Here is a 128574-nt window from a genome sequence, read left to right as displayed (position 1 = left end):
ATGGCACATGGCAGGATGGGCAGCACTCATCTCCCTCCTCTATTTATGAAATTAAGCCTTGAATTAAACCCCAGTACCTCCTGTGCTTTTAATATTTTGATTTTTAAAAAGGAAAAAACAACACACATGACTATTTCACCCATTTGTTATTTAGCTGCTACAGTAGCAGGTGAGCAGTAGTACAGGTGAGTCTCAAAAAGCAAAACAAAACAAAACTCCACCACACCAGAAAAACCCAAACCAAAAAAGCTCAGTGCTTGCTTTGGCAGGTGTCAGTGTGTGGGTCAATAATCCCTGCTGCTGTCCAGGTGTTCCTGCTCCAGGGCAGGTCTGTAACTCTGATATCAGCATCCCTTCAGCACTTTGCCCGTGGCACCTGGCTCCTGCTGCTCCCCAGCACAGCTGCTCTGTGTCAGCAGCACTCAGCAGCAGGGCACTGGTGCCTGCAGGGCTGTCCAGGGCCATCCTCTTTCTGAGCTTACTGTGGATGCTGGCTATCAATTCTAACCTGCTTCTCTGCAAGGGGAATTTCTTCTCTGCCCTGCAGTGAAGTTGATGGCAAATCTCTGTTCTCTGGCATCCTCCTGGTTTGTCTCATCAAAAAATCACAGTGGAGAGGGACCCCATGGGCAGTCCTGGGCAAACGAGTGCTGTAGGAGGCTGATCTCTGCCTGTAGCTCACAAAGGCTCAGGCAAGGGACCGTGGTTTCAGCAGTTACTGTGGTTGACATTAATACTCTTCCTGTGGACAGCAGAATGAGCTCAGGACATCCATGAGAGCAGATACATGCTTTGCTCAGCACTGGGGATGAAATGTGAACAGAAAGTAATCTTGCCTGAGGCTGTCCTTGAAGCCATGAGGTGTCTGTTCCACAGGGAAGAACAGTCAGGATGCCAAAAAGTGGTGAGGGTGCCCAGAGGGAAGGTCAGTAGGAGCAGAACAGAAGCAGACCGGGGAGCTCCTGGCCTGCAGAGCAAACAGAACAGTGTGGGAGGGAGAGGAGCAGGAGGGATGAATTGTGGCCGTGCTGCTGGGGCTGCAGCCAGCAGGTGAAGCACATCTGGTGTTTGGTGAATTGGAAGGTAACCCAAAGTGCAGCTGCAGCTGGCACTGCACACATGGTGTGCCTGCACTGTCCCTGTGCTGGCAGCAAAGCTGGTGCCCAGCTGCTGTGCCAGGCTCAGGGCTTGCCTCGGGGGCAGCCCAGAGCTCCCAGCTGGGGGACGCTGCTGCCACGAGTCTGGCTGTTAGAAACCAGCATAAAAATTAGTCAGAATCTCTGCTCCCTCTTTAAACATGAATATTCGTGCTTTGGGAGTAGATTAATATGCTCAAAGACTTTTGTTCCATAGTTTGCTAAAAGTTGTTTATAACACTGGCTTTATCTGAGGATGGCACACAGGAAAGAAGGGAAAAGGCATGTCTTGACTTCTGATAATCCAAATTCCTTAATTATTAATGCTCTGCTGTAGCAGTGGGCTTTTCCTTGAGCCAGATAATTTCAGATCAATGTATGGAAGGGGGGAGGTGTTCTTAAAAGGCTTTATTTAATATGAAGAAAACTTAATATAGAAAAGTTGATTGAATGAGTTACTGTCTCTGGAGTAAGTCTGGATGATTTACTGCACTGAAAGCTTGGTGTCACCCTGAATTGTTTATACTTGAATCTCTAAATATGGGTCAAAAATGCTGAAAATTTTAATCTGTAGCTAATAATAAAAAGGGAACAGCATTGAGAATGTTCCTAAGCAGTTCCTTCAGTGCTGATTTAAGGCATAAATTGGAAATTGAACAGGACCACTAAATTGTATGGTATTTGCACCTGTACTATTTCCCTTAGGAGTGCAACAGTTGAAAAAGGATTTTATGCAGTGTTTTTAAAAATCTGAAGTTTATGTCTAACAAAATGTTGACCACAGGAAGGAGACACGCTGGATTATATGGGTACAGACTGTTGTATCATATCAAGTTTTCTGCTGCATGATGGCATGGACCCAGCATGGACCTGGCAGATGGGCACAGAGCGAATTCCTGAAACAGCCTTGGGGCCCCGGGCACAGCTGGGGGATCCTTCTTCCAGGCTGTTTAAGTGTGTCAGTGCATTGCCTGGCTCTGGGAAAAAAATCCCAAACCAAACATGCGAGAAAAACCAACAAACCCCCCAAACCAAACCAAACCAAACCAAACCAAACCAAACCAAACCAAACCAAACCAAACCAAACCAACCCACCACCCAATGGGGCACTGAGGTGTTAATAAACCCCACTGCCCTGCTGCCCTGGGAGCCTTTCCCCTGCCTCCCTCCCCGGGTGTGCAGCGGGGTCCCGTCTGTCGCCCCCGAGGTGACGGGCTGTCCGAGGGGCGCTGCGGGATGGGGACACCGAACACCGCCTGGGGCTGCACCTGAGGGTGCGAGCAGGGATGATGTCCTCACTCCTCTGCGGCCGAGGAGGGTGACAACAGCGCTCTGGGGGCAGCGTGCGCCCGAGCGGGGCTGGGGCAGCGCACGGATCCCGGCCACGTCTGGGCTGCGCGGAGCGGGGCCGGGGGCGGGCTGGGGCAGCGCTGAGGGTGCGGGTCCCGTCTGGGCTGCGCGGAGCGGGGCCGGGGCCGGGGGCGGAGGAGCCGCCGCTCGGGGGAGGGGGCAGCCCGGCCCCTATATCCGCCCCGCCCGGCGGCCGCCCCAGAACCCGCGGGGCCCGGCCCGAGCGCGACCCCCGCTCCCGGAGGGACCCCCAGGCCGGCCGGACCTCGGCGGGACCCGCAGCCGGCGGGACCCCGAGCCCTGCGCGACCCCCGCGGCTCCGGCCATGGGCCGCGGGCGGGCGCTGTGCGCGCTGCTCGCCGCCGCCCTGCTGGCCGCGCAGGCCTTCCCCCAGACCAACATCAAGATCAGCCAAGGTGAGTGCTCGGCGCCGGCCGCCGGGACTTCATCGGGCATGGTGGGGCAGGCAAGGAGCGTGTGCCTCCCGCAGGGCCGGCAGCTGCTCCAGAAATCCCTGACTTTCCTTGAAATCAACTTTCTTCTTCACCGGGGGGACGTGCCAAGGGCAGCCCCGGTCCTTGCTTCGGGATGCCAAGAGGTCTCTGAGCTGGCTTTGTCTCTATGTGCCAGGTCAGCTCTTCGGCCTTTGCCAACAGGCGCTGCCGCGGCTCGTGGCCGTGCCCTGCTGTGGTACCGGGGTGAGGAATGAGGCAGGAATGAGCACACTCAGGGAGGCTGCAGGGCTGTGACAGCAATCCTTACACACTCAGGGAGGCTGCAGGGCTGTGGCAGCAATCCTTGCACACTCAGGGAGGCTGCAGGGCTGTGGCAGCAATCCTTGCACACTCAGGGAAGCTGCAGGGCTGTGGCAGCAATCACTGCATGAGGCACACATATGGAGGGTGCAGGGCTGTGGCCATGCAGCCCAGCAGGACAGGCTCCTCCTTTATTCACACTTACTGCGTGTGAAACAAACACGGGATTCTCCCTTATTCCCCTTCTTTGCTCCGAGCTGCTGCTGACTGCTGAATGGCACTTGGGTTTCTTCCAAACTTTTCCACGGTGTCAGTGCAAGTGAGAGTTGCTGCAGCAAGTTTGCTTGAGCCCTGTTGGGTTTACTGGGACTGTGAGTGGAAAGGGATTCCAAAAGTGCTGTTTGGTGAGATCGTGAGAAAAGGGATCGATACAAGCCTGGCTTTCCTGCCAGATGCCTAATCCGTGGGAGCTTTGCCAAAACTAATTAAGGAGGAAAAAACTCTGCAAGATAACTTCAATCTGTCAGTGCCAGCTGCAAGAGCGTTGCTGCTGGTATTGGCTGTAGCCTCACAGCTCCAAACATGCAGAGGATTTGAAGCTGTAAAACCAGCTTGGTTTTGTTAAAGAATTTTACAAAGCAATGCCCTTGGTGTGAGAAGATGTCCCTCCCAATGTGCTTCATCTGATGTTTAATATTTTACTTGAAAACTTGTCACATGTGCCTTAAAAACACTTCAGGGTGTGTAAAATATTGCCCAGTTCTGAGATTCATGTCCATCAGTGAACATAACTTCCTTCCCCTGCAGCTCCACACAACCCCAGATACACTGAGACCAAGGTCCCTCCCCTGATCACATCCTTCAAAGGTGGATGCTCAGTGTGAGACTCTTTCATCTGTTAATGAAAAACAAATATTGCAAGTAACATGAAGGTGGCATTGTTTGCCCATGGTGAATGGAATGTCAGGGCTTCAGGAGTTGCTTCTAAAGCCATGGGTGAGTGGAGGCATCCCAACATCACACAACAGCACTGTCTTAGTCCCTGCCACATGCTCCTGCCCTCCAAGCTCCTGTTTAAATGCCTATTCTGTGGCTTTGCTCAATAAGGAGGATGTGGTGGGATGGACCTCTGGCTCAGCTGGCACCCCCAGCTTAGCCACAGGCAGTTTCTCCTGGAGTCATCCTGGGGATGGGTTCTGGGGGTCCCCTGTCCCAGCCCTGCTGTCTCACCCAGCCCTTCCAGCTCCCCACAGCTCCAGCAGTGCTGAGCCTGGGTGAAGCCCTGCTGCTGGAGGGGTGACTTGGTGAGCTCCAGGGTGCTGGGACCACTGCCCATCCCGCACTGTCACCACCACAGCCCTGGTTCCTGGTGGAGGGGCTCTGCCCTGGGCAGGCCCCAGACTTCCCCATGACAGGATGTCCTCAGCTCCTCTCTGTTGGCATGAATTTCAGATGAGCCTTTGGGGTGTTGATGGGCTCTCTCCAAACCCAGCTGCTGGCCAAGAGCTGAAGAGGTTCACTTGCCTTCTCAGGTCAGATGGCAGCATTAGCTTATGGATGTGCCAAGGGGGTGTCTCCTAGCACCTCTGAGATCTGAGGAAAGCTGTCAGCTGTTGATTACATGGAGTTCTTTGATTCTCTGCAGCAAGAAGAGCATCTGCTGCCAGCACTGACTGAGCTGGTCTGCTGTCCAAAACCCTCTGATGGAGCTGCAGCCCCTCAGGAGCCCTCCTTGCCTGGGCATCTCTTGCCAACCTTTTCCTCGCCTCAGATTTCACATCTCAGACCTGCAGATCCCTGCAAGTGAGGCAGCATTGCTCCTTGGGATGAAGTGTTCAGGAGCAAACCTGCTCTTCACCAGCTGAGTGCAGGGGAGCCATGCAGCTGGTGGTAGGTTTTTTTCCCAGTAGCATCCTGAAATGAAGAGAAACCCTTGTGAAACTGGCTAGGATTTTCTCAGTTAATTATTTCTAGTTGGAAATAAGCCAGCTGGGGAAGTGAAACTTTTTTGGCAGAGCAGTGCCAGCTTCTGTAAGATTTTGAAAAGTGATTTTCCTGGTAGTTCTACAGTGGGGCTCAGCAAGTAAATAAATAGAAAGGCTCCAATTTGGCACTGACGCAAATGCAGAGAGCACAAAACTTTATTTCTGACCCCAAATATTTGTTTTCCAGCTTTTCTGAGTTAGTAACAGCTGCTTGATCTGAATCTTATCTTCAGCCAAGTCTGGACGTTTATTTTGCTGGAGCTGCTTTAAAACATGGTCCTGCCCTCGAAACTGCTGCATTGTAAATAAAAAGAGGGAGAAAGGATTCTTGCAGTCATTTTTCACCAGGAATTTGGGGACAAATGGATGGAGTGACTTGGGGTTGGCAGGAACCCCCATGCTGCAGGCACTGGCTGTGCTGATCCTGCCCTGAGTGAAGGAGCTGATGTTTTGCTGGTCATTTAGACCCAATTCTCACTTTCCTTAAAAGTGAGGATTTGATCTAAAAAGCCCCCAAATGCTTCCCCTGTCACCTTCTAGATCAAAATACCACACACAGCTGCTGGCTTGGGTTGTGAGGCTTTCCTGTAGAGCCATGAGTAGGCCCCATACTCACAACCCTACATCAGATTTCTTATGGTTTTTCTGCTACAAATATTTCAAATAAAGCAGCTCCCCTAATTGTTCCTGCCTGGTAAACTGGGACCAGTGGTTCTCCTCCAAAGAGACAGACAAAGCCTCTGATCCTGACCTAACAGACAAGATGCTAATTAAAAGCTGACCTCCCATATTTTCCTTTTTGGTATATTTAACCTTAAATTCCTTCAGGCACCTCTGGTTCACTGAAGCTCATCAAATCAATGCTACCTAATGGGAACCAGTATGGAATAACAAAGCAGGGCTCTCTCAATTTCTGACTTGCTCTCAGCTGCTCTGAGCAAACATGAGGGTGGTTTTTCCTGGAACTGGGGTGCCTGCCTTTGAGGCAGGACAGTGGGACACCCACTGCAATTAGCACTGGGGAGTGAAGTCTCCGTTTGCTGGGGATGCTGCTGGGTGAAGCCCTGTGAATTTTGCCACCATGCTGCCAGAGGTGAGGATTTTGTCAAGGCTCTACAATAAAACCCCAGTTGCTGAAACAGCTGGTGGTGCCTTGTCTGGCACAGACCTCTGGGCTGTCCTTGGCAGGAAGGAACAGCAGCCTCGAGTCTCTGCAAGCCAGGACCAGATCCCAGGCTGTCCTTACTGGGGTACAAGCCTCACCTGTGACCTGGTGGTAAAGCTGAAGCCTCATGCTGAAGGTTTGACCCTTGTTCTGCTTTGGTTTTGGAGACAGGGAACCCTGGCCAGCATCATGAGGGGAGGAGGGCTTGGCTCCAGGAGTCACATCAGCTTTTGGAGTTCCTGGTCCTGTTCTCTTGCTACGCTGAAGTAATTTGTGTCTCCTTGGGCTGTTCTAAGGTTTTTCCCAGTGCAGTTATGGCTGGGTGTGAATCAGAGAACTGAGCTCTGCCTTGCTGCTGAGCTGTCTTTATCTTACCCACTCTCCCCAAAAGCTATTTTGCTCTTCCAGCCCAGCAGGCCTTATCTTTAATCCTCCACAGCCCATAATTGGTGCTGCTGAGGATGGCAGAGCCCCTCGAGCCCCTCAAGGGTTTGTTGCTGTTGGGTGCAGAGCTGCCCCCAGTCTCAGCTCCTCTGGAGGGGTACCTGGGGGTCTCAAGGCAGGTTGATGGGGTGACAGCCCCACAGGGCTTGGCAGTTGATTTGGCCTTGCTCAGGAGAAAAAAAAAATTTCTCTCTTTGTAGGAGAAAAATTGCTCTTTGCATTTGTGGTTTGTCACCGGGAGGGGATGTGACAGCAGGGACCCTGTGGGCTGGCTGGTGGCTGTTTGTAGAACACTCAGAGATCCCCATGTGGAAAGAGCTGATGAAAGATGAAATTATCACCCAGAGCTGCCAGCACTGGCACAGGGAATGATTTGGCTCTATGAATGCTCACACAGCTGCTTTGGATTCACCTTGCCTCTCTTTTTCTCCATGCTGTTGCTTCCTGTGCCACATCCCTTGCTGCTGCTGGCAGTTTTGCTCTTCCCTCAGGGAAAGCCATTCCCCTGGCCCCTCAGTGCTGGAGGCACCACCCTGACCTCTCTGGGCTCGAGGCTGTTACCTGCTTGGATGGTCTGATGGCATCTGACATCTGCCCTCACCCCCTGCACACCCACCCTGCCCACTGCCCCACTCGCCTCCACAGCAGTACTGACCCCAACCACAGCTCCCTGGGGATGTGGGGACTGCCTCAGGGGGGGCTGGCAATTCCCCCACATTCACAAACCAGCAGCTAAGAGAATTAATTCTGTGAGGGTCCTGAGTTCTGCATCCTCCCCACACGAGGGGGAGCAGAACATGGAGGAGGTTGGAGCAACATGCTAATGCCACTGCCGTGTTTAGACAGAGGCAACTCCAAAGGCTCCAAAAGGACATCCTGCCCCCACAGGGGCCTCTTCTGGGACAACTTCCCCACTGTGCTGAAAAGCAGCAGGGGAAGAGGAGCAGCACCATGGCAGGGCTGTTATCAGTGGTGGGATATCTGTTGGATAGGCTGTTATCTGTGGTGGGATATCTGTTGGATAGGCTGTTATCTGTGGTGGGATGTCTGTTGGATAGGCTGTTATCTGTGGTGGGATGTCTGTTGGATAGGCTGTTATCAGTGGTGGGATATCTGCTGGATAGGCTGTTATCTGTGGTGGGATATCTGTTGGATAGGCTGTTATCAGTGGTGGGATATCTGTTGGATAGGCTGTTATCTGTGGTGGGATGTCTATTGGATAGGCTGTTATCTGTGGTGGGATATCTGTTGGATAGGCTGTTATCTGTGGTGGGATGTCTGTTGGATAGGCTGTTATCAGTGGTGGGATATCTGCTGGATAGGCTGTTATCTGTGGTGGGATATCTGTTGGATAGGCTGTTATCAGTGGTGGGATATCTGTTGGATAGGCTGTTATCAGTGGTGGGATATCTGTTGGATAGGCTGGCACCGCGCTGGCTGATCCTGTGCCTACATGCATGGCTGTGTCCAGGGGCAGGGACAGGGCATGGAGGGGGGTTCCTTGGCGGGAGGAGGTGCAGGCTGTCCTTGCAGGAGGGCAGAACACAGCCTTAACCCCACAGCCCTGGCTGTCAGCTCCCCTCCCAGCACAGTGGCTCCAGTGGTGCTGATAGAGACAAGAGGAGCCCTTATCTCAGTTTTCCCAATAGCAAATGTCAGTGCCTTTATTTTAAGCATCCTCTGCCTAAAATGATGTCATGCTAGCTCGGAATGTCCCTCCTGATTTAGGCAGATGCTGAAACCAAGGAACCCACAACTTGTTTAAAATGTGCTTTGACTTCTGAAAACTTTTGCATTGCTCCTGCAGCAGCTGGGTTTTCCCTGGATGTGTTTGTGGTTATTTGCCTGGGTGAGGTGGCAGAGCAGGGCTGGGCACTGCTGCTTCCATCACCTGCTCAGCTTCCTGGCCAAGCTGTCTCATCACCAGCTGCTGGATGTCCTGTGCTCTGCCCCCAGCCATGCCTGAGCCTGTCCATGCCTACTCCTGCCCACTCTTCTGGACAGAGTACGAAGGGCACTGCTACCGCTACTTCCCCATCAACAAAACCTGGGCTGAAGCTGACCTCTACTGCGCCGAGTTCTCCATCGGCATCAGGTCAGCCAAGCTGGCCTCCATCCACAGGTGAGCTGTGCAGAAACATCATCCCACGCTGACACAGCCTGGGGAGGAAGGAAACTGGGGGCAAAGTCCCATTCCCACGTCACAGCCTCTGTGTCAGCTGCAGGCTCGTGTTCCAGCCCACACATCCCTCTGCAGCAGCGCCCCAGTCAAAGCAGATGCACAGGTCACACAAAGGCAATATAGAAAAGAAATGCCTTTTCCTGGACTGGCAGCAAAACTGGCATAGTATTCCCTAAATTTCCCAAAACTGTGGTTTTTTAGTGTTGAAAAAGGGATAGAAGTACAACATGATTACACAGGCTTTTTTCCCTACTCCCTCTCCCCCAGCTCTCACCAACACTACGCTCCTCTTGCACAGATCTGGGAAAGTAACCACCAGCAGTAAGAAGCTGGGAACCCATTTGCCCACGGGTCCTGGGGTAGGATGAGTGCTTAGAGACATGCCTGACCATTTGCTGACATATCCTATTGATTGCTCTGTACTGCTCTGTTTTGCCAGCTGGCAAGAAAACGTCTTTGTGTACGACCTGGTGAACAGCCGCGTGCCCGGCATCCCCACCGACATCTGGACAGGACTCAATGACCTACGGCAGGTGGGAGCTCCCTGGAATCCTGTGGGAAAAGGCTTTGCAAACTTCACCTCTCTGTGTTTTCCTCCTGGAAAGCCACTTGGTTTTCTTCTTTGCTCCTTATACCCCTTTATTCAGGAGGTGGCATAGAGTCTGTGGTGCAGCACGTGGAGAAACTTGTTCTTTCACCCATTCCAGTCTGCTTTTAAAAGAGAAGTGTTACTAGAATTAATAGATTAACCAATAATTACTCATATCACATTTTATTACTGGATTCATAGAAAGAGTATTGTACTGGTGGTCCAAGAAGAGCAAATAAACTGAAAAGGTCTTCAGTGTCAAAAACCACTGAGTTCCATTGCTCTCTTGTGCTACTCTGTGACTTTTGGAAGCTGACATGTTGGAAATATATAGTCCAATATATTAGAAAGAAAAATGGACACCATCAGGAGAACAGTCTCATGTCAGCAAATTTTTTGTAGATATTGGAAAAGGAATGGAAATGAAAAGGAAAAGGAACAGAGAACTGGGTGGGGGTGTTAAAAAATATATAGATTTGATTTCTGGGCTTCCCCTGGTGAGAACACTGTGAAACCTGGGGCTATTCTTGGCAAGTTTCCAGTTGTAAAACCAAAACATGCTGTTTGGACTTTGCTGAGTGCTGTCTGTCCATGTCCCTGGGCTGTGTGGCACTGGGGGTGGGGACTACATGGGGGTGGCCCTCCCACCCTCTGCAGGCACAGCTCTGTGGTGACAGCCTCTCTCTGCTGGCCTCATGTCAGGAGGGTCACTTTGAGTGGACAGATGGCTCCTCCTACGACTACCAGTACTGGGATGGCAGCCAGCCTGACGATGGGATCCACTCCATCCCCGAGGAGGAGGACTGCGTGCAGATCTGGTACAGACACAGCAGTGGTGAGCACCCAGGGCACCCTCAGTGTTATTTGTGTGGCAATAAATTCAATCCACCGTGGCTCCTGCTTTTCTGAAGAGGTTGCTGGCAGGCAGAGGATTTGCATTTTAAGTTTTTAGTATTATGTTATTTTTTTTCTTTACATGCATACATAGTCATTTTTCCTCTGCTCCCATCTCCCTCTCCCATAGTAGCAGCAGGGCAGGAGCATCAGCTGCCTTGAAGAATTACCCCATTTCCCCTCCCCCACGGGAAACCTGTGGGAACACTCATTGTTTTGCCAGCTTATCTCTCCCATGCTTGGGCCAGGACATCTTGCTGAATTGGGACAAGACCCTGCCTGTGCAAAAATCCCACCTCACACCCTCCCTGCTGGTGAGACCAGCCAGGTGTGTCCAGGCCCCCAGGATGTACCTAAATGTCTGTGCATGGGCAGCCCATGGATAATTTGGGGGGAACAGGGCTGTGTTTGCAGCTGCCCCTCCACTGCCAAGTCCAAGCTGGAGCCTGGCCTCCCCTCTCACATCCCCCAGGTGAGGATGCTGGGAGGAAGCATGACAGTGAATGGCACAAATGGGAGCACATCCAGGGAAAGCCTCCCTCAGCGGCAGGAGGCCCTGGTGCCACGGGCAGTGCATGGTTCCCTCTGTTTGCCTTTTTTCAGCTAATGCTTTGTGTTTTTCTGGAGGGTAGCACTGCGCTCCTGGAATGACAACGCCTGTGGCAGAGCCTTCCCCTTTGTGTGCAAGATCCCCTCCCTGGCCCTGGACTGAGGCTGCTGGTGCTGCCCACACCCCCTTCATTCTGGGTCACCTCTCCAGCTGTGCTGGGCTAGGGCAGTCAGGACATGGATGGGCTGGCAGAGCCGTGGAGCTGCTTGGATCCCCAGCCAGTCCCTGGCTGCAAAATCCCTGCTGGAGGATGGTGGGGATGAGCCTGGCACTCAGCACTGACAGGAGCTGCATTCAACAGCAGAGGAGCCCCCAAGCCCGAGTCTGGCTTTGGATTTCAGATCAACCATCACTGTGTTAGAGGAAACCCGTGATTTTACCAGTACACCAAACTGTTAGCACCCAAAAATAGCCGTGTGTAGGAAATGCTTCTGCCTGATGATCTGTGAAGAGTGGAGGAAAAGCGTTCTTTTCTGTTAAGTTATGCAAAATGCCTCTTGTCCACGTTCTTTTTCTCTCTGCTAAAATAAACTGCAAACAGCAGGTGGAGGCTCCGCTGTCTTTCTTGCCCTGGAGTAGGAGTGATTCCCTGCGGGTTTGGGGTTTCACGTTGAAGTTGTTTTTTCCCCAACCTGCTCTGTGAGTTGGGGGGAAGCAGCTGCCTAGGAAAGTTTATTTTATAGACCCTGAGTGTTTTTTGGGGTGCGTGGGGCAGCCTGTGTGCTCACCCTGCCCTTTGCCTGGCCCCCAGCAAGCACAGAGGCACCATGGAGGGTGTGGGGGGCCAGGCAGTGCCCAGAGCCCAGAGCCCAGCACTCCCTGAGCAGGGATTTGGCCCTGGCTGCTTGGAGAGCACTGGGGTAGCTGGAGGGCAGATGAGGGCTGACACACATCAGCTGGGGGCCAGCCCATCCTCACAACCCAGTCCTGGCTGGGGAGAGCTTGCAGAGTTTGCTGCAGCCCCGTGTCCTAGTGGGGTGATGTTTTCTCCCTAAGTCCTTGCTGATGTCCTCTGCTGCATTGGCACCACAGAAGTATTTCTGTCTCCCAGGTAAATATTTTTGGGGAGGTGTGTGTGGTTGTGGCAGCTCCTGTGCCTTGTTTGAACTGCTCTGTGTGGAGATGGGACACTGGTGCTTGGACAAGGATGGATTTGCAGGGTTTGGGTGTAAGTGGGGCTGTGCTGGTGCCATGGCCCAAGGGAAAGGCACCACTATTGAGGGGAAACCAGGCTCCTCCTTAGGGAACACAGCTCCAAGGGCACTCTGCAGCCAGTCAGACACAATAAATCCAGTGCTCCCCAGGCTGTGAACTCGGTTCCCTCACAGCCCTGTAGCACCCAGGTGGCTTTGCAGGTAGCCCTGTGCAGAGGGGCCCCCAGAGGGGCTCCTTGCCCCCTCTTGGGAGCCATGAGTCCCTTTTGCCCCTGCTCTGGCAAAGCCTTGGGGTCTGACCCATCTCAGCTGCTGCCTGCAAAGATGAGTAAAGCATTGCCACAAAATTGTCTGGTCCCCCTTGGTGCCACCATCTTAGAAATGCAGCATACCAAAACAAGCCTTTCCAGAGTTACCACACTGGCTGCAATTGAGGGCGGTAGCTGAGGCTCCTCTGGGAGCTTGGAGCTGCTTCCTCAGATGGCAGTGGAGCTTTCAGCTGAGGTGTTTCCACTTGGAGAGGAACTGGAAAATTTGGTAGGGGTAATAATGGTGTTGTAAGTGGAATGTGTGTGCTGGAAAAAGTTTCTAAAATAAGAAAATGCTGTCATCCCTGATGTTGTTTTATATATATATATATATATATATATATATATATATAAAATACATATAAATCAAATGATATTATTTTTATTGTATTTTCAAAATTAACATGCACACTATTAATATATTTATATGGAAAGTTAGCCATTTGTGTAGTCTTCAGTTCTGGACTTCAGCATTGGATGTGTTTCTAGAGGCTTTTGCTTCACCTGAAAATGATAAATTATGTATGGATGATAACAGTGTGTGAAGAAACCAGCTGTTTAAAAAGAAAGCTCTTGGCTGCAGCAAGGTGGATAAAGCTGATGTGGTCTGTGGCAGAAAAGGGTTTGGAGAGCCAAGTGTGGAGCAGGAGATGTGTGATAGGCTCCTGGCTCCGTGCTGGAGCTGTCACAGCCCAGTGTCCCCTGGGGCTGGCTGTGCCCCAGCCTGTGCCAGGGCCCGGGCTGGGGCTGCATGGACAGACACCCACGGGGAGATGCTGCTGCACGGTGCTGGCTCCAGGCTGCCCCTCCCCAGTTTGCTTTCCCTGTTCCTGCTGTGCCTCCTGTCCAGAGGAGCTGGGAGTTCATCACGGCTGGGGATTGGTATGCCTCGAGCCAAACAACTGTCTTTTTTCCCTGCAAGTGGTATGAGATGTTTCAAAAGAAAGGTTAAAACCTTCCCTTGGGAAAGTGTTTGAAGATCTGGGCCCTACTGTGGTTAAAAATATTGCTAATGGGGAGCCCAATGAAAGCTGTCACCTCCAATTAACATCTTCATTTCCAGGTAAAAAGAACTCAACATGCATGACCTGAAAGTCAGGACCGAAGTTAATAGGGGCTTTGTTTCCCAACCTCCTGTCTTTCTCCTTTGGCTCCAGGGTCTTTACTTAAAAATCAACTCTCTGTCCTTGCCAGTGTCTTCTGTTTCACAGTAATCAAATAAAATTCAGAAAACAACAGGAGTTTTCACCTCCTTAATGAACTTCTAGTGGATCTGGCTTGATGAAATATGGGCCACGCCCTTTCTCTCGGCATGGACAGTTCCAGACTCTGCATGGCCTGGAGCAGCTCCAGATTCCAGGCTGAACTTCTTTATTTTTCTGTTCTCCGTGTCCCATAACCCCTCACTCCCTTGTTATCTTGAATTTCTCCCTCCTGACTCGCTCTGTGGTGCAGGCAATGGGAAACCTGGCAGCAGCAGGACTCTCTGACACCTTTCCTGCACATCACTTGCAAGTGACTGATTCCCGAGGGTATTTTTATGACACTGATTTTCTTAGGGGTTGAACACATTCTGTTGTAATGCATGAAGGCTGGCGTAAGTGTGACCAGTGTGTGATGTAGCCTGGGAGTGAACCAAAATAGTCCTTACCCTCCTTGTACCCCATTTCTGAGCTGTAGAGGCAATATTGCCCCCAGCCCTGGCATGGCATGGGGAGGGATGAGCCTGCCTACACCTCTGACCCTTTGATTCCTTTTGTTCCTACTCTGATCGTTTCCTGAGACATGCTGCTGTGACACAGGACATGGATGTCACAGCTTGTGGGCATGCTTCTGCTGCCCTGGCACAGCCGGGTGGGGATTTTCCTCCCTGGTGATTATCTTGACTGCTCCCATGCCTGGCTGGGCTGGGCTGGGCTGTCCTTTCCTTTATTAATTCACTTAAGATTTTTTTTCTCCCATAAATGACTGGAGAATAAGGGCTGCACGGCTGAATCATGAGCTTTTCCTTGTGCATTTCCCTTGGATTTAATTGCCTGAGCAGTGGCTCAGCTCCTGCCCTGAGGCCAGGATGCCACAGAGTGGTTCCCTTTGACAGAGAACAAAAATATCTCGGGACCAAAACGGTGCTTTGAGCAGCTCAGAGAGAACATTACAGACTGGCTGCAACAGTGAGGCCCATCACCAAAAACCCCAGGCCACGAAGCCCTGTGAAAAATGACATTACCCATCTGTGCAATGGGGTTAATGTTAAATCCTACAGCTTTAGCACATCCCGAGTGTCTGCAGCAGGGAGACATGGAGCAGTGGGGCACGGGGAAGGTGAGCAGGGTTTGTGCTGTGTGGGTCCCAGTGGATGTTGGCTTAGCTGAGGTGCTCCTGCTGTTCTGCAGGAGGGTTTTCCCATCCCACCTGATGCCATCTGCTCCCCGCTGCTGCCAGGCTATGAGCAGGACAGTGGGAGCCAGTGGGGACAATCCTGCTGGGACTTGGATCTCCTTCTGGGCAGCAGGAGGGCTTGGCTGCAGCAGCCATGTCTCCTGAGAGAGGCATGAATCAGGCTGCATGTATCCAGCCTGCAAGCTGCTGGTGTGTAATGGCACCTGAACTAATTGCAGAAGCCCAGTGAAACTCCCAGCAGCACTCAGAGAGACTCATGGCTGCCAGGGGCTCCTCCAGGCTGGGCCCCTGGGATGGGGCTGGCTCAGCACAGGAACCAGGCCATGCCAGGGCCCATTGTCCATTTGATTGTCCCATTTTGGTGCCCCAAAAGTCTCTTCCTCTTTTGTGGCCAAGGATTTCCAGGTGTCCAGAGAGAACTGCCTTGGTGGGGAGAGCTAGCTGAGGGCCAGTGCCCCTGTCCCTGTTTGGCACAGCTCTGCAGCACAGTCACCTAAAAAGGGTGGTTATGTTTTTCATTAACCACTTTTGCTTTGCTGGGCCTCAGTAACTTGGCTGGAAACTTTCCCTCCTGGGTGCAAATTGCCAGAGCTGCCACTGATGAGAGGGAAAGCACAGATCTGACAGGAGCACAATTCCCACTGTGGTCCCTGCACAGAGAGCCCGTCAGCCTGCACAGAGCCAGAGCACAGGTGATGTGAGAGAAAAGATCCACAGCTGGCACCGTGCATGTGAGTGCCTGGAGCTGCTCAGAGAGGACAGGGCTGCTCTGAAAGAGCTGATGCTGCTCAGCAGCCCTGGCTGCTGTCCCCAAGCAGGGTCCTGGGCACCACGCTCCTGCTGTGCTGGCAAAATGTTGCTGTATTTGGGAATCTACCAAAAAAGTCTAGTCCAGCTCTCAGGGTTACCATGGCAACTAGATATTTGCTCATTTGTATTTCTTGAAAATTATACTGGGCTGCTGATTGCCTCGTTTGTGAAGCTCTTTGTCAGGACGCCAGCAAATCCCTGTTTGTCAAGGGCTGTGAGGGAGCGAGCGGTGCTGTTGTTGAGCAGATTTCTGAATGGGAACTCTGCTGGAGTGTGGGTGTGTTATGACAGCATCCTCCCACAGACACCCAGGAACATACCCCTGGCCTAGGAAGAGGGTGCTTGCTCTGCTCATCCCCTCTATCATTTGTACTTGTGCTATTGGTCGGGTTAACATAAAATCTGAGTGACTTGTGATGGGAGACTTGACAGGAAGCTCTCTTCTTGCATGGAAAGAACTCAAATATCCTCCTCTGGCTGTTCTTGAGACTCAGACACAGGGTAGGAAGGCAAGAGATTTAACTGTGTCCCCAAGTGTCCAGGGGAGGAGGTGAGAGCCACACGAGTGGAGGGGCCCCAGGAGCAGGACCCACACGCTGGGATGGGCTGGCTGTGATGCTGCTCACAGGGGAATAACCACCCTCCTCTGCCTCCAGAGTGCACAGAGACTTGCAAAAATATCAGATTAAATGCTTGCTGGGTTTTGGTATTGCAAAGCTGGCACAAACTGTGGAGCACTGGGAAAGGACAATGCTGCAGGGCTGGCTGGAACTTCCAGAAGAGGCTGGAGAAGAGGATAGGACAGGCTTCTCTTTTTTCCTTAAGGAGAAATTAATTTGATTTGGATGCTGTTTAGGCTCTATGACCCTCAGTTCCTGAAAGTGACATGACCCACAACCCAGCAGCTGTTTAAGAGCTCAGCATTCCTTGTCAAGTATTTGCTTAGCAGTAAAAAGCCACTTGCCATGAGCTCCTCTTTCGACTTGTTGAGATAATTAAATTAGAGGCTTGTCCACATGAGGATGTGAGACCTTCATGGGGTCCCTCTCTGCTCAGAGTGCTGGCACAGGTGCCCTGTGGAGCACAGGGGCTGCTGCACCTCATCCCCATCGTGGCCAGCTGCCTCTGTCCTCATACCACAGCACAGGCTGCACCCAGCAGCCACTGAATGTGAAGATCCAGGCAGAGGGAGAGGAAGGAAACAGCAGCAGTACAGGTTAAAGCAATTAAATGTGGTATTTCATCAGTGTGGAGGGCAACTGCTTACAGGAAAGGGCTGTGGCCTTTATTAATCTCCAAAGCATTTTATGATATCATGGTCCCAAATAAATGCTGAATGCAAATGATGAATGTAATAATCCAGTATGGATAGCGGCCCCCGATTTAGATGGGTTGTGAAAGTGATTATAATATAGTAATAGCAATAAGATTAACAGCTCTAATGACATCTTAAATGCCAACTTTGCAACCTGCCCTTTTTTCTGCACTGACTCCATCAAGGGATCTGCAGGAGGGGGCTGTGTCCCTTTGCACGTGATCCCTCTGATCCCCCATGTGCACCTGCCCAACTGGGATTTCAGTGTTAGGGCCCCATATCCACACAGGTGAGGCAGAGCAGCTCCTGCCCTGGCAGTAACACAGCTATTGAAAATCCTTGCTCAGATTTGGTGGTTTTGGCTGTATTCTGCTTCTACAGCAAGTTCACCTTTCATTGCACGTTGTCCTGGCCCCTTGGTACTCCCTGCTGCAGGCATGTTCCTTGCAGGATGACTGCCAAGGCAAAAGCCACCAGGCTCCCAAAGCACCCTGGTGCTGGTGGCTTTGGTCCCTTGAACCCTGGGTACCCCCAGGACGTTACTTTTGGGAAAGCACTGGTGAATTTTTGGGGAAGGACTAGAGAGTGCGTGGCTTTGGGTGGAGAGGGGTGAGGTGATGATGAAGGGTGTGGCAGTCCTTGCACTCCTGGTTTTAGGAAACAGCCATACAAGACACAGAATGCCTGTCAGAGTGGGATTTTTAACCCCAAAACGCCAGTGCAGGCTCTCCCTGCTCATGTTGTCTGGCAGCTGCAGCCACCAGATTTTCCCCCCCATTACTTTCTCTATTTTTTTCTGGTTTAAACTGGGAAAACCCAAAAAAAGTTGCTGTTTTGTTTGAAGAGTTCAGTGTAGTGAATGACCCATTTTTCTTCTTGGATGAGTCACGGATCCTCCTTTGAAAGATCTCATTATTAATATGCCATTTGGGGCATATGTCTGAATTTTCCAGCAGTTTCCTTGTCTGTGCTGGAATGATCCCACAACACCATCATTAATGGCAGTGGAATTGCTTCTAGATTTATGTCTTTACAGTCTGTAGTTTGGGCTAAATCACCTTTGGTGTTTCAGGAGAAGTGAGATCATCCAGGAAAAGAGAAGGAGCTACACAAATACTTTTGGCAAGATGGAATCTGATCTCTCTTAGTTTACCAGAGGCTGCTTGGTTTTCTGTGGGCATTTCTGGCTTGCATTCCCCGTTCGGAAGTCAAGCAGGCTGGGTGTGAGCAGTGCAGCTCACACAGGTGAGTCAGTGCCGGGGGGTGCTGGGATGCAGGACAGCCTCCAACTCCTTCCTGGCCTTCATGTGTCTCCTCCAGGCACAGAGGGGTTTGGGAGCCCATCTGCAGCCACGTGCCAGCTTTGTTATCAAGAGAGCCTCTTGCCACCCTGGCTGGTTTGGCACATGTGTGTCCCTCTTGGCATCCCCAGCTTCTGAAAATGCACTGCCGTATGTTGTATGAGCTATAGGCCGTGGGGGATGAATCACAGCTCCCACTGCTGCCACCCTCTCCCGCCAGGATCTGTTGGTATTGATGATACAGAACTGCTTAGAGTGTGGTTGTGATCAGGCTGGGGGGTAACCCCGAAGAGCTGGGTTGGACTCGGAGCACAGAAAGATCTCAGAGCCAGGGTAGCTCCCTGCTGGGGCTTTCCAGACCTGCCAGATGGGCCCCGGGGCGCTGGAAATGCTCAGCCCCGACTTGGACTTTAATGCACGGCAGATGAGATTATCCTAACGCAGGGAGCTCCCGGAGAGCCGCTGTGCCCTGTCACCGATGGGCTGCACTGTAGCCAGGCTGCCCCTGGGGACAGGCACCTCTGTCACCCACGGCAGGGCACCGCTGCCACCCTGAGCCTGTCCTCCTGTGAGCCGAATTTACCTGCAGCTCTTTGCCCCCTTAGTTCCTTCTGTTTTCACAGGGCACAGCCTTGCATCCAAAGACTTCAGGTTCTTCTGTTTATGAAGTTGGGACTGAAGGCAGTGGCTGCAGCCTGGTGGGGTCCCATGGGAAGCGAACCACTTGGAGCATAGCAGAAATGGGGATAGAGTAGGGGGGAAAAAGCAAATGGAAGCAATCATCTGATGGATTTATTATTTTGGGAAAGGCAAACACTAAGATTGAGGTTTTTTCTGCTGAGTTTCTCTGCTGGAGCTCTGATGATGCACTCAAACAGGTCGGGGAGCACTGGGAGCTGCACTGTGCAAGGGACAGGGGAAGGGAGACTCATTCCAGATGCCCAATTTGACCAAGGATGCTGTTCAATTTTTTTTTTTTCTCCTCCAAACAACACTCAGAAGATGAAGAACGCCCGGCAAACGCCTGGATGCCCAGCCCATCGCCCGCTCAGGGCCAGAGGGGATGACAATGTCACCAATGGATGAGGTGTCCGCAAAACGATTCCTGCCCTGTCCTCCGTGGGTGCCGCTGCTCGGCGGGGACCGGGGAGTGCACCGGGGGCTCCACCGGGGATTGCACCGGGGGCTGCACCGGGGGCTGCACCGGGGAGTGCACCGGGGATTGCACCGGGAGCTGCAGTTGCACCGGGGGCTGCACCGGGAGCTGCACCGGGAGCTGCACCGGGGGTTGCACCGGGGGCTGCACCGGGAGCTGCACCGGGGATTGCGCCGGGGTTGCACCGGGAGCTGCCCCGCTGCCGCCGCCGGAGCCCGCTGTCCCCGCTCCGTTCCCATCCGTGGGGGCGTGCTGCCATCTCCCGGCTGCGCGCATCGGGAGGCGCGGCCGCCTGGCCCCGGGCCCGTGGCAGGGAAATGTCCCTCGGGCTCTGCTCTGCCGCTCTGCGCGTTGTTCCCGCTGCTCCCGTTACGCTGTGGGTGACCCTGGTGCGAGGGGAGAGCCCCGAGCACTGCCTGGGCTGTCACCGTGGTGCCACCTGAGAGCCCGAGCTGAGCATCCAAGGGACCACACCGAGTAGTGGGACACCAGCAGCTCTTTCTTCCAATCAACACACTCAAGTGGCTTTTTAGTGTTTCAGCCCAACATAGATAAAGATTTTCTGTAAGTTTGAAAACTATTTACTGAAAGAAATGGAAAGTCTCAGGCCCACCTGTTTGCTTCAGGGGCATGCTGCAATATCTGGAGCCACGTAATGAGCCCTTTCCTGGGCTAAAAAATGGAGCTTAGAAGCTGCAAACAAGTGAGCATTCTATTTTATATACAGTGTTTAGTCTGTGTGTGGCCCAGGATTGAATGGTAACTACTACCACCAGGCACAACAGGTTTCAGAAATGATCTTCAGAACGTAGAATATCTGATCCCTCTCTGGTGAGCCCCATCCAGAGCTAAGCATGACTCAATCCATCCATCCCCACAAAATCCACCAGTGTGATTTATTTCAAAACAGATTATGCTCTGACAGCTCCAGGGTACCAGCAGCTGTAGAGGTTATTTGTTGGAATGACAGCCCTTCTTTTTCATTTGTGTGAGACCATATAACTCATCTGGGGTCCTTTGAAAAGGAAAAGAGAAAATGGAAATTATTGGAAAAATATAAGTGAGTAGTTGTGGCTGCTGAGGCTGGATGTAGGAAATGCAACCTGACAGCTCACTTCCCACACCAGGCTGGGGCTGAGTGCCACCCACACTGCAGTGGCATGTTCTGAGCCCCCTGGGGCTGGGCTGTGCTGTGTGATCCCCTCTCCCCTGGGGAAGCACCCACCACTGGCACTTGCTGCAGCTCCACCGGTGGTTTGGCTGCAGCTGCAGCAGGGCTGAAATACCTCCTGGGGTTCACCCTGAGTAAAACCCTCCTTTGGGATGAATGCTTTTGGGAGAACAGCCCACTGACAGTCATCCTGAGCAGCTATCATGAGCATGTGCTCTGCAGGTTCCTCCTATCCTTCCCATGGTCACAAAGAAACGTTTGAGCAGCCATTAATTTTTTTTTTAAAAAATTGCTTGGGGAGATTATCAAGTCAGAGTGTGCCAGGTGTTTTGTTGATGCAGATGTGATCCATTTGTATGTGATGTCTCTGGTAGTGATGTAAGCTGGTTTCCCAAATATAAGGCTGTCAATAAATCATTTATCAGACACTGAAAAATAAATTTCAGTGATGCTGTACTGAAAGGAGGTGGGGAGGGAGCATGGGATGGGCTAATAGCCCATCGCTGAGGATAAGAATGTTAAATTGGTGCAATTCAGGCTGTTTTTCTTGCCTCTGCCCGAATCAATAGCAGTGAGTCATCCCAGCAGAGGCATCAGCTGCCTCAGTGTGCTGAACCTGCTGCTTTCTGTGTCTGCCTGGAGCAGGACTGACCCCAACCCCCCCCAGCTCCAAAACCATCAGCACTGCATGCTAACACGGGTTCAGAAGCCAGACACCCCTCGTTTCATTTTCAACACCAAAAGAAGCAGTGCCCTGCTGCTGTGCTGGGCTGGGAGGCTGGGGAGAGGAGCCATGAGATGAGGCCCAGAGCTCCTGCCTTGCCAGTCCCACAGAGGCAGCCCCTGAGGCTCTGAGTGTTGTGGAACTGTTGTGACAGTGATACCAGAGCCCTGCAAGAGGAAGCAAAGCCAAGCTCTGCTTTGACCCTGCCCTGCACCACCTGCACTCTGGCCACCCCTGCGCCACCAGAGCATCCCTGGATGCAAAGCAAGTTCTTCACCTCCCCACCCCAGCTCTGGGAGGATGCAAGTGCAGCAGGGTCAGGCCCAGCTGAGCTATGCCAGCCCCCTTTGGGCCTGTGGAGCTGCCTGCCTGCCTCAGGGAGCCTGGGAAATCGGGTGAGGAGAGGGCAGTGTGGCACTGTGGTGAATCCGAATCCCAGAGAACTCCTGGCACGTCTCCAGATCCAAGACTGGAACACCCTGCATGCACCCCCTTGCACAGAGCTGGTCAAGGCTGGTGGGGTCATACCCCTCCCCATCCGTGGAGATATTGTAAGGGCATGTAGATGTGGCACTCAGGGACAGGGTTCAGTAGTGGACTTGGCAGGGCTGGGTTAACAGTGGGCTTAAATAATCTTAAAGGCCTTTTCTAACCTAGATTATTCTCTGATTCCATGATGAGTGCTCAGGGCTCCCCATGGCCCTGTAGGTGGGAGGCACCACCACTGCCCACCCCAAAACCTCCTGGCAGGAGGGCCAAACCAGTGCTTGGCAGGATGGGGTGGGGCAGTGCCAGGGCTGCAGGCACTGTGCAAGCCCTCTCTTGCACATCTGAACACACACATGGCCAGTGACTGGGGAATACCTGGGTTAATCCAGGAAAGCTGCAGGACATCGATGTCACAGAGCAGCTTTTGCTGAGCAGCTTGATAAGATTTAGAAAGGCAGCAGAAAAGCCTCAGTACTTGTCATTTTCCAGGTTTGACCAGGACAGCTTAGGAAAAGCTCAGTCCATGGCTGGAGCTGACCCAAGGTCCTCGCAGGTACAGGTGTGGCCCCTAACACCAGCAAAACCAGAAAATTCTGAGACCTGCTGGCAGGACCTGGGAAGGGCGGGCTCAGTTTGCTACAGAGGTGAATATTTCAGTGGCTTTTCAAGGTCAGGAGAGAGGGATGCCCTTTTGCCTTGGAAGTCCTTCTGACCACAGACGCTCTGCCTCCTGCTTTGGAATGGGAATGTGGCTGCAGTTAAAGGAGCAGAGCTGAGAGCTGCTGCTTCCTCCCAGCCGGGGCTGCTGCAGCGCACAGAGCCAGGGGCTGGGAGAGCCTGAGCCTGCAGAATCGCTGCTGCTATCAACACACCAGCCTGACTGACTGCCCTCCCTTGAACACCAGCCTCAGGATATCAATCTACAGGCAGGCAGATTAGATTAATTGGATTTCTGCATCTAAAGCTGAAGCTGATGCCCACTGATTGGAAAGCACTCCAGAGCACAGGCAGTTAACAGGGAGGTGTTTCCCGTTGGTTTCTCAAAGGAGATAAGGGTACACAATGAGAGGGGGCAGAGGAGACTAAGCAGCTGAATTAACAAAGAGTTTGGTGTGCTGCTGGTCTGAGGGTTACAACAGCCTCAGGAATTTGGTAATTAGCTGTGTCAGATCATTATCTTGCCAGCCAGTGAGTGAAAAAGTAATTCAGTTTCGGCACTTTTTTTTTTTTTTTCCCCCTTGCAAGCATCCTTGGCACTTCTGCATCTCCACGTGCTGTTGTGATGCTGCCCGGGTTTCAGTTCATGGATTCCCCGAGCTCTGTGGGACACGGGAACACAAGGACACAGGGACACAGCCACCCCCAGCCCCTGGGGGAGCACTGCGTGCAGCCTTGCTCCTTGCTGCTGCAGGCAAGCAAAGGAGGAGGAAGCATCAGGGTTTGGGGTGTTTTGGTTGGTTGGGTGTTCTGCAGTCTGGGAGGGGTTTACTTTGGGGGGGGGCGGGTGCTGGATTTTTGATTTTGTTGTTGTTGCTGTTGTAGTTTGCTTCCAACAGGCCCCTGAATTACACCTCAAGGATGGGACCCTTTAGAAAGGAATTCAGTCCTTAACTTCTTTCACTCATAAAGGACCACGTTTTGGATAATATCGAATTATTTTAAGAATACACCTTTGGTTTTCTGAAGGAGACACTGTGATAGATAATGACCACAACTCCCAGCCTCTCTCTTTGGGTCTGGCAGAGGGTGCCCAAAGGAGGCTGTGACCCCATGGGAAGCCCAGGCTGGAGCAGGCTCCTGACAGGACCTGTGCAGAGAGGAGCCCAGGCTGGAGCAGGCTCCTGACAGGACCTGTGACCCTGCAGGGAACCCACACTGGAGCAGGCAGTTCCTGAAGGACTGCAGCCTGTGGGGGGCTCACACGGGAGAAGTTCATGGAGAACGATCTCCTGTGGGAGGGACTTGATGCTGGAGCAAGGAAAGAGTGTGAAGAGTGCTCCCCAGAAAGGAGAAGGAGGTGTTTGGGTGCCACAGCAGAGGTTCCTGCACATGCTGGGTGCATGGTGAGACAGGCTGTGTCCCTGCACCCCATGGGAACCACGATGGAAATTGTCCCAGACAGGATTGCAGCAGGAACCCCTTGCTGCAGCTGGGATCAAGGACAGGAATTCAGTGCCATGTCAAACCCCATAACCCAGCCCAGGGGGGCTGGGGTGGACATCCTGCTCTGCCTTCCCCTAACATACAGCATGGGGAGTTAGCTGGAGAAGCTGAAAGAATTGCTTTTTAATACATTCCAAAACTAATTTAATATACAATGTCTGCTGGGACTGGGTGAGTCAGAGCACTGTGATGGAACTCTGAATGTGCTGCAATTTATTTGTACTGAAGTTTAAATAAGATTGATGGAGCCATAAAGCCATTACTGAAGAGTCTTCATGGTGGAGCCCAGGGGGAAAATGAAGCATAGCAACAGGTTCTCTCTGCATTCTGTAACATCCTCCCACCTCACTGTGGGGTTGTGATGGTGGTAGATCTTTTTTGTCAGCTGGTTTGGGTCCTCAGAGAGCTGTGGGTGGCTGTAGACTGGCGTGGATGGCTGGCACTTGTGAGAGTCACCAGAGCTCTGCATGCTTTCCCCAGAGATGAGGGGTGGCTTGTGGAGCTGTATCTAGTAGAATCATGGAATAGTTAGGGTTGGAAGGGATCTCTGGAGATCATCCAGTCCAAAGGTCCTGTCAAGGCAGGGTCACTGGAGCAGGTCACACAGGAATGCATCCAGAGGGGTGTTGAAGGTCTCTGTAGAGGGAAACTCCACAACCTCTCTGGGCAGCCTGTTCTGGGGCTCTGCCATCCTCAATGTAAGGAAGTTCTTCCTCACATTGAAGTGAAACTTCTTGTGTTTTAATTTATGGCCACTGTTCCTTGTCCTCTTACTGCGCACCACTGAAGGATCTGGCACCATCTTCTTGGTACCTGCCTTTGAGGTATTTATATACATTAAAGTCAGTCTGGATTTTCTGGTTTGATATGAGATTTTGTCAGAAGTTGGCCTTGAGGAAGAAGGCTTGCAGCCCTGGTGAAGACTGAGGCCAGCACCGTGGGGATAATTGCTCAGTGGTTCCAGTGCCTTTGCCCTGCAATGAACCCCACCAGCAAACCCAGCCAGGCTGCCCATCTGCCACCAATGCTCTTGGAAGCAGAGCAAAGGAAATTGGATGGATGGTATAATAAAACTAGAAAGGATTATTGGCTTTGGTTTGCTTTTCAAAGATTAAGAAGCTCTTTCAAGTGTCTTCATTTATCATCTAGATATAGACCAGCACAGACAAATACATTTATGGTGCAAGATATCTCTAAAGGTCTTTCTTTATACTTCACAGCTGTGAGGTATCAAACCCTCAGCTTTTTTGTGATGATTCATTCAAAGTAAGCTGTAAAGAGAGCAGCAAATAAAAGTGAAGCTGTGGCAGTCTGCAACCATGGGCTGGGCATCCCAAGGTCCCAGGCAGATCCACTGTTCCAGCAAGTGCTCAGTGTGCTTGGGTGGCAGGGATGGTCAGGAAGGGTCACAGCAAGCCAGCTCCAAAATGTTTACAGGCCCCCTGTTTTGGCTGAACCCTCTCCATTTGGGTTTGTGGAAAGGTTTAGTGGCAGCTGCTGCCTTGATGTTTCCAGTGCTGCATATGTGTGGCTGACACATATGGTAGTTCCCACTTGGAAATCTCTTTCCAAACCTCAGCTTCAGGGCAAGAACAGGAAAGACTGGGGATGCACCAGGATTTCCAGCTGGGATGTTTCTATCATTACTGGATAAAAAGTGCTGAAGAAGAAAGCTTCTGGGTAATTCAGAGTCTGCAACTGGGTGTGTGTGACTCACCAATATGTTGACATGAACTCATTTTAGTAAAATCTGGTGTTTGTTTCACTAGTAGCGTTGATGTACAAAAGGCATTGAAATTAACTGCTGCATGTTAAAGATCAATTAGGTTTTACTCCCACTGAAAATGACATTGGTATTTGGAAGACATGTGCACCCATGGCTCCTTTACACTCACAGGGAAATTTATGGCCCAGCTGCAGAGAACATCAAAATTTGGTTTCTAGCTCTGCCCTTTCTCCATTTGGGTATGTTTTTGTGTGCTGGGAGGAAGGTCCTGGACAGAGCAAACAGTTCAGTGCCAGCTGGGAGCCACCTGCTGCTCATCAGACCTTGCTGCCTTCTCCTGGGTGACCAAGGGAGCTGATGATGCACACCATGTGTGCTGGCTGCAGGTGCAAACATCACCTGCCATAAGAGCTGCACCCTGGGGTCATAAAAGCACCTTAGGGGGAAGAAGAAACACCATCCCAGGTACCTCCAGGGCAAGTGAAGTGGGGTCAGTTTGCAAGGCTGGTGCCTAGGGCTTTGGACTGCTTTTTTAGAAAAAGACACGAGGCAGGGGAATGTGTGGTTAAGGAACTTGCCTGGGTTACCAAGAACACTGAGTTAAGCATGTCCCAGTTTCCAGGGGCATCCCTGTGTGGGTGTCACCAGGCTCATTGCTGGTGTGCTCCTTTGGTGGTTTGAAGCAGGGGGCTCTTGCTGCTGATTTTGTACTCATGCAATTTTGGATACAACTTACCCAGGACCCTGAGCCACTCCTTTAAAGGAAAGTGGTATTTCAAAGAGTTAAACACATCTCTGGGATGCATTATTCAAAGTAATCCTTAAATGTGGGGTAGCACCTGCCTGAACTTTCCTGTTCCTGCAGCTGGTGATGCAAGGAGGTGAAAGAGGCTGTTGCTCAATGCCTGTGACTAACCAACCCTTCCTGCCACAGCTCTTGCCAGGAGCACACTCCCTCCCTCCATCCCACCTCAGCCCTGCTGGAACCCGGGCTGCCCAGCATGCTGCTCTGAGAGAGCACACCTGGGCCAAAATACTCCCGGGGAAAGGGAGCTGGGGGGTTCTTTCCACCCTGATAATTTCCCTGATGTGGTAAAGGGGCTTGGAGAGGGGCTGCAGTCATGGAGGAAGGCTGTGCCCAAGAAATACCCTGCTGCCAAAAGAGAGGAGAAGTGGACAAAGTGGATGATTTTTGCACTGGATCAGTTCCTGGACTGGTTTTGCACTGTGCCTCCCCAAAAAAGGTGTAGTGGCTCATTTTGGGCAGGGCTGGTGCCAAGCTGGTGGAGAGAAGGCTCTCCCCTTGTGATGAGGGCAGTGTGCTTTTACCAAACAGGTAAAGCACAGGGCTCCTTCCTGCCATTTCTCCCTCTTCCAGACCTAGAGCTTCAAACACTGCTGCACAGAGTATATGGATGCCTTTTCCTGTGCTTGGTTTATGTTCTCTGCCATCCCTGCATGAGGAGAGAGGCAAGCTGGGTTTGGTACAGATGAGGTACAAAGTGATTTCAGCTGCTAGGAACAACAGACCGAGGAGACAGAGGGAGCTGTGTGCTCTGCCTCGTGTTTGTAGGTGTCACTTGTCATTTCCAACGGCGTGCACGATTTTGTCAGTTTAATCAAATTGCTCCTTCTAACGCTGGATTTGCCCAGGGGCTTCTTTCCATTCCTGCCTGTGTTAGGTAAGAAACACGGGCAGGGAAGAGCCCGGCTCGGGGCACGGGCTGGGCACTGGGCACCGTGTGCCAGGGGCTGCCAGCAGCGCTGTCCCTGCCCGGTGCCGGTCCCTGGGGAGCCCGGGGCAGCTCTCGGCCACCAGAGGAGTTTGTGGCACTGGCACAGAGGGCAGCGATGGGAGCTTGACGTCAGCGGCCGCGGCGGCTCGGCTGTCTCGCCTGCTGGGGACTATTTTTAGCCTTATCTCAGAAGTGCCTCCTCGCCGGCTGTAGTTGCTTAGCAGCCCCGCGCTGCCGTGCGGGGATGCGGTGATGATGATGATGATGGGATGATGATGATGATGAAGGCACACGTGCAGAGGTTTCCGTGCGGGCTCCTCCGGCCACAGCAAGCCCAGAGCTGCGGGTCGGTCCCCGGTGCTGGTGTCCCCTGCAGTGACAGCCCCCGGCGGCTCCTGCATCCCCTGCCCTGCACTCACCCCCGGCAAGCAGAGCCTTCCCTCTGGGTTTGCTCTCTTTGGGAACAGACATCAGGAAAAGGGGCTTGGGCTCCAAACACGCCCCTGTGGAAGTCCCGAATGCGCAGCCAGGGAAACGCGGTGCAATAAACCCTGGCAGGATGCTTTGTTTACTCTTTGCTGAGCTGTTTTACTTTCAGATGATCTGTTTTCACTGACGTAATGTAGAATTGCATGTGTCTAAAGCTGCCTACCAGGACTGCTGGTGTCTGAGACGGGAATTATGTTTGTTGTAAAGGCGGTGGTACCCCCAGTTAGAATTACGGCTCTCAAAAGACAAAAGCAGTTATTTTCTCAAATTCAAAACTCTGGTACTTAAACTACATCTGCTCCAATTGATCAAATCAGATTGCTGAGCTACAGATAAGTCTGTAAATACATTAAACTGAAGAAAGATTTGTTTTATGTCTCCATGCCCTGACAGGCTCCTTTTAAAACAAGAAAATCCTGAAATTAGTCACTGCAGGTACAAATACAACACACACTGGGGGCTTTTAGGGGCTGCTTTCCAAAATGGCAGGAGCCCAAGCTGATGCACAATTGTAAGCATGTCCCATAATTTGATAGGTCTGAAAAATTAGGCTGAGGCTGTCTGTGCATTTTGGGGCACATCCTATTCCTGTCTGCCCAAGACCCTCCAGGAGATGCTGCAGCTCCTGCTCCTGCACTTGCATCCCCTCACCATGAGTGACCAGACATGTGAGGAGTGTGTCCAAGCTGGAGAGTGGTGATGTAGAGCCCCAGGGCTTTGGGCACAGGCAAAGGAGTCTCAGGGAAGAGGAAGGCAGCAAGGGTGTGCAGAGAGGGCTGTTGGAGTGGGAAACTCTTTGATCTGGAGAGCTGAGGGAGAGACTGGAGGTCTAGAAGCTCTTTGATAAGCCACTGCCTGGTTATCAGGGAGGGATGGTTATTGCAAGGACAGATGCTATTTCAGGAGGATGCTGCTTGTGAGACAGAAGGTCCCTGTCAGGCACTGGGGCTGGAACACTGGAGGCAGGAGAGGGTTTCTGCTGTGTGTCAGAGGCTGCCAGGAGGAGTCCAACAGCATCCAAACCAGAGACTGGATTTCTGCTCAAGGGAAATGATCACTGAATATCACACCCTCTTTAGTCTGGAGTAGGGTGTGCTGCTGTGGGGAGGGGTAAGAGGTGTGAGTGCTGTCCTTCAACATGAAAGCCCTCTGTGCATACCTGCAGTCCTATTGATTTAGCATAAAAAGGCAGAAATCAAATATCAATCCAGCCTTATTTACCAGCTTGGTCCCCAGATTATGCATTTTTAGAAAGCCATCCTACATTCTTTCTTCTCGAGAGTTATAGGCTGCCACTGTTGGTAAATGTCAGCCAAAAATTAAGTAGGGTGTGAGAATGGGGCAGTCATGCATTTTCTGCAGTTGATGGTGGCACCAAGGACCTTTCCCGTAGCTCGTGCTTCTACCCAGCTTGCTGGTAATCTAGTACAGAGCTCAAAGCTCTGAGGAAACATAAAATCCAGTGCTACACAAGTGGTACACAAAGAGGTGGTTTGGTTATGATTGGCACCCTGCAGTAATCTTTAATCACTTTAAGATTAAAAGGCAATTTCTGAGCTACTGGAACCTCAGCATTTCAGGAAAATCATTGCCTTAAAGCATGCTCCAGTGATGGAACATTTCCCTCTCACTTTGTCCTCTTTAACTGATGTGCAGTAAAGGATGTGGAGCCAGTTACTAGGCAGGTTTTCCAAACAACCCTTGGGAAGATGGATCTGGCAGACAGCAGCACCAAAGAGTGGAGAGTCCTGTCCAAGGCAGCCAAAGGCAGGTGTGTGTTTTTGCCATTGTCCCCAGGAGATGATGGACAATCCAGTGCTGAGGTGTCTGTGCTCCCAATCCCCTGCAAGTGCAGCCTTGTTTCAGTGTCTGGCACGTGTCCTGGCTGAACCAACCCAGTGTGTGCCTGACTGTCTGCACAGACGTGCTGGGGTGGTGCTGGAGAGGTGATTCCTTGCCTTTTGGCTCTGTTTGTCACATTAGTGCTTGTGCCCCTCTCGGTTGTTTTCAGACATTGTGCAATGCTGAAGAGTGCAGGTAAAGCCCCTCCCTCTGCCCCTGTGAGACACTGAGAGAAGCTTTGTGTGCTCTCCTTCAAACCAGCTGAAACCATGAACCGGTGTATTTGCCAACCCAAGCCCTCGCTGGGCCTTTTGATGTGTTTAATGAAACACTTTCTGCATCCAAATTCCAGATGCCTCAGGCTCTGCCACCTGCTGCTGACCTGGGCTTTGCTGCTGCTGGGTCCAGGCCTTGGGGGCTTTCTCTATCCTGTAAAATAAATTTGAAAGAAATAAGGTTTACGTGGTTTAGGACAAAGCTTTATCCTACTACTTGTTTGCTTAAGGCTCTTTGCTTTGGCAAGCATGTCAGGAGTGGGAAAGGAAATGAGTGTCACCATTTGTCACACAATTAGTAATGTTGCATATAGAAAGGTAAATGCCAAGTGTACATATGCCATTTTATAAATAAATGCTGGCAAGGAAAGGCGATTTCTACCCAATTATGTGCCCTTTTGGATGTAAATGTTATGTATGTGTGGTAATACTTGGCCATCTGCTGCTGACAGCAAGAATTGCACAGGCATGGCAGGAGGGAGCCCCTTCTCACTGGCTCCTGCAGAAGCTGTAGCCAGGAGGGGGGACCGAGGGACCCCAACACCCTGAGAGGTGCTGAGGTCTGCCCCACATGATGTGAGGGGGCTGACAGCCTCATCTGGGCTTCCTGACATCTGAAGAAACCTAAATCCAGGTTGGAGATCACCATCTTGGTCTGTAATAATATCTGTGGGTGGCAGCCAGCAGCTGACCCTGCTGGCCTGTGGCAAGCTGTCCCAGGCTGCTGGGGAAGTTTGTGTCTTTCAGTGGCTGGAGGTGTTTGTAGGAATGCATCTGCCTGATGTCTGTGACCTACAGGGTCATGGACCACACCTGGGTACGATACCTGGGTGAGAGAGGAAAAGGAGAGGTGTGAGGAGAAACAAGGAGAGATGAAAAAACACACAGGGTGGGAAAGGTCTAGATTAAAAGGAGGTGGGAAAGTTGGTATTGTGCTGTACAAAAACAGTTCTGCAAGGGCATGTGATTTTGCAGTGTGTCCAAAGGAGGGCACTGAGGTGAGCTCTGACAATATCTGAGTGTCTGATCCTCCTCCCATCAGAGGGAGCTCTCAGAAGCTCATCCCTGGCACCCCACAGCAGGTCTGGACATCTGAAGACTGTCAGCTTTGCCCACACGGATAAAAGGCATTAAGGAAATATCCCCTGTTTTTAAGATATGTTGTGTTTTCTGTGTGGGGCTGTGCTCTCACACCAAGTGTTCTGAGCTGTCTTCAAGCACTGTGGATTTAATTGGCTTCCCAGGCAGGCACCTTGCACCATGGTCTGTCTTGTTGGCAGCCTTGGAGTTATTTTGCCATTGTTCTCTTTCATTTGGCACACAAGTGTCTGCACACAGTGTCCAGAGTAGCCAGGTCCAAGTCACTGATGACATCATGGTCTCTGGAAGAAAAACTTCCTCAGGGAGTAGGGCAGTGTGTGAAGCTTTGGGCTAAGTACAATAAAAAATCCCCTATTTTGTGTAGAAAATGAAAAACATGCTCAGAAAGACCACAGGGAGTAATAACACTGACTGCTAGCAGAAAATGTGCTGGGAGAGCCCAAAGTCAATGTGCTTGTACTTAATTCTGTCCCAGCAGCTACATGTGTAGGATGAACCCAGATCTCAGCAAATTCATCCTTTTGCCTTGGTGGTCCTTTCCCTCTCACAGGACAAACTGTGGTCCAGCAGGACCTGGCAGGACTGAGCAGCCCTGACCATAGGAGGGGAGGGCTCCTCAGCAAGCTCCTGCCTGGGGAACCTGGCACCTGCCGAGCCCCAGGTACTCACTGCAGTTTCCCTTTTCCTTCTTTTTCTTTCTTTCCTTTTATTAAAGCTGACTGCTGGCAGCAAATTGTAAAGTCCTCTCTGCTGACATTGCTGCAGGAGAATTCATGGGCTTTTCCTGGTTTGCAGGGAATATTGCAAACCCCAAGGAAGGGAAGAGTCAGCAAGGAGGGAGGAGGAACAGAGCTATTCAATGGTCCTGGGAGATTTGCATCTGTCAGCTAATAAATGCAGTAGGATAACAACGGAATTAATTTTAAATCACCTAAACAATCCAAGAGCAATTACTTCATTTAATTATAAGCAAGATGAGGGAAACAATAGGATTTAATTTCAATAATACCTCTACCAACTCAGCTATTATTTTAATTTAATTTAAAGTGACAGAACTTCCTGTGTTGCAATACTCTGCCTGAAAATACCATGCTTTACCTTCACCATTCAGTCAATAAATCGTGGTATGGACTTTGCTTAATATTCAGCACCTGATTGAAAAAGAAAACAGGGCCCTACACTTTGTTTTAAAATTACATTTCCAAGTCTATGCAGCAATATCTGTTATGAGAGCCAAAGTTCACTGGGAGAACCCAGCCCTAAACTGAATGATGACCTGCTTGTTTGGGTATTACTTATTAAGAATATTTTTTAGATCCCCCAAGTATTGTAATTCCTCCACAGAACACACAACCATCTCAGGCTCTCCCTGAAGGGGCTCAGCACTCAGCAAGATATGAGGGGAGTCTTCCAGTAATCCCAAGCTGGAGCAACATATCAAAATCTGGACAAGTAGAAAGACATGAGAGCAAAAGTAACAGCTGGATTTGTTGGCTGCAGGAGAGCCGGTGAGTGGCACAGCTGGAGAAGTTTGGGCTTGCTGTCTCCTGTTTTTTTTGCCTTTTTTAGTTGCAGGGTTTTGGGTTTTTGCTGATATTTTTAGCATTATTCCAGTTTGGTAGCATTTAACTTGGTTGCTATAATAACTGCTGCAGAAGCTGTCATGAGGGAATTTATTCTGTCTTTGTGAGTATGTTTGCACTGCATGAAATAAAGAAGGCCTGAGGCAAGCTATTGAAGAACAAGGAAAAGACAAAATATTGACTCAACAATTCAGTGAGCATCATCTGCCCACTGTGCTGAACAAGGCATGGGTCCTACAAGAAAAGTCTCCTTGATCACATTGTTAAAGAATATCTTGAAAGGCAAAGAGACAGGAGAACTGGAGACAGCTGATTGATAATTTTTGAATACTTGACTTCACAGCATATGAATATATAAAATTCATATATGATTCAAATAGGTATGTAAAGGAACTCATATACCCAGACATATATTTCTAACTCATGTAAATCAGTGTTAGTGGTTTAATTTATTCTTGTCTTGGTGCTTGTTGCTTTTATTAAGAGCAGCTCCTTCTGATGTCCTGAGTCACTTCAGAGAGAAGGACATGAGGATCCAGCTTTAGCTCCTCCAGGCAGCTCTCTCAGTCCCATGCCTGGGTTGTTGTCAAGGAGACATATCTCTGGCATACATCTTCTCTGTGGTTTCTCCTCTTAGTATGCTTTTCCATTGCTATGGAGACTATCACAAACTCATTTAGCAACTCCCCAGTGCCCCACGAGGAATATGTATTTCATAACTCACTCCTCAGAACAAGGAGTGCTGTTCAAGTTTTGGCTGCTCACCTGCATGTCCAGCCTGGCTGTGCCAGGGACTGGTTGTGCTGAGCCCTCATGAGCTGACACAGCGTGGCTCTAAGGGCAGGGCTACACAAAGGTGCCTTCAGTGGGGACAGCTTGGAAGATGAGACAAGCCTTGTGTGTGGGAGGCAGCCAAATTCTTGCCCTGGCTACTCAGCATGGCTCTCCAAGACCGAACCCCTCTCATTCTGCAGGTGTCCAGCTGGCATTCTGCTGGGTTCTGAACAGAGGTGAAACCAAGAAAAATGCCTCACTCTAATAGTGCAAAGGAGAGGTAAGCAGAACCGCTCTGCTGGGCTCTGAGGCAGGGCAGGAGGGAGGGAGCAGTGCAGAAGGGCTAGCAGGGGCAGGAGAGCAGGGAGAGGGAGGATCCATGACTGGTTTTGTCAGCCTCCTGCTGCTGCAGATGGGCTGCACCCCCTCGGGGCAGCCCCGGAGTTGGTGACAGTCACACGGTGGCACTTGGGCTCCCAGGGAGCTGGGGCACAGCTGCACTGCAGACAGCAGCAGCCCAGCAGTACAAGTGGCACCAGCAGCCTGGAGGAGCCCAGGTGGGTGCACTCAAACCACTTTGGCCAGCACAGAAGTGTAGGCTGTAATGAGAAAAGCAAGACATGAGAGAAGTTATCACTTGGGATTTACAGCAGCTGCTGCACAGGAAAGCAGTCACTGCTGGCTGAGGGGCCTGCAGCAGAGGGTTTGAGCACTGCAGAGTATCTTCCTTCTGAGACACGAGGGAGAAGGGTCCTGGCAAAATGGTCCCACAGGGACTTAATACCATGGAAAGATCCCCTCCAAAGCTGATGCAAGTAAGCAGCTGAAAATAAATGGGGCAGCCCATAAAATAGTCAAGTCCTATGTTCAAGGTGGGAATTACAGCTCTGTGGTGAGACACTGAGATGGCAGCTGAGGCTGTGGTTCCCAGCTCCCTGCCCTGTTTCCCCACTCCAGTGCAAAATCTGACATATTAGCATAATCCTCAATTCCAACTTGCATTAATGTGTCAGTCCATGCCCTGCAGTACCTCAGGAGCACACAGACTCTAATTTGGCTGCTGGGGCAGGAAGGCCATGGCAGGGCTGAGACAGGGACAGTGACTCCGTTACCTTCCCTGGGTAAGTCAGCTTCCATCTGTTCCCAGAGGTCTGTAAGTAGCCAGAGAGCCTCCAAATCTCCCCCTTTGTGCTACATAGGGCCATAAATATTCAACAGGTACTAGGAACAGCTGAACTCAGCTAATAGAATATAAATAAATAAATTAAATGAAGTAATTAATCAATTCAGTCATTTAACAAAAATGTACAAATTTACATATTTTACTAAGGCATGTGATTTCTAATGAAGAAGGGTTTGGGAAACCCAAAGGATTCACATATACCCTGTCACTTATGTAAATCACTCTCTGTTCACTGATTTATAGCATCAGTTGGCTGCACATGAAATTGCTTTAAAATGCTGATGTGCATCTCCCTGATGTGTATTGGGCTGTTCCCCTGTGCTGCACTGAGGCTGGCTCAGCACAACCCAGAGATGGGCTGGTGTGGGATGTGCACCCCAAAATCCCCCTCTGCATTACAGAGCCAGCACACTCACAGGCAGTGCAGGTGGAAAAGAGGAGGGAAATGCATTAGAAATCTACCCTGTGCAGTTCATTTCAGCATGTCTCAGCAGTGATGGGCTGCTTTGTAATTTGCTTCAGTGCCATTTTTAATCTTGTGAGGTTCAAAAGGTAAAGGATATATTTCACTCAAGCTTAGATTTGTTGTTTTCAACTTGGATCCCAGATTTGAAGGAAGTAAATTATGTTGATCCAGTTAGTATCCATAGAAATGTATAAATGTAGACACTACACATGGAATTGCATTTCAGGGGGGTAGCTATGCCCAAGCAGCAATTCCATGTGCAGCTCTGGTTCATATGGCTACATTTCTCAGAGGCACTTTTTTGTCTCATCATGGGTTTTCTTCTGGGTGTTTAAAGGCTTGGTTTGCTCTTCAGCTGTGTGTTGGTGAAAGCTTACAGCCAGGATTTATGGATTTGCAAACATGTCATTAAGGGGTTGGTGGATTGGGTCTGCATGCTTGGAGCTAAATTCCATTTATCTGGAGAGTAGGTGTTTAACTAATGGCACATCAGACATGGAATAAATGCAGGGCAGCTTCTAGTGTCAGTGTTTTACAAAAACATCTGAATGAATGAGCTGAGAGAACAAAACATCGACTGTTTTTATATTCTGTGAACAGAAATAACAAGAAAAAGAACCATGATGAAGCACTATCTTTGTGCATTAGTGATTATTGCAAAGTTAATTTTATTCATTCTGAAGGATCACCATATCTGTAAGACTGTGGAACAACAAGTTCAAGAAACTGAAAGAACCAAATAATTGCCAACCATATGTTGAAACAACCTAATTAATATCTCAAATAAGAATTTAAAGGAACTTATGTGAAAGAAAACAGTAAGTATACGTAACATTTCTAGCTGAATGAAAGGCTGTGTTTGTTAACAGGGCTGTAATGCTCTGTGTGCATTGGCTGCACAAGCTGTGGGTAAGAAGGATGATGGTGCTACAGGGAAGTGGGAAAAAGTGTAGCATAAATGTGGTCTAGGAAAACAATGAGAAAGAGGGAGATGTGCTCTGTTTAAGGCCTCATTCTCTTCAGATGATGAAGATCTCTTTTATAGCAGAATATTAGACAGTATTATGTTATGTTGTGCTTCAAGATGCCAACCTGATCAAGGTCTGACTATTCTAAACATTAAAAAAATGTAATTTCTGCCTAGAAAGCTTTAAGATATACAGCAGTTTATGGAACAACATATTTTTATGTGAGCAATCACAAGTACTGAGGACTAAGGAGTATGACAAAATAAAAATTTGAAAGAACATGTCAATAGGGCTTGATGAGATCTACTGTCTTCCTTTTGCTTATTTCTGAGTAAATCCTTGCAGTTTTCTCTATAAACATGCAGAAATTGAATTAAAAGAACTTTACAAAGGCTGAAAAAAACAAAGCTTGAAAATCAGAGAAAAAGTCAGAAATGAGGTTGACTGGGAATAATGTGTGCTTTTCATGTACAAAGCCATATGCTATTTTTTCACCCTGGCCTGGAGATGAGTCAAAGTTGCTTTTGAAGGAAGCTGTGGTTTGTAAGAGTGTTGTTAGAGAAGCTGCAAATTGTAGTGATTTGTATAAGGCACTATGGGAAGATGATTTGGTGGTTACAATGCGTGTACGTTATTTGGGAAATCAGATTCCCTTTTACATAATGCTAGACAGCTCTCCCACACCAAGCTTTTCATAGGCTCAGAGGAATTCTGAGTCCTTGCACTGCATGTATCAGGCAGTAAAAGGCAATTTATCCTCCTTTGATTCAGATTGAATTGTGTCATTATTCAGCCATGGACACAGCCTTTCTCACAAAAGTAACATGCAATAACAACCATGCAGGTGAGATTCCAACCAAGCAGTGCCTGGGGCCTCAATTCCCCTTGTGGAGAATTTGATCCCTCCTGGGTTTGCTCTAGATAGTGCCAGTGACTGCTGTCACAGGGATGCCCGTCCTCTGCAGCGCCCTGCTTGCAGAAGAACCAGAGAAACTGCTGTTGTTCCCTGTGTTTACACAAATTTTATCCACATGCCACAAATCTATCCAACTCAGTTTGTTTTCTGCTGCTGGGTGTTTTCCCACCCTGTTAGCATGTTATCATGCAAACATCCAGAGATGTGAAAGATTTTGTCTTTTTAGCTGTTTTTGTATGAAAGCAGAGTTCACATGGTCCCTTGGCCAGCAGCTGAGCCATGGGCCCTCTAGGAATTACCTTTGGTCCCATTGCCAGCTTTGTGGTTGGATGCCTCAACTTGTGAGTTTCCACAAAAATGCCCTAGAAAGGTTGTGAGAAAACCTGAGTGGTGCTTGAGAAATGTGTGCAAAACTGACAGAAAATTTGGTTGTACATCACAGAAAATTAGTCCTACAGAACTGTCTGGGTCAGAGCACTGAACTCTGAGAGATAAGGACCTGCTGCTTAAATCTCTCTTTCTGGACTCATGGCTCCTCTCTTTCATCTCTGATACTGTGGTTTTTCTCATAAATGCTGGTTATCAAGCTGTCTCACGAAGTATGACTCAAGTGACATCTCTACTGATCTCATCAAAGTCTTTTCCGAAGGCTTCAAGGAAAGATGGAGAGATAAGGACTTGGTAATGTTGAGATCTGGAATACATTAAAAAAACAGGTAGGAAAATAAGCCTAGAAAAAGCAATTAAAGTTAGAGAAGATTAAAGGATAGATGCATTGGGGGAGTTTACTGTATGTTTCACTTCTATTTCTACTGCACCTTTTAGACCAATTTTTCTTTTCATTTTCATAGCACTCCACTATCAACATAAGCACCAAACTGATCTAAATTAACAAGTCGGATTCATTACACCATTCAAACAAATTTCCCTGGGCTTATTACACCTAAAGGCTTGATACTTTCCTGCCAGCCTCTTTCAAATTACCCTTTCAACAAACATGACATAAACTTGGGTCTGCAGAGCATGAAAATTTATGTGTGAGAGCAGTTATTTTAACAGGTGGAAATTCTCAGATTCACCAGAAAGGTGAAGCATCAAGTACCCCATTAATTTTTCAAGAGGGCTTCACAGTATAATAATCTTTTACTATTGGCATCCACAGTGAGAGCTAACTGCTTCTTGCTGCAACTCTGCCTTTCTCTGCAGTGCAGCACAGAGCACGCCAGCTCTGCTCCACCACTGTGCAGCATTTCATCATGTGCAATTGCTCGTGAGCCCCGATTCAGCTTTTCCCTCTTGCAGCATGCAGTGCTTCTCAGGCTTCTGCCCAGGCTCTCAGGAGCCATGCAAGCAGCACAAAGCTCCCCACAGCTGCCTGAGCAGCCAGCTCTTGCAGCACCATGACCTGTCCGCAGCCAGGCTTGGCTCTCAGGGAACAGAAATCTCGGCAGGACAGCACTGTCTCACTGAGCTGAGGAGAGGGAGCTGCTGCTCGCGGAGCACCTTGCAGTTGCTGTGAGTAAAAGCACACTTGATTCTCAGCCAGCACTGTCTACACATCAGACATTCAGCTGTTCCACGAAGTTTGATTTTCAGAGACGTTGAAAAATTTTTGTAACTGAATTGTTACAATGCTGTCAATTTAACTACGTAACACACTGCAGGCAGACTATGACTTTCCTCTAAGGAGCTCTGTGTGGATTCCAAAACTCAGAAAAGGATTGTTGCAGTTCCCACTCTCCTGAAACCAGCATGGTCACTACTGCTTTGGGTTATCTCATCATTTTTACCCTGGTTGAAATTTAATACATATAATATGACTGCTTGTATCCACAAAAAAATTACTCTTCTTCTATTTTTCCTTGGACTTTCAGGACCTAAAGTTTTAAAGACCTGAAACTGGTTTAAGTTATGTATTTATCAGGTCAAAATTACTGCAACAACTACTTGTTTAGAAACCTGTCACTTAAATGGAAGTGCTCAGTTCGTATGTTATGTATGACTGTTGCTGGTAACATGTAATAATATCTAGGACATTTAGGGAAGTATACTCTTAATAAACAGAAAAGCATACTGTTAATAAACAGAATATGAAGAAACAGCTTATACACACAAACAAGGACTAATGTAGCTCACAATGTAATAAATCTATGATAGGATGATGTCAGTGACAGGAACTCAGATACATATGGTACATAATGCTAGAAGATAGATATCTCACCTAGGAGATGTAAAATGCCTTAAAGATGTAATAATGATAAGGAAATTCAGGAAAGCAAGTTCTAAGAAATTTAATGTCTTATATTTGTTGCTCTGTTGTAGAGGAATACTGTTCAGGAAAAGATATCCTCTAAAAGACCTTGAGGAAATGGAGCAGATGGTTGTATGTGCTATCCCACTTAAATTCAAAGTGGCTTTATAAATACTCAGAAAAAATAAAACAATATGTCCCTAGTCTTTTATACAAGTAAAAGAAGCTAAAAGTTGATTTTTTGTTGACATTCAAATTGGAATTCCAAACAAAAAGATTGACTTTTTTGCACTAAAATTATTTTCAACTCCAAACTGGTGGTGAACTAATGGTTCAATATGCATTGCTATTAGAATTATTTGTATGTTGGATTTCCATATCAATACACCTCATAAGGAAAAATTCCAGTTTGGGATGAGACAAGGTAGGCCTCAATAGGGGCTGCAACATTTGTTGCTGCTGGACAAACAATGTCCCTGCTGGGCAGAGATCTCTGTGGATCCCTGCAGCTACACAGGTTTTTAATGAAAGCACAGTGGGATTCCTGGGGGAGCTCCTGTGCACGCCTGGGGGCTGTGCCTGAGCCACCAGTACAACGTGTTCTGGACACCCTGTGCTCTCAGTGCCTGCACAGATTGGCCACACATCACATGTGCTCTGAGACTGCTATGCCCAGAAATAGTCTGTGGGGCCAGTCAACTGAAAATTTGGTTGGTTGTTGATAGAAACTGGATTCTGCCATCAAAACAGTAGAATTGGCAGGTATAGGGAGTAACTCCTCTAAGAACACTTTCTAATTTTTAAGAGGCATCTATTTGAAATACACAGACTATAGGATCTTGGCGACTGGTACTTCTCTGCTCTGGTTAAATACTGTTTGCTCCTTGGCTTCTGTCCTATTTCCACAAGAGGAAATAGCATCTCTTTCCCTCTCATGGCTGGTGATTGTTTTTCTCTCAGTCTGTAGCTTTATTATGAATCAGAGGGAGCCAAGGGCCAGCAGTGACTTGCAATCCTCAGCACATGCTGGTTTCTCCAGACATACTGCTTAGTAAGGAAATAAATTAGCGAGGGGTAAAAGACGCAATATGGTGCTTACCACCCAATTTCAGCACATTAAATATATACAATCTGCACTTCATTCCCACTAAAAATAACACTCAGATTAATGCAGCTTTCTTTGATATATTAAATAGAGAAATCATTAGCATGAATTACAAAGCAGGAAAAGTGTGGTTCATGGTGTCTGTCACTCCAGAGCTGTGCATTAGGATGGATGTGGGCAGTTTGATGGAGCGGACTGAGCATACACCCAGGAGTGAGACAGGGCACGTATCTCCACAAGTGTCATCGACTCCTTCTGGAATTTAAGGCAGGTCTTTTAAGTACATATATTTCTATTTTGAGAGAGTCCATATTTAAACACTTTAATTTTTAGCAAGACTCCAGAATGTACAGCTCCAATTGATGTCTGTGCTGGCTACTCAGTATCCAAGTTCCAAACTTGAGGACTGAAATTTAGAAGGAAGTTTTGAAAATCCTGGCCTCAGCTTCCCTGGGTTTCTTAATTCCTAGTGTGATATCTGAATGGCCTTATCCATCTTTGGCTGATTGAAATCTGCTGAGAAAATGCTGTAGGAATAATTATTACTCTATCTCACAAATCTTGATGAGCTTTTTAACTAATATCTTTAATACCATTCAAATTTCACAATATAATGATCTTTGTAGAAACAAATCTAGAATATCTTTTATTTTGGTAGCTATATAGTATCTTACAGTGTTAAGGCTGTGCACAAAAGCAGTTTAGAAAGCTGAACATCGCTGATCCATTTTACAAATGGAGACAACTGCACTCTGAAGAGGGATCTGCATTAGACCACACAGACTGCAGCAAATTCACCACTAGAATACAGGATTTCTGATACAAAATTTACTCTACTGAACACTAAATCAGTGGTTAAACTCTTGGTGGATACAGGCAGTTGTTTGTCATAGTATCCAGGTTGCTTTCTTGCCTCCCCTGGGTAAATTAATTGGAAGTGTAGTTAAAAATACATTGCTACTATTACCTTTTCCCTTAAGTGATTCATGTTTGTTACCACTGGGATGCTACTCAGTAATGAAGCGAAAAGAATCACTTGCTGCATCACTGGGGCAGAGAATCCTCTTGACTTAATTGGGAAGGGTCAGGAAATTTGGAGCAGGTACTGTTGTTATACTTACAGAAAATAATTTTGTGGTGTATTATGTAATTTTGGATGTCCATCTCAATTATAAAGGATGGGGAAAAGATCTGTCATGGCTCACGGAATAGATTGGTTTTGCAAAACTAATTCACTTAAGATACACGAATGTACATCAGTTGAAAGTCAGACTGATGGCCAGGGGTCATTGCACAGAAGTGGCATTTTATTGTGATGAAGTCTTGTGATGCATTTTTTTTCTTTTTGTCCTGAAATTGATCTTGAAATTGCTATGTCTTGCAGGCATTGCTAAGTGAGCACAAGGCAATAGGAGTGTATCAGCAGGATGAGGGCTGCCCAGCAGAGTCCAAGGGAGGCGGCAGGATGCCATCTGTCTGAGGGAAGACTCCAACAGAACCCTGGCATAGTACGAGGATTTCTAATATGGAAATAGGCACAGGAGAATTTCAGAAGTCTCCTCAGGTCTTGCAGTGGTCTCAAGCCTCAGATATTACAATTAAAAAAAAGATTTTGTCTACTCATGTCTCTTTGCTGAATATCTGACCAAACTATTATGATTTTTCATAAATAAGGAATAGTCTGCTGTCAGGAATTGGACTTAATGAATCATCTAATGTAAGTTTCCAGACTTTGCAGGAAAAATAAAAATATGCCAGAGACAGTGTACACACTTTTTTGGGGAAATGTCCTTAGAATATCCACCAAATGGAGGTGACCTTTTTTGTCTCCCCAGAATTGTCTGCCTCCCCGGTAACAGACGGGCTTTGCCAACAGTGGGCACCAAATGCCCTTCCAGCAGCTGTGAAGATAGCTGTGGAGGACAGCACGGATAGCCATGGAGATACACGGAAATGTATCTGGGCTTAGAAGGACACTATTTTGCTTTTGAAATGCATTTTAGAAGGTTCCTGTGAGGAAGATGGGGAAACCTTAGGGGTTCGGTTAGTGTTCAATGTGGGCCTGGTCAGCTTTCTGCTGATGGCTGCTGAACATCAGACCCCCTGCCACTCATGGACAGGCGGCGTGCCCTGATGGGAGAAGCGTGGGGATGGGGATCTGCTCCATCCAGAGGGACACAGCTCCCCGCGGACTCCAGCGGGGCGTGGGGCAGCACAGACAGACCCGTGCAGAGGGAAGGGGGGATGGCAGCAGGGCAGCGTCCACCCTCCAGCCCCGCTCCGGTCCTGTCAGCCCCGGCTGCTCGGGGGCTCAAGGGCCCCAGGCCTCCCTCACGCCTTGGAAACCTCGGAGCGCCGGGGGCCGGGGCTCCCCTCAGGACTCGGGGTCTGGGATCCCCTTGCTCCCCTCGGGACTCGGGGTCTGGGATCCCCTGGCTTCCCTCGGGACTCGGGGTCTGGGATCTCCTGGTTCCCCTCGGGACTCGGGGTTTGGATCCCCTGGCTCCCCTCGGGACTCGGGGTTTGGGATCCCCTGGCTCCCCTCGGGACTCGGGGTTTGGGATCCCCTGGCTTCCCTCGGGACTCGGGGTTTGGGATCCCCTGGCTCCCCTCACAGCTGGGGACTGGGAGCCGCGGCCTCCCGCCGTGTCCCGGGCGCCCTCGGGGCTCGGGGTACCCTGATCCTCAGGACAGCGGGACATCGCCTTAAGCTGCGCCCAGGGAAGGGTTAGGTTGGATATTAGGAAGAAGTTCACAAGAAGGATTAGACAATGGGCGGCACAGGGAGGTGGTGGAGTCACCGTCCCCGGCGGTGTTTAAGGAAAGACTGGACGTGGCACTCGGTGTCATGGTACAGTTGACGTGGTGATGTTCGCAGAGAGGTTGAACTCGATGATCTCAGAGGTCTTTTCCAACCCCAGGGATTCCGCGATCCCTTCACGCCGCTGGCGTTGGGACGCCCTGGCTGCCCTTCCGCACGGGCTGTCACCGACTCTCCGCAGGGCCGGGGGCTGACACCCCTGTGGCCGCCCGGGGCGGTGCCGCCGCCGGCCAGCCGCTCCCGGGGGAGGCGCGGGCGGAGAGCAGCGGGGACCCCCCGGGTGGGGATCCCGTCCCGCGGCTGCCGGAGGCGGAGCCGCCGCCCCCGCGCCCCGTGCCCGCCCTCCCGGCGTGCCCCGCGGAGGGGCGGGCGGCTCATGTCCGCCATCCCGGCGTGCTGCGCGCCCGGGCAGCAGCCGGAGCAGCCGCGGCGGCCGCGTCCCCTCCCTGCGCTGTGAGACAGCAGCACCGCCCGCGGAGCGCGAGTGAGGAGCCGCCGCCCGCGCCTCTCCCCCCGCGTCCTCCTGCTCCTGCTGCTCCTCCGCCCTGTCCCGCGCCGCTGCCCGGCCGGCCATGCCGTCTCGGGCAAGGTAATGAGCCGCAGAGCCCCGGGGTCTCGGCTGAGCGGCACCGGCAGCAGGCAGCACTACCACCCGCGGGGCTGGAATGACTGGCAACCCAGGTGGGCAGGGCTGGGGCCGGGGGCGCGGGCTCGAGGCTGCGAGAGCGGGGCGGGCGGCTCGGCCGGGCCCCACCGCCGGGCCTGGGGGAGCGGGGCGGCGGCGGAGCCACTTCCTGGCGGCCGGGCCTAGCGCGGGAGGGCGGGCGGGCCCAGGCGGCGGGACGGGGCCGCGTCTGCCGGAGGCGGGACGGGGCCGGGGTGTCAGCGCTCGGCGGGGTGGGAGCTCCCGCGGCCTGTAACGTGTGCGGCCGGTGGCCGGTGTGTGCCTGCGGGCAGCGCGTCCCTCCCTGGCGGCCGCGGGGCGGGGGAGCGGGGGTGGGCTCGGGTCCCGTATTTTCAGCCTGTTTTTCAGCTGGAACACAGCCAGGGAAGAGCTGAGGCTGCAGTAGTACTCGTAGTTTTTTGAGGGTTAACATGGTACTACATAGGTTTATTTTGGATTTTTTTTTTTAAACAATCAGGGGAGAATAGTTGATCTATATAAGCTCTCAACCCAGCCTACTTAAAATGTGTTGTAAGGCTTTAGGTGTGTTTTACACCTGGCACGTTATAGTAAAATTCAAAATCTGTTCACTGATTTAGTTAGATGTAGAGAGTGTATTTCAGGTCTTAATTATTTCTAATCTATCTCATGCCAATGTATTTGCTCTAGTGCTCAGGATTGCTGTTTTCAGTGTCAAAATTGTCATATAGAAATCCTAAATAAATTTGGTGTTTCTTAGGTTTTTTAAAAAATATGTGGATTTGAGGCTTTTTTAAGAGTTTTTGAAAGTTTAACACAACATGGGACCCTACTTACAAACTTTCCAGTAGAGAACAGAGTGGCACATGCTTGGGAATATATTGACACGTGATGGTCCCAGTCTCATGTAGTTTGGACTAGAAAAATTGGGTGAATGGGAAGGTCACTTCAGCATTTACTGTGAAAGAAGCTTTCCTTTTGCTTGAACAGCTAACAGCCCAGCCTCTAGGGCCAGTGCTAGAGGCTGTTCAATTCTTAATGGTGTATGGGATGTGGTTATTTAAATTCTAATTTCTTCTGTGATTGAAATACTTGGTCGCATAATTTACTATTTTTTCTTCACTTAAGAACTTACGAACCTTATTGGTGACATTTTTTTAGAGCATTTAGATTTTTTTTGGGAGAGAATTAAGACCGATCTCTTACTCCTTACCTACTTCTTCAGTTTTCTTGGCTGCACTCTGTAATTCTGGACCCTAACTTGTGACCTTTCCACCTGGAAGATATTGATGTGTCTTTGCAGTGGATGATTTCTATAAATGCATTTTGGTCGGATATATGAACTTGTCACGAGTTCTATCTTTTTATCTGAAAAATACATCTTCTGAGGGTTAGGAAGCTGATGTTATCCAATGTGGTATTGCCTACAGAGGGTTCAGTAGAGTTAAGGGTGACAGTAAGAGTGTAGTTACAGAAATGCTTTGCCTGGTGAAAAGGCTGGTTTAAGAAGTTACCTCCATGTGTGGCTTTGGTGTGTTCCCTGTAGTTTGGTGCCTCCTTAGCTCTCAAGTACAGCTGTGTGACCTGGGCTGCTAAAATAATTGTCACAAATTGCCACAAAGCCACAGCAGAGCCAAAGCTGGGAAAAGTGAGAGCACCAGGGCAAGTGTGGCAGCCTAAGGGAGCCTCAGCATGGATAGGGCCTTGTTGTGTTTCCATCACACTGTGTGATCAAGAGCTTCTGCTAAGAAATAGCCAACGCCTCTACGCTGGTGCTGACACTTCTCAGAATTTAACTGTATCATTTCCTTTAAATATTATCTTTTTTTTTTTTTTTTAGTTCTGGTTGGGGATACCAGGAATCAGAAACGTTCACACAATCCCGAACACAGCACATTTTCATCTACGTGCAGCATTCCTTTTTTTTACATCTCAGAAAGATTAGTGATGGGAAAACTGAGTCTACACTATGAATTTAAGGACAGTGCAGAGATTAAATCAGTCTGTCTATTTGGTGTTAACTAATTTTTAAAAGTGATTCACATGCATGGTTGAAAGGAGATCTGTTATATAAAACTGACAGTCTGTGTTGCTTTCATAATTTGAAATATGATCTTGGACAAACTCCACAACACAAATATACCCACATATTCTTTCCTTCCCCTTTCTGCTGGCTGTTTGTTTCATTTACTTCAGGTGATACTGCTGGTAAATGCTTTCTTGCAGGGTGTGGAAGAGGTGAAGGAAGCAGCCCAAGTACTGAAAGCTGTAATAATTGTAGTTGTTTCAAGTTCCTAAGGGCAAAAAAAGGAACTGCTCATACATGGGTGTACCATCAGATGGATTGTTTTCAAATGCACTTTTTTGTGTGTGTAAAAGTGACTAGATTGATTTTCATTAGTAGGTCCAGCTTTCCTCTCAGTTTTTAGTAATGCTGATCAGCACTGGGGCTTGTGGTGAAAAGAGTGTGAAACTGAAAGTTGGAGTGCAGAGCTTTTTTAAAGGAGAAGTAGTTTTTAATGAAAATGAGATTTTTTTTGTATGTGTGTGTGGATGCAGTCATACATCAGAAGCACATGGACTGGTTTTCCAACAGTTTGTGTGCAGATAGAGCTGCCTGTGTGTTACAGAGGAAGAAGTTGTCCTGATGTATAGGGGCATATTGCTTTGTGCACTGCTGTGTACCAGACTCAGTTAATAGCAACACAAAAACTTTGTAGACAGATGTTGGATGGATGTGACAGAGAACAGTGAAGGACTTCTTGAGAAGGATTAATAAGATCTTGTTCCCCCTTCTCCTAATCTTTGCAGCTGTCTAGACCTTTGCTTCTTTCTTTCTTTTCTCTTTGTTCAGCAGATCTCACTGCATTTTCCCTGTTACAACTCTTGGGGAAAAAAATAAAATAATTTCGGTGTGCAGGCCTTGTGTGTGAACAGAATTCGGTTGTTAAAGTGCTGAGGGCTAATTATGTACTGAAACAAGCAGTACTGCTCTTTGGGAGAAAATGCAGGAGTGTGAGTGCAGGTTAGCAAGTGCAGGGTGCACCATGGCATTCTTAGGTGAAAGTGTGAAAAGGAAGATAAGATTTTAATTAACAGGACCTCTCTCTCTCCCTCACCTACCATAAATGTAGGTTAGCAGGGGAGGATGTGGAAAAGTGTAAAACAACATCTGTCACATCTGAGCAAACTTCCAGAAGTGTCCTATTAGGTTTTAGTACTGAAATAATGAAAATGGCAGGTGTCCTTCTCCTACAGCATAAGTCAGTGTTACAAGTTACTAATTTCTGTTAGCATCCTGCTTGCCAAATCGAGTTACTGCCTGGTCCTCATGGGTTTACACCCAACAAGACAAGACAGTAAAATATGGTCTCCTTGCAGGTAGATTGTGGCCTAAGCAGCCCTTCCAGCATATTGGCTGGAAGTTTGTAACTGAGGACAAGTAAGTACCCTGTATTTAATTCAGACAGGTTGGGAGATACTGGCAGGGAGCAAAGAAACTCATTAGACCAAATGGCCCAGGAAAGTGCTGCTCAGAGCAGTGCTTTTCACATGGCTGTGAGGGGCAGAGGCATGTCCTTTACAAAAAGCAAGCACTCACTGTGGAAATTGTCTGATCATAGTGCTGCATCCAGGCAGTGAATGACAGGCAGGTGATGGTAGCAGGTGCTGTGTAGAAGGAAAGTTGAGACAGAGATTGTTTCTTCTGTGCTTGCATGTACAACAAAATACCTGTAAAACTTTGTTAGAAATAGGCTGAAACTGTAGTTTGCATAGGTGAGAGACCTGAAAGTTGGCAACATAGAGGTGTTTGAGGATGTTGCTGTGATTACCTAAGAATGGGTGTAGAGTCATGTAGGGTGAAAGTGGATGTGACTTCTGTCCCTTCAGGGGTAGCTGAGAGAGAGGAGAGCAAAGATTGAGATAGGAAGGGAGAGAGAAAAGTAGTCAGTGATGTTAAGGCAGCTGAAAGAATGAGATGCAGGATCAGATGTAAGGTGCCATTGTGAAACATCAATGGAAGCCTTGGGAAGAGATTCAGTGGACTGCATGTGGAGATGCTGAACAGGAATGGGTTCAGTTCTGGAGTTGCCGTTGATCTCCTTTTACATTTGTGTTAAGTATTATGGTAACTCTTTGATCTCACACCTTCCCAAGCCATTTTTGGGTTTTGGTAAAATGGAGGAGCTGAAATTTGTAATGTAAGAACCTTTGTTTTTAATGTGAAGACAGAGGAGAATGAGATGTGAGAAAGATTAAAGAAGATGAAAGTGTGTCAGTGGGAAGCAGAAGAAACTTGGAGTGTGGATTGTTTTCTATTCAAGAACAGCCATACTAAATCAGACCAAGGGTTTAGCTAGTTCAACATCCTGTACCTCAAAATGTCTGTTGGAATACACCTGTAGACAAAGAAGAGGATGTGTATATGGGTTACCTTTCCCTGACATTCCCTTCTCATAATGCCCAGTGTGGAACAGAATGAAATTGGTGAGAAATTACTGTCTAAGAAGGGAGTGACCCAGAATCAGAGGTGATTTGAAATGCTACTGTGATGGCAGGTAGATGTCCAGCAATGGAGATGGCAGAATTGCAGTAGGAAGATAGTTAATTAGTTATTTCATGAATAGAAAACACAGCCACTTGTATTTTCTCAGCACAGGAGAAGAAGCAGAAGTAGGCTTTGGGGTGAGCTCAGCCAGGCTCTGGCTTGGCAGGGTGGACCAAGTGAAGATCATGGCAGAAGGAAGCTCTGCATGCCAGTGGCAGAACAGTCAGAAATTTGGTGGGAAGCTGTTAATTTGGGTGAATACAGTGACTCTTTAAAGTTTTAAATATCTTACTGATAAAGAATTTCAGTAATGAAGAATTTATCGACATTACTTCAAATAAACTTGGCAAATAGAGCAAGTAAGCAAGTAAAATCCACTGACTTGGGTAATAATAGAGCTCACTCAGTAGAATTGCCTTGGAGTAAATCTTTCATGTAGGTTCTGTACTTGGAAATAAAATCTAATAGAATAATTAAGTGATTTTTGTCTCAAAATAATGTCCATATGGCAGGGTTGTTCTGAAAAAGCGACACATAGTGAACAGTATACACTAGATTGTAGCAAGTTTCTTGGACAAAATTCTTAAGGCGCCCATATAACAAAAATAACACATTTTTGATCTATTTTTCTTTTTTTCTGGATAAGTTAAACTAGTTGCTCTTAGCTGTGCTCTCTTCAGTCAGACAAATTGGTAAGTCAAATCATATTTATACTTCTGATGAAATGAGATAGTAGACTTAAAGTCTGTTTCCTTTCATATGCCAGTGGAAAAAAATAAGCAGCCCTTTTGGAGAGGGAGGACACACTAGTGGCTATTTCTGCTTATTTATGTGGGTGAACTATTTTCTTTTCCTGTTGGACAAAGGCAGGTTTAAAATCACCCTGCAGAAATTGAATGCAGTATCTTCTGTTTAAAGATATTGCTAAAACAGCGTCTGCAGGCACTTGGTTGTGATGGGTAATCTTCCACCAGAACCAGAAACAGATGAAAACTCTCATGTGAGCTCTTGAAGTACCTTGTTTACTCTCCATCAGTGAGCTTTTCAGGTAGAAGTAATGCAGTGTAGTCTCTCATAAAGTGCCAAATAAACTTTGGAAGCTACAGTATATGGTAATCATAGTCATGTTCATCCTTGCAGTTTCCCATTTTGATTTCATCTAATATAGCATTTGTATTTTTGCTTTTGCTTATCTGTTGCTAACATTGTACATTGAGACTCTGTCAATATATGATGTTTGTTTGGTGTGTGGCAATGTCAATGTATTTAACTTAAATTTGTTGTTACATAGGATAATGCTGAGCATTAGGTCTGTCGTGTAGGCTGCCATCTGCTTGGTGCAATTTCAGTGTAAATATCACCATGTGAGCAGAACTGGGTCCTCCTGAAGTGCAGGCCTGGGCTGAGGTGACCAGCAGTACAGTCCTGCCCATTGCCTGGTGGAATGGCTGGAGGGAGGCAGAAAAAGTAATTATTTTTAAGACTTTGGCAAGTACCTGAACACAGACTGCCTGCCTGAGTTGTGAGGGGCTGTCTTTCAAAATAGTAACCACATTCCTGACATGAAAAATGGTATCTTTGAGCAATGGATTTGGAAATGGAGTGTGTCTGCCGGTGCATGCAGTGGGTGTGCACAGCAGTGCCCTGTGTCACCCAGGTGTCTGGAGCACAGGGGCAGGTGACAGGTGCTGGGTCACAGCCCCAGCTCTTGATGAGCCCTTGCCACACGTTCCCAGAGTGGTGTTGCAGGAGCCCACAGAACAGCTCTGGAGTTGCCTTCCCACTGAGGAGTGGTGAGTGCCTGGGCAGCTGGAAATGCACAGGTCCATCAGTCCTCTGCTCTGCCTCTCCTTGCAAGCTCCTTCCCATTGGAAATCCTCTTTCCAGGCAATACAGGCCATGGCAGTCAGTTGGGTCACAGAACACCAGCATCTTTCTAGGATGATTTTTGTCTCTGCCTCATAAAGATAGCCAGGAGTTTCTATCCTATTGAAGCTACACATTTACTGTAGTGGGAACAGTGTTGTCAGGTGGGCATTATTGTCTCTTAAATTGATATATAGGAGAACAATTACATATTTTTTACTAAAATTGGACTCACCTTTTAGTTGGTGATAAAGTGTGAGCAGGTTGGCTTGCAGTTGGCTGTTCCAGAAGCCAGAATGAAGTGAGTGTGTGGGTTTTCCTGGGGAAACAATAGGCTCATGTTTTTTACCACAATGGAAAATTTTACAAAGCGTTCAAAGGCTGTCCTGTGGGAAGTGGGGTTAGCTGAGAACATGTGTAGTCCTTCAGTTGATAAGGATGCATAGAACAGTGTTAAAAATTGTACATTTAATCAGCTTTTCTACAGACGTAGGAATTTCAGTGTTAATGGTTGACAATTAGAGATGATTCAGTTTACAGCACATTGCCTTAAAAAAAGCGATGCCCTTTGGGAAGGTAAATGTAAGAAGCCATCAGTACTTAAATTTGCCAGCTGAAAATTTGTCAGGCTGTTTCATTAAAAAGCTAATGTAATTGCTCAAAGTGAACTGGGAGGTTTTAGGGCAGGGAGAAGATCTGGGGTCTCTGTATGTCTGGAAATTTGCACATGATTTTTGGTCACAATTAAAGTTCATAACCTGTGAAGTGCAGAACTTTCCTGTTCAGCATAGCTTGGGTGAATGATGATGGAACAATTGAATAAAGATTTTTACAATCCTAGTTAACTGTCATGAATAAAGACTTTTACTAAGGCTTTGCCTCTAGAGTAGAGGCAATAGAGCCTATTTTTCAAATAGTCCAAGCAAGTGCCCAACAAAGCAGCAGATGTGATGGCACAGTGAATACTGAGTGAGAAAAAGTGTCTTACTGTGTATGTCTAAAAATGAGCTTGCTTACAGTGCAAAAGGGAATAATACCTGCCAAGCAAATATAATATCAACTTGCACTGTGACAACATGGAAAAAGCACAGTTTTCTTATTGTTCCAAACTGATAATATAACGTCTTTTAACATTCTCAGGAGAATAAAATGTGTGTCTTTAATTCCAGTTGGGTTTGCAAGTGTCAGTGCTCATGGTATTCCTCTTGCAGTTGTTCTGAGGCTGAGCTCTGTTGGACAGTAGCAAACCTTTAGTACCATTTAAGTAACAACTGCTTATCAAAAAGTTTACCTCTGTTTTTCCCTTTTGGCCTTGAGATGTATTTCCCTTTTTCCTGAATTTGTCTACCAGTTCTAATCACAGTGTTGTCTTGAAAAGGAAAAATGAAAGAAATTTTCTTTAAGGACATGTGGTGTTTATCCTTACACAAATTGTAGTTAATTTACATGAGTGATCTGTCCTGCTTTTTTGTTAAATAATCAAATGAACTATCCAAAACTTTAAGTAAAAATAGTAGATCTTTAGGGTAGGGAAAGCTTGCTGTAAATAATCTGAATAGTCTGATTCTAAATACACTGGAGTTGAGTGAAATTCTGCTGACTCTCCCTTTGGATGGATATTGCTTTATTTGTTTTAATATCATCCTCCTATCATTGCTTCTAAGAGTGCATTTAAAGTGATTGGTTGAGTTTATGTTCTGAAGTCTCATGCACACATGTTTATTATTAAAGTCCTGTATGTTTAAAAATTAAACCACTTAGTGTGTCCAGGGAGAAGAGTTGGTTTCATAATTTTAATATTTTCCCTTAAAAGTTTAGTCTGGTCTATATCAGTTTTCTGATATGAGAGTGGTTCAAACCTAATGCAGATTTTTTTTTTTAAGTTGCCTTTTATCTGCAGACATTTACACTTAAGGATCACAGCTCTTAATTTACCTTTCAGTTTTTCACAGTAAAGTCGGCTTCTTTCCTTTTTTATTTTGTAAAAACTTCAGCTGTGATTTTTGTCCTGATCATCAGTCACATTCTTCCATCTAATAAGAGGGTTTATGTTGCTGAGTAAGGCCCATGGCATATTACAGAAATGTTCATCTGTAGGTTAGTGATGACTTTCACAAATGGTAGGCGCTGTATCATCCAGCTGTGATACATACCTGGACCTAGTTGTGTTTTATTTGTCACCTCTGGGAAGTAATGTTTTCCTTGTGTAGACATGGAACTGGAAAGAGACTTGAGAAGGTCATAAGAAAAGGCACTGGCACACTAGAATGGATTTCCTTTGCATGTTGCTGTGATCATTAGTCAATTCCTGTCCCAATGTGAATTTAAGGTCACTTTTTAAGCAACAGGTTAGACAAACAACTTTTTTGACATAGTGAAATACATTTGGGATTGTCATTTAAATATGTTGCATTTATAAGTGAATGTGAATCCCACTCCTGTTATATCCCTACATAAAAAAAATATTTTTCTCTTTGTAGAACTGACAGTGCATCAGCTGACCAGGACAATTTAAAATATTCTTCATCCAGAGATCGGGGCAGTTCTGCCTCCTATGGATTACAACCCTCAAATTCAGCTGTGGTGTCTCGGCAAAGACACGATGATATCAGAGTCCACACTGACATACAGAATGAAGAAAAAGGTACACAGATTGTGTTTCATGTGTGATTGTGAGGGGACGAGCAGGGAAAGGCAGGAAACTGAAATGGTGGAGAAAGTCTTGTCTTGTCTTGTTTTGTTTTTTTCCCTCCCTCCAAAAAAGGCAGTGAACTGATTTGTCTCATTGCCACAGTATCAGTGTTTTGGGAGATTTGTCAGGGATCAAAGAAATACTGTGGTTGTTGTGAAGACTGAGAAAAACGTGCAGTTGTGTTAGGAGAAGAATGCAAGAGAAGGCTTGATGTGTTAACAGAATTAGTACTTTTTCCTGAAGAATGATATTCTGGATGTGTCTGGTCTTCAGGCTGTAATTTCTTCCTGAATAGTCTCCAGTACTTCTGGTATTGGATTAAATGGGCTACAAGGCTGATCTATTGCCTGTTGTAGCTTTTCTTCACCAAACTGGAATCTTTATTCAGCAATCAGTTCTATATTCTTATAATTAATGTCAGTTTCTACTTTCATGTACCTCAGTCTGACTTCATGTAAATCATGTGATGTGTGATTCATACATTTTTACTGGCTTTGGTTTTTTTTTATCCTTAGGATGTGAATACTATCTCTAGGAAATAACTAAACAGTCAGAATCACATCTTTTCTGTAATTATGAAAAGTCTATATTCTGATTTTTTTTCTTTCTTTAATTGCCAAATACAGATATCAAATTGGAGGATTTCTTACTTGCAGAGTCACTTTTTGACTATGTAAATCCTCAGGCAGGCCAGACTCAAGAGAAAATCTCACAGGAATAGTAGTGTGGGAGTTTTTGTTCAGGACCCTAAAAAGTATTTGAACTCCCCCCAGTTCTCTGGCCTGTAACTGACTGTGAATAATTGCTGTATCTTAGGGGAAATTACAGCTGGATGCAAATTAATTTTTTTATAAGTAGAAGGTAGTGTTAGTAGGTGGGAGAAGCATGAAGCATGTTTATCTGCATAGTTTGAGAACCTTAAGATTTGTTTTACTTCAGTAGAGAAACTGCTTAGGAGGTGAGTGTATTTGTCTGTCTGCTAATGTGGAATGTTGTACTGTGTTTAACACAGACTGGCAGAGGAGGTTGTTCTAATTTGAAGGGTGCTGGTATTTGAAGAATGTACTGGCAGTGCAGTGAAATAGTAAGTTTTGGAGAAATTCAGAAAGGTAGTTTGTGAAGTTGCTGGGAAAGTGCCATTTGAGAAGAAAAATGTACCTGGTTCTCCCTCCACTGCTGTATCTTGCAGGGCATGTCTCTGCTAGCTCAGCACTTTGTGCTGTTTTGTTCAGGTGTGACTTAAAATGAAGTGATTAGGATATTCTCACTATAAAACCAAGTTCCAGGTGTATCTAGTTAGTTTTTATTATTGGAGAAATTTGTAAGCTTAAAGATGCAGAATAGTTTCTTTGTTTACTAAGATTTTTCAGTTCATCTCTTGGAGTCTGCCAGCATGGAATTTTCATTGGAGATTTTCTGTCCTGGCTTCCATAAGCCCCCTACCTGCCTCCCCCCATTTTCTGGTGTTAATAATAAAAATCACTTACAAATTTATAATTTTTGGAAGTTTTTCAGGTTTGAAAACCTCCAAGGATGTGACTCTTATGTTTAGGCTCAAATGCATTAATTGCTGCTAGAAGTTACTTCCTTCATAGGACAGTGTGGTTTGTTCTGACAAAATAATGTGAAAGTGGCACACTTGCTAGTTTCTGTTTAAAAACTGAGCTGTAAAAAATAATGTTGTAAATCTAAATAGATAAAAACTGTCTTTATTGTAATTGTAGTTAACCAATTACAAGTAAGACTTTGCACAGGGTTTTCTGTAATGGTAGGGTAGCCCCATGGGTACAGGAATGCACAGATGTATACTGGTAATTAATATCTGCTTTTTATCAAATATTTTGCCTTAAAGAAACATTTGTTAAATCTACTGAGGTCTAGGTTCACCTCAATGTTTTGAACTCTACTTTTTTATCAATTCTTTAGTCTCAGTAGGCAGCTTCTTATGGGGAGCCACCTCTCCTTTTCCCCAGACCTTCTTTTATACATTGAAGCAGGTGGACTTGTGGAAATATCTTTTCTGAAAGAAATCTTGCAAGTTTTTTATTGTTCTGGGTTTAATTTTATTAGTTGATTCTTCCCTGTCTTGGAGAAGGAAGGCACTTCAGAAATGTTCCTTGGAGGTGAGCTCTAATACATTGAGTGAAGGATTGGGCAGGCTCGGGACAGTTTCACTTCTCTACAGTATTGAGGGGAAGAACCTGCCCTCAAAGTGGTGTGGCAGGCTGGAAAATTTCCAGTCTCAGCATTTGAGTGTGTTTATTCTTGTGCATCTAGGAGTAAGGTCAATTGAATTACTCAAAATGATGCTTTTATTTTCATTTTCTATTGTTCAAAGATGTATCTTAAGTGGGAGAATGTAGAATGTAGACTGCCTAATTGAGGATGATAGCAGTATTAGTGAAAATGTTGACCTTTATGTTTAAGGAGAGTTGTTCAATCTGTGCAAGCAGATCATGTTTGTCTTTTCAAAAACTTTCTTTTTTTTGGCCATTTTACTTAGCTTGTGTAGTGGATTCATAGGAAAAACAGAATGGAGATTTCATGTACATAAAGGAGCAAGTCAGTGAAAATATCTAGCCATGTGTACTAGCAGTTTGACCTTGTATTTTACAAAGCCTTTCAAGTCAAAGTAATAATAAGAAAACATGAAATGCAACAAAATTGATATTAAACTTTATGACAATCGAGGGTTTTTTTCATGTACCAAAAAAAAAAAAAAGACGAGATTCTTAATCTGTGACCTGGAAATTTACAGGATATAACAAAACCTTGATGCATGTGGAAGTGAAGAAGGAAGCTAAAGGAGGTGGTGGAGGATAGAGCTGCAGATTTGCATATGAATTGAATAACTCACAAGTCAGCACCCTGGTGAATATGTGGTCTGAGAGCCTGTTTTAATGTCACATTGGTTTGTCCACAGGTGGCTACAGTGTCAATGGAGGATCTGGGGAAAATACTTATGGTCGGAAGTCGTTGGGGCAAGAGCTGAGAGTTAACAATGTGACCAATCCTGATTTTACCAGTGTTCCGCATGGGAATCGTGCTTTAGCCACAAAAGACATGAGGAAATCACAGGGTAAGGACAGTGCTGATTTTCAGGAAGAGGATATGTCTTCTGGCAATATTTCTTGTGTTCAGAATATGAAAAGAAGTTCACTGTGCTTATGCAGTCTGTATGGATTTTATTTTTTGTGATACATGATTAGATGGTGTTGATGGAAACTTGTTTTGCTCGTTTTTTGTCTTGTTTTACTGTTCCTTGTGCTGAGGCTTCCTCCATAGGTTTGGCAGATCTCTCAATGACCTGGCTTAGGCTGTTAATCTTTCAATTTCCTTTAGATGGCTTTGGAACCCTTGCTCAGGTTAGCCAGATTTGGCAGAGACATCTCTAAGGAGGAGGAGAACTTGCTTTGGAATTGTTGCAAATGGATGCCTGAGTAAAAAGTTGTAATTAATGAGCCCCAGTGTGGGAAGAGCAGCAATGGTTGGGAGCAGCTCAGCTGTTCCTGTTCTCCCTGGGCCGCAGGACAGGCAGTGACCACGTCCTGTCACTGTGTCCTCCTGAGCCTGCCACTGCTCCTGCTCCCTCTTGCTGAGGAACAGAGGCCAGGGAGGAGCTGGAAGTATCCTAAGAATGTGGGCAAGGTCTGGGGAGATGCAGCAAGAACAAATTTGGAGTTTCAAGAGGGTGCAGGAATGCTGGGCTTGTGTTTTTGAGGAAGAAGGCTTCACTCTTCCCACTATTTGAGGTTTGAGTCATAGTTTAAAAAAAAACAAAAAAGAAGTTATTCTAAGCATTTTTTGAATGAAAATAGAAACTTTATGACTAAGCACTGTCACTTATTGCATCACTTAGTGGTTGAGCCACTGGTAAAATCTGCCTGCTTTATGCCAGGCACATTATAAACATGAGGACAGGCTGTTTCTTCTCAAGAATTAATATTTCAGAGGAGAAATAACAATGTTCAGTGTACTTTGCAGTGGAAGAGCTGAGGTGTAAGTGGTGACATGACTGTTTCAAAAATGTGATTTTAGGAATGGGTTAAACTCAGGCTTTAGAATCCCATTCTGGTGTCTTGGTCTAAAATGATGTAGTCCTTTTAGTATGTTTTCATGTTTATGTAGAGGAAATAGAACACTCTTCAAATGAAAAAACTTTCTGCCAGTACTAAATAATAGTTAATTCAGACTGTTTTCTGGGTATGTGAGCATCTCTTTAATACTTAAAATGAAGTTGCTGCCTATGACTTGCATGTTTTCTCTCCTTGAAATGTCAGATTTCAAGAGTTTGTCCTTTAGAATGTGGCTGTCTTTGTTGTAGGTTTCAGCAAGTCATTTTGGTTTTTTGTATCTTCTTTATAATACAATGGGATTGTGCTGCAACAAGATTTTGGGTTTTAAGTTCTTTGATGTTTTCTTGTTAGTATATTCATTAAACAATTTTAAAAATAGTCTTCTGTGAGTTAGCATGTGGCTGAGACCTTGCTGAATTTCCACAAAGTGGATGGCACAGGTATTTGTTAACTAGTGCTTTGATTAGTGTAGCTTCGTTCATGTTCTTGGTTAGTGTTTTTTGCTTCTTTTTTTTTCTTAAAGTTGTAATTGTGATTTAACAATTAGCTGACACTCTTGGGGCGTAATGCCAATGTAGATTAGCTATTAAGTGAACAAAGACAAAGCTGCTTTAGTCACATCAGATGACTGACGTCTAGCAGAGAAGAGCAGAAAGCTCTGTAGATGTCTTGGATTTTCTCATTAGTCATGTTGACTCAGGATGCCTCATCATATTCCATGAATCCTCTGATTTGAACCACCATGAAACATCTAATGTTAAACTTATTGAAAGAAATTTTGTTTCCTTTTTTCAAATGAGGACAATTAATTATTTGTATGAATTCATAGGGAGTTTGTCCCTGAGGTAGGTGAGCTGCATTGTGACCTTCTCTGGTATTGTGTGCTGTTGGCCAGGTTTAATGAAGTGTTGCCTTAGGAAGGTTCATTCTCCCCATCATGATCTGCTTAAGTGAGCTGCCAGGTCCCTCTTCATGCTGGGGGCTTCTGTTCCTCAGTCAATGAAGAGCAGGTCTATTTTCCTGTTTGAAGCAGAACCCTGCTACCTATCAGAGAGAAAATATTGTTTGTTTGTAGTTGCCTGAACTTAAATCTGGTTCTTTGCTTCAGGAAGCAGCTTGTTTTTTTCCTCAAGGTTTTCTCAAAATAGTATTTGTTGAATTATTTTTGTTTATTCAACCAGAAGTCTGGTTTAATCTTACCCCACACCATTTTTTTTTTTTGGTTCCATTTATGTAGAAGGAAACTAAGTCCAGATTTTTGTGTAAAAGTAAGACAGTTCTACTTAGTTCTGAATGAGTTCAACACGTACTGGGCTGTCCACATGAAGAAATGAAATATTTTGGTAGCTAAATTGGATTTTACATTTAACTTCCTTTTTATGAAAGTTTAAAACCAATCAGGATTGATTTTAAATTATTTTCTTAAATGACTATTATGACTTATTGATTCTACTCATAGACATATTGGACAATACAGTGCAGTTGATAAATGCTGTAGGAGAAACTAAAGAATTGCTTTTTGCAGAGCGACCGTTGTCTTATTCTGACGAGTCTCGACTGTCAAATCTTCTTCGGAGGATTACTCGGGAAGACGACAGAGACCGAAGACTGGCTACTGTAAAGCAACTGAAAGAATTCATTCAGCAACCAGAAAACAAACTGGTCAGCAATTCTTCCTTTTCCATAGCATTGGGTAGTTCTTGTTTTATAAAATGGTCTTTTTCAAATCTGAGTATTGGGATATGTCTGCAGGTTTATCTTGTATACAGAGAATTTCATTCCACTAGAAAGGAGAGTGTATTCCTGGATTGTCTGTCTTGCTTCCATAATGCAGGAAATGTTTTATTAGGATGTATGGCCTTAGGATGTAAACTGCTGAATGCCTGAACTGTAGGAATTAACATGGCATGTGTGTGGCTTTCTTTGACTGCTCTTAGGAATAGCCTCTGGATCCCTCAAAAAGGAAACAGAGGGAAGGGGAAGTGTTGTTGTCTTGTTCAAGAACTGCTTCTGTATTTTAAATTAAAAATACACAGGTATTTATTCTTGTGAATAGCTCTTAGAGCTACTCAGCTTTCTAACTAAACATCTCTGTATGTGGGAAGAGAACTAAGTTAATCTTTGTTTTCATTACATCTTTAGGAGTTCTGGTGGTTTGCTGAAGTCTCTAATGTCCTCAGTGTTTTTTAAGGATATGGGGATGGGAAGGGAAGTATCCCACTGTGGGTATAAATTTTTAATATTACGTATTTTGAAACGAAATATTAAAGAGCATATTGTCTGACACATCTCCCCCACTGTTTTGGAAAGCTTAAGAGTTCTCCAAGTACTGAAGAAGCAGGAAGTGATGGTTTAATATCCTGCCACTCATTTGCAAGCAGTGCTCTGATACTTTAGCTGTGGGATCTGTGTCTGTCCTTACTTACAAGAAATTGGTTCATTTTCTCATTATATGTTAATTAACCAGTGATAATTGTGCTCTTTTCCAGAGGACATGAGACTTGAATGTGGGGAGTATTCTGGTCTGTGCACCTAGGTGTAAGCAGCCCTTGTGCAAGCCTAGTTAACACTTCAACTTTCCTCTTGTTACTACAAGGGTTTAGGAAGCAAATGCTTTCCACAGTTATTCTGTGGTTATTTTTAGTTATTTCCATTGTTCTCCATGAGATTTTCCTCATTTTAAAATTTTATTTTGTAACTGCATTTTATTTAGGTTTATTGCTATCTCAGAATGTACTGAAATTGTCATTCTATTGTATAAGTCAGTGATTACAAACTTTGTTAGTGGTCAGAATATTAGAAGTTTGTCACCTAGAAGCTTCTCTGAGCTCACTAATGAGAATAAGATCAGATGTCAAGTGATATCAAGGCCAAAACTTCATAATGGACAGTGTTTAACCTAGCAGTAGTTCCTGCAGGTCTTGACACTATTTAGTGTAGTTTAACTGAGTTCTTTTCATCTTCAGGGCTGAAATATGAGTTCAAAGTAAAGTGGTAGAAGTCAGTGGTCTCTTGTCATCTAATGGAGTCCTGCTTTAGCTTCTAAATTATAGAGATGTCTTTTCCTTTTTAGCCTGTCTTGCAGGTACCAGACACATTTTCAAAATGCCCTTATAAGTTCTGAGGGGTCAAGCATGTGGATCTCTGTCCCTCCACCCTCAAAAGCATGATGTTGCTCAAAACTTTAAACAAAAACTGGATACCATGCACTGTGTTAAAGAGGAATGTCTTTCTGAAGAAAGCAGAATAAACCCTTTTATTAACTTGTCAAGAAAACTTCCTGTTAATATGTTACACAGTTGCAGCTAATGTGTGATTTTTCAATCAGATCACTAAAGTGCAGGGGTTCAGTGCATGTTAGGAAAACAAGTCTTTCTGGTTATGTTTTCTGAAGAGCACTGGGTCATCAATAATGCTTCATCTCCAAAATTGTATTCCTTTTTACTAAAATGCAGTGTTGCCTAAATAGAAACTTTAATATTTCAGATTATTTTATGTGTTCCATTAAATTTTCCAGTGATACAATTTATTTATTAATATTAGAGATTTGGTCTTTAGTAGATGCTACTCATGAGCTGCGTGATGTGTCTTCCATGATGATGTAATGTTATCAGCAAGAACTAAACTTGGAACAGATCTTGATAGCAGGCTGCCAGTATTTTCATGGCTACTGTAAATAAATATCAAATATAACATCTAGGATAATATTGCAGTATTGCTTAATATAGTTGATGCTAGTCTGCAGTGGCCATGGAAAGCATAATGGCATTTTCTTGGCAAGGAGAACTGGGAGTGTTGTGTTTAATGTGGGTGTAAGCAGGACCTATTGTGGAGGCAGTATTGGGCAATTACTGTGCTTATGCCTTTTATGTATCTTATATTCCAGGTACTTGTTAAACAACTGGATAATATCCTGACTGCCATTCATGATGTGCTCAATGAAAGGTAAGTTGAAAAAATGCTCTAAAGGGGAAAAATAATGTCAGCATTAGGTTTGAAATAGAGAGGGAAAAGTTTGAGAGAAATTGATTTGCTAGTTTTGCATGGGTGTCCCATTGCAGGAACAGAATGAAATTAGGGGGGAGTAAAGCTCTTAGGTATATCAACAGTACTGTTGGGCTGTCTAGAGCACACCTCCCTTGGCCAGAATGTGAAGGCACAAGTGTGGCTTTGATGCTGTGGGTAGTGTGGAGTCTGTCTCAGGTGTGTTCACTCAGCTGGTGGAGCTGTGCAATGCTGTGGTGGTGTAGTTTCCAAAACAAAATGAGTTTTTTTACAAGCTGAGTCATTTACATCCAATGAAGAATGTATGTAGAGGATGCTGAGGTTTGTGTGGGCTTTTAGGTGCTTAGGTCAGTGTTATTTCCCAGAGTCAGCTGCATATTAAGAACTATTTCTATTGAGTGGTGTGTTGCTAGTGAAACAGCACATTTGCATACTTTAATTCAAGTTGATTTACTCCACAGAAATAATGTTTCTTAGAATTTTATCTTAGCTTTGCCACTGCTGCCATTAAGTAGGAGAGAAGCAGCTTCATTTCTGCATATATTTTCTTTTGCTTTATAATTTTGTTCATGCTTCTGTTTGCTGTCATGGCTGGAGATCCCAAGTTTCTTTTTTTCTCTCCAAAAATGCAGTAGCAAATTGCTTCAGGAATTGAGACAGGAAGGAGCTTGCTGTCTTGGCCTTCTTTGTGCTTCTCTGAGCTACGAGGCTGAGAAGATCTTTAAATGGATTTTTAGCAAATTCAGTTCATCCACAAAAGATGAAGTTAAACTTCTTTATTTGTGTGCAACCTACAAAGCACTAGAGACTGTAGGAGAAAAGAAAGCATTTTCATCCTTAATGCAGGTAAGACTACAAGTTAAAACATGATTATTAATGATTTTCTCAGTGCAATGCTTGAATGAACTTTTTAAACTGGAATGAACAGTAAGTAATGCTATATTGACATAATAAGTAATTATCACTACAACTGGGAGGGAACTTTTTGAATGGGATTATTTGGTTCTGGTTAAATTAGAAAAGAATGACATGTCTTTGTAGGATCATACATATTTTGATGCAACTTTCTAGTATTTATGGCAAATCCAAGAAGAATCTTGTTGAGACAAAAAGATAAACTTATGTGGAATGGTACACAAAACCCAACCTTTTGATTGTTTTGTGCCACCTCCTGTTTACAATTTCTAACTGGAATGGTGGGTAGGTCTGAGAAGGAGTAGGATGTGTGCAGACAAGATGATGTCCCCTTGTACAAGTTTTAGGGTTTCTTATTTTGGGTGTAGAACAGCTATGGCCAGGTCTGTGCTCCAATTTAATAGTTACTTTACAGAGCCAGAAAGCTTCAGCAGGAGAAATAGGACTTAAAATTACACAGTTGTTCTGTGGCTAAAGAGCTAAAGAAAAGTGTTCCCTGGCTCTGCCATATATCAAGCAAATGCCCCTTTGAAGTGATTATTTTCATGCAGTGAATGTGATGCCTTTTACATTTTGTTCCCTGCAGAAGGAGTAGAGTTTTGTTGACTGAATCAAAGTAGTTTGTTGCAATGTGTTCTCTCTCATGTTAATGTGAAATATCTGGTGGCTTTGCTTTACTTTTCAGCTTGTAATGACCAGCCTGCAGTCCATCCTAGAAAATGTTGATACACCAGAGTTACTGTGCAAGTGTGTCAAGTGCATCCTTTTGGTGTCTCGATGCTACCCACACATTTTCAGCACCAATTTTAGGGTAAGCTTCTTTGTGCTTTGTGTTTTCTTTCTGTAATGGAAATGTTGGTGCATTAAATTGGAAAATGACTCTGTTTTCACAATTGCTTTCCAGGACACAGTGGACATCCTGGTTGGGTGGCACATAGATCATACTCAGAAACCTTCTTTGACACAACAGGTCTCTGGTAAGTTTGGCCACAGGAGCTCATGGAGGGTCTCACAGCCTGCTCCGGCTTGCGGATGTTTGGGGTTTATTTACACCAGTTTTGTTCTTCTGACATGCAAGCTGACATAAAACCAAATTAAGTTTCTGGCTACATAACAAGATACTTTGTTCCTAGCTTTTTAGTAAATTTGCATTTTCCATTTTTTGCTAATTCTGGAAAAATGGGATGCTTTATTCAGGGTACATTTAAACACCAATTGTTGTGTGCAATTTTATAACAATCTTTAATAAATTTATAGGTCTTAGTATATCCTCTGTGAAAGGATATGTTTTTTCCCTATGTACTTTTAGAGAATTTTTCTCATAAAGATCCTGTACTGGCATTTAAAAGATGAGGAGAGTTTTTCCAGTAGCTTTGTCAGTTTTCTTGGGAGTTACTCACAGCAAGTTTATTATGCTTCTTGTGTCATAGTCCTAGATTCTATCCTTGGTGTTTACTGCTGTGGGGCAGAACTGAACCTTAAAATTATATTTACAAAAGGACAGAAGAGGGAGATACAATTTGTATTTCTTTTAAAAACATTTAGCGTTAGTATTTTCATGTAGATGACCTCTTAGCTCAGCAACTTTTCCCTCAGAAATATGCAACTAAAATTTAAAGATTGTATGTCACCCTGTATTAATTGGCTTGGTATTTTTGTACAGGATGGCTGCAGAGCTTGGAGCCCTTTTGGGTGGCTGATCTAACCTTTTCTACCACACTTTTGGGTCAGTTTTTGGAAGATATGGAAGCTTATGCTGAGGTAAACAAGACTTTATGGTATATACCAGAGTTAACTGTTACAGTTTTCTTAATAAACCCACAACTGTGATTTTCATGCCTGTATTACTTTTGTAGGCTTTCCTGGGGAAAAGAGGACCAAATTATGGAGTATAATTCAGTCATGTACAATGACCAACTGCACAAATACTCATGAACTATTTAATTAGTATCACAACCAGGCCCTCAGCCATTGTTGATTGAGAATATAGTGTTGTAGTAACACTATAAAGAATTGACCAAACAGGAATGCTTTTAATTTTTTAAGAGCTGATGTGAAGACAGCTCATGATTTTTCCTTGATGCTTTATTTTTAATTGTCCAACCTCAGAGTGTTTCAGAACTCGTAACTGTTGGGGGGAGAGAGGAAATCTTAATGCTTCAAAAGACTAATGATAAATCTGTCTTTTTAAAATAAAGCAGCAGATTACATTGTGCAGGAAATAATGGAGCAGGAACTGATGGAAAATGAGATTATATTCATTTATTATACTTCATTTTGACTTTGTAACCTTTGCTTAGTTAACAGGGCATAGAGTTTATCTGATGCTGTCATTAAAGGAAGTGCTTTGGGGTTGGGGGGAGGAGTGCTGTCTTTTAAGGTGTAGGTGCTTACATGATAATGTACTTACAGGTCAATTATACTACATTGTGTGTGTTAATATGCAGGTCCTGTAGGTAAAATTGTACTTGGAGCATAATTGTGTCACTCAAAGCAGAATCAATAATTTGGTCAGTGTCATTCTCTGTACAGCAGGGCCTTTGCTGGGGCAGCTTTAGGATTCTCAGGGCAGAGCAGTAAATCACTGCTTATCAGGCTGGCTGCTGCTCTGGTCAATGTGTGTATTCTTAGTCACGGAAGAGTTTTAAGATAACGTGTGCTAACATGGAGGAGGTGCTTCCAGCCAGTGTGTTTATCTCACAGTGGGGCAGAGCAAGGCTACAGCTCTACTAATGAGATCAGCACTTCTGGGAATGTTCCCAGGCACTGGTGCCAGCTGGCATGGAGTAGGCTGTTAGTGAACTCTTGGTCTCCAGATCAACGTAGTTCACATGTATGATAGGATTGGCCAGTCAAACATCTCCACTCCAGTTTGGGGATGGGAATTTTTGGAAGAGTGGTAAAAGTGTGCTGACAACTGTTGTAACAGTGCAGCAATACAGATGATCATGTTCCAGAGACCAGGAACTTCATAAGCCTCAGGTTTAATTTACAAGATATAGTCTGAGTACTTTGTTTCAGTGGCTAAACTCATTGCTACTCTGTGACTTCTCGTTGTCACTGTGTGCCTATATTCCACCTTTGTGTGTGTAGTTAAGAGATACTGGATAAACACATCTGTAATTAGATTGTACAGTTTAATGTCTGGAAAAGAGATGAAGTATTTTCAATCTCACATTCTGATATTTTACCCATGTGTAAGTTAATGATGTGTGCTGATACACAAACCTTGTGTGCTGCAGGACCTCAGCCACGTGGCTTCAGGGGAATCAGTAGATGAGGACATTCCTCCCCCGTCGGTGTCGCTGCCCAAGCTGGCTGCCCTGCTGAGGGTGTTCAGCACCGTGGTGAGGAGCATCGGCGAGCGCTTCAGCCCCATCAGGGGACCACCCATTACAGAAGCTTATGTAACTGATGTAAGAGCTCCACTGCTTTGGCTTTATTGGTTGCTCAAATGTTTTGTCACCAAACAGCAATGCCATTGACTGAGCTGATTTAGGTTTTATGAATGTCACATGAATGTGTATATTCTCAGCTTTGAGTAAATCTTACTTTTTTCCAAGAAATACGCTACAATAATTTTATTGAAGTATAGATGGTAATAGTGGCACATGGAAATTGTATCAGAAATTAATTTTTTAGACATTTTAACTTAATTTTATCTTGAAACTGTTATTGTTTATTCAGATAACTATGCCGCTGTAGAAACTTGAATTCTACTTATGAGTTTGATTTTATAAAATGTGATGATTTTTCTTTCGAAGTTGAAATTTCATCTATTAAATCTGATAGCAAACTTTTCTAGCTCTATAGTATAGGATAGTGTAAACTCAGAATAAATATTATATAATATGCTAAGTAGCTGATAGAGTTCTGTAATGGGTGAGGAGATAAGATAAAAATGCTTGCACTTAAGCTCTTGTGGCTGCTGGATGACCTGCCCAGCTGGAATTTATGCCCTTGCAGAATTTTGTGAGAGACACAGCTTCTTGGGTAAATAAGTGTATGGATTTCCCAGTTGAAGACAAGACAGTTATGTAACTTCTGCATTAATCTGCAGGGGATTCTTATGACAAAATCTCAAGAAAACTCCTCTGTCTTTTTCAAGGGGATTTCTGGTGATGTTAGTTGGAACTGAATAGAACTGTGAATCATGAATTTAGGTTTTGTAGATCTCTAACTGACTTGGAAACCAAGCAGTTGAAAGTTTGTTTTTTCTTACACTTCTGAAGTGTAATGTCAAGATTACATTTTTCAGAATAGAATTGAACAAGCTGCAGAGCAGGTGATGGGACAGGATATCAAATGGGTGTGAAGACAATTAATTAGCATCTTTCTTTAATGGAGTTTAACTCAGTTGTGTTTTTAATTTTGCAGGTTCTGTACAGAGTAATGAGATGTGTGACTGCAGCAAACCAAGTGTTCTTTTCTGAAGCTGTGCTTACAGCTGCCAATGAGTGTGTTGGGGTTTTACTTGGCAGCCTGGATCCCAGTATGACCATACACTGTGACATGGTCATCACCTATGGATTAGATCAAATGGAAAATTGTCAGACTTGTGGCACTGACTATGTCATTTCGGTCCTGAATCTGTTGACACTGGTTTGTACATGTTTTTATTCTTGTGAGGGACTAGAAAAACAGTATTTTGATTAATCTTTAATAATGAGTAAAAATTCAGATGAAGTTACTTATTTTGGTTTTTATCCCCAGATTGTTGAACAAATAAATACAAAACTACCATCATCATTTGTAGAGAAATTATTTATACCAGAGTCTAAACTACTTGTTCTTCGTTATCATAAGGAGAAAGAGGTAAGAGGAAGTAACTTCTACAGGTATATTCCAACAGCCTTCATGCACTTCCTAGAATATATTAAGCTGTAAAACTTAAGCTGTAAAGCTCAACTTAAATACGTTTTTTTAGTCTAACTGAATATCTGAAATTTCTGAAAAGACAGATATAGCTACTTCTTTGTTTTAGCATTTAGATTTGATAAGAAATTGGAAAGTTTGCCATCATTCCAGGTAGAGAAGTCCTTAGTTCATCTGGCTTTGATACTCAGTGTGTTAGGTGGATGATCTAGAGTCTGTAAGTAAGAGGTGTAGAAAACTGAAGATAGATATCTGTATCAGACTAAGCTATTCATAGATGAAGAAGAGTGATTTTAAAGTCTTTGTTGCTGATTAGTGTATTTTATGATTTGTTCTAATCAGTTATTGCTGTAATTATGTTCTCAAGGTCGTTGCAGCAGCCCTTGCTGTATACCAAGCTGTATTGAGCCTGAAGAACATTCCTGTTCTGGAGACTGCTTACAGGTTGATTCTAGGAGAAATGACCTGTGCTTTAAATAGTCTACTCCATAGTTTACATCTTCCTGAGGCCTGTTCTGAAATCCAGCATGACTCTTTCAAGAAGCTTATATCCAATGTGGATAATGCCAAGTTTGTTGTTATATTTGATCTCAGTGCTCTAAGTACTATTGGAAATGCTAAAAACTCATTAATTGGGGTGAGTAAAAACTCAACAGACAGTTCATGCAATAAGTGTAAAAAATACTTGGTTACTTAAAATTAATGTATTACACCAGTAGGGTGCATATGTATAACTAAAATGATCATATTTGTCACTGAACTTCCTAAGTTGTTCTAAAACTTCCAGTGCTAAAACTTAGGGGAAACAGTGGGTGGATTGTATCTCTAGTTGTTGCATAATGAAAAGCAGTTTATAGGAAAGAGCATCTTATCAGGGTTATTAAGGGTTTAATGCTAAGATCATCATAGTAATTGCTTTTGAAACTCAAGACAGATAAGAGCAGCTGTAAAATGTCCTTTGGTAGTATATTAGCCATATGAAAACACTTTCCAGATCTTTGCATGTAAAAACATTAACTACTTTTAACCAACTTCTAAAAAATGGGAAAGAAAATAGTTACAGTCAGAAAACAATAGAGTTAAATTATCTCCTGTCAGTAAAAAGGGAAAGACATTAATTGATGGTGTGAAAATTACAGTTAAAAGTAGGTCCTAGTTTTTATGTTTCTGTGATTGTTTTATAGATGTGGGCCCTTTCACCAACTGTGTTTGCACTGCTGAGTAAAAACCTGATGATTGTTCATGGTGACATAGCAGTTCACTTCCCTGCTGTCCAGTATGCAGTGCTCTACACGTTGTACTCACACTGCTCCAGGTATGGGGTTTGATAATTCAGCATATTTTAAGAGCACTAGGATGGACTGATGTGAATAGAATATATTGTTGGAGGGATGAAATGAAATAGGCTGTTACAATCAAATGTTTGCCCAAGCTTCCTTAATTAATTTTTACTTTCATTAATTGCAGGGAAGCTGTATCTCGGCCAGGAAAGCATATCCTGGCTTAAAGTTGGCCTTTTATTCAAAGGCAGATTAGAAATCTTGTTTGAATAGAGATAACTGAGGGAGAACTCTGCTAAAAGTAAATTAGGAAAGATTATTTACTATTTTGCTTAATGAGAGATCTGGGAGAGGTAATGAGATGTAAACAACAGATGTAAATACATTTTAGAGTTTATTAATACAAACTGTTGTTAAAGGGAATAATTTTAACTGTTACTCTTTACATTCTTGGCTGTGGTGATTTTTCACTAAGCATTGGATACCAGATGCAGTTGAGAACAGGTTACTGACCTGCATGGACTGATAGGAAATTGTAGCTTTGTTCTTCTAGGCTAGGGATCAAAATATTTGGGTTTTGACAAAGTGTGGTTTGTGTGTCTATGTGTTCATTTAACTTTTGTTGCTAATTGTTGATGTTTTCTCTCCTCCTGTGAACTTCAGGGAAGTATATCTAATCTTGGGGTAGCTTTACAGTTTGTTTTTCCTTGCCTTTTCAGGCACGACCATTTCATATCCAGTAGCCTCAGCTCTTCCTCTCCCTCTCTGTTTGATGGAGCAGTTATAAGTACTGTAACTACAGCAACAAAAAAACATTTCTCAATCATACTGAACCTTTTGGGGCTACTGCTTAAGAAGGATAACCTTACTCAAGATACCAGGTAAGGAAAATATTCTTAGAAATTGGGAAATTTTTTTCTGTCCGGTAGAATACATTAATTCAGAAACCACAATAATTTGAATTTGTAAAACTTGGGGTAAATTTAACCTGTCAAATGTTGGGTTTTTTATACACTATTAGTGAAATTGTGGGAAAAAAAAATGCTGCTTGTTTTATTATATGAAAACTAGCGAAGTTTAAACCATCCTAAGATCTATCCAGTAGAAACAGAGCTTTCAAACTTCACTAAAAGAAAAGGTTTGCTCACTGAAATTATCCTTTTGCAATAGTTGCCATCCCGTATTACCAAAATGCTGTGAAAGCTGGGGACATCTTTAAAGTTAAGAATAACTTGTCTAAAAAGTGTGAGCTGTGGTGTGATACTGATGTACAAGGTGAAGTAGTTTGAAAGTACCTTTCTGTAACTGTGTAGAGTGACTAAACTTTTGGTTTTTGAAGGAAACTACTTACAACATGGGCTTTGGAAGTGGCTCTTCTGATGAAGAAGTCAGAAACATACACACCGTTATTTTCTCTCCCATCTTTTCATAAGTTTTGCAAAGGACTTTTAGCAAACAGTAAGATATTGCATATTTTTACTTAACTGTCTTTTACATTTCAAAATGAAGTACTTAAGTAGCCTTGTCCCACTGATAGTACCAATTGTACTTGTTTCATTTGCTTTAAGAATGCTTCAAGGTAGTATTGTGCAAGAACTTAGACTCTTTTTATGATTTTTTTTTAAAGTGGATCCCTGCCTGTTACTTAAACAATTGATTTTCTTAAAATAAATTGCAATCTTAAGAGATTTGACACATCACTGACATTTTTGGTAGACCAATTTCCCAGTCACAAATCATTTCTCAAAAGCACTGGAACAGTTCTGTGATGTATTCAATTCCAAAATCTGTAAATAAGATGGGAACAAATGCAGAGTAGTGCAGAAGTTACCTAATTCCAGCAAGAATAACTTGTTTTTCTTCTTTCAACTCCTTAATTTAGCACTTCTGGAAGATGTGAACATTTGTCTTCAAGCATGTAGTAGCCTCCATGCCCTGTCTTCCTCCCTTCCAGATGACCTTTTACAGAGGTACTTGCACAGAGTTCTGTCTGTTATTAGAATTCTGCTGATGATGGGGATATCAACAGCTCTTTCCTTTTTGGTGTTGCAGGTGTGTTGATGTGTGTCGTGTTCAGCTTGTCCATAGTGGTGCTCGTGTGAGACAAGCTTTTGGAAAACTGCTCAAGTCAATTCGTTTGGATGTTGTGTTGAGGTGAGTTGCTCAGTCCAGCTTCAGTGTAAATAATGGATTAGCTTCTTCAGAGACACTTAACCTGAAAAATAATGCCAGTGGACTTAGTTCAAAATCAAAAAGCATGAGCTTACAATAGTAGTTCTGGGTTGATGGTTGGGCTTGATGATCTTAAAGGTCTCATCCCACCCTCTGTGGTTCTAAGTGTCTTGCTATCTCTCCTACGCTTTTACTGGTCTAAGAACAGTATGTAGTACACAAAGTAATTAATAAATTTGCTAAGCTGTGCATCACTTCTTGAAGCAAACACTGAGCATCTGTGAGGTCCCTGTTGTCCAGAGCTTCAGCAATATTATGTCCTATAATTTGCCTTGAAGACCTGAACTCTGAAAGCACTTGCTATTAATACCAAAGCATGTAATTACTTCTAGTCATCCTGTATAGATATAGTGTGTGTGTAACTCTTACAAACCTTGTTTTGGTCTATTCAAGTACATTACAGCATGGGTTGTTTTCCCTCTCTTCCTGCAGTAACCGTACCCACACTGAAATACAAGAAATTTCTTTGGCCATAAGAAGTCACATGAGCAAAGCTCCAAGTAACACATTCCACCCACAGGATTTCTCTGATGTCATCAGTTTTATTTTGTATGGAAACCTCCACCGAACTGGGTAAGAACTCCTTGTGGAACTGAAATCTATCAATGTTGAATTTATAGGAAACAAGTCCGAGTTACATTTAGTTTACGATTTGTAATTACCATTATAAACTATGTTGCTTTAATTTCAAACTTTTTTTATACTTTTAAGTATTTATAAACATCTTACATACACATCTTTTGGCATATTTTCCTATATACATTGCTGCTTGGAAGTTAATTTTGTGTGAGATCTGTTTGTGAACAAGAGGGAGATGAAGTGTGTACAGTATAAACTTGTCAATGCACTGATGTTTTCTTTCAGGAAGGATAATTGGTTGGAAAGGTTATTCTACAGCTGTCAAAGGCTAGATAAGAGAGATCAGCCAGCCATCCCTAGGAACCTATTGAAGACTGATGCTGTGCTGTGGCAGTGGGCTGTCTGGGAAGCAGCTCAGTTCACTGTTCTCTCAAAGCTACGAACTCCTCTGGGGAGAGCCCAAGATACATTTCAAACAATTGAAGGTAAAGTAAAAAATACACTTTATTTTGATGAGATTTTTTGGTAAGGTTGTGAGGCAAAGGTGTTCATGTCTAAGGCAAGAGGCACAATGGATTTATTTTTCAGTGCTTATAGATTTTAAAGATGCTGCATAATTACTGTTAACTTGTGGTAGATTTTGAGAGCTAGCATTGCTATCCTTTGCACATTTAAATACAATACCATGTGGTAACTCTTTTTTCCCATGTTTTGGTAAAATGTGCAGGTATTATTAGGAGCCTTGCAGCCCACACATTAAACCCTGATCAAGATGTCAGCCAGTGGACTACTGCAGACAATGATGAAGGACACAGTAGCAATCAGCTCAGGCTTGTTCTTCTTCTGCAGTATTTGGAGAACTTGGAAAAGTTGATGTACAATGCATATGAAGGATGTGCCAATGCCCTTACCTCTCCACCCAAGGTTTGTCTGTCTTGCAGTGCTGATGTTGCTTGGAACAGTCTGGTGAATGAACAGTGTTTTCAGGATTGTTCAGTTCTTAGCAATGGAATTCCAAAAAAAAACTTCTCAAAGTTTGAGACTCTTAAAAAACTCTGGCTTTAACTTTGGCATAATCCTACAGAACAGGTTAGACCAGGCTTTGTTTCTGGAGTATCAGCTTGCATAGTGGTACAAATCCAGCAAGACTGTAGTACCTCTGATTTGTAGCAGTTACTTATTTGTAGATTGTCAGCAGCCCTATTATAAAGTAACACAGTTATTTAAAGCTCTAATTGCTTTTTGGGGAGTGTAGTAATTATTTATAAGCAACATACCCCATTGTGTATTTCTAAGTGCAAAACATTCTTCACTGTTGAAATAAACTGCTTAGTTACCAGATTTTGATGTGACACTAATAAATGATTTATAGTTAGTTCATATTAAAACTTCTGCCCTGCCAGTGTGCCTGGCCAGTTGCATGCTACATGTGATTTCAGACCATTTGCATTAATAAAATGAATGATTAATTGAAGACTGGAGAAAATAAATCTTCCTGCCTTTGATATCAATCTTAAGTACTTAGCTGTTTGGGTTTGTGCAGAGGAATGTTGTTGTGAGACTCCTTTCCTGTCTCTGAAGGTTATCAGGACGTTCTTTTACACCAATCGCCAGACGTGCCAGGACTGGCTGACACGGATTAGACTGTCCATCATGAGAGTTGGATTGCTGGCTGGCCAGCCTGCTGTGACAGTCAGGCATGGATTTGATTTACTCACAGAAATGAAAACTAATAATAGTATCACTCAGGTACTCTCTTTTCAAACTCTGTGGACTACTGCAGAAATGTTCACTATGATATTCTAAAAGAAGTAAGCTAAGGCAACCAGTAGTTACTAAACCAAGTGGTATGTAAAAGAATGAGTTCTTTAAAGCCACATTTTTAATTTGTGTGTTTTTGTTGTGGTTGTGATACTGTGGATTGGAATTTAGGATGTACTGAGCACATGTAGTCAAATACTACACAGGAACGAATGCTACAGTTAATTCACATTTTTAATTGAGCAATTTCTAATTTAGTGGAAACCTTGTGAAACTGGTGCTGCATTAGTGTGAGGCCATCCCATGCTTGTGGTAGTGTGATGGTTTGCTTACCTGAGGGTTGTGTCATGGGAGTACCCTTCCTCTAACTAGCAGCAGCTAAGTTCAAGGGTGGAATGGAAGGATGAAGTAGTTAAAACCTTCTTGAAAGGGTTGAATAGTTTCTTCAGTACTTGACTTGATTTGCTTAAATGTTTTACCAAAGGTGGTTTGATAGCTCTTTGTTACTTTGTGCTCCCTTAGAAATGATCATATAGGTACAAAGCCACCACACAGTGATTGCTCACCATTGGTGTTCAGGCTGTGAGTTCACAGCACAAACTCTTCCCTTGGCTTCCCTGCTCTTCCAAAAGCAGTGCAGTGGATGGATATCAGAGCACTTGTAGATGTGTATAGTGAAATACTGCTTCACTGTTTCTGAGTATTCACCCACAGACAGGGGGCTCTTGCATTAGATGACTTTTGTTAAAAAATGCTTTTGGTTTGCATTTAGGGAAATGAATTGGAAGTGACAATTATGATGCTGGTAGAAGCATTATGTGAGCTTCACTGTCCTGAAGCTATTCAGGGTATTGCTGTCTGGTCTTCTGCTGTAGTTGGGAAGAGCCTCTCCTGGATCAATTCTGTAGCTCAGCAAGCAGAAGGACGGTAAGTTTTCATAAATTATTGGATGCTACAAACTTGGAAGTTTTTTCCTTCTAGGGAAAGTTCTGCTTGTGAGTCTTTTAAACTGTGGCATGAGTCAAGGCTGCTGATGAATTTCCATGTCAATTATACTCAGTGAATCTTTTCAGAGATGTAGTAGGTATTTAATCAGTATTCAGCTCTACTCATTCAGATTAAAATTGTGACAGTCAAATATAAAACTCATTTCTTTCTTTCTTTCTCTACTTGATTTGAAGTTTACATTAAAACTTTTATGGACAAGCTTTTATCAAATGCTATAACCTGGAAATTCAGCTAGCAACCTCATATCCTATCTTAATCCCTTTCTTTTGCTGAAGGTGATATGAGTATTGGAGTAAAATAATGCTCAAAATCTAGTTTATTTACAAAAAAACCAAAAACCCAACCTGGTTCTTTAAGATGCTGACTAAAATATTGAACTGTTTTAGGTTTGAAAAAGCAACTGCAGAGTACCAGGAGCACCTCTGCTCCATGACTGGGGTGGATTGCTGTATAACAGGTTTTGACAAGACTGTTCTGAAGTTGGCCAATTCCAACAGTGTGAACAATGCCAGCCCAAAGCATTCCTTGAATGGTCAGTATTTGTTTTCTTTTTAAGAGAAATACATCTGTGTAAATGTGTGCATAAAATAAGAACATTCAGTGATACAGCCATGGTAATGTCTGACTCTGAAATCTGAAAACCTGTTTCTGTCTGCAGTTAAACTGAACCACTTAATGCCCTTGAAACCACTATTATGTGTAGATAGGAGGGTTTGCAGTACTGAGGTCTAGCTGAATGAAACTAAAGGTAATAGGTAAAATATTTTGTAATTTACTAATTTAAATCTAGTTTATTTTAGATCATCATAACTTAAACCTTAGTGTTTATGACATAATTGTATCATAAGTGCACTAGTTACTCAGAGATTTTTAACTTCTAAGACTTGGTTGCAGTATTCTGTTTCATCTTTGAAAATGAACCTCCCTTGTTCCCAATTTAGTTGTTCTGTTTTTCTGTTTTGATGCTCCTTTACAGATATAAACTAAATTTTTTCAAAACCTCATCTGAAAAGGTTCTCTTTTCCCTTAGAAGAAGTGTCAGTGGAAGAATCCTGTAAAAGTTGTGTAACTTTGATTTTTTTTTTAATTAATAGTTTTTCTTGACAAAAGATATAGAAATAATGTTTGAGTAATAGAACTGCTGTTTGAAAATAGATATTTAAGTGCGTGTTTCTGTAAATTTTTTTCATTCCATAGGAGAAACTAGAAAAACTGTTCTGACTAAGCCAAGTGAGTCTTCACCTGAAGTGATAAACTACCTGGGTAACAAAGCATGTGAATGTTACATTTCCATTGCTGACTGGTCTGCTGTTCAGGAGTGGCAAAACATGGTCCATGAACTGAAGAAAAGCAATAGTAATACCTCAATCAACCTGAAAGCAGATTTTAACTACATAAAGTAAGGGTATAATTAATTTTTTCAACAGTACCTAAGAGTTCATTGTTTTACAACTGAAATATTAAAGTTTTAATGGATTTAAAATTGGATGTCAGTTTCTAATAGAGGCATACAAAGAAGAGAGAGGTGTGTTCTTGGGAGGGTGAAAACTTGGCCATGGCTTTTACAGATGAAGAGATAACATCATTCTAAATAGCTACTGCAGCTTTCTGGCTGCTGAGGCTGCTTAGTATTCAAGAAAAATATCTTTCATTGAAGAAAAAAAGATAGCAAATTTATTCTGCTTTACTCAGCAGAAGATGAATCCTTTTGCACAACTTAAATAAAAGGTATCTCATGTTCTTAAAAATATCTTAATTTAATGGAAAAAGTGTAGGAAAGGAAGTGGTCTTGGCTGCTGAGTTTCTTAGTTTTGTTTCTTTTTTTAAATGAAATTTAGAATTGTAGCTTGTGCATTTATTTCCTGAACTTTGATATTTTTCTAGTTCATGAAAAACACTTGTGACATTGAATAGATCTTCAAAGTTTGATAGTTTCTTTTTATTTGACAACTTGATTGCTTTCCACTCCTGCATGATTGTGGTCAACATAGTAAAATCCTTTTGGCTGAAATTTCTTGACTTGAAAATAAAAGCACAGAAAGGGACCAGTGAAATAAAATCTGCAGGTCTGAAAAGGTGACAGCTTCTGTCAGAGAAAGAGGCTCTTCTTTCCCTTTGGTACTGCATTCATTCATTTGGTGCAGATCTAGTGCCTTTTATTGATGTATGTGATAATTGAGATTTTGGTTAGAATTAATCATAAGCGCTCTGTAGGATTTGGAGTTACTCTTGAGTCTTTTCTTTTTGCTGTGTAATATAATTGGCAGCTGGAGTGAAGTAAGAACTATGAAAATAAAACTATAAATGTTGAATTGCAGATCTTTGAGCAGCTTTGAGTCTGGACAACTTACTGAATGCATTGAACAACTAGAATTATTACCAGGAGAAAATATCAACCTGCTTGCAGGGGGATCCAAAGAAAAAATAGGTATAAATGCATAAATTAACATTTACTTCAAATGCAAAAGTAAATATTTCTTTGTGTATCTGCTTGTATAAATGACAGACTGAAACTTCTGAATGCAGTTTGCTGTGTTCAGTGGACTGACCATAACCCTTATGAATCAAACTTCAAAATGATTGGCAGTGGGCATCCTAAACATTGATGCAAGTGTGTTTTCTGGAGTTATTGTGACTGTTTATAAGTAATCTGTGATGAATATTCATAATAGAATAATATGAATGCATACACATATAAAATATATTTTTAAAAGAGAGGGGTTTTTTTCCTAACTTCCTTACTGTGAAAAATGCATTATCAGATGGTGAAACATGATACAATTTGGCAGTTCTAGTTGGTTTCAATTGTTTAATCTCCATGTAGACATGAAGAAGCTCCTTCCTAATATGCTAAGTCCTGATCCAAGAGAACTTCAAAAAGCAGTTGAAGTACAGCTTTTGAGAAGTTCAGTATGTCTGGCAACAGCTGTAAACCACATAGAACAGGAGCAAAAGTGGCAGTCAATATCTGAGTAAGTTGAAATGTGCTATGAATTAATGTGAAAACTGTGAAAACCTGTTCTAGTTTGTTAAACATAACTTTGTGTAAAGCTCCAGCATCCATGGCAGTTCTAGCTGTTGTGAGTTATAAGCTTACTGAGGAAAAATAAGATTGTTTAACATGGAATTCATATAGTTTATAAAGTACTTGAGTTGGTAAAGTACTTCTGTGTCAGCTTAATAATAAAGTACTGTAATGTAACTTGTATGATATTGCAACACTTTCTCACCATCCTTTTAAAGATACTGATTTTGTTACTGATTTTGTTTTTTCTTCAGTAATTTTGATATCATTATTTACTCTTACAGTCTAGCTAAGAAAAATGACTGTCCTGATCCTTTAATTTCAGAAATCTTATCAAGTACCTAAAGCAAACCTCCCGCATTGCTATTGGGCCTTTGAGGCTTTCCACGCTCACCGTGTCTCAGTCTTTGCCAGTGTTGAGCACTCTTCAGTTGTACTGTTCTTCTGCTTTGGAAAACACTGTATGCAACAGGCTGACATCAGAGGTAATTCTGTGTGTTTAAAACCTAAATTGGGATAATGTCTTTTGCCATGTCATACTGTGGAGTATTGAATGTAAAACATGCATTAATTGTTTTGACTGTTAATCGTACTGTCAAAAGACCTCATTTAGTTTTCTAATGTGCCTTGACCCAAGTTTTTATAAGTTTACATCTCAATTGGACTTCTCTCTATAGTTATAAATATACCTCTCTTTCAATTACACTTACAGTATTTTTGAACTGTTATTTATAGTTGCCTTTTAGAGTGTTGGTATTTCTTCTCTGAATACATTGTAACATGCACTTAATTTACTTTCAAAACAACTTAAAAATACTCTAATAAAAAATCACTTCAGCAATTAAGAACTGAATGTCAGACTTCAACCACTATGAATGTTCTAGATGTAATTTCTAATCCCATTGTTCAGAACACAACAGTGTTTTCCTCTCAAAATCAAACATAAAACATATTTCTCTTAGCGATAAAGTGTGGTTACCAATAGAAATAAGAATGTTTGTTTGCTCTAAAAATGGTCTTTGTTTTTAATTAATGGAAATGCATGGTAGTAAAGTTGTCTCTCAAGACAACTGTGCCTCTTGCAGGACTGTCTTATACCTCTCTTCAATGAAGCGTTGAGGTCATGCAAGCAGCACGATGTAAGGCCATGGATGCATGCCCTGAGGTACACAGTGTACCAGAATCAACTGATGGAAAAGCTCAAAGGTGTGTAAGCTCTCACGATGGTGTTGTGAAAAGCAAATGCAGAATTTGAACTTGTCTGCTGAAAGCAGCACCTGTCTTTTTCTAGTATTTTAGATGAAGTACTTTTTAAAAGCAAATTTTTTTTTCCTTCAAGTGTCTTGTTTTACTAGTCATTGTCTTGATTAGTCCTGTGATGTAGACAGTTTCAAAAAGAAAAACAACATTCTGAAGTGTCTAATAGTTGTGTACTCCTCTCCTAATAACCCCTTACTTGCTCATCATTTCATGTTTTAACTGCTTTCACTTTTGAACATTTCAACATTATGAATAATGAGTCTTCACACACAGTCATGAAAGCCATTTAAATGTGCAGTTTGATAAGAAGTAATGGGAGAAAAAAAAGTTCTGTCAGGGGAAAAGTAGGCTTATTAGCTGAGAAGAAAATCTTTTGCCCAGCCAATAATCTATGGATATAATTTGTTTGACATGGGGTGTATAAATATTCTAGGCAGAAATGAAGTCATCTAAATCTCTGAAGCAATTTTTACTGATGCCCATGTACACTATATATTGGGCAGAAGTTCTCTGTGTGTCAGACAGTGGTTGAATACTTTGGTTTACAATGTCTTGCTCTCTTCTTCAGAACCAACAGTCCCAATTAAAAGCCATCTAATGGAACTGGGCTTAACAGCAGCCAAGTTTGCGCGGAAGCGAGGAAACATCGCCCTGGCTACACGGCTGCTGGCCCAGTGCAGCGAGGTGCAGCTGGGGAAAACCACCACTGCACAGGACCTAGTCCAGCACTTCAAAAAATTGTCTGCACCAGGTCAGATAGATGAAAAATGGGGTCCTGAACTTGATATTGAGAAAACAAAGTTGTTATACACAGCAGGTGAGTGTTACATTATAGTGACTTGACTTTCTTCCTTATAACCAGGCTAATTCTCCTCACCTTGAAGAAGTGACAGTAGGGCACTATCACTAGGAACTGATTTCATCCCATTAGCTGTTGTCTGTCTGAAAGTGTTTTCACAAGTTTTTTTCATGCTTGTCATTCTTCAAAAGAGAATCTTCTGTGTAAAAATATATTGCTACAAGTTGTATATGAGTGTGCTGAATTTCAGAATTGTTTTAAATAATAGCAGTGTACTGAAAACCTGCTTTCCATGATATGCAGGTCAGTCAACACATGCCATGGAAATGCTGAGTTCTTGTGCCATATCTTTCTGCAAATCTGCCAAAGCTGAATATGCAGTTGCTAAATCTATTCTCACACTGGCTAAATGGATTCAAGCAGAATGGAAAGAGATCTCAGGACAGTTGAAACAAGTATATAGAGCTCAACAGCAGCAGAATCACAGTGGCCTGTCTACCTTGTCTAAAAACATATATAATTTGATTGAGCTGCCAGCTGTTAATACACTGGAAGATGAATATCCCAGGATTGAAAGTGAATCTACAGGTACGTTTGTTCTCATTGTTCTTTTTTCAAATTAGCTACTGATAAATATAGTGAGGGATAACATCAGTTATATTGATGAAGACTAAGTGCTCCATCACTCATGTATTTGTTTTCCTAATACATGTGTGAGGGGTGTGTATTTTGTGCAAAAGGTAACTATACACAGTTAAAAAACCCAAACACCTTAACATATTTCAGATTTCTGTCACATTTTTCCCATTCAAGTAATGGTGGCCTGAGAAAGAAACTGGTATATGTTTGTTTTGTATTGAGGATATCAGTTATTGCCCTGTGTGTGTTTGCTTTCAGCTTGTGTATTTGCTAAAGTTTGAGTTAGATCTTTCAGGTTTAAGCATGGAGAGGATTTATGTTATGAAGGCCCCCATAAGTGTGAAAAATACTTTAGGATTTTTCATTATCTTTAATCTGTAATTAATCTGAACACTTCTGCTGTTGCTGCAGAATGTGTTCTCATTCCTAATTTCCAGCAGACTTTTCTTTAAATGTTAAGATAAATTCTGTGTTTCTTTAAACTTGGATTTCATAAATAATTTCATTCCTCTCATGCAGAGTCAGAATTATTGTAGAGCTGTTGGTGGATGTTAAACAGTAGGTGCTTTCTGACTTGATGACGAAGAACATAAATATATACACAAATAAACACAGCCACAGTGCCCTAGGTACTTCATAGAAATCTTCTCCCTGGAGCACTGTGCTCCTTTGGAGGCCATGAGTTCCTTCCCTCAGTTCCACCTCTCTGTGAGAGAGGAAGGAATTGTAGAGTGTCAGCAGTGCTTGTTGGCAAATGGAAACTAGGCTTTATTTTAGTTCTGAAGCTGTGTCAGAACTGAAAAATAATTGCATTTTGGAAAATTTTGCACTGTTGGGTATTAATTTTACTAAAAAAATACTGTATACCCCTAATTTTTGGTGTTATTTTCTGTGCTAAGGAAGGCCTAAGTAGGTTTTACACTGTAACACATATTACTCTATTTCTCCCATCACAGTAAACATTGGAGTTGGAGAACCAGACTTCATCTTGGGCCAGCTCTATCACTTGTCTTCAGTACAGGCACCTGAAGTAGCCAAGTCCTGGGCAGCCCTGGCTAGCTGGGCTTATAGATGGGGCCGCAAAGTAGTTGATAATGCCAGGTAAATACAGCCTAGTGCTTGAATTTGTACAGTACAATTGGTTTTCTTAAGATAAACCTTATCTGTGTATTTATGATTGCTGTTGTATGTGGTCTGAAGTTTGCCGTGAGCGGAGAAATGAATTTTCTCCTGGTTAGTTGCCTTTGTAAAACAAAGCTAACTTAATTCTGAGATAAAGATGATTTCTTCCTTCAAAAAGTTTTATAGATAGACTTGCAGTAGCTCCACAAATACTCATGTAATGGGGATCAATAATTCATTAACTGTTACAGTCAGGGAGAAGGTGTTCGGCTGCTGCCCCGGGAGAAATCCGAGGTTCAGAACTTGCTCCCAGACAACATCGCAGAGGAGGACAAAGAGAAAATCTATGGCATTCTTGGGCAGGCAGTGTGTCGGCCAGCTGGCATTCAAGTAAGTGTAGATTTGTTTGTGTGAAAAAATGTTCAGCTTCAGCATGAACCTTATTTCCCTCTTCTTGCAGTTCATGTTAACTCTTGTAAATGTCTTAAAGTTAAAATTCAGACAGTACAAGAAACCATCTGTTAGCTATGTGGTAATCCACCTGTTGGATGAACTATGGTAGTCTGGTCAAGTAATGCAGTTGCATGAGCTGCTAGGCAAAAACTGACTTAGGAGCTAAGATTGCCTGTAGGAATTATTGGAGGACTTAATCAAACCTGCTTTCCCTTTATTTGCATTTAGGATGAAGATATGACTCTACAAATCACTGAAAATGAGGACAATGAAGAAGATGATATGGTGGATGTGATATGGCGTCAGTTATTAACAAGTTGTCCCTGGCTTTCAGATCTTGATGAAAATGCAACAGAAGGATTAATTAAAGTCTGGAGGAAAGTTGTAGACAGAATCTTCAGTCTCTATAAACTGTCCTGCAGTGCATACTTTACTTTCCTCAAACTCAATGCTGGGCAGGTTAGTGTTGATGTGGAAACCAAGTTACAAAGTTTTTTAAATGAGATATGAGCTGTATACTTAATTTAGAGGAGTATTTCTATGTTTCAAGGTTCCACTTGATGAAGAAGATCCCAGACTGCACTTAAGAAACACGTCTGAGCAAAGCACAGATGATGTAATTGTCATGGCAACTCTGAGACTGTTACGCTTGCTGGTGAAGCATGCTGGAGAGCTTAGACAGTATCTAGAGCATGGGCTAGAAACTACACCTACTGCTCCTTGGAGAGGTAAGCATATATTATCTAGCTGTTAAAATTGATTTTGAGACATTTTCTCTAAATGCAGAAAGCTGTTTATTGCACTTTGGTAAAATTTTTATTTAAGTGTGAGGAAAGGAGACCCTGTCTTTTACTAAATGATGTCACTGAAGATGTTAAAGTCTGCCCCACACTCTGATTGTGAAGTAGATAAGTAGCACAGATTTTGATCCCCTCCTTACCCCACTTGAAGACATAGAAAGGAGAAAGGGGATGTGGTTTGTGAAGTATTACATCACATGACCACTCTAAAAAACAAATGAGGTGGGTTTTTTCTAGTTATAGTTGAGAGAGATGTGTGACTAAAGCTACAAGTTTCAGAATTAGTTGTTTGTCACTACACTGCAGGTTCTGGTTGTTCAGGGACTTCCCCTCAAAGGTTGTAGTGTTAGTGTGGGAGGCAAAGAGGAGGAGGCCACCTATTGTAAAATTGCTCTTTGTTTTGGACTTTTTTGTAAATTGGTAAATTTGTACTTCTTTGATTTACATTCTCCCTATGCAAAAATAATGGCATGCTTTTAAAAATAAAATTCTATCTCATTTGAAGAGGAATGAAGTGAATCAGCACATTTGCTTTTCCTCTTTCTGCAGGAATTATTCCCCAGCTTTTCTCTCGCCTGAATCACCCAGAGGTGTACGTACGTCAGAGCATTTGCAACTTGCTCTGTCGAGTTGCTCAGGATTCTCCTCATCTCATCCTCTATCCTGCAATAGTGGGAACCATTTCACTTAGCAGTGAATCCCAGACTTCAGGTATGGAGAAAAGGAAAAAGCCTTCAAATAAACTTAAGCTACTATATTTTTATATACTGGGTAGGATGATGCTGAGGTGGTGTTTTTGTTTTCTCAGTTTTGATCTTAAGAATATTTTTGGTATGGGAACTCACTGATATCCTTAATCTGATTTACCAGATTTTGCAAATTTTTCTTATACTTCGCCAATACTTAATGGGGACCTGATGCTAAATAAACTATGGAGTGACACATCTTAGTGTAGCTAATATTTTATCATCTGGTTTTAATTCAGGAAACAAGCTGCCTTCTGCCATCCCTACTTTGCTTGGTAATATACAAGGAGAAGAACTGTTGGGTGGTGAATGTGATGGAGGGAGCACTCCAGCTTCCCAGGAAAGTAGTAAAGATGATACAAAAGCTGGATTAAATGAAGACCAAGCAATGATGCAAGACTGCTACAGCAAAATTGTGGAAAAACTCTCTGCTGCAAATCCAACAATGGTATTGCAGGTAAATAATTCAAATGTATGTTGCTTCAGTGCTTGAACCACAAATAAGTAATTTATGTGTCTTGGCCTACTGAAAGTTTTCTGTGTCTCTGTCTTTTTTCCAACTTGTTCATGTACTGAAACAAATCTGAATTTTAGTTCTTTCGAAAAGTGACTCTTGCTTTCTCCAGGTTCAGATGCTTGTGGCTGAGCTGCGCAGGGTTACAGTTCTCTGGGATGAGCTGTGGCTGGGAGTTCTCCTGCAGCAGCACATGTACGTCCTCAGACGGATTCAGCAGCTGGAAGATGAAGTCAAGAGGGTCCAAAATAACAACACTCTACGGAAGTATGTCTGTTTCAGTAATACAGGGGATAATCATAACAAATGTTTATTTCTGGGGAACTAAACAGTCAAATGAATCAGCAGTGGTGTTGTTCCTGAATCCATACTATCCCAGCAGCTGCTTTGTAAGCCTGGGGCCTTATTTCAGGAACATTTTATGCTACAGCTACTTCTCCAGTCAAATGGGAGAAACAGTCTAGCTGTGAATCCATGTTGTGATTTCTTTAGTAATACCATGTTAGAACCCAATGTATATTGTATTGTGGATGATGAGATCCTTTAGTTCTCCATTTCCAAGTCAGATGAAATGAGTATACACCGTTCAACATGCTTAATCTATTTAGACATCACTGTAAATGTAGATGTTTGGAGTAAACAAGAATGTCTTAATCAGATTTTAGTTTTCAGTGTTGAGCAAGTCTGTCTTTCTCCCTCACCTGGGTTCTCCTGTGAACAGAATAGTGGAAGAGCAGATCATTCACTGAGCACCTGGCTAAGCTTAAGAATGCCTCTCATTTTCTGTAGTCAGGACTGACATGGAATGGGAGAGCAGAATGATCTGAATGTCTCTTCTTTATAGTGTGGTGCATCCTCAACAAGTAGTAGTAAAAAGGTCCTTTAATAAAGGAAATCAGTTGCTTAAAGTGATTTCTGATCAGAGCTTCTAATCAGGGTTTCTGGTGGTGAACAATGCATTTCAAATGTTTTTTTTTTTAAAGTGTGGTTCAGAGGAACACTTACTCAATGTGGAATGAAATACTCTTCATTTTAATATGATCATAACTGAAGACCTCATTTTAGAGAAGTAATTATTTTTGTGAGTTCTTCAATGTCTGTTATTGTTTAATGCTGTCCTTATAAGAACTTGGTTTTATGGCATTAAGAAGAGGTTTTTGTGTGTTTTTTATAACAGAGAGGAGAAAATAGCAATCATGCGTGAGAAGCACACAGCTCTGATGAAGCCCATTGTGTTTGCTCTGGAGCACGTGAGGAGCATCACTGCAGCTCCTGCAGAAACTCCTCATGAGAAATGGTTTCAGGATAACTATGGAGATGCAATTGAAAATGCACTAGAGAAGCTTAAGAATCCTTTGAATCCTGCTAAACCTGGAAGCAGCTGGCTCCCATTTAAAGAGGTATTACATGCAAGAGGAAGAGTACCATGTAGAGACACTTGCTGCACCATGTGCTTGACCCTCTCCTTCTCTTGCTGTTCTCTTAGCATATCAAAATTGCAGCCTAAAATTTTGTCTTAGCAGTCAGCAGAGGCAAGCTGGGCACTAAAACACCATAATTTTTGCCTCTAGCCAGTCCTATTGATTGTCTGTTATCACATTTCTACCCATTGAAATCACATTTTTCAAATCTTACAGCTTCTTCTGTGTGGGATGCTGTCAGCTTTGGAAGCAGTGGGCTTTCTTTCTTTTAAATACTGTCTTTCTGAAACTCTGGTATTTGAGTTTAGTTGATCTAAACTTTTAACAAGTTAATTCTGTTTATCTAAGCATAGTCATTGGGCTGTGCAGCAACTTCCAAATGATCGACCCTTCCCAGAGGTCCTTTGTCAGTTATGTCATCTTCTCCTAGTTTATGGGTTTTAAGAGAAACTAAATATTCACTTGTCTCTCCAGAGCCAGCCTGGTGTTTTTAAAACCAGAACAGAGGTTTTACATGCAAATAGACCTTTTTTTACTTGTACTTCCTCTTCAGCTTTGTAATACAGACAAGCGTTCACATATATAAACAGGAGGTTGCTGAATGCTGCTGCCTTTAACCACAGCTCAGATATTTGTAAATACAGGAGCAAACATCTTGAAGAACATGATTTGTTGTGATTTTGCTTCTTGTCACTGCACAGGGAGAGGATGTTGTTTAATTTTTGTAATCTTCATCCTGAACTCTCTGGATTAACAGCATGGCAAGGGTGCAAAGGAGTTTAGGAAAAACCTTTGTTTTCTGGAAGATGACCACCATTAAGTCTGGTTTGATGGTGTTTTTGTTCTTACTGCTAACTGTTAAGGTGAATGTCAACCTAAAAGAAAAAACTTTCTTTGGAATAGGTAATGCTGAGCTTGCAGCAAAGAGCACAGAAACGGGCCAGTTACCTCTTACGGCTTGAAGAAATCAGTCCTTGGCTGGCTGCCATGATGAACACTGAAATAGCACTTCCTGGAGAGGTGTCCACCAGGGACACAGTCACCATCCACAGTGTGGGCAGCACCATCACCATCCTGCCCACCAAAACCAAACCTAAAAAGCTGCTTTTCCTGGGTTCAGATGGGAAGAACTATCCCTACCTGTTCAAAGGTAAGTAATAGAATTTTTCTCATACCAGGTACTGTCTCTTGTTATAAATTAGACTGTATTAAAATTAGGAAGATTATGTGGTGCAACTCTAGTTTTATTTGCCTGAATGGTAGAGAGAAAGAGGGGTTTGAAGCATTTGGTCTCTCTCTTCCCTACCTCTCATGTCACCAGATATTTTTCAAGGAATTTTGCCATGTGAAACTGTAAGTCAAATCCCTTCTTTACAAGTCTTTCATCAGAAGCAATGTTCTGCTTGGATGTTGATAGGATTAGCTGGATGCAATTTTCCAGAAGCTTAACGTAGCCCCTAAAAGACAACTTTAGAGACTTCTTGTTTTGCCTTCAAGGGAAAGGCCTATTTGTTATGTTGTAAGGATTGTGTGTACTGCTCACACAGCAAGCTGGCATAAACTGGTAGGTAAATACCATGTAAACACTTTGCTTTAGGCCAAACAACTCATCCTTAATCTACATATTATAAAGACATTCATAGTCTGACATGTAGTAGGTTTAAAAAAATACTAAATTTTGGGCTTTAGGAGAATTTATTTTATCTAGAAGCTAATTTTTAAACAAATTTCTTGTAGGTTTGGAAGACTTGCACCTAGATGAGAGGATCATGCAGTTCTTATCCATTGTGAACACCATGTTTGCCACGATCAACCGGCAAGAGACGCCGCGGTTCCACGCGAGGCACTACTCGGTGACACCCCTGGGGACAAGGTCAGGCCTCATCCAGTGGGTGGATGGAGCCACACCTCTGTTTGGGCTGTACAAGCGCTGGCAGCAGCGGGAAGCTGCTCTGCAGGCACAAAAGGTAACAGCTCTGTTCTGTGCCAAGTGGAACAAGGAGAGGAGAAATGCTTGTTTTGATTTGCTTTGTGATTCTAAGTCACATGGTCTTACAAGGATTGTTTTGTTCATAATAATGCAGGAGGGTTCTGTGTATTCATGTATCTTGAGACTTCACCTGAAGTCAATAGAATTGCATGTCTGTTATTTAGATATAATTACAGTATGTAACATAAAAATGCTCTTCTGGCATGATAGTTCAAGAGAACTGTTTTTTACAAATAGAATTAACCTTGGTTGAAATCATTTTAGTTCTATATCTTGTTTACTCATTTCATTCTAAATACAGTTTTTGCAGTTATATTTATGAGATCTACTTTGAGAATAGAATTAGGCCAAAACAATGTGTTTTCAATCTATTTAGACCTTAACTACTGAATTTTGAAAGCAGTCTTTGAGCTGAAGAAGTCATGCTCAGTTAAAGCATTGATTTCATATTTCATTCTCACCAAAACTGAATTTGGGATTTTTTTTTTCTGTGCTAATACATCAACTACCATTTTTCATCTCTTCTAAGGCCCAGGACTCTTACCAGACCCCTCAGAACCCTGGAATAGTTCCTAGACCCAGTGAACTTTACTACAGTAAAATTGGACCTGCTTTAAAGGCAGTCGGGCTTAGTCTCGACGTGTCACGTCGTGACTGGCCCTTGAATGTCATGAGGGCTGTTCTGGAGGAGCTGATGGAAGCAACTCCCCCGAATCTCCTTGCCAAGGAGCTCTGGTCATCCTGTACCACACCAGATGAGTGGTGGAGAGTTACACAGGTGAGTTACAAGAGCTGTATTTTACATAGGAGAGGCTGTGGTTTTAATGGGATGAGGGGCACCAAATGCCTGAGGTGTGGTACTTGTGAGTTTGGAGAGCTGGTGCTGCTATGAGTTTGAGGAAATGTTGGCAGTTGTGCCATTGAATTTAAAAATGGGTATAGACCAGATAAGTCTGTGTTAATATACTAGAGTTATCAGCCAAAAAAATGAAAACTCTTGTAAGGTACCATCAAACACAAATAGAAAACTGCTTGGAATAAGTTGGGCTTGATTTGTTTTACAGTTACACTTTAAATAATGTTTTAAGATGGTAGTCAGTCCAATGTGTTGGCAGAGGATTCCCACAAATAATTTTTTCCTGAAACTCTCTTTTAAGTCGTATGCAAGATCCACTGCAGTTATGTCCATGGTTGGCTACATCATTGGTCTTGGAGACAGACATCTGGATAATGTTCTTATAGATATGACTACAGGAGAAGTTGTCCACATAGATTATAATGTTTGCTTTGAAAAAGGTAATTTAAAAAATGCTCTATGTTATTCAAATAAAAGGTTTTCTTTCTTGGCAATTAAAAGAAGCAACTTAATTTTTTATCTTAAAGGAAAGAGCCTTAGGGTGCCAGAGAAGGTTCCGTTCCGGATGACGCACAACATTGAAACAGCCCTGGGAGTGACAGGAGTGGAGGGGGTGTTCAGGCTTTCTTGTGAGCAGGTATGGTTGGAGATTTGAAAACTGAGGGCCATCACTGGCCAAATACTGTCTTAGAACTTTTCTATTTTACATTCTGCTGCTGGTTTATAGAGCCTTCACCTTTCTGCTGTGATTTTAATTTGGCTTACTTTAGCTATATCCTGTGGTAGGTATTTAAGAAACATGAGATTGTCTGATAAATGCACATGCAAGTAGTGGCACAACTAAAATTTAGGGTGAAAGGGGGACTCCTAGTTGTAGAGTAAAATGTTATGTTTTTCCTGAATTTTTTTTGAGATGTTTTTCTTGCCCTCTTCCTTTGCGACTCATCCTGTACAAACATGACAGATATGTTTTTGAAAAGAAAATGCTCTGAGGAAGGGAGATTTTTTCCTCCTTAAGTGTCTATGGCTTGTGCATAGAGTTTGTGTGGAAGGCTAGATCTTCCTACAGGCTTAGCTGCATTTGTTCCCACTGTGGTGTTCTTCCTGTCTCTGTAGTAGTTAGGCATACATTGTGGATTTCTGTACCTACTCAAGTACAGTATTTTGCCTCTTAAGTTTCCACTATTCTGCAAGGATAACACAGAACGAGTCTGTTTAAAATACGATGCAGGTCCTTCATATAATGCGGCGTGGGAGAGAGACTTTGCTTACACTGCTGGAGGCTTTTGTTTATGATCCACTGGTGGACTGGACAGCTGGAGGAGAAGCAGGATTTGCTGGGGCTGTCTATGGTGGTGGTGGCCAGCAGGCTGAAAACAAACAGAGCAAAAGGGAAATGGAAAGGGATATTACACGGAGTCTCTTTTCCTCGAGGGTGGCCGAGATAAAGGTGAGTTTACTACAATAATTTTCTATTTTTAAACCAAAGTAGACTCTGCACTTTCATTTTGTTTATTTGCATTTTGGGAATGGGGGAAGATGGGGTCATATATCAGCAACAGTTCATGAATTTTATTGTGATAAATTCAGTTTATGTGAAGGGAGGTGTTTACATTGAACTTGCAAGTATTTAATTTTCAATTCCTGCATGCTTAATTCTAAAACATGTTTTAGTGCTTTACCTGAATCTGGGCTAGGAGAATAACAATAGAGGTTTAGAGAGCAGTTTAAATAAAGAATCTCTGTTAAGATTTGGCAGTTGTAGCACTGGAAGCAGTGCTAGATGAATGGCATTGCTGAAGGGTTAAGTTCTGCCATGTCCTTACATTCTGCTGCCAGTTTGATTTAGTGCAGTTCAGTAACATCTGTGTCTTCATTGCAGGTTAACTGGTTTAAGAACAGAGATGAAATGCTTGCTGTGCTGCCAAAACTGGACAGTAGTTTAGAAGAGTACCTGAACCTGCAGGAGCAGTTAACAGATGTAGAAAAGTTGCAAGGAAAACTACTGGAAGAGATCGAATTTCTGGAAGGTGCAGAAGGAGTGGATCATCCCTCCCACACACTTCAGCACAGGTACAGAGGAGCCAGGAATTGTGTCAGAAGTCTCACAGTCCAGTACAGATGGTGTTTTAGCAATGTACTTATGGGTTAAATGTTAAAATCTGTACATGAGTGAATAGCTGGGCAAAAACTATTGCAGTAAGCAGGTCTCTCCTTGTACAGGAGAACTACTGAAACCTTTTCCTACTGAATAATCTTGTTTATGTCCTGCACCTCATACTCCATCAATATAACTTGTGCTAGTCCAAGTTCCACACTTGATCCTCAAGGCAAGAGAGGGAATGTTCTGAAAGTGGTGTCCCATCATTATAATCCACTCAAGGGAGCTATTGATTAATAGCACAAAAATATTTTCTTTTAAGTTTCTAATTCTTTAAGTTACTTTTGAAGGTTATTTGAAATTAGTCAAGTATTTCAGAATTGCATGAATAGGCAGAGGCATTAATTATTTTGTAGGAAAACAGAATTAATTAATAATGCAACACTGTTAGTTTAATGTGATTGATGAGAACATGTTCATTTCCTGGTTAACAGTTGTATTGTTCAATATTGTTCTGTATTCTATAGTGTTAAGTATTTTCTTTCTTGTAGTACTTACTTGATTCTGTGGCTTCAATAATTCAGGTACTCTGAGCATACACAGTTGCAGTCTCAACAAAGAGCTGTCCAGGAAGCCATCCAGGTGAAGCTGAATGAGTTTGAGCAGTGGATAACCCATTACCAAACTGCCTTCAGTAATTTAGAGGCAACACAACTTGCAAGTCTGCTCCAAGAAATTAGCACACAAATGGACCTAGGTACAAAATAGTATTTCTGGGGGTGGTTTTAGTGGTTTGAAAATAACTTGGGTTTAATATAGGAGGCATTATGAGTATCCTCTAACTTAAAGGCAATGATCTGTATGTAGTAGGTTAAAAGAAAGGGGCTTCAAAGGATGATTGAGAGCACTTAACTTGTCTGTCTTATCCTACCTGGGCATGAGATTCTCTTACCTTGTGCTCAAAATTCTCAATAAGAATTTTCTATGCTTCCTTTATCACAAGTTTAAAAAAAAAAAATTGAAAAGGTGTTAATGCTCAATATTTTATGGTATAAAATGTGTTTTCAGACATATCTTTATTTATAACCTTCTTTCTTAAAAGGTCCTCCAAGTTATGTCCCAGCAACAGCATTTCTGCAAAATGCAGGCCAGGCACATCTAATCAGCCAGTGTGAGCAGCTGGAAGGAGAGGTTGGTGCTTTTCTGCAGCAGAGAAGATCTGTGTTACGTGGCTGCCTGGAACAATTGCACAACTATGCAACAGTAGCTCTGCAGTATCCAAAAGCTGTGTTCCAGAAGCACCGAATAGAGCAGTGGAAAACCTGGATGGAAGAGCTCATTTGTAACATGACAATAGAGCGTTGTCAGGATGTCTTTAGGAAGTAAGTTGACAGAATATTGGCTTGTTCAAAGAACATACTTTTCAAGCTACTACCCTAATTTTATCATTTAAAGAAATACTTTTACAAGGACCTATATAATTATAAAGCAAACCAACATTAAGTTGTAATTCTAGAAATTTGGAGTAAATATGAAAAACTGCTTTAAAAATACCATTCCAGAATTTAATCTGTGTACTTCAACAAGAAAATCAAGTAACATTGTCCTGTAACGATCAAATGGAGCATTCACCTTTGTGGCTTCTGAGTAGTGATATTTTGAGTTTTAGAAACTTCTAATATTTAAAAATCAATAAGAAAAGGTTTTTTTTAATCTAGTAGATTTTCAAGCAGTTTCTGGTTCTTTTTTTCTTCTTAAATCAAGTTGTTTCAACATTATTATGGCTTGGCTTAAGAGATCTAGATTATATTTGAGCATTTCCTCTGAAATCTCTTCCCTTTCTTTTTATCTTCTATTCATTCTTTGCTTCAAGGACAGTTGCCTTATGTCCTTGCAAATAGGTGTGGAATATGGTGCATTTTAGAACCTTATAAAAGTATTATTAGGAGAATCATCAACCTCTTGTGGTATTTAGAGTTAAGAATCCCAGAATCACAGAATAATGAGGTTGGAAGAGACCTCTAAGATCAGAGTCCAACCTATGCCCTAACACCTCAACCAGACTATAGCACCAAGTGCCATGTCCAGTCTTTTTTTACATACATCCAGAGATGATGATTCTACCACCTCTCTGGGAAGAGCATTCCAGGACTTTATTATTCTTTCGGTGAAAAATTTTTTCCTAATATCCAACCTGTCCCTTCCCTGACGTAGCTTGAGGCTGTGTCCTCTGGTTCTGTCAGTGCTGCCCGGTGGAAGAGACCAACCCCACCTGTCCTCATTCTCCCTTCAGGAAGTTGTAGAGAGCAGTAAGGTCACCTCTGAGCCTCCTCTTCTCCAGGCTAAACAACCCCAGCTCCTTCAAATGTTCCTCATACAGCTTGTGTTCCCAGCCCCTCACCAGCCTTGTTGCCCTCCTCTGATGTGCTCAAGCATCTCAACATCCTTCCTAAACTGAGGGGCCCAGAACTGGGCACAGTAGGTGATTTAGGAACAGGGGTCCCAGGACAAGGGAAGAGATGAGAATCTTGACTCTGTGTTTCAGAAGGCTGATTTATTATTTTATTATATATTTATTGTATTAAAACTATACTAAAAGAATAGAAGAAAGGATTTCATCAGAAGGCTTGAAAGTAAAGGAATAGAATGATAATAAACTCTTGTGACCAGGCAGTCCGAGACAGCTGGACTGTGATTGGCCATCAATTAGAAACAACCACATCAGACCAATCAAAGGTGCACCTGTTGCAGTCCACAGCAGCAGCAGATAATTATTGTTTTTCTTTTCCTCTGAGGCCTCTCAGCTTCTCAGGAGAAAAATCCTGACAAAGGGATTTTTCAGAAAATATGGCTACAGAACATGGAGTGTTTTTTGTACTTGCAGAGCAGAAAGCAATCTGTTACCACCTGAGAGGGGAAACGTGGTCAGGGTGTTTGTGTTGCACAGGTACGAGATGCAGTACGCGCCCCAGCCCGCGCCCAGCGTGTGCCAGTTCATCACGGCCACGGAGATGACGCTGCAGCGCTACGCGGCCGACATCAACAGCCGGCTGATCCGGCAGGTGGAGCGCCTCAAGCAGGAGGCCGTCACCGTGCCCGTGTGCGAGGAGCAGCTCAAGGAGATCGAGCGCTGCATCAAAGTGTTCCTGCACGAGAACGGCGAGGAGGGCTCGCTCAGCTTGGCCAGCGTCATCATCTCCGCTCTGTGCGCCCTGACCAGGTGAGCTCCCTCGGGAAAGTTCCTGTTGTATTGCACTAAATAGTTTATTTAGTTGTTGTTTTGCACTGGCTGGTTGGAAATTTGTACTGAGTATGTTATGTCACGTAGATTATTTCTCTTCTCCCATCACGTGGTTTTTCCCTCATGCACCCCTTTGCTGTACCCCTGGTGGTTTGGGCTCTGGTTACCCCTCCCCTTGCCCCTCCTCAATGGTATCTCATTGGCTAAGGTCCTCTTCCCCTGCCCCCATTGCCTCGGGTGTAAAGATCCCCTGCAAGAAGGTCACGCCCTCTTTTCCACCTGGGAGGTCAGCAGAGCCTGAAGTGTCTTCTCCCAAGCCCATAAACGGGACGCTCGTCCCCACATGGAGAAGAGCGTTTCTCGTCCTTTGCTTTGTCCATGTAAGACCATGTGGGTCAGGGTCCATAGCTAGCCAGGGTGGACTCAAACAACAGCTCAAGAGACACAGGTTCTTACAGAGGCCACATCACAGGAGCGATCAGTGATGGATTCTGTGAGGAGAGCGGCAGCAGGCACCGTGCCTAAGTGTCTCTGTTCATCCAGGCGAAACCTGATGATGGAAGGTGCAGCGTCCAGTGCTGGAGAGCAGCTGGTTGATTTGACATCCAGAGATGGAGCCTGGTTCCTGGAGGAGCTTTGCAGCATGAGTGGCAATGTCACGTGCCTCGTGCAGCTGCTGAAGCAGTGCCATCTTGTACCCCAGGACTTAGACATTCCCAACCCCATGGAAGCATCAGAAGCTGTTCACTTAGCCAATGGAGTATATATCTCACTTCAGGTGATTCTTTTATGTTACTTTTCCCCTCATCCTTCAAGGCTTCAGTGTAGTCATTCTTAATGGATTCTTTCTTAATGGGCTAAGTGTTTGTTTATGATGCTGCTGAGATTTTTTTCATAAGTCTTGCTCCTGATTGCTGTATTTGATTGAGCTGAACAGGCATTTGCTTCTGTCATTTACATTTTTATTGATTAAAAGAAACCTTTTTGATCTATACATAAGAAATTGCAAAAAACTGCTGTCAAGTAAGTAACCCTGAGGAAGACCTTGGTAAGGGCTTCATAGGCACACCAGCTTCACGTCTGCTTTTCATTTTTCTGTTCTGTTGCTGGCAGTCCAGATCAACTTCCAGACTCTTCAAACTATGTTCTTTCTGTTTTCTGCTCCTGCTAAACTTTACTTATTTTCACCTGAATCAAATTAGTTTCAAATAAACTCAGAAACAGGGCCTGTTGTACAGGCCCCTGTCTCCAATTTTGGGTAGGAGAAAAGTGCATTTATAATTTTGTGGTTCAGCAATGTTTCCACATTAATAAAACACAAAAAACCCATGAAGGGCAGTCTGAGTGAAATATCTGCTGAAGACTAAAGTGCTTTATAAATTGTGGCTGGTTAAATAGATTTTTGAGGCTTTTGGTTCCATTGTACTGATTTGAGAAATATTTTCCTCTCAAGCTGCATAAGTGTGTTTGGATTTTCATCACTTTATTTTTTTTCCCTCTTTGAAGTTACAACATTTCAGAACTGTTTCAGAAATGTGCATGGCAGCAGTTTCACTGCATTGCAGTGGGGATCTTTCACCCACACATAGTTGTCCTCCCTGTGAGCTCTTAGATAAGATGTCCTCACTGAGCTCCCTGCTCACTTGGCAGTCAAGATAACCAGTCTTTTTGGTGTGTTTCCTCTCCTTTTGGAGACAGAGCACGTTGGTTCTTTCTGTAGCTGCCTTTAGCTCTCTGCTGCATTCTGCTTGGGGGAAACTGCTCTGTGCCACTTAAGGTGCTGTTTTTCTTCCCTACATTGATTTCTGTGGCCAAATTATCACTACCTGGCAAGTTTCTGCTACTTTTGCTTTGTCCAGTCCAATCAGTTTAGCAAATCATAAATTCAGTAAATAATTTAATTTGCTCATAGTTATATAATGGAAAAGAAAAGCTGACATTGATGAAACCAATTCACAAATTATGAACTCTGTGCCCCCCAGCCTCTGCTGAGGATGGCTGTCAGGTATTGCTGCTGGTGCTGTGATTGTTGCTATATTGCTACACTTTGGCTTTGTTCAGGGTTTAATGTATTCCTGATTTCTTCAAAGTTAATCCAAGAGCAGACTTTTGGCTGACCACCATTGCATTATATTTTAGATAATGTCTGCTGCATGGTAGTGTAGTACTAAACTGACAAAAGATGTTGCATGTGATACTTTTTGAGGGGGAAAAGTTCTTACTTTTTCATACCTACTTGCCAACAGGAATTGAACTCCAACTTCCGGCAGATCATTTTCCCTGAAGCACTGAGGTGCTTGATGAAAGGAGAGTACACTTTAGAAAGCATGCTCCATGAACTGGATAATCTCATAGAGCAAACAACTGATGGAGTCCCTTTGCAAACGCTGGTTGAATCTCTTCAAGCCTACTTAAGAAATGCTGCTATGGGTATAGAGGAGGAGACACACACTCATTACATTGATGTTGCAAGGTAAATCACCTTTTTTCAGTTCAGGTGTGAGAGAGTGAAGACAGAAGAACATTAGTTTGTCTAAAATTATTTTTTGTTTGAGGTACAGGCTTTTCTTGCCCAAGAATACCTTCAGCAGAGTGCAGGGGATAAAGTTGTGCACTTGTTTCCTCCTCTGTGTTTGTGTGTTTATCCATGTGCCTGCACAGAAATATGGAGCTGTGGCAATTTACACTTACATCTGCTTAAAACTGACTTTTGGTAGTCAACTTCTTCCAAATATGTAGCTGTGATTTTATATTTGAAGTGAAAGGATGCTAAAAATAGGAACTTGTTCATTAGTTTGTGGGAGGAACCTGTGAAAGGAAGAGCTTGTAACCATGGCACTCCTCATCAGAAGTGTTTGATGAGCAGCTTTTGCTTAATGAGTCAGTGACTTGATTAAGAAAGCAGAATGAGACAAAACACCAAGCAGACATAGACTTGTACATCTTGTAATGTGGGACAGTAAATTTCTGGGTAGGTGCTTGGTACACAACAAACCAATTCAAAATCTTCAGGTGGTGTTTCCCTTGAGCCAGTTGTGGTGGGTCCATCAGTGGTACAGGGAATCTGTGGAATCAGTCAGTTTAAGAAAATTCTGTTTATTGTGGACTAAGTGAAACCAGGTAAATTTTCTTTCTTTTTTTCCTGTTAAGAGTACTTCATGCTCAGTATGGTGAACTGATTCAGCCAAGAAATGGTTCAGTTGATGAAACTCCCAAAATGTCAGCTGGTCAGATGCTTTTGGTAGCTTTTGATGGAATGTTTGCTCAAGTGGAAACTGCATTTGGTTTATTGATTGAAAAGGTATGGATTTGTTCTTTTTGGAGTACTGTTTGAGTCAGAATTAGGAAACCTCAAAAAAAAACCAAACGAATTAATTTTCTTTACATTTCTCAGCTAAACAAGATGGAGATACCTCTTGCTTGGCGTAAGATTGACATAATTAGGGAAGCCCGCAGCACCCAGGTTAACTTCTTTGATGATGACAATAATCGGCAAGTCCTGGAGGAGATTTTCTTTCTGAAGAGACTGCAAACAATTAAAGAATTTTTCAGGCTCTGTGGTACCTTTTCTAAGACATTGTCAGGTAAATAAATGTTATCAGATATTCAGTATGCCTTTATCCACTTCTCATCCTGTTCAGAAGAACATAAAGTGACCACTTTTGCTGTAACTTAACCTGGATATGTGGTAAGGAAGCAGAAACTAAAAATGAATTCCCATGCTTTTGCTGTGTTTGTAATTTGGGTGTTATTCTTCTGGATGCATCAAATGTTTCATTTATAACAAAAGTACTATTTCTTTCCCTTTAAAAGGAATCAGTTCAATTGAAGATCAGAATGCAGTAAATGGACCTGTTCAAATTGTCAATGTGAAAGCCCTTTACAGGAACTCTTGTTTTAGTGAAGATCAAATGGCCAAGCCAATTAAGGCTTTTACAGCAGACTTTGTGAGGCAGCTTTTAATTGGCCTTCCAAATCAAGCTTTGGGACTGACCTTGTGCAGTTTCATCAGCGCTCTGGGTGTCGATATCATTGCTCAGGTAGAGGCTAAAGACTTTGGAGCAGAAAGCAAAGTTTCTGTGGATGACCTGTGCAAGAAAGCCGTGGAGCACAACATCCAGATTGGCAAGTTCTCCCAGCTGGTGATGAACAGGGCCACAGTCCTGGCCAGCTCCTACGACACGGCCTGGAAGAAGCACGACCTGGTGCGCAGGCTGGAAACCAGCATCTCCTCGTGCAAGACCAGCCTGCAGAGAGTGCAGCTGCACATTGCCATGTTCCAGGTGAGAGCCCAGCACAGCTGTGGCTGGGGAAAATGAGCCTGAGTTACAACCAACATGCTATTTTCTTGAACAAGTTCTAAGGTCTTTTAATGGACTTTGTATGTTATTTTGGTTATAATTATGCTGTAAATATATAAGGAACAGTGTTACTGCTAGCTTTTCTGGAAGACTAGCTGCTTTACAAGAAGCAAATTCTGCAACATGTACATTTTTTTGAATCAATACATGTAATTTTTTTCAATAGCCATTAAGATGGTTTTTAGAAAATAGGTCATTCTCTGGCTTTCTTACCAGCAATGCTGTCCTGTTCTCCCCCTTTTTCTCAGATTATGATTTTAAGGGAGGAGATGGCTTAGAACAGAAGATATGAGGTGCTGAATGTCATTTTGTACCTTTCCTTCAAAGTTTTAATTCACTGACTGTCTCCTCTCCACTCTTTGCTTCATTTAAAAATACAAATAGCAGCAGTGTCAGTCCTGAAAAATGCTCTTCTGAGGCTTTAGATAAAATGTTATTATGTACCTTCACACAGGTATCCAGTTGTGTTGTACTGTCTGTGATCTTAATTTTATAAGGGACAAGGCTTTCTCCTGGTCAGTTAATAAACCATTTCATAGACCAGTAAGCAAAATTGTCTTGGTTTTAAGGTATCACAAGTGAATTGTTTCTGAATATTGATGGCTTTTCCTTTAGATTAAAAAGATGTGTGTAAATCACATCTAGTTAGTTAGTGGACTGATTAATGGTATAAGCATCCAAGCCAGCAAAACATCATTTACAACTACTTGTATAATTTAATGCTCCTGAATGATTTAGGACTTTAAGCTGTGCTGGTACTGTCTGACATCAGCCCTTTTAAGTGCCCTTACTTATAAAGGGTACCAGAGCACTGGAATTGCTGTTTGTGATGTAAAGTATTTTGTGCTGAGCAATATTGATACTCAAGTGTTGCTGTTGCTTTCTTAAAGTGGCAGCATGAAGATCTCCTCATCAATCGTCCCCAGGCTATTTCTGTCACTCCACCTCGTCCTGCAATTTTGGCCAACATGAAAAAGAAACTTCACACACTCAGTCAGATTGAAGCTTCCATTGCAACAGTCCAGGTATGGCTGCTTGGGGAGGGTTGTCCAGCAGCACATTGAAATCTGGCAAACACAAACTGCAAAATCATCTGCTACATTCAAATTATGTTATCTGGCTTGCTGTCTCACACAAATATGGGGGTATTGTCATTGATCTCTTTCTGATGGATACTGTTATATTGTTTGATTTTGCTGTCTTATCCAAAATGTTCTTTGGAATAGCAGTAGATGTCTTTGAAGAAAAAAACAAATCTGTGCAAGTACCTTTCTTTCTGAAGGCTACTAATGCTCCTTTTATTTTAGTTTGTGTGCCTTAGATCATCCTTACTGTCATTTTTCATAGCTAAATGTCAGAAGTTCCCTTTGTAGAAATAGACAAATTTATTCTTCTCTGTGTTAAGATTTGTATGCTGTGGCTTTGCTTAGTATTTTAGATTCCTTTGGTTCCAGTAATAGAGAATGTTTAATTGTTTGTTAAATACTGCTTAGCTTCCTGAATTTTAATTTCCTTTTTTAGTTATGAAGGTACTGTTTATAATAATTTCTTGAATTATTTGCAAAATAATGGAGGGACTCTGTTATATAATTCTTAGTCTAGAAATCTGATCACTTTTGCTTTTTTTTGGTGAGTTAAAGTCTAGACAGGTAGACTTTATGTAACAATCAAATCCAGTTGTGGAAATAAACTTTTAAACTGGAAATAAACTTTTAAACAGCATAAACTAACATTTGTCAATCATGAATGCCACAGTATTTTATATGGTGTAAGAAAGTGTCTGCATGTGTTATATATGCATAATTTATTTAAAGCCAGGCTTAGAATTCTGTATATCAGTATGAATTATCTATATGGGCTTTTTTCTTCCCCAATGCAGGAGAAACTAGCAGCACTTGAAGCAAGTATTGAGCAACGTTTAAAATGGGCAGGAGGTGCTAATCCTGCACTGGCCCCAGTCTTGCAAGATTTTGATGCCACTATTGCTGAAAGAAGAAACCTTGTACTGAAAGAAAGTCAAAGAGCAAGCCAGGTACTATGGATAAGTAAAGTACTCTTGATTCCATGAGTGTATTCACTCTTCATTTCCTACTTGAGGTTTATGTAGAAGACATTTTTCTGCTCTGCATCTAAAGAGCAAGCATAGAGAATCAAATACTTCTGGGAATCCCACTTGAAAGCAATAGGAATAATCTTTGTGAGAATTGCTGCAGGGCTGGATGACCCTGGGATGATACTGCTACTGTAACAGAGCAGTTTCTGTGTGTTTTTAAAATCCTCACTTCAAAGCACATGAAAAAAACAGTGTTTGTCTAACAGACAGTTGAAGTGAAATAATTTTCCTCCCTGTGGCTTTGATTTTCAGGTCACTTTCCTTTGCAGTAACATCATTCATTTTGAGAGTTTGCGTACCAGAACAGCGGAAGCCCTGAACCTGGATGCTGCCCTGTTTGAGCTGCTCAAGCGCTGTCAGCAGATGTGCTCCTTCGCATCCCAGTTCAACAGCTCCGTGTCCGACCTGGAGCTCCGCCTGCTGCAGAGGGTGGTGAGCGCAGGGCAGGGCATGAAACCTCTCAGAATCACTGCAGGGAGCTCTCAGCTTTGCCTTCATTCTCTGGGTTATGTGTACCTGCAGATGCAGCGTGGCTGCAGAGTTCATGCTGTCAGTTAAACACTCGGCACTGCTGGCTACACAGCAAGTGCGTTTCATCTCTGGGCACAGATAAAGAAATGTTTCTGTTATTTTTAGGGCACTGGTCTCGAACATCCTATTGGCAGCTCTGAATGGCTTCACTCAGCACACAAGCAGTTGACCCAGGAGATATCTACACAGAGAACAGTACAAACAGAAAGAGAACAGCAAATAGAAACAGTTTGTGAAACAATTCAGAATCTGGTGGATAGTATTAAAACTGTGCTCACGGGTCATAACAGACAGCTTGGAGATGTCAAACATCTACTGAAAGCTATGGCAAAGGTATGTCTGAAACATGCTTAAATTTATTCCTCAAACCCATGTCAGTACAGTTTAAGAAAAATAACAGTTGTAGCTATATGCTTTGTAAAGTATCTAGAAACAGTAAAATGTTTGTGCATATGGAGTTCAAGACATAAAGCTCATGTTTAAGAATTCATAAAACTGTCTAGCATTAGCCTTAGCAGGCTTTGGTTGAACTGAACCTTTTCTCTTTCTTGGCAGTTGAAACATTGTGTTTATAAATCCTTTTGGTTCTTAGCCTGTAAAAAATTTTATAATTTAAAAATTTTTCTTCATACATAACTACTGAAAATTATAGTTATTTGTAATCAGATGACAAACTAAAGGACTGAAAGGGCTTGGGAATCTCCATTTTATTCTCTTAGCCAAAATGTAGCAGTTGACCTTTTTGCACATCTTGGTTACAGGATGAAGAAGCAGCTCTGGCAGATGGTGAAGATGTTCCCTATGAGAACAGTGTTAGGCAGTTCCTGGGTGAATATAAATCATGGCAAGATAATATTCAGACAGTTCTGTTTACATTAGTTCAGGTTATGGGTCAAGTCCGCAGTCAGGAACATGTTGAAATGCTGCAGGAAATAACTCCCACCTTGAAAGAACTGAAAACACAGAGCCAAAGGTAAGAGAGTCACCTTTTCTCAGGTGACAAAAGGCATTTTGCATACCTGCTTTCATGTAGCAGGAACACATCATGGGGCACATACTTGATGATTTTCTTAAAACTCAGAAATCTTCTTGTAAAATTTGAATGAATTTAATTCTTTGTTTTTCGGTAAGTCAAGTAGTTGCATGAGTATTTACCAACTCCATTATGTTTCCCAGTGTCTACAATAACCTGGTGGGGTTTGCATCACCCTTAGTCACGGATACAGCAAATGAATGCTCCAGCCCAACTTCAGCTGCTACATATCAGCCAACCTTTGCTGCAGGTAATACTTGCACAAGTACAAATATGAAACCACCAGGAATTGATATTAGAGAGGGACAGTTTACTTAATATAAATAAATTCTTAGCAGTGGAATAAAACTTCTTGTTTATGAAACTAAAGAAATTAGAAAATGGAAAGATTGAAAATTCGTGCAGAATTTAAAATGCAAATTTAAAATGCACTTTTTCAGAAAAATTGATAGGTCTATTTGATATGCATTTAATTGTGCTTTTTCTTGCATTTTCTGTAATATGCTATTATTATTTTCTGTATATGCTATTATTTTGAAGACTTTAAGCACTTTGAAACTTTCTTTACAGCTGTACGTAGCAATACAGGGCAGAAAACTCAGCCAGAGGTGATGTCACAGAATGCAAGAAAGCTAATTCAGAAAAATCTTGCAACATCAGCAGATACTCCTCCAAACACAGTCCCAGGAACTGGCAAAAGTGTTGCTTGTAGTCCCAAAAAGACAGCCAGGGACCCTAAAACAGGAAAAGGTAAATACAAACCTTAAAAAAACCAACAGCCCTACCACTGACAACAACAAAAAATAGCTCAGAGGGTTTCTGTGCGGGAGTGTCAAGTTGTATTAACTTTATTTTGTACCTGTAGCTGTGCAGGAGAGGAATTCCTACGCAGTTAGCGTGTGGAAGCGGGTCAAAGCCAAGTTAGAGGGCCGAGATGTGGATCCCAACAGGAGAATGTCTGTGGCTGAACAGGTGAGTTGAAAATAAAGTTCCAGTAGTGGTTCTTGCTTTAAATACATGCTAATTAGCAGGTGTGTATGCTGAATTGTGCCTTCAGGGCTGAAATCCTGGTGTGAATGGGGGTTCCTTTGGGGATGGGAGCTACTACAGTGCAAATCAAGGTTGCTGCTGCCTTGTATTGCTGCTTTTTTTTTTTTTTTTTACTGTCATATGCTTTTGTTTTTTGTATGGGAGGTTTATGTAGAGCCATGAATCAGATAAAATTGTCTTTTGTCTGTCACTAAGCTAACATTTATTCCACAGCTGCTGGTAGCCAGGGAGAACACGAGATCTGTACAGCTGCCCAAGGGACAGAACTTGTCTGTGTTCATTAACACAACACACAACTCCTGTCTCTGGGCAACAGAGTCAGGGGACACAGTTGTCCACGTCTATTTGAGAATGGTGTGGCTACTGCCAAGATAGGGGCTGTGAATGAGATGATAATGTGATTTTTATTTTTGCAGTACAGCTTCCTGTTTCTTATGTGGACTGCACAAAGTTATGTCTACAGTTACTTCAGATTTTTTTCAGTGAAATATTTAAGGTGGCATTCGACAGTAAATTCTAAGATCACTTAAACACTTTTAAAATTCCAGCTTATTTTTAATTCCTTGTTTGACCTTTTTAATAGGTTGACTTTGTGATTAAGGAAGCAACTAATCTAGATAACTTGGCTCAGCTGTATGAAGGTTGGACTGCCTGGGTATGAGTAGGGAGACAGCAGCTCGGTCTGGTTCAGCGAGGTCAGACATCCACCAGAATCAACTCGGCCTCAGGCATCCGTAGCCGCACCACAGTCGGTGGTGATGCATACTGGGGCTTAATCTGAGGAAACCTAGGAAATCTCGGTGCACTGGGAAGTGAATCCTGCAGGATAGCTGCACTCAGGGATACGCTAAACACAATGGTCTGCAACCCCCACGGTCAAGGGTGAACGCTCACCGCTTGAGCAACACGGTTTGTCTTTCTGCTACGGAAGAACTGCAAACGTGTCTGGGGGTCAGCTGCAGAAAGAAATCAGGATGCTACAAACGGCAGAGTGATTTGGAACTCAATTCCACCTGACCCTGTGAACAATTCAGGAAACACCGAACCCTGTTCAAAGAAAAACAGAAAAATGGGGCCATGAAGAAATCACAGCAAGGGCAGATTTGATGCGTTCAGATCCTCGTTCCTCTTGTTCTGTGGCAGCAGTGCTGGTTGAGTTGACCAGTTAGTACGGGAAAAGGCTACAAAATGTAAACTTCAGAAATGGACTGAAAGCAAAGAGCTGTACATCAGATACACGCTGCATTGGAAGAACTTCTGAGATAGAAGAAAAAGCCTTTGTTCTCTTCTCCCTTTCCTCTTTCCTTTCACTCCTCCCTCCCAGCCTCTCCTCGCATACACCCCTCTTGGCTTATTCTTGTAGGTTAGGCGTACTTCCAATATACTTTTTATTTCAATCCTTCTACTTCACAGTTTAGTCAAATTAACAACTTAAATTCTGTTTGGTAAACAATTTCTCCAAAAGCACTGAAAATATAGAACATCAACGATTACTTATGAGTTGGATGGTCAAATGCAAAATGTAATTTTGGTTAAAGTCATTTTTGTGATTCTATTATGTACAGTTTCTCAAAATTGTCACTGTGCATTTAAAAGTAATGATTCCTACAGGCATTTGATTTAATGTGCACTTCCCTCTGCTTGCAGTGTACACTTTTTTGTAATTCAAATTGTCCCTCCAATCTCATTCTACTGTGATTGCTGTAGTTTCTTTCGTACGACGACGTAGCTAATCCAATGTAATCTTTACCTTTTTAAAAACCAGGATAGAGTATCTAGTAGAGTTTTACATTGTTGATGACAGATAAACAATAAAGTGATGTTCTGGTGGAGGTAGAGTGATATGCTTTTTACTTCATTTTCCTAATCCTTTTAGTTCACACTTGTAAATTCTAGTGCTTCACTTCACAGGGGTATACTTATAATCCAAGAAATGAAGGACTCTCAAATTTTTGTTCAACTAGATCTGTAAAGATTTCTGCAAAGTAGTTTTCCTTTGCCATATTTCTTCTATAGATGGCTGTTCAGTAATGCATCCATAAGGAATCTTCCACCAAGGTTTTTTTTAATCAGTTCTCTCAAAGTATGATTATGGTCAGAAAAGTCTCTCTAAAAATGGCATCGTCATCCTTGGATCAAGGTCCTGCTTGTCTGCTGGTTGTCTGAAAACTTCTTGCTTTATTTTTTAAGCAGGACACCTCTAGGAAAAGTCAACTTCCTTTTCTTAGAGAAACAAACTCTACAGAATTCAGCTACAACTGCAGAACTGTAAAGGTGCTGATAGCTAAAGCAGAAATGCACCCTGGCATTCTGAACCCAGATAAATTCGTTGTAGCTCTGTATAAAAAGTTTCTCTTTTGTAAACTTGGTGAATTCATTATGGACAGTTGCTGAAAATTGTGGGAAGATCCTTAATGCCATTTTAGTCACTTTTCAGAGTAAAACCACACTTTCAATACAGCATTTTTCAGTCAAAATCCAAGTATTAAAATATTTGAGCCAAGCCCACTACTGGCATAAAATTAATTTAATTGAAAGCAGTTTGCAGCAGTTCATCTGAGTAGGAAGCTTGGCTGGTGATTTTTGGATAATGCCAGCAAACTTCTGTTCCTTTCAGTATTTGCACTATGCTGACTGCTCTGCCTCCGCAGTAGGTCGTAGAATTCACTTTCTCCTCTGTTGCCAACTTTTTGTGGACATGCACTTTGAAGTGTAACAGTTTTCAACAGTCATATGGCCTTCCTTGCACTCTGATTGCCTGATTACCTCTAGGGAAGTCACAGGCTTTGCATCTAACAGTCCCCGTGCAAACGCATTCCACTGCCGCTGCTTCCTGACCCTCTGCCACCCTCGCTGCAGGAGACGCTGTTGGAATGTTGCAGTGAAGAACATTCGTGTGCACAACAGGACACTTGACACTGTTGGTCCTTTCCATTTTTCTCCAGTTCAAAATGACCTTATGAACAATCTGTTGGAGAAGTGTAGTGACAGGAGTGTGTTGTACCTGCTGTTTTGTTTCTTGGAAGCTGGGGGGAAGGGAGGGGTAATGCACTCACCTGTGGCTCATGTATTATACCTCTGCCATCCAGAAATGAAACACTTGTGTGGAGATGGGTTCTTACTGCCTAATTTAATAAAGTTTTAAAAAATAAAAAAGAATACGTGTTTTTAATTTCCTTCTATGCAACACTGTGTGGTTGTGAAAATTACAGGGAAGAATAAAAGTGCCTGATACAAACAAATAACAAACCAAACCCCAAATTACAGCAGGATTCTGCAGAGACTTAAATTTGCATAACTAATGCAAGGGAGACAGCTCAGATGTGCAGGAGTTAGTGGGACTGGCACTGTTCACATGTGTGCTGACACATTTTTCTTGGAAATGTTGACAGTATGGGAGGTTGGTATAGTCTTTATGAAACCCAATATTCAGGTTCTGCTCACACATCCTGCATAGTAAATAAGACTGCATTAGTTCCAGTCTCTTAAAAGATGCATCTTACAAAGACATAAGGGTCCTTCCTTTATTTTCAGTAGAACTGGTGTTTATTTTCTCTGCAGTGAGGCACACCTAGAATAATGCAAGTCTAGAATCACCTCTCTAAATACATACAAACCAGATGAAGCTGTAGAAGTCAAACAGTTCAACTGAGGGCAATTTTTTGCCTGCTGCTTACCTGCAGTAAATATTAACCACGAGACCATGCTATAAAGTGATTTCTCAAAGCCAAATTCCACATATGTTCAGCAGTTTTGTTACCCCCTCACAATTCTGTAGGCTCATGGTTGAGATGCCCTTTGAAAATGGAGTTGTTTTTTTGCCTCTCTTCCTTCTCCCCTTTTGGAAAGCCATGATGTGAGCATGGCTCTGGCAAATGGGTTGCTGGGATGTGTTAAACTGGAATTATTAGTGGTGTCCTAGAATATTTTGGTAGGATAATGGCACAGTCAATACAACAAATGGAAAATGCAGCAGATCTATACAGTTAACAGAAATTAGTTTTGTACTTTTTAGGGACTTCATGGTTTGATTTTGTTTTGCAGCAATATTTTTGCCCTCAAGGATTATCCTATTTAAACAGAATAATGTTATGTCTAATTTTTCAAATGTCTGTAAAAGACTCAAGTCCCTCAAGCTGAAGCTCTGTTTCTCTAGGTGTTGTAGTCTTTAAGGTTAATTTACTTCAATTATTCATCATTGTTCTGTGCCTGGTACATTAGCCATTCTGTTTTAGTACACTCAAGTACTTCAATGGTTTCTTTGCTTTCTTTTTTTTTCCTTTTTTTTTTTGTCAAGCTTTTCCTAAAATTAGCAGACACACTTTATACATTAAAGAATTTGACTAGAAAAAATATTTGAGAGGACGTCTGCCATCTGTGTGTTTGTTAATGTGGTCCCAAATTATAAAATGCATTTTTTCTTTAGTGAAGTTGTGAGCATACTGTTAACCATTTTAGCTAAAGAATTTCACAGAAATTACAGATATTAGCTACAAACTACTGCTGTGTACAAAAATGCATTCCTGATTAGAGCAATTCTGCCATTCATCAGGCTAATTTTTTGTTAATAGCATAATAAATGTGTATTAGGTATGCTGAAAGGGTGGAGGCTTGACATGTAAACTTTGTGTGCCTGTTCTAAGTGCACAGAGCAATTGCACTCTCCCTTTTAAAGGTGCTCTGAAGCCAGCTTGGGGATTTAATTTTCTGTGCATCTGCTAAGAGAGAATCTTGGTGCAGGAAGAATGGATCCCATTGCAGCATGGTCTGTGCCATGCATCCAGGCAAGCAGAACAGCTGGGTGTGGCTCAGGTAGGGTGCAGGAGGTGCTGAGCTCAGGTAGGGTGCAGGAGGTGCAGATCTTCTGCCTCCTGCACCATGGCTGAGATTTAACAATGCAATCTGTGAATACCTGTATTTTAGACACATTTTTTAATTAGACCTGGTGTCTCTCAAGGCCTGGCTGCTCAGCAAGGGAGGGGTGGGCAGGTGGCAGGGCCTGCCCTGTGCTGTGTTCCATGGCCTCTCTGGCATTTCTGGGCTTGAGGGCACCCAGCAATGCTCACCTGTCCCTCTGAGGTATGCAGCAACACCTAACAGGAGGGAAAGGCGCCTCCACGGGCCCTCTGGATGGAGAAATGCTGCCAGGGCAGCTGGCTGGGGAGCTGGGTTTGAGAGCCTGGCTGGAGATGATGGCAGTGCCTTTTTCCATTGGTAAGTGATTGGGTTTTTGTAGTGAGAATCACATAAATAGATGAAACCAGGAGCTGGCTGATGGTATCTCATAGCCAGAGCAGTGTTGCTGCAGGGCACTGCAAGTATCTGTGGAAACTGTAATGCATCATAGACCCACACAATGGTGAGGGGCGGGAATGGACCTTAAACACCATCTAGTCCCAACACCCCTGCCATGGGCAGGGACATTCCCAGCATTGAATCTCCCTGAGCAAACCTGTTCTCACCATCCTCAGTAAAGAATTCCCTCCAAAAAGCTAACCCAAATTTCCTCTTTTTCAGTTTGTACCCTTTATTCCTTGTTCTGTCACTACAGTTCCTGATGGAGAATCCCTCTCCTTGTAGGCCCCTTCAGACACTGGAAGGTTACTATGAGGTCATGCCTCTATATGGCTCCATGCTCTTTTAAAAGACTAATAAAATTATTGCTGGCATCATCACTTATGAAATCACCTTTTGTGTGAGCTTTGCTGTGGTAAAATTGCAGATTTTGAGAGTGAATTCCACCATTTTTAAGCATAGAATGTTACACAAAAATACTGTTAGCTTTTAGTGGCATGTGAATGAATTTGAAAGTTATTCAGTATGGCATCTGTTCTTTACATATGTTCTAGGGTGAGTGAGAAGCACCCTGTGAAAGACCAAACCATTCAGGACAGACATATGTTTGCTTTTACACTGTCTTCCTTAGTCCCTCTCTTTTTTTTGCCTCCATCAAGCTGGTGCCAGAGCAGTCTTGGTGCCCGAGATGTTTTCTTTGCTCTCATTATAGCCTTGCGTTGCATCCTGGGCACGGTGATTACGCTCATTAACTCACGTGCCTGAAGCATTTAGAGAGCTGAGTCAGAAACAATATTTATATCCCAGTGCCTTTCTCTGTATTTATTTCTATGCTGCCACAAGTTCTGAAGGAAATAAAACACCTTGCTGGGCTTTGATGTTACCAAGAGAATTGGCCCAGTGCTGGGCACTGCTGAGGCCGCACCTGGGGTGCTGTGACCAGGTCAGGGTCCCTCAGTTCAGAGCGGACACTGAGGGGCTGGAGCGAGCTCAGGGCTGGGGAAGGGGCTGGAGCAGATGAGGGAGCTGAGGGTCTTCACTGGGGGCACAGGGAGTTCAGGGCACGGGGCTGGGGAAGGGGCTGGCGCAGCTGAGGGAGCTGAGGGTGATCATTTGGGACACAGTTCAGAGCAGGGCACGGGCTGGGGAAGGGGCTGGAGCAGCTGAGGGAGCTGAGGGTGATCATTTGGGACACAGTTCAGAGCAGGGCACGGGCTGGGGAAGGGGCTGGAGCAGCTGAGGGAGCTGAGGGTGTTCATGGGGACACAGTTCAGAGCAGGGCACGGGCTGGGGAAGGGGCTGGAGCAGCTGAAGGAGCTGAGGGTGTTCATGGGGACACAGTTCAGAGCAGGGCACGGGCTGGGGAAGGGGCTGGCGCAGCTGAGGGAGCTGAGGGTGTTCATGGGGACACAGTTCAGAGCAGGGCACGGGCTGGGGAAGGGGCTGGAGCAGCTGAGGGAGCTGAGGGTGTTGTTCATGGGGACACAGTTCAGAGCAGGGCACGGGCTGGGGAAGGGGCTGGAGCAGCTGAAGGAGCTGAGGGTGTTCATGGGGACACAGTTCAGAGCAGGGCACGGGCTGGGGAAGGGGCTGGCGCAGCTGAGGGTGTTCATGGGGACACAGGGAGGCTCGGGATGACCTCAGGGAGCTCGTCAAAGGGGGCTGGAGCCGGCCCGGCGTCGGACTCTGCTCCCAGGAAACAAGGGACAGGACAAGGGGACAGAGTCTTAAGCTGAGCCAGGGGAGGTCTAGGTCGGACATTAGGAAGAATTTCTTCACAGATTGATTACATATTGGAACGGGCAGCACTGGGAGGTAATAGATTCACCGTCCCTGGAGGTGTTTTAAGGAAAGATCCGATGTGTATCACTCAGTGCCGTGGCGCAGTTGACAAAGCGGTGCTCGCTCGCAGGCTGCACTCAGAACTCTTTTCCAACGCGACTTTTTAAGTGGGGGTGCCGCCCCTCCCCGGAGCCGAGCAGCGCCCCCCGCGCGGGCCCGGCGCCGCCTCAGCCGCACTGCGGCGCGCAGCGGGGCGCGCGCACGCCCCGCGCGGTTCGAATCCCAGCAGCCAACCGGCGGCCGGCGGAGCGCCCGGGCTGGCCAATCACAGCGCTCAGGCGGCCCGCGGAGGCTATAAAAGGCGGCGGCGTGGCCTGCGGAGAGAGGGCGTGGCCGGCGGTGCGGGAGCGGCGCAAGATGGCGGAGGGGGATAACAACAGCGTCTACCAGCTGGTGAGGGCGGGCGGCCGCTCGGGCCTGCTGGGGGCGGCGGAGCCAGGCCCGCCCTGCTGTGCTCTGCTCTGTCCTGTCCTACCCGCAGCGGTGGCTGGCGGGGGCTGCTCGGCCCCGCGCTGTGTGACGCGGTTCGGCTCTGGGGGTTCGGTGTGGGGTGGGCTCGGGGCCCACGCGTGGGGCGGGCGCTGCGGCTGCGGGCCCGGGGCGCGGGAGCGGCGGCTGCGCTGCTGCTCGCGGGCCGGAGCCCCCAGCAGCACTTGGCGTTACGTGGTCTGCGACGGTTACAGCCTATGTCAGTCTGTCAGTCCATGTCCCTGTGTGTCTGTTTGTGTGCGTGCAGCCTCCCGCTGCGGGACCGAGCGCCGCAGCGATCCCGGAGAGCGGCAGGCGTTGGGTGATTCAGCTTAACTAAACGTGCCAAGATATGCTTGAATAGTTAAATAAACACAAGGCTATATATATAGTGATGCCTCAGTTGGTAAGCGGCTGCCGTGGGAAATGGGGAAATGGCAGTAAAAACCCGTGAAGGGGCAGAGGCTGGAGGCGTTTGAGCGCTGCGGTGCTGCACACCCAGGCTGGGCACAGGGAGCAGCTCCGGGAGCTCGGAGCTTGGGGGGAGGCTCCGGAATTTGTAGAAAATCCACGAGCTGTGTTGTGCTTGTTATTCTAGTGGCGTCGGAGTTCTCATTGGAATTAAGTGTAGCATATAGCTGCGAGTGAAACCTGTTCTGTTAGCTCTGCACGGCAGACGTGCGAGTCTTCATGGCTTTTCAGCTCTTACTGCTCGGGCAGCAGTCGGTTCTGTTCACAGTTTACCTGAGTTTTGTAATCTTTGAGATGTCATCTCCTACTCACTGAGGGGACACTGTTAAGCTCTGTTAAATGTGGAACACCTCAGGTGAACTGCTTAGCAAGCTGATGGCAGCACAGGTGGGGGCCTCCTTGTAGGAGGGGTGTAGGGAGGAATGTCGGAATCACATAGGAAGTGGAGCTGAAAGGCTGTTTTGGGCAGCTTGTGGGAAAACTTGCTGTCCTGATGTGATCAGTTGGATAACTTTACTGTGGATTCTGAGTCTTTATCCATCTTCCTTATAATAAACTGGCGTTGGACAGCAGCCAGAAAGCTTCAATTTAATGTGGTAGAGTTGTCTTGGAAAATACATTTATTTTTAAACAGTTCTCATATTACACTTTTCCAGTCATTGACACTGAAAACTTGAGAGGCTTTAAAACCTGATGTTCTACTAATAGGGGGGGATGGGGTATGGTAAATGGGAGATTAGGGGAAAACACCTTGGCAAAATCTGGGAGGAGGTATTGTTTGGCCTATCCATGCTGCTAGGATCTTAACTGTTTAAAGGCATCACCGCTGCAATGTCATAACTTTGTACAAAACTCACAATATTATTACTAATTTAATTACTCAGAAAGATTTGTGTCTGGGATCTTTAATTATTACACTGTATTTTTTTTTTTAGCTACTTCAGTGTGGGAATTAATTTGATAATCTGGTTAAAGGAATTTTCTTCTCTTTTTGTATAGGCAGCTGAAACTGCAAGCTTGGAAGAGCAGCTGCAAGGATGGGGAGAAGTGATTCTGATGACAGATAAAGTTCTGCGCTGGGAGCGAGCCTGGTTTCCTCTGGCACTGATGAGTGTTGTTTCCTTCTCCTTCCTGTGAGTACCTTCTGGGGAGCCTGCAGCATCATTGCATCTTCATGGCTCTGACCAAGCTTATTAAGAAAATTAGTAAGACACCTGGAGAAGTCTAATAGGAAGGCTTTTACTCTAGGTTCTTTTTCTTAAAATGTGTGAACTTTGTTGGAAATTAAACCCAAAAGTAATGAAAGCAGGAAGTCACATGATTCACATCCTGCTCAGAATGGTTTCTGCAAAAGCTGTTTGCCAGCAGTAGATGCTGGGGTTTTTCCTGTGCTCAGCTGAATGTTCTTCAGTGCTGCATTCATGTTCTGCCCTCATTCTTTGTCCCCTGCTTCTTGGTCAGATCTCATGATCTCCTTTGGTTCCCCCCACAGCAGCAGCAGAGTCCTTACAGAAAGCTTGTTTCCATAGGGCACAATGTTCCTACTCTGCCTCTTTGCTGTGGGTTCAGGATAAGTTCAGAGTGTTTTTTGCACAGCTAGGGTTTTTAAATATTCTCTGTCATGTCTTTTGAGAAAGGAGAAAAGGGAAGACTGCAGGTAGCTGCAGTCAGCAGGGTGGGAAGATGTTGCCTGTCTGATAGGAGGGGCTGGAGGTACTTGGATGTGCCTTTATGTAACATGGTAGTAAAGATGACCTGACTGCCTTGCTCAGACAGCTGTTTGTGCCAGCTCTGCAGTTTGCCAGCTCTATCTGTTCCTGCAGTAAGGAGAGAAATTACAAAAATAAATGTTCAGCCAGGTGAGACAGGAATAATTGGTCTTTTGGCTAATATAAATTTTTTTGCTTTTTGGGGAGATGATGGTGGAAATCAAAGTAACTTTTCAAAGAAGTAATTGTGTGAAGTTGAGGGTATTCTGTTATAAATTCTGTGATTATAGCAGGGAAGATCTTGTGCTGAGTACTACTTTATGGAAATGCAGAACTACTTCAGGTCCTGAACTCACCACAATGACCTTGAACACTCAGCACAGTGTCACTGTGCAGATGTACAGAGCACATGGCCCTGCAGTAGCACTCTGCAGATGTACAGAACAGCCCCACCATGGACTGGGTCATTTCTTTGCTTCTACTATTTCAGTTTTCAGGAAGTTCTGTGAAGTACAGTTGGATAGCAGAGGGCCCAGCTGGGCGTTATCAGATACTGAGGAGATAGCTGGTTGTTATCCAGTTGCCCTTCTGCTGTGTTTGAGTGATGGCAGACTGAATATGGAGAGTGCAGCACTGCTTTAAGTGGAGATTGATGGCCAGAACAGGTTTGGCTGGCTCTCCCAGGAGAAACAGAGCAAATGACAGCCTCTAGTGGATTTGAATTCTGTGACTTGAGCAACAAAATTAGAGCTTTTACTCTGCCTGGTTATTTCATTTGTTCAGTCATCATCATCCCTCATTCAGTGTTAAGTTCACTGTTGGTCAATTTCTGAGAGAATAATAATGATGAAATTTTACTTCTACTGAACTTCATACCTTATTTGCTTGTAGTATATTCTTAACTAGTATATTAAGAGAAAAAGGCATTTTTTGTAATTTTGTTTGAGGTTAGGGAAGAGAGAGCTCTGCTGTTGGAAGCTCTGAGCCAGTCTGAAGAAGTGACCAAGCATGTCTAGTACTGAGCAGTTGGAGCACTCAGAAATAATTTCTCTTCTTTCTGCAGGATGATCTACTATTTGGACCCATCAGTTCTCTCAGGTGTCTCCTGTTTGGTCATGTTCCTCTGTTTGGCTGATTACCTGGTTCCTGCTCTTGCTCCTCGAATCTTTGGCTCTAATAAGTGGTGAGGAAAGCTTCAATTGAAAGTTTATTGAGTGTAATTATGATCTTTATCAAAATGGATATCTGATTTGTGGATATCAAATAGTTACTTTGTAGAGTCATTGTAGAGAGAAATCAGCAATCTCTATAATCCATGAAGTGAGGACAGTAGCAACATGTTCTTTATTCTTTTTCTGAGGTTAACTACTACTACTACATACCTTTATTGTTCTTTTTCATCTGGAAAAATCAGATTTTTTTTAAGAAGGAGGCACATTCTTTGCTCTCCATTAAGCATGCTAATTAGTTCTGCTAGACTAGTTTTTAGTAATTAATGGATAATATATACTGAAAAGTAAAATTATGTGGAAGAGTACTGATGGTATGTTTGGAAAAAAGCAGTAGTAAATGTGATAAAGAAAGAGAGCAATGCAGAGAGTATGAATGTGATTGTGATTGAAACAGATTTGAAAAAAGCAAGTCTTGTATAAAAGCAGTAACTTGAAGAGCCTAATTTGAACAACATTTTGAGTTAAATGTGAATTTTAGTGGATCTGCTTTGGGATGACTAATGGATAAATGTTCTTACGTAGATAAGCATTATTTGTGTGTATCACACTGGTATCAGATGAAGGTCAGGGAGTCAGTTTAATTAACAGTCAGCATACAGGAAAATGACACGGGCACTTCCTTGCAGTGCTCAATAAGGTATCAAGCAAAGCAAAGGCCTGGATAAGCACTGGGTACTTCTTTACTGCTGGGAAAATGCCATGGGGGATTTTTAAAATTTAAAATTAAATCTTGAATTCTTATTTCTGGCTTTTCCCCCCTCCCTTTAATAAAAGGACCACGGAACAGCAGCAAAGGTTTCACGAGATTTGTGGCAATTTGGTGAAATGTCGCCGCCGGATCGTTGGCTGGTGGAAGCGCCTCTTCACTCTGAAGGAGGAAAAGCCTAAAATGGTATTGAGTTCTAGGAATTAATCTGTGTTGTCTTAAGATTTTGTGTGATTTAGCTTTGTCTGAAGTATTTTGGCAAGGTCTGAATGAACTGGTGTTCCAAATCAGCAGCTGGCACTTCTGGCTGTGACTGGGTACTGGTCACACAATTATTCAGACCTGGAGTGGTAAGGTACAAAGCTTAAAAACTTGCAGTTCTGTGTAGTTTAGGAGCATACCCTTGATAATTAGATAAAGGAAGACTGGATTTCTCTGGATAGGTAAATTTTTGGAAACAAGCTGTTTCCAGTGTGCACAAACTCCAAAAACCTGGATCTTTAGTAGTGTGTCAGCTGGTACATGAGCTACTGAGCCACTGTCCCAAAACCAGCTGTGGGTGCAGCATTGGGGATGGCACAGTCTGGCACTAAGGAATACCTGGGCAAAAAAGAACATGTACCCTGTCCAGCTGATGGTCTGAAAATAAGTGAGAATGGACAACTACAGATCCTGTAATCTCAGTTTTAACATGCCTGTGCATAGGTATCATGGGTGGAAGAGCCAGAGAGCTTCATGTTAGTTTGAAATGTTGAAGTTGTGCCAAATACTGAAGGGAAGGCAGAATCCCCAACAGGTCTGTGGTAACTCCTCGCTTTTCACTTTCAGTACTTCATGACCATGGTCTTCACTCTTGCTGTGGTTGCCTGGATTGGACAGCAAGTTCACAATCTCTTTCTGACCTATCTTATTGGTAAGTGTGGGCATGCAAAACACAAGGAACTCTCTTGTTAGCTGCCTGAAATGGATTGAGACTGGTAGAAGTAATTTTTGGTTAAGTGTGGTGGGGTGTTTTTGTTGCAGGGTTATGTTTTTCTCTTTTCAGGCAATTAATGGGGCTTAAGGAAAGAATTGCAGAGTGACAGAAGCTTGTTAAGGGAATATTAATTGTTTTTTTTTCTCCTTCTCCTCTTTAGTAAGCTTCTTGTTGCTGTTTCCTGGACTAAACCAGCATGGGATCATCACAAAGTACATTGGAATGGCAAAAAGGGAGATCAACAAACTTCTCAAGCACAAGGAAAAGAAAAATGAATGAAGGCTTAGGTGCTGTTCACTCTAGTAGAAGGTTTTCTTGGGAACAGTTTTGAGAATTAATGTATAATTAAGACAATAGAAGTTGTATTGCTCACTGACTTTTTTTTTTAATTGGCTCCCTGATGAGGTGAAAAAGTCATTCCAGCAGCTGCTGTGGGTTTGTCTCTTGCTGTGCTGAGTATGAGTAGGGCTCTGCAGCCTGGAGCTGATCTGTCTGAGACATCCTCTTCTTTGATGTATGGAGCTTGTTAAGTGTCTTCATCCAACAGACCCTGGGCATAACTACCCCAGCAGCAGAGCTGTAATGCCTGATAGTATTTCTGTGACTGTGTTAGATTTGCTGATCATTAATTGTGGTTACAGCAAGTGTGAGAGGCAGTTCTGAAGGCTTATGCTCCTTGGAGACTTGTTACTACTGATCCTTGTGGCAGGAGGACAATTAGCAGAGTGAGAATGGCCATGGCTGAGGGTGCACATCCAAAATGGGGGCAGAAAGTTCCATTGTCTCACTGAACCTGTTTGGCTGTGTGTACCTGAGAATGTGTGAAGTAGGGGTCTGGAATATATAAATTTGTACTTCAGTTATTTAGTGTAAACTGTAGTGAAAACTCATTGCACTGAGACTGTAGAAAATGAGTGAGGGTGTGTGTAACCTTAAGAGCTGATTGTTCTGGAAACTGCTGTTGTCATGGAGCCTTGTAGCACGTTTGATTTTATGAATGTTTGTCTGTATACAAAATCACTCTGAATATGCTGAGTTTGACTCTGTAAATAAGCCTGAATTGTTTGTGCTTTTCTATGATCTCTCCCTCCTTTTTTAAAACTGAACTGTTTTTCTTTAAAAAGCTAAAACCTGTGTTAATGTTTTAAAAGTTTACTGTTTTAAATGAACTCTCTTCAGTGTCTATTGTAACTGTTGAATAGGTAAATACAGACTAAAGAGAAGCTACTTGAACACTTGCTCCTCGTCCATGTCCAGAGAAGGGTGTCAGTGCATTTTTCAGTGTAGCAGGAGGTCTGGGAAGGGTTGAGGGAGTGCTGAAGGGCACAGCCTGTGGATGGGGGAGATCCTGGGTGTGTGCAGCCGAGTGGTGACAGGGCGCCGTGTCCCCAGCTGTGTTCGAGAGTGAAGAATGTACTGACACCGGCTTGGGTGGTGCCCGTCTGCTGTCACAGAGTGCCCCTTCGGAGTGCGACCTCCGTACAGACACAGCCCATCCATCGCCGGGGGCTGTACTCACCGCAGCCCCGTGTCCCCGTTGTCGCGGTGTCCCCGCTGCGCTGTCCCGGCCCGGGGGCTCAGCTGCGCACTCTGCCCGGCGGAGCGCAGCTTTTTGTCCCTCGCGCCCCGCCGTACGCGAGTGAAGCGTCCCCGTTCCCATGGCAGCCGGGCGGCGGCGTCGCTCCGGAAGTGCGGCGCGCGGCTTCAGCCAATGGGGAAGGCCAGGTCTGAGAGGCGAAGTCTCGCGATATCTCCCCCCGCCGCTGGCCCTCCCATCAGCCCGCGCGGCCCGGGCTCTTCCTTTTCCGCCATCGCGTTTTCGGTGAGTGGGGTCGGAGCTGCGGGCGCGCAGCATCCGCCCCGTCCCGCCGCCATCCGCGCCCCGCGCCGGCCCCGCCCGCGCCGCCGCGGGCAGCGGGCACCGCGCCACCCGCCTGGCCCGGTTTGAGCCGCCGGCACCGGCGCTGGCGCCGTCCAGAGCCCGCGGAGCGCGGGGCGGGGGGTGGCTCCTCCCGCCCATGGCCCCGCGCTCTTCAGCGATGCGCGGCGGGAAGCGGCAGCGGCGGCCGGGCCCGGGCCGGAGCTGTGGGGAGCTGGGCCGGGCCGGGCGAGGGGCAGCCGCGGAGCCGGTGCGCTGAGGGGCCGGGGCAGAGGGAGCGGAGCGCGGGGAGCGGGCGCGGTCGGGCCCCGGGAGGAGGCGGCCCTGGCGCGGGGGGCTGGCGGCTCTCGCCGGGGGCGGGAGTTGGCTGCGCGGTGCTGGTGTCCCGGTGGTGAAAGTCCTCGTGTGCCACAGGAGCTGCCCCGGTGCCCGGGCAGGGACAGCTCTGGGCACGGTGCTGGCAGCGCCCCGGCTCTGTCGGAGCGGTGGTCGTGCCAAGTCATCCCCGCCGGCCTGGGGCTGCTCAAGGCTCCTTTTGGCGAGCCTCTGAGAGCTGCTGCTGGGTTTCCTTTGAGAAGCGTTGTGTTTGTGCATCCTGCAGGGTTTTTGCAGATCAGTGAGCCGAGCAGCATCTGTTGATTTAATACCACGTAGGATCTAGTTATTGCACAGGATTGGTACTGTGCAGTTGGGTGTTAATTGCGTTTTAAGGGCAAACTGATTTACCTGAGGAGCTGTCACACTGCTGACAGCTGTCTGGATGGTGCTTTTGAAATCGTGTGTGTGCTTTGATAGAGCCAAATTTAACCGTGTCAGGCTTCCTGACGTGTTATGGTAGTGGTGACTCTTCTTGATCACAGCTGAGCGTGTGATCGCTTCTCTTCTTTGGCTTGAAGTGCTTTTCAAGCTTCAGTACAACTTTCTGTCGGTGTTGGATGTTTTCGATGTAGAATTAGCCGTGACAGCAGCGCTGCTCGGCGTTTCCGTGCCGAGGAGCCGGTGCAGTAACTGCTGCCCTCCCTGCAGGCACCATGGTGCGGATGAACGTTCTGGCCGATGCTCTCAAAAGCATCAACAACGCAGAGAAGCGCGGCAAGCGCCAGGTGCTCATCCGGCCGTGCTCCAAGGTGATCGTCCGCTTCCTCACCGTCATGATGAAGCACGGTGAGTGCCGGCCCTGCTCCCCCGGGTGTCTGCGGGTGCTGCTGGGGTAAAAGATGTAAATCCCGGTGCTTGAAGTAGTTTGGTGCAACATAGTTAATTAGTTGTGTTATTGTAGCTAAGTGTTGTGTGTGTCTCTGTCTGCTGGTCTCCTGCAGGTTACATTGGTGAATTCGAGATAATTGATGATCACAGAGCTGGGAAGATTGTTGTCAACCTCACAGGCAGACTCAACAAGGTAGGATTTGTCTTCCTGAATTCAGTTCTCTAAAGAGGTGTTTAAATGAGACTTTTTTCTTTTAATTTTATGTTTGTCTGCTCCATTTCTAAAAGAACTGCTTGAAAAGGAGGTGGTATTTTTTGAATCTGTGTAAATAAGAGTGGCATGGATGTTATCAGTTAAAAGGGTGGTTAATTTGCCTGGATTCAAAGGTGGTGTGGGTCACTAATTATATTTCTTTTAAACTCTGACTATGTAAGATACACTTTCAGGGAAGTCTGCTTGCAAGTGCTGTGTATTTCTCTCTGTTCAAAGGCTTTCTGGCTACCTAGTGCTTTCTCAGTTTCTTTGATATTTAAGCTGTCTGGAAGACTTGTCTTAAGAGATAGGGGCTGAGTTGGTTTCCAGTTGATGTTTGCTAGCTGCAGACGTGGAGGAGACAGACCTTTCTCCTGCTGCCAGGTGGGCTTTGCTTGCAGTGAGGAGAAGTTGAATGTTACGTTAATTGATGCCTGTGAAGCTCCTGGGGCATATGAAGCATTTGTGTGTGTTTTGGAAATTCTTAAATGCTTATGTCTCAAACTACTGAGCCGTGTAGTTCTGTGTGACTTGCTGTGCATCACTGTTTACAGCTAAGCTCTTCCAGTGAGAGTTGGCTCTTCAGTAAAGAAATAAAAAATATTTCTTGGTCAGAATATGTTGGAGGCTGTCCTCATGAGGAAGATGTCATCTGAAAATTGCAGAGTGTATAAGGCAGATAATGCTGACACCCCCAAATTACTGCAGTAGTTACAGTAATTACAGTAGACACAGTGTTGTGTCTGTAATAAAAGTGACGTAGGTCAGGTTTGAGGGTACTGTTCCTTGAACTCTTCCAGGATGATATGGATCTTCCAGGCTAATGGATATAATGTTTCTCTCAACCATTGCAGTAAGGGAACAGTTGTTTAGTTCAGAAAATGTGAATAGTGCAGGAACGTGTGCTTCTGGTTTGGGGCTGGATAGTTGTTAGGATGATTGGAGCCAGTGAGATAACTGGGGATGGTGCTGGTGGTCTTGGTCAGTGATACAATTACCTTGAAAACTCCAGTAACATGTTAATTTTTTCCTAGTTAAAATCTGTGTGAGTTTGGTTTTTTTTTGGTTTTTTTTTTTTTTTTTTTTTGCTAACTGTGTATGATGTTTAGAGGTGGAGTATCCCTGAGCAATCCCAGGAATGTTGCTGATGTTACAGCATGCTTTAGTGCTTCCCCCAGGTGTGGGCATCACGTGGGTGGTGTGGCTTCAGCAGCAGTTTAGGGCTGTGCAGGTGAGGAGGAGTGAGGCTGAGGCAGGAGCTGGAGCTGCTGTGTGAGGTCCTGGTGTAAGGGAGTGTGTGTGACAGCACTTGGTGAGGTCCTGCAGGCAGGGAGCTGGGATCACACATCTGCAAATCCATAAAGTTCTTCAGTTTGTAATGGAATCCTCTTTTACTTACAGTGTGGTGTAATCAGTCCCAGATTTGATGTGCAGCTGAAGGATTTGGAAAAGTGGCAGAACAACCTGCTGCCTTCCCGTCAGTTTGGGTGAGTATGAGGAAGGGTCAAATGTGTGTTCTGTGTAAAAATGTTACACTCACAAACTGCCTGGGTTAGACTCACCTGGCATCTTTTCCTCTGATCAGCCTGGAGTTAAATTCCAGTGTAAAAATGCATCCTCCATATAAATTCCTTTTAAACCAGTTTTACAGGGGCACTGCTAAGCAAGGATCTGTTTCTGTTTGGCTTTGGTGAAATCCTTGTTTGACCATTTCACAGTTTAATGGAAAGTAGGACTTTTCTCATACTTGTTTTGGTTTTATGAATGGCTGCTCTTAAATGGGGAAGGAGTTATGTAAGTTACCAGGTCAGTGAAAGTAAATTGTGCTACTTAAATTCACATGTCCTTTGTGCAAGTTAATTGGATATGAAGTGATGAGTAACTTGGAGGGTCTGTTAAACAAACCTCCACAACACAGGAAATCTTACATTATGCAATGTACCTTTTCTTCACAAAGTGTGTGGAATTGAGAGCTATAATTCCCTGTGCACCAGGATGGCAGAGCTGGAAGAGTCTCCAGGGCCTCAGCCAGTGTGTCCCATCAAAGGAAGGATTGATTATTAGTTCTGTGTTATTTCTGTTCTTAGAGCTCCAGCAGTAGCTCCTGCTTCAGCTGGCCCTGTGTAGCTATTCTGTGTTGTCATTGGGAGTTTTAAGAGTATAGAGTGGTGGGACAGGAGGTTCTCAGACCTGGGGCTGTGTGGGTGAGCTGTGTTGGTAAGGCAGATGTTGGCTTTAGCAGTGGCAGCTGCTGCAGGTGCAGATGCTGCTCTGCACCAGACAGAGATCCCAGCTGAGGAGCTCTGGCACTGTGGCACCTCTGCCTGCACTGGGGAGCAGCATCTGTGGAGGATAGAAGTGGACTTGAGCTAGAAACCTGTCCAGCAGCTGGACAGGGAGTGCCCAGTGGGAATAGGCAGGGAAAGAGGCAAAGAGCTGGGGAGCAAAGTCTGTCAGTGTCCTGAGTGTGCTGCAGGGCTGTGCTCCTGAGAGGAGCTGCCTTGCACTGGTGATAATCAGTCTCACTGTGTTGGGCCTGTTACAGGAACAGGCCCTGCTGTTTGTGTCACAGATGAAGGTGGTTCTGTCAGCTCTGCAGCAGCCTGCAGCAGGGAGATAACCTGAACATTTGCTCTCTCTTGGCAGGTACATTGTCCTGACAACCTCAGCTGGCATCATGGACCATGAGGAGGCGAGACGAAAACACACAGGAGGCAAAATCCTGGGATTCTTTTTCTAAAACTTGTAAAAAAAGAGGATACTAATAAATTGTCCAAATGGACTCAGGTGTTTCCAGTGGGTATTTTAATGGCTTTGAACACTGCCTGTGACAGTGCTTGTAACAGCTCTTCAGTAGTGCTGGAGGTCCAGCTTCACTTCAGATGATGTTTGGGTTCCACACCATCTCTGGTCACAATTCTATTTCTGTTAATGATATAATGTACTTCTAAAAGTTACCACTGGAGTGGCATTTTGGGGTCACTGTACAGGAGAGCCTCAGCAGGGGAGCTCTGATTCTAAACCAATGCTCATCCCAGCTGTCCTGCTAGGGCTCACCTCACAGGTGTTCAGTACATGTGTTTGCAGTTACCTCTGTGTGATTCTAGAGTTTCACCTTTTGCCTCTATAATAGAAGATGCCTTGCCAGAAGGTATTTCCTGTTTATGGTTTAAAAAGTTGTGGGATTTGGGATTCTGGAATAATTAAAATGGTTGAAGTTTTGATTTCAGATCAAAAACTTGTTTCACATCATATGGTGAAAGGAGTTACTGAGGTTAGGAGGTGAATTATTCTTTTCCTTCAAATTTCTCCTTTGAAAGTGTTTTGAAACTCCAGGATTTTGGGTAGAGTAGTTGCTGTGCATCTGTTTTGTGTGTTGGCACAAAGAAACAACTGTTTGGGATTTCTTTACATTTTCAGAGTGGGGAAATAAGGTTGTCTGAACCTACAGGTAGGGAATATTTAGTATTGAATGAGTTGGTTTTCTTCAGGCACATGACAGCACAGTGTCCTTGATGCAGAGAAATCAGATGTGTTTCAAGGCAGTACATGGAGCTGTACAACTTGATAGAGGATGGGCAGCAAGCTGGGCTGATGGCATTGTCCAACAACAGCTGGAACTGCCCTGCCTTGCTTCACTTCATTTGGAGTCAGTCCTACCAGGAAGAAACTTTTGGAGATGTAGCAAGTGTTTCAACACACTCTAAACCAGCTGGTGAAATTTGTGATTCTGATAGAAACAGTTGGAACCCAAGTTTTCCTGCTTGGTGATACATCCCCACGCCCACCGTGTACAGTTGCTTGGGCTGGAAGTGTCCTGCCTTGAAGGTGATACTTATCACAAACCTTAGCGTGGAAGGGGCTCTTCAGGCACCGAGTCTGAGCTCAATAACTCAGTAACCTCTCTTGGTGCAGTCTGTTACTCTTTATGGAGAAAAGGAGAAGGTGATACTGTTAAGCAGAAGGTCTTTACTCTGGGCAGACACTGCAGTGTCCCTGATGTGGTTGGTGCTCCCCGAGGAAGGTGAGAGCCAGCAGAGCTCTGAGAGTGCTCCCAGGGGATGTGGTGGCAGCAGCACCCTGACCTGGGCCTGGCTGAGAAGAGCAGGGGCACAGGATAAAGCTGGTTTGCCTGCTGGGTCACAGCTCTGATGGACTGGAGACAGAAAACATTAAAATGGCATTACTGGTTCTCAGTTTGGCTGGAAACAAATCTGCTTAGCTGCAGGTCTGTACACTGAATTAGAGTAGTTACAAAGTCTGTTTCAGCCCTCATTTTCTTGTCAAATGGAGATATTTAGTGACAGGTGGGGTTTTTCCTATCCTTAATGGGTTTCATTCTGCAGTACCAGGCACTGACAGCTGAGATCTTGTACTTCTTGCTCAGAGTAACCCTGAAGATTTTATCAAGATTCACTATTCTTTTTTATAAAATCTTGATTTTTATCAAGTCTGGAATAGAACACGTTTCTCATACCTGGTGGAAGAAGGCCAATGACAGTTTCAAAGCTTCCTTTAGATGAATTAACTATGGCAAGTTTCCTGCTAGTTTGACATTTGTTTTAAATCAGTTTTACACAGGACATACATGGCAGTTTTCCTGACCTAGCTTAGCTGTGTGTCCTTTACTCCCACAGAGGCTCCTGAGGTAACAATTTCTGATGTTCTCAGTTGACAGATCAGTTGGGAATGAACTGTAAATTTATTCCACAAGCCAGCCCAGGAACTTTTATAGACTTGTTAAATGGAAATTAGAGCTCTGATGTAACAAGAATGACTTGAAGGTAAGGAAGCAGCAGCAGAAGCACCTTTTCTACAGGATATCTACAAAAATGACTGCATCCAGGCTTACCACATGTGGAAGCTGATGTGGCTGATTTGGGTTCCTGAGATGATCTTTGAGCTTGCACCTCACTGGTGAGAGCTTTGCTGCTGGCTGAGAGCCATGAACTTTGGAAAGTGGCCTTGGGAGCTGACAGGAGAGATCATGACAACCCAAGCTTTAAATGGGTGCTTGAATGCAGGAATTCTTACTCCCAGATATGCTTAAAATCTGAAAGTGGTGTCATTGTTTTAACCTCAGTGATGTTTCGTGGGCTGAGGGCATTTATATGCCTTGGGCAAGCAGTCTGTAGGTAAAAGCATTTTGGGTAAGAGAAGGATTGATAGAGATGGGAGGGGAAATGGCACAAAGCTGAAGGTGCAGTGTGGATTACAACAGGTGATCAGGGGCAGGTGAGAGTTCAGAGAAGGGGTTTGGTACCTGTGGGGCAGAGGGAACATCAGTGATGGATGGAGGAGCTGAGGGACAGAGCAGCTGACAGGGCAGGGTGGGAATCCCTGAGGAGTTCCCTGAGTTACCAGCTTTGCGCTGGGGCTGTCCTGGGTCCCCTGTGGTCTAGCACTGAAGGTGGTGGTGTCACCTCTGTGCCCTGCACACCCATCTGAGCCCTCTGTCCATGCCTGGAGCAGCCCAGAGCTCACCCTGAGCCCGTGCTGGAGCTGCCCTGCCTGCAGCCCCTTCCTGCTGCCCCCCTGCTCACAGCCACGTGTCAGCATCACAGTCCAGCCCCAGGGGCACAATGGGGTCAGAACTTTGGTTGGTTGTGAAAATGAGTAAATTGGATACAGCTGGGAGAGGGTTGGTGATGCCCCTGTGAGGCACACCCGGTCTCACCTTGCAGTCAGATCAGTATTTTGGGATGCTCCTCACGCCGTGGCTAAAGAAGAGGATGAAGGATGCTCAAACTGCCTGCCTGCCGTGGGTCCAAACAGCGATTTACTGGTGCCTGAGAAGGTGTCAGCAGAGGGCAGCAGCCGACCTCAGTCACTGGAGATGGAGAGGAGGATCCTGCTTCCTGTGCCCTGGTCCTCAATGAGAGTTTTCTCTGTCCTTGATGCTTTGAGCCTACTTTAAGGTAATATTGGAGGTGAGAATAAGCGTGGATCTGCAAAATACTACAGCAGGCTCAGGAACCTGGTGTGTGACTGGAAATGCACCTTTTCCTCCTCATCCTTTTGTCTAATGTTATTTAGCTAATTTAAATTTAAGACAAAGCTATGTCTTACTGCCTATTAATGTAAGTATCCAGCTCTCAGTAAATATCTGGGTGGATTTAACCACAGTTTAGTCTGGAGAACTGTTCTAGTGAAGTCGGGGGGGTGCAGAGGCTGGTGGCCTCCATTCTTGTTCATGCCTCTGATGTTTTCTCTGCTCAGGTGCTGCTCTTGTATCATTAATGCAGTAATGGGCTGTAATTATCCTCATCCTCAGGACAGCCCATCTGATCAGGCATGTGATGGAGCTGGGAGCAGTGGTGCTGTTGGTACATTTGTGCTGGGACAGGATTCAAGTTCCTAGTCTAGTTTAGTTACATTTTACTGAGGCTTTTATCTGCTGGTGCTGCACTTAACCCTTGTGTGTGCATTCCTGTGGCATTGCCTGCTTTTGGACAAGGTGCTCTAGCAGGGTATGTGACCCCCTCCCTCCCCAGCTTTCAGACTGCTTTTTTTAACAGATTGGGGATAATTCTGTGTGAGGGCCATGGAAATGGACACCATTCCTGCCACTCTGTAATCCATTGCTATTTCCTCTGGGACTTTTATAATTTATGACTAGGGGTTGATTTTTTTCATATTTAATTCACTTGATTTATTGTTCCCACTCTGTGAACAAACCATGCTACACATTCTCCAGAAAACTCTTTCTCCAGGAGCTTGCAATCCCCTGCCTGCCATCCCTAGATGTCTCTCTTGCCTTAATGTAAGAAAATAAGAAAAAGACAAAAGTACTGAAATACTTGGTATGTGATCCTGGATAGAAGTGTGTATGTGCAGCACTCCTCCATCTTCACCTCCCCATTAGATTGGAGTGGGATTGGCCCCTTCATTTGTGGGGAAGAAACATGGCACAGCCATTCCTGTTGTGCTCCCCTGATGCAAGTTATCTCTGCTTTCAGCTGGACCAGGCTGTAGGCAGGAAGGGACAAGGTTGTATCTGGGACTAGGGGAAAAGTAGGTGATGGATGAGGTTAGAGAAAAGCTGCAGCTGCAGCCCACATCTGGGCACTGTCTGAGTCTCATTAGCTCCATGGATGGAGCTCAGTTTGTGTTTGGTCCACTACTGTTTGTGCCAGTTTAAAAAGCAAAGTCCAGGAACATCAATGACAGCTTTAGGTTTTCAGTATCTTTACAAATCAGGCCTTTAACCATAATAATGAAAAAAAATGGGAGAAATTGAAGGTTATTTTTTTCCTTTTCTCCCTACCCCTCTGCAATTCACATGGGTGCTTGTCTTCTCACTTGCAGTGGCATGCCCAGCTGTATTCTTGCATAACAGGATCCTGAGCACGTGATCCCCATGTCTGTGTGGGCAGGTAATCAGCTCTGGCCCTCCTTCAGTCCCTGGGTTCCTTCCTTAGGGCAGCAACATTAGCCCCTCAGTTAAGCACCTGCCCTCCTCAAATTTGAAGCCATTTTCACCTCACTGGGGAGGCTGTGGGTGTCAGAGCTGACTGCACACCTCGTGGTGTTCCTGCTGGGACCTGTGTCCTGTCCAGGATGGGCTCATGGGTCTGTCCCTCTTGGGCAGAAGCCAAAGCCTTGCTTGTTTTCCATGACTGGTGGTGATTTCTGGTTCTGTTTCCAGTTTATAGTCCAGGCCAGGTAGCAGGAGGTGGGGTTTTATGTGAAGCCTTGTGCAGTGTGTGTTACATCAGGGGAAAGAGGAGAGGTGTGCATAGCACCACCGAATTCATCTGCAGGCAGGTGTTTGCTCTGGGAAGGAAGCAAAAATCAGGAGACTATTTTTAGCTCTGAAATACTTTTATTGAATGACATTCAGTCCTTGCCAGCCTTTGACGAGCAGAGAAATAATCCCTGAAGGGAAGAGCCAGAGGTGCCTGGATCAGCGGGGCTGCTGGCAGCTCAGTGTGGGAAGGGAGGGCTGGGACAGCTCCTGGGACAGCTCCTGGGACAGCCACCACCTAACCAGGCATGGGCTGAGAGAGAAGTGCTGGAGTGCAGGAAGGCATCCGAGCATGAACAAAAATGATTCTTAGCCCATTTTCCTGAGAGAGACCCTGTCCTATGGAGCAGGATGTGGGGCTGAGAGCCACAAGCCTGTGGCACATCAGGAGTCAGCCCCAGGCCAGAGAGCCCATCTTGCAAACTGCTGAATTACAAAGCCAGTGCTGGTAGGTGGTGGCTCCAGAAATAGATACAGAGGTAGCACATAACGCTCCCTGATAGCTGAAATAAAAAGAATTAAACTGTACAAAAGTGTGCTTTAATTGCTAACTCTCTCCTGTCTGCTTAAATCATTAGAAATAAAGGTCTCCTCCTTAGTGATGAGCAGTTCCAGGCAGAACAGACGTGATGGGGGAAACATGTTTGGAATAAATACTGATGTGAATGACACTTATTAGCTACAGTGTGGCATATTTATTTCTCTGTAGTTAGCATAATAGCACAGCTTGAAACAAGAAGAGTTCTTTACTTGTGTCTGTGTGTGCGTGCATAAAAATAACAATGGCTTGTTTTGGGCAGAATGCAGATGATTCTGCTGTCTCTGCAATTAGCTCTGGTGTTTGGGTGGTGCCAGCTGCTGTGGCACTGAGAGAGGGGCCCAGGCATGGCTGAGCTTTGGGCAAACCTTTCCTTTCTGTGCTTTGGGCAAACCTTTCCTTTCTGTGCTTTGGGCAAACCCTCCCTTGCTGTGGCAGGCAGGACCATTGTGGATATTTTTGCCCTGATGAGGGGGAGAGAAATGATGCATGTGACTCCATCTTATCAGAAGGCTAATTAATTACTTTATTATACTTTATTATTCTGTACTATATTACATTACAACTAAACTGAATCTGTCAAGCACTCAACTCTGCACACCCTGCACAGAATCTCGTGACTGTCAGGGACAGTCCCGACACACACACACACTGATAGGCCCTGACAGGCCAAGGAACAAGACACCATCACTGTGGGTAAACAGTCTCCATACTGCATTCTACTTTGGCACAAACACAGGCACAGCAAATGATAAGAATTGTTTTTCCTTTCTCTGAGGTTCAGAGAATGTGAAACCCAGAAACATTCTTGGGAAGAACTGTGCCTTGCTTTTCTCTGTGAAATGTGGTGACCCAGGACAGAAAGCAGAGCAGCACAGCTGGCTCCTGTCCCCCCTCAGTGCCTGCCCCTGGTGGCTCTGCTCTCCTTTGGGTGCTGCAGGGCTCCTGCCCACAGCCAGCAGGCTGAGCTGGAACTGTGCCTGCGTTGGGAGGGGAAACATTCTGATTATCTCGCAGGAATCAGCCCCAGGTGTGAGGGTGACTGGGTGAAGGCTTTCTTGTCTCCTGAGGAGCCAGGTGGGGATAGGTTGGCTGCTGGGATGTGCAGGTTGCTCTCCCTCCTGCTCCTGGGAGCCTGCCCACCTCAGCCTTGTCCTGCTGCTCTGCTCCTGGTGCCTGTGCCACGGTCTGGCTGTGCCAGGTCTGGCAGCCCTGCCCTCCTCCTTCCACAGGTTTGGCATTTCTGACCCCTGCAGTGATTGGGAAAGCACTGAGCAGTTCAGTGAGGACATCAGCACTGTTGCTGCCATATCCTCCCTCCCCAAGGTCCTGGAGCAAGGAGGGAGGGAAAGCTTTGCTGGGAGTCTGTGCTGGGCAGACACTGCCAGCCAGCACAGGGAAGAGCTTGCAAGAGCTCTTGGAGCTCCTGGCAAGAGCTTCCAGGCAAATCTGGCATGTGAGTGGTTCAGTGGGCATCATCTTTGTGTTGTTGCTTTGAAACAGAAATTTCTCCTCTCTTCTGCATTTTGATGTCAGAATGTGTGGATATGGACAGTCTTGGACCTCTACTGTCCTGCTCCAGCCTGGAGTGAAGGTGTCTGGTGGGCACAGCTGCTTGGGGAAGGGAAGACAGCGGGGTGGACAGACAAAGGGACTGCTAGAGCCCTCTTTCCTTAAGAAAAGCCATGAGGCATTTCAAAGAAGAAGGCAAGGTGTTCTCAGGGGGGCTGTGAGTGCTGAGCACTGTCTCAGGAGCATCTCACAAGCCTTTTTGTGGAGGGGAATAATTATACTGTGGTAAAAGTATTTACTTGCTAGGTGTTTCCCTGCCTCATTGTACTGTATTCTTCCATTGCTGAAATGTGAGATGAAAAACCTGGGAGTAACAAACTTTCTGTTTTAAGCCCACTTGATTGAGTGCTTGGTTCAGAAATACCATAAAAGTGCCAGACCAGAGCTTGAAATATCACATTACCAGGTGTCAGGCTGCTTATAACTTTCACTCTGGGATTGTTGAGGATTTTTTTTCCTGTTGGTCTTTTATTGAAAATGCCAAAGGGGGAAAAACTATTACAAAAAAATAAAAAATGCTGCTTTGATTGAAAATAAAAATGCTGAGGCAGCAGCAACTTTCAGTAGCACTTTGTCTGTTGCACTGCCCTGACAGAGATTATTCCCCAAGCCTGGGGGATGCTCTGGGCACAGTCCTGCTGGCTTTGGCTTTGGTGGGGAGGGAAAGGTTGCAGTGCTGCCTTGGCTGGAGTCACACGAGTGTCCCCTGCAGAGCACGGGCAGTGTGACAGCTGAGGGAGCCTTGCTGGACCTTTGGTGGCTGCTGGTGACCTGTGACAAGTGGGGGACAATGCTTTCCTGCTCGTG

At 44.3% G+C, this 128574-nt stretch overlaps 4 protein-coding genes across 4 annotated transcripts; all 4 read left to right on the top strand.

Annotated features, from left to right (window-relative positions):
- Positions 1–2811: 2811 nt before the first annotated feature.
- CLEC19A (C-type lectin domain containing 19A) lies at positions 2812–11635 on the top strand. Its single transcript, XM_066561141.1, has 5 exons — positions 2812–2902; positions 8792–8957; positions 9457–9550; positions 10309–10441; positions 11133–11635. The coding sequence occupies exons 1-5, from the start codon at positions 2812–2814 to the stop codon at positions 11210–11212; spliced, it is 564 nt and encodes a 187-aa protein (XP_066417238.1). The 3' UTR covers positions 11213–11635.
- A 32294-nt stretch (positions 11636–43929) lies between these two features.
- On the top strand, positions 43930–105032 carry SMG1 (SMG1 nonsense mediated mRNA decay associated PI3K related kinase). The gene is made up of 63 exons (XM_066560608.1): positions 43930–44018; positions 52876–53039; positions 56011–56166; positions 58689–58825; positions 61050–61108; positions 61801–62014; positions 62769–62894; positions 62988–63060; positions 63747–63844; positions 65326–65499; positions 66461–66685; positions 66797–66898; positions 67326–67595; positions 68143–68273; positions 68958–69119; positions 69578–69696; positions 70121–70208; positions 70291–70392; positions 70903–71043; positions 71335–71534; positions 71777–71973; positions 72631–72798; positions 73583–73737; positions 74205–74350; positions 75016–75217; positions 76137–76246; positions 76643–76790; positions 77169–77328; positions 77929–78049; positions 78672–78920; positions 79206–79490; positions 80498–80642; positions 80915–81053; positions 81345–81575; positions 81667–81844; positions 82466–82627; positions 82902–83119; positions 83289–83443; positions 84354–84576; positions 85501–85747; positions 86335–86564; positions 87117–87365; positions 87745–87883; positions 87971–88080; positions 88675–88893; positions 89326–89516; positions 90129–90301; positions 90647–90926; positions 92492–92764; positions 93329–93563; positions 95032–95258; positions 95936–96086; positions 96180–96369; positions 96599–97068; positions 98037–98171; positions 99026–99178; positions 99512–99691; positions 99896–100123; positions 100552–100763; positions 100967–101073; positions 101394–101573; positions 101689–101795; positions 102457–105032. Exons 1-63 carry the CDS (start codon positions 43930–43932, stop codon positions 102532–102534), a joined length of 10986 nt encoding a protein of 3661 aa, XP_066416705.1. The 3' UTR covers positions 102535–105032.
- A 4277-nt stretch (positions 105033–109309) lies between these two features.
- Positions 109310–115805, top strand: ARL6IP1 (ADP ribosylation factor like GTPase 6 interacting protein 1). The gene is made up of 6 exons (XM_066561076.1): positions 109310–109403; positions 110949–111082; positions 112722–112841; positions 113665–113782; positions 114425–114509; positions 114733–115805. Exons 1-6 carry the CDS (start codon positions 109368–109370, stop codon positions 114849–114851), a joined length of 612 nt encoding a protein of 203 aa, XP_066417173.1. The 5' UTR covers positions 109310–109367; the 3' UTR covers positions 114852–115805.
- Positions 115806–116344: 539 nt separating this feature from the next.
- Positions 116345–120692, top strand: RPS15A (ribosomal protein S15a). Its single transcript, XM_066560766.1, has 5 exons — positions 116345–116394; positions 117478–117615; positions 117771–117850; positions 119312–119397; positions 120557–120692. Exons 2-5 carry the CDS (start codon positions 117483–117485, stop codon positions 120648–120650), a joined length of 393 nt encoding a protein of 130 aa, XP_066416863.1. The 5' UTR covers positions 116345–116394; positions 117478–117482; the 3' UTR covers positions 120651–120692.
- The last annotated feature ends 7882 nt before the right edge of the window (positions 120693–128574 follow it).

Source organism: Molothrus aeneus, chromosome 16 (genome assembly GCF_037042795.1).
Source record: "Molothrus aeneus isolate 106 chromosome 16, BPBGC_Maene_1.0, whole genome shotgun sequence".
Taxonomy (NCBI): domain Eukaryota; kingdom Metazoa; phylum Chordata; class Aves; order Passeriformes; family Icteridae; genus Molothrus; species Molothrus aeneus.
Note: the sequence above shows the minus strand (reverse complement) of the source record. Positions and strands in the feature narration are given on the sequence as shown.

Coding starts and splice junctions, on each gene's coding strand:
- CLEC19A (XM_066561141.1), top strand. CDS start 2,812: ATGGGCCGCGGGCGGGCGCTGTGCGCGCTGCTCGCCGCCGCCCTGCTG. Junction 8,958..9,456: donor AAGCTGGCCTCCATCCACAG/GTGAGCTGTGCA, acceptor CTGTTTTGCCAG/CTGGCAAGAAAACGTCTTTG. Junction 10,442..11,132: donor CTGGTACAGACACAGCAGTG/GTGAGCACCCAG, acceptor TCTGGAGGGTAG/CACTGCGCTCCTGGAATGAC.
- SMG1 (XM_066560608.1), top strand. CDS start 43,930: ATGAGCCGCAGAGCCCCGGGGTCTCGGCTGAGCGGCACCGGCAGCAGG. Junction 74,351..75,015: donor CCCAAAGCATTCCTTGAATG/GTCAGTATTTGT, acceptor TTCATTCCATAG/GAGAAACTAGAAAAACTGTT. Junction 79,491..80,497: donor GATTGAAAGTGAATCTACAG/GTACGTTTGTTC, acceptor CTCCCATCACAG/TAAACATTGGAGTTGGAGAA.
- ARL6IP1 (XM_066561076.1), top strand. CDS start 109,368: ATGGCGGAGGGGGATAACAACAGCGTCTACCAGCTG. Junction 109,404..110,948: donor ACAACAGCGTCTACCAGCTG/GTGAGGGCGGGC, acceptor CTTTTTGTATAG/GCAGCTGAAACTGCAAGCTT. Junction 113,783..114,424: donor AGGAGGAAAAGCCTAAAATG/GTATTGAGTTCT, acceptor TTTCACTTTCAG/TACTTCATGACCATGGTCTT.
- RPS15A (XM_066560766.1), top strand. CDS start 117,483: ATGGTGCGGATGAACGTTCTGGCCGATGCTCTCAAAAGCATCAACAAC. Junction 117,616..117,770: donor CACCGTCATGATGAAGCACG/GTGAGTGCCGGC, acceptor GGTCTCCTGCAG/GTTACATTGGTGAATTCGAG. Junction 117,851..119,311: donor TCACAGGCAGACTCAACAAG/GTAGGATTTGTC, acceptor TTTTACTTACAG/TGTGGTGTAATCAGTCCCAG.